Source organism: Arvicola amphibius, chromosome 14, assembly GCF_903992535.2.
Source record: "Arvicola amphibius chromosome 14, mArvAmp1.2, whole genome shotgun sequence".
Taxonomy (NCBI): Eukaryota; Metazoa; Chordata; class Mammalia; order Rodentia; family Cricetidae; genus Arvicola; species Arvicola amphibius.
This window is the reverse complement of record NC_052060.1, coordinates 39,222,541-39,366,719: the sequence shown is the minus strand read 5'-3', so window position 1 is coordinate 39,366,719 and position 144,179 is coordinate 39,222,541. Positions and strand designations below refer to the sequence as shown.

The 144,179-nt window shown below is 42.9% G+C and overlaps 1 protein-coding gene across 1 annotated transcript; it reads right to left on the bottom strand.

The window, feature by feature from the left end:
• Window positions 1-66,600: 66,600 nt before the first annotated feature.
• Papss1 (3'-phosphoadenosine 5'-phosphosulfate synthase 1) lies at window positions 66,601-133,628 on the bottom strand. The gene is made up of 12 exons (XM_038311329.1): window positions 133,502-133,628; window positions 124,420-124,534; window positions 121,239-121,474; window positions 120,527-120,665; window positions 118,065-118,183; window positions 103,787-103,900; window positions 101,498-101,609; window positions 98,543-98,748; window positions 97,400-97,535; window positions 86,329-86,597; window positions 78,286-78,515; window positions 66,601-67,292 (listed from the first exon to the last, which is right to left on the bottom strand). The coding sequence occupies exons 1-12, from the start codon at window positions 133,559-133,561 to the stop codon at window positions 67,154-67,156; spliced, it is 1,875 nt and encodes a 624-aa protein (XP_038167257.1). The 5' UTR covers window positions 133,562-133,628; the 3' UTR covers window positions 66,601-67,153.
• Between the last annotated feature and the right edge of the window lie 10,551 nt (window positions 133,629-144,179).

The window sequence follows — 144,179 nt, the reverse complement described above, 5'->3', positions numbered from 1 at the left end:
TTCACTTTCCTGGCTCCTCTAGAGCTTACCTGTGTGCACAAGCACTCTTTGCCCTCGCCAAATGTGTATGAAGAAATACAGTGTGAAATCCCTTTGTCAAGCACTACCACGTCTTCTATGCAGGAGCAGTGGTGTGGTGGAGAGGCACAGGGACACGCATGGACAGGCACTATGGGACACAGGAGCAAAGACTCACCTACAAAACAAGCATTGCATGCTCCTAACTGAACCCTTGCCAGTTTTCCCATTATCACATAGATAGAAAGGTCCTTCATCTTCCACACAAGCCTACTTCTACTGGAAAAGGCGAGAGCTGGTTGAGTTAAGTAGGTAAGTTTTACACATAAAGAAAAAGGGTCTGTGACAAAAATGTCTAGAGGAAGCTTTAAAAAAAATCCCAAGACTGAGGTAATCACCCAAAAGACCTTGGGAAATCCAGGAGAATGCTAATTTGGGGTTCATTCTCTAGCCCACACTGCCTCCCTGTGGGAAGTTTTCTAGGCAAGGATGTGCAGAAGGCAAGTCCACGTGTGCACACTATAAAATGATTGTAGCCAGGTATTGTGTTTATCCTTCAAGATCACTTCTGAACACGGGGTTGTGAATAGTGATCAAGAGTGGTTGATTTTCTGAAAGACCCATACCCATTGTGATGTTAGAATTTAAAAAAAAAAAATTAGTTAAAATAAGTAGCCCTGAGAAATGATTCTTGCAAATGTTAAGTTTAAGAAACAAAACAGCTACAGTGGAATCATTTTGTTTTTACTACTTTGAGTAATTATACCCTAAAGGCCTTCATTGTTTGTGTTATTTGTGCAGACTATTTTCAGCTAAGGTCCCAAAAAAATTCCCAGACTCAAAAGGCACCACTTCTGTTCGTTATGTGCTCATTATGACTTGTTAGTGCGATACTTAATTATGAGCACTGAAAAGCCAATACGTTGCTCCTGAGGCTAATGATTACTTCCTGCCTGAATATTCTTCCAGAACTAGGACTTTCAAAACCTAGATGAAGCCAGGTGTGTTTCTGAGCACTAAAATGTTTAGGAAATACCTGACGGAGGGGACTGAAGAGATTGGTTAGTGGTTAAGAGTTCTTGTTGCTCTTTAAGAAGACCTGGGTTTGGTTCCTAGCACCCACATGGAGGCTCACAACCATCTTTAAGTCCAGTTTCAGGGGATCCAGCACCCTCTTCTGGCTACTGAAGGCACCAAGTGCAGGTGTACCTGCAAGAGAAACACCCAAACACACACAATAAAGTAATAACAATAAAAATAAAATAAGTACTTCAAGGGGCTAGAGAAACAGCTCAGTGGTAGAGCCTTTGCCAGGTATGCACAAGGCTGTGGGTTCAATCCCACTATCATCAAAAGAGAAAAGAAATTGCTCAGGGTTGCTGTCTGTTCCCTGGTAGGGAAGGGAAGCCATGTAAGATTCTTTTCCAGGAAAAACATATTCTGTTTAAGGCACAACATACTCTTCTCAAGGCTTTGGGATTTATTCTTTTTAATTTGCCCCAAGGCCCAAACAGTACACACATCAAAAACAGAAGAAAATGCTTTTAAGTCTTTGGTTTCCATAAAAGACCGAGCTATTCCCAGAAGTGAAATAATTGCCCGTGATCTACCTTAATGCAGCTATCTGAAGCCTCCGCCTTTGAGTGCCGGGAATCTCAGAAGAATTCAAATTCATTACTTGTGTCCTTCCTGGCCAGCTCCCTTTGAAGTGGTTCTAGGATCCATGCTATTGTTTGAAACCCCTGGCTGTCAGTACATAGTTAGGATTTCCTTGGTGCCTGTCAAGTTGCTTTCTTTCTTGTGATCTTGACCTACAGTGTCCTGGATAAGACCCCATAACCATTTACTAGCCCAGCTGGCAAGTTCTGGCACATGTGTGCAATCCTCCTTAGTCCTTGGCTGTTCTATCTGCATAAGAAAGAAATCCCCACCCAATTATTGACGCTTAGTGGAAACTTCATTTCTACTTTCCAAGGGTCCAGTTGTTTTATTTACTATACACACATGCAAATAAAATCTTGAACAACTTTTTAGTTTTAACAATGGACAATGAAAGTCCACATGCCATACATATGACATTCACATGATTTCTGTCATTTTATGCTAGCATTATTGAAGTAAATACTACAAAGATTAATAAAAAAAAGGATAGAGGGCATGATGCTTTGTTATGGGCAATCAGAGGCACAGATCTAGGACTCGGGGAGAGACAGGTAGCCCGGGGGAGAGGAACAGGAGAAAGGAAGAGAGTTGCTGAGGGAATCTGCCTGGCTACATGTCATAATGGAAAGCAGAAACAGCCAAATCCCAAGTGTGGGCTGAAGAGGGAAAGGAGGTTGCGGCCCATGAGAAATGACAACTTGGAGTAAAGTGAGGGTCCTTTACCAGGGTCTAGGCAGACATGCACTAATAAAAGATGTCAACATACCCAGATCTTGTCCGCAGGAGTAAAATGTGAATCCTTCCATTTTCTCTTCCTGATTCAACTAGGCTGTAAAAGTCCAGAAGTAGCCACCCTGGCGGCATGGCCTGTAATATTAGCTACTCAAGAGGCCACAACAAGTGGATTACAAATTCAAGGCCAGTTTGTGCAACAAAGGGAGACTCTGTCTCAAAATAAAAAATAAGAAGCAATTGTCCAGCATATGTAAAGCTCTAACTTCAATACCACTAATAGCCTATGAAATCTTGGCCGTTTACTTCTCTAGGAGAGAGTTTCCTTATTCTTCAAACAGAGATAGTGCATTGGGTAATTGCAAAGGTGGTTTTGATTCTTAAACTGTGAAAATCAGGAGAGCATGGCCAGAAGAAGAACAGAAAGCATTTCAGAGACAATCAGGTGGATTCTTTGCCCTCCCCAATCAAATGCTGTTTGGTGTGAATGTTGTTGCTTTGGAAACTCTGAAATTTAATTACCACTGTAACAATATGGAGAAGTGAGACTTTTAAATTGTTTTTATTGAGCTATGTATTTTTCTCCGCTCCCCTCCTTTCCTCCCCTCTCTCCTTCCACCCTCTCCCATGATCCCCACGCTCCCAATTTACTCAGGAGATCTTGTCTTTTTCTATTTCCTGTGGAGATTAGATCCATGTATATGTCTCTCAGGGTGAAGAGGTGAGATTTTAAGAAATGCTTTGGCCATAGGGGCCATCCTTTTGTGCATGGGATTAATGGCATAAGATGGAGTGCAGAGGAATTCTCGCTGTTCCATCTCAAAGGAGAGGTGGACACTCCCAAATCAAACACAAACTGAATCAGAAAAGGAGATTGTTGGCCTCTCTTGAGCTCTAGGCATGTAGAAACAGGGCTTCTCCCCACCCAGAGAACACAGCAAAAGGACCAGATGCTGACGCGGTGTTCATTGGCACCCCATCCTCCGGAAATATGAGAGATAAATGCCTGTTCTCTACAAATGCCCTTTCTGTGCTGTTCCCTCACTGTAAGATCAATACTGTGCATGAGCTTCCCCTCTGATAGGAACTCATGTGCTGCTCCAGGGTACTCTGTAGAAGTAGAAAAGGAAGGAGTGGCCAAGAGGAACTGGATGCTAGCAGATGCTAGCAGAAAAATTAGCTCAGGAAAGAACCTTTCTTTCTTTATTTATTATATTATATTTTATTTGGTTTTTTGAGACAGGATTTCTCTGTGTAGCAGTCCTAGCTGTCCTGGGACTAGCTCTGCAGACCAGGCTGGCCTTGAACTCACAGAGATCCTCCTGCCTCTGCCTCCCAAGTGCTGGGATTAAAGGCATGGGTCACCACAGCCAGGCTAGGAAAGAACCTTTCTATGAGAAATAGTGGATGAAGAGAGGAGAAAGGGAAAGAGATCACCAGATAGATGGCGAAGGGAGTTGGCGGGGAGACCTAAGAAGATATTGTGGGCCTGTTCTGAGGGATAGGCATATATACATACATACATACATACATACATACATACATACATACATACATATATATATATGTATGTATGAGCATAGAGTACTGATAAATCTGGCACATCAAAAGATAGAGAGGAATGTGTTCTGAAACATTCCCTTTATCACGTGAAAACAAGATTTAAAAGAAAACTTTAAAAGGTACAACATTGGAGAAGCTAAAGTCAGACTCAAGGTCAAATCTCAGAGCTGGCATTTGTCATCTGAATGACATGAATAAGATATTTACCATCCTCTTGCCCCACTTTCCCCGTCTGTTGCGTGGGAATAATGACAATACTCATCTCACAAAGGCGTTTTGAAATTTGTGTGAGTTAACATCCACAAAGAACCCAGAAAGTGCCTAGCACAAGGAGAGCCCCCTGTACATGTTAGCTGTGGCCACCATGATCAAACTTCTAATTTAGACAGACAATTCTATATGCCTTCATGTCATATGGGCGACTCCTGTGAATTGAAACCTAAGTGTGAGGCAAGCGTTGCACTAAGTCTGAAGAATTTTCTATGACTACTTCTCCCCTCTTGAAGGAAGAAAGCAAAAATCACAATGACCTGTTGAAAACTAAGAGTGACTGTTTGAAGTTGAAATAGACAATGGATTAGAGAGCATTTAGACTGGTCAATGAGACCTAGCCAGAGAAATGTTGTATATCGTCCATCACTAATGCTAACTGCTTAAATTATCATAATTGGATTAAGAGAAAATTACTAATTCCCATTAATTCCCCTGTGTGAGTTCTAGGATAAAGAAGTCAGTGAAACACAGACTTTTCTTCTGATGCCCAGCTGCAGAACAGAAGGCCCAGTGAAAACTTAGCCTGGGGCCGTGAAGCCCAGCTAAAATTGAAGAGCCATGGGTGAGAACTGGTCCCCAATCAGCAAATGGGTCTCCTGTAAATGGTAGCATGGTCAGACCATTAGAGTGGCACCCCACCACTTAACCCCACGCCTCTTGATCTCCCTGGCCAAGAAATATGGGAACCTATACAGTGAAGCCATAGGCTACAAAGACTAAGACTATTCCAGCTAAGAAAAATTCTGTTGGGAGAAACACGGGTATACTAAAAGACTCAGTTGGGAATCACAGGGAAATGGTGATGGTATAAATTTAATGTCTTCCCATTTACTTGCTGAGTCCAGAAAACGCATTTCATTTTCATCTTTAAATTCCTGGAACAAAGTAAACCAGACTCAGTCAAATCATGCAGAAAGGCTAAAGAGAACGAAACCCAGTCCGGCCTCAATCATTCAAGTTCCACAGGGCCAGCTCCAGCAATACTAAGGACCACAGTTCTGACAGAAGCTATGCTAATGCAGAGACCACTTTTTTCTTTCTTAAATCACAGTAGCCCAAGAAAGAGTGACAATTTAAGTGCTAGAAATAAAAAAGGGACACTGAAGAGCAAAATAGCAGGAGATTGGCAAGGTGTGCTGAACCCTGGAGTCAGATGAAGAAACTCCTGATCTCAGCTCTGTCAAATAGCATTTATATAAACAAACTTGAAAATTCCTCGGTTTCTTTATCTATAAAATGGGTGTAACGAAAAGCAGAACTGGGGCTGGAGTTCTTAGAGTGAATTCTTCCTTCAATTCTGCCTATAGCTAGCTTCTCTTGATTACCCACTCCCCAGTCCATGCCCTAAGACAGGGGATCATCTTTACACTAAGATAGTAAGGATATGAAAAGTTTCTGTGATTACTGTATATATGTGAACAGTGTATATATGTGAATAGTGTATATATGTGAATATTGTATATATGCAAATAGTGTATATATGCGAATACTGTATATATGTGAATACTGTATACATAATAAGCACTAAATAACCGGTAGACATTCTTAAACAGATTTAAATGGTTAAGCAATAGAATTTTCATCCTTGTTTCTGACCAGGGTGAGGGATTAAATGTTGTGCCACCAAAGACAGAAGGTAAGAGGAAGAATAAGAACATGGGATTAGAAGAAAGAACTGAGGGGCTGGAGACATGACTCAGTGGTTAAGAGCACTGACTGTTCTTCCAGAGGACATGGATTCAATTTCCAGCAATCACATGGCAGCACACAACTGTCTGTTACCCCTGTTCCAGGGGATCTGACACCCTTTTCTACCCTTTGGGAGTACTGTGTACAAGTGGTGCACAGACTACATGCAAACAAAGCACCTGTACTAATAAAAGAAGTTTTTAAAAAATATATTTGAGGTTCTTAGGTGACATTTGGGTAGAGACATCCAGTATTGTGGTACATCTGTCCTAGGGTAGTTCTCCGGTATCTAGAAGTACAAATCAGAGATATACTGCCAAAGACAGCAGAAGACAGCAACAAGGCAATGTTTTAGCAACAAGGAAACCAAAACAGATGGCTAGTCCTCCTGGGGAAAAGACCCCTTGTAACTTCTGTGAAGTCACAAAGACAAACTCCCTTGGACTTAATATAGTTACTTTAATTTTATTGCTATGAAAAGAAACAATGACCAGGGCAATTTATAGAAGAAATTTATTTGGTTCTTACAGTTTTGGAGGATGAGGCTATGAGCATCATACAGGGAGCATGGCAACAGGTAGAGAGGCATAGTGCTGGGCAGTAGCTGGGAACTTATATCTGGATCCATAAGCATGAAGGAAAAAGGAAAGGAGATAGAAAGACTATGGATGATATGGGTTTTTTAAACCTTCAAGCCTGCCCCCAGCAATGCATCTCCTCCAAGACCATACCTCCTAATCCTTCCCAGCCAGTTCCACCAACTTATTCAAAACTGTGAACCTCTGGGGGGGGGGGAGGCAACATCATTCAAACCACTATCACTGTAATAAGACACCATAACCAAGACAGTTTAGAGAAGAAAAATGTATTCAACGCTTACAGTTTTGAAGGCCAAGACTATGACCAGCACAGAGGGGATCATGGCAACAGGCAGAAAGGCATGGTGCTGGGGTAGTAGCTGAGAGCTTACACCTTGATCCACAAGCAGAAAGCAGAGAAAGGGGGAAGGAAAAAAAGAGGGAGGAAGAAAAGGAAGGAGAGATAGGAAGGGATGAAGGGAGGGAGGAAGGAAAGGAGAGGAAAGAAAAGAGAGGGCGCGCGAGAGAGAGACTGAATGACATAGGCTTTTGAAATCTTTAAGTCAGTCTCCTCCAACAAGACCTCAGCTTGGTCGATCACCTTCCTGGACCTGGGGGGAGTTGGGAGGACCTTGGTCTTAGCATAGAGTGGGGAACCCTGATGGCTCCTTGGCCTTGAGAGGGAGGGAGGGGAGGTATGGGTGGAGGGGAGGGGAGGGAAGGGGGAGAAGGAGGAGAGGGAAGGGGGAGGAGGAGGGGAGGGAGGGGGGAGGAGGAGGGGAGGGAGGGGGGAGGAGGAGGGAAGGAGATGGAAATTTTTAAATATAAAAAAAATAAACCATGAGAAAAAAAAAAACAAAACAAAAAAAAAAAGACCATAAGTCCTAATCCTTTCCAAAATGTTCCAACGTATTCCAAACAATGAGCATATGGGGGCCAGAATCATTCATGTCTACTTACATTATACTCTACAGCCAAAACAGGCCCCCAAAACCTGACCTCCCTCTACCTGCTTGATCAAACGTCAGCACCATTCTTTCACCCTATGTACAAAAAAGAAAATAAGAAAGTTAACTCCTGAATGTTGCTTTGTAAAGGCCACTGAGCCATGGGTGCTTGCTCCCTCCACCAACTCATCATTTTTCCATAACAGAATGGAGAAAGCAACTTGCAAGAACCCACAGAGCTAAACGTCAAGGAAAATCATAATTGTGGGGCATGTTGGGAAGTGTATACCTCCATCACAGCTACCATGTTCTATTTACCTTCAGAGTGCTTAAGCTTAGTAGAAAATAATGTGTTTTCAGCAAAGCCAATTCGAGTCAAAAGATCAAAGCCTTAAAGTCTTGGTAAGTGGAATTAGCTAAGCATATTAATTTGCCTCCGTATATAAGAGGGGATTCTTCTAGAACCACTAGCCAGAGAATAGGACCAAAGGAAACTCACACAATTTACTTTACGAATGTTTGCTTTTTCCATTAGACAGAAAGGCCTATAAGGAAAATACTATACTTTGTGGGAAATGAGCTTTTCGATAATGACGCAGAAAAAAACCATACGGCAAGTATTTTCAAATAATTGTATATCCCTCATAGAGTATAAGTAGATGTGTGTCTTAACCAGGATTCCCAATGCTGTGAGAAAGCACCATAACTAAAGCAACTTGAAGAGAAAAGGGTTCGTTTGACATGCACTTTACATCACTGTTCACCAATCATTGAAGGAATCAGGACAGAAACTCAAACAGGGCAGAAACCCAGAGGCAGAAGTTGATGCAGAGGCCACGGAGGAGGGCTGCTTGCTGTTTGCTCCCCATGGCTTGCTCAGCCTGCTTTCTTATAGAACCACCAAGCCCATGGATGCCATCACTCACAATGGGCTGGCCATATTAATCACAAACTTTAAAAATGCCCCAACAGGCTTGCCTACAGCACGATTTTATGGAGGTGTTTTCTTAATTTAGGTTCCCTCCTCTCAGATGACTTTAGCCTTTATAAAGTTGACAAAAGAAAACTAGCCAGCACAATATCATTTCTACCAAACAAGAAAAAAAGGAGTTCAGATTAAAAAAAAAAACAAACAAACAAGAAAGTACATGTGAAGGATTAAAAAATTAAAATTCAATAATATAATTATAACCTCTTAAAACACAACAATACATCACTTATAAAAATCAAATCAGTCTTCTAGGGGACAAATTTAGAATGCTCTATCAGGGATTGAGTTTTTAAAAAGCAAAGAGATTAGAAAACCCGACGAAAACATTGAGGACTTATATTAAAAGTCCTCAACTTGTCATTAGACTTCAACTAAACACTAACTGCCAAAAGGGAGGCATAAAATTGTGAACGAGCTCAGCCAATTTGAAAAGCCAGCAAAATATACTTTAGTCTACAGGAGCTTAGAAACACACTGCTGAAAACCCTTTAATATTCAGCCAGTTTAAGCCAATAAAATATTTCAAGGACACAGAGCTTAGAAAAATAATTTCTGAAAATTATTTCTTGAAAAACCTTACTCAGAGAGTTTTTCCAAAGATCATAATTTGATCAAACACAAAAGCTTGTGGTTGTGTTCTTGCTCAACAGAACAGTTGGAGACACAGTGGCAGGGCTAATCTTTACTGTCAACTTAATTGAGTAACAAAGCACCTAGAACCTTCGTGAAGTACACCTTTGGTTCTGTCTATGAGGATGTTTCCAAAAGAGATTAACTAAAAAGAGCAAGTCCTATGCTGAATGTGGGCAGCATTAAGCTGATTCCTGGAGGTAATGAAGAGGGGAAACAAGAACCCTGAATGCCAGCACCCGTTTCTCTGCCGTCTGATCTATCTGGATGCTAACAAGCTTCCTTACACTCCTGACGCCATCACAGTAATGATAACAGATGGCAGCCCCAAACCATGTACCAAAATAAACTTCTTCACTTAAATTGCTCTTAATCAGATACTTTGTCACAATCAGGAGAAAAGTAGCTGATAGAGAACACTGGTATCAGGAGTGAGGTTGTTGTTGTAACTACCTAACTAGGGGGCTGCAGACATTCAGAACAGGTTTGTGGGAAGAATGTAGAAAGTTTGGAGCAGTGAGCTAGTTCTAGAATGTTGCAAACAGGGTGGAAGGGGTCATTGTGATGGGAGCTCAGAAGACCAGAATGCTAACAGAAATGCGGACTGTGGAGGCCATGCTAAGAGACTTTGGAAAGAAACAAGGACTCTATCAGGAAGTGAATTAAAAGTAATTTATGTAATATTTTCACTAAAATATGACTGCATTCTGTCTGTATTCTGAAATTCTGGGTGAACCCAAACCAGAAGTAATGGACTAAATTATTTAGCATAGGAAGTTTCAAGACAGTATAATATTACTTTTGTGTCGTGGTGGCTTGGGCTACCCTTATACATACCTTATTTATGATGTAAACAAGAAGCAAGCAGAGTAGAAAGATAGGGGAAAGTGTAAATTAATAAGGGAGGAGGCTTAAACAGGTTTAAAGCTGGGGGAAAGGTGAGGCAGCAAGCATTTATACTTCTTAAATATATTAGCATACTTAAAGGAGAAATTTCAATATTTGCACTGGGACCATGTTGTTGAACCTACTAGAAATCCCTGAGACCTAATGAACCATTAGAGTAAAGTTCCAGGATACAAAATCAGTGTGAGAGAGGAAAAACCTAACCTTCATTTATGGTAACAGTCTACTCTCTAAGAAAAAAATTAGGAAAAGCATTTCCTTCAAAATAACCCCCAATTAAATATTTCTGAATAAATCTAACTAAAACATTGAAAAACTTTTATAGTGAAAATTTTAAGATATTGAAAAAGGAGATCATAGAAGACCCATGTTTCTGGATAGGAAGATAATATTGTGAAAAATGTCTATACTACCAAAACTATTACATGGAATTAATTCAATACTGTTTTAGCTAATGTTTCTATTACTGTGAAGAGACACGATGACCACAGCAACTTGTATAAAGGAAAACATTTAATTGGGGCTGGCTTACAGTTTCGGAGGTTTAGTCCATTATCATCATAGCAGGAAGTATGCGGTCATGCAGGCAGACATGGTACTGGAGAAGGAGCTGAGTGTCTGTGTCACACTGAGCATACCATGAGCAAAGAACTCAAAGTCTGCCCCCACAGTGACACACTTCCTCCAACAAGGGCATAGCCACTCCAACAAAGCCATTACCTCATAGTGCCGTAAACAGAGACAGCAGATTCATTTCCCAGTCACCTAGACCTGAATAATCACATAAAAACTATATTAATTACAATACTGTTTGACCAATGGTTTAGGCATATTCCTAGCTAGTTCTTACATCTTAAATTAACCCAGTTTTATTAATCTGTGTATCACCACAAGGCTGTGGCCCTACCAGTAAAGTTCCAGTGTCCTTCTCTTTCAGCAGCTACATGGCATCTCCCTGACACCACCTTCTTTCTCCATGCCATAGGCCAAAGTAGATTCTTTACAAACCAATGGTAAAAAAAGCATATTTATGGCATACAAAGAGGAATCCCACATCATCTTTCCTTTTCTGTTTAAATAAAAAGGAAGGTTTTAACTTTAACATAATAAAATTACATATAGTAAAATAGGTAACAAGCAAGAATTACAGTTACAATATTTTTGTGAGTCTAATGTTTTATATCTAATTATCTTTTATCATAACTAAGGAAAACTATCTGTCTTCAACTCCATCAAAGACCCCAGAAGGATATAATATTACTTAAGTAAACAAGTGCATTGTAAGCAACTTCCAAAACTCTAGAATTGAAAAAGACATCTCGCTGCCTGAAAAGTCACCCAAAGTTCTTCTGTACAACTGGGGCATCCATATTCAGCCTACAGGCCCATAGTATCTGGCAGGATTTTCCATGGAGCAGGAAATCTGAAAGACTATTTTGCCACTATTGATAGTTTGTCAGTCACTTTCTACTGTGTCCTGAGGAATGTCTGACAGACTCTTTCATGAAACAGGAACTCTGAAGGACTGTACCATCTTTTGGAATATTCAGCAGTCACTTTTCTGTGGGTCCTGTATATTCAGTTCATACAGCATAGCATAAATCAGTGCCAACAAGAGCAGTTTCTAACCTAAATGGCTAGCCCTATCACATTGAAGACAAATTTCATAACCGTTTTTTTTTAATGCCCATCAACCTCCCTGAAGTAATCAGTGCTGCCAGAAGCAGACATGTCTCACTATCAAGAAAAGTCTAAGTTCTTAAAACATTTTAAATGCCATATTCTATGGGTCTTTGAAAGGTTTAAAGGTCTGTCCATCTGAAATATACCCATGTACATCTAGAAAACCTAACTAACTTGACTATTATACATGATTACCTATTAATCTGTATTCCTTAATTATACGTTACATTTTTAAATGAGCTTCACAAACACAGTCCCTTAAACAGAAGCAGAAATACATACATACATACATACATACATACATACATATAAACAAATCTACCTTAAATTTGTATCAATAGACCAAGATCCATACCAATGCAAAGTATTCATCTTTAGAATGAATACTTTTTTTAGAAAGAGATTAACTGTGAACATATAACCATTTATAATCAACCCCTTTTAAATGAAAACAAACATTTCTAAACAATTATTTTGGGAATTTGGGCATAGTTTTTTGCAAACTACTTTCTGCTGTTTGTTGGGCAAAGTATATTTAGGGTTCAAGGAGACCTTTGGGGGGGGGGTCTTGTTCCATCAAACCACATTAGCCTAGAAGGAATCCATAGGTTCCCATCCTCTGGGGAAATAAAAGAAGAATCTCTTTTCCAAAGCAACCTATCCTTAGACTCAAACTTTGAAGTCAAGAAATTTTTAAAATATATTATATGTTGGTTTAGCTTAGCAACCCCCAGAATCAAATATCTCTCTACAGTTGAAAAATTTCAAAGAAAACACAATAATATACATAATCCAGAATCTCTGTGCATATTCCATCTTTACATGGCTTATTTTTACTCTATTATTTTTAATATGTATTTTATTATCTTTACTCCTTTAATCTATGACTGTATGTACTCTTCTTCTCTCTCTCCTAAACCCATGTACATTTATCTAGCACTGTGACCAATTCAAAGGTCTTTTTCATTATAATGATGAAAAATTGCTCAAATATTATAAAACAATATAAATATTGCATGACATATAATCACCCTATAATTTTTAGAAAAAAACATTACTCATCTGAGTATGAAAACTGAGTATTTTTTAATATGAACTCATTGGAGAATATGTTAAGCACTTAAATAGCTATAAGTGGCTTTTCCAGAAGTCATCAGTGTAGATCATAACCAGACATGACTGTCAAAGGGAAATAGTATTCAAACTATCAAATACTACAGAGACAAAAAGCCCAGGATTTAGAAGCTTCCCATGTATTCAGGCAGATAAGAGTGGTTTTGGCAGAGTGGAAGTAAAAGTCACATCTCATAGAAGGTAAAGAAAGAAAAGAGAAAAAGAAACCTAGCTCTAGAAAAATTCCCAGGAATCCAAAAGATGACCCCAATTAAGACCCTAAGCAATAGAGGAAGAAAGCCTGAACTAGCCTTGTCCTGTAGTCAGATTGATGATTATCTTAAATATAATCATAGAACCTTCATCCAACAACAGATGGAAACAGAGGCAGAGACCCACATGGGAGCACTGGACTGAGCTCCCAAGATCCAGTTGAAGAGCAGAAGGAGGGAAGAGTATGAGCAAGGAAGTCAAGACCATGAGGGGTTCATCCACTGAGACAGTTTGCCTGATCTAATGGGAGCTCACCAACTCCAACTGAACTGAGAATGAATGAGCATGAGATCAAACTAGTCCCTCTGAAAGTGGTTGACAGGTGGAACAGACTGAGGGACCAATGGCAATGGCACTGGGATTTGTCTCCACTGCATGTACTGGCTTTTTGGGATCCTATTTTCTTTGGATGTTGCTCAACCTGGATGTAGTGGGGAGGGCCTTGGACTTTCCACAGGGCAGGCTGCCTTGCCCTCTTTGAAGATTGGAGGTGGTGGGGAGAAGGATATGTAGAGGGAGTGGGAGGGGAGTAGGAGGAAGGGAGGAAGTGGGAATTTGGATTGGTATTTTTTAAAGTAATAAAATAAAATAATAATTAAAAATAAAAATATTTAAAAAAAGAAAGAAGAGGAAGGGACCTTGGATGTCAGAGCAGCTGAATGTTCCCATCATCTGTTTGTCTGTTGGATAGCAAATGTTCACTGGGTGTGTTAGGGCAAACTTGGAATCTTCATACCTGGGAGGCAGCAGGCAGGATGCTTTCAAGTCCACCCTGGGTTCATAGTGAGGCCCTGTCTTGAGAAACATAAAACAAAACAAAAGCCAAGGAAGTTCCTGTCCCAAACATCTAACTGGGTTCTCTCTGCAGCTCTCATTCTTTATCTGCCTCTTTGAAATAATGATGGTTCCTGGGTAAGTACTTCCCAGACCTGACCAAGGCAGGCAGAGAAGAACAGCTGCTCTATGACCTCATTCACATCTGGAATCTGCAAACCTTGACCTCACAGGTGAAGTAGAGTGGAGCTTAGCAGAGGCTGGAGAGGGGTGGGACCACACATTCTAAATGACATTCGAAGAATGAAGATGTGGCATGGGGTACAGACACAACAGAGGGACTAGGGATAAAAATTCACCACGTATCTCCAAAGGCAAGAAGAAAAAGATTTTAAATATTCTTGCCACAAATGTATACTGGAACTGATGACTTGTTCCTTAATTTATGTAATTGTTCCTATTTGACCATTGTATAATATATCTGTGTATAAAAACAGCATACCCTGTAATCATGTAAAATCACATGCCAACAAGAAAATAAAACTTAAGGGAAAAATTTTTAAATTATAAATAACACCCAGTTTCTTTTAGAGACCCAAATTGTTGCCTCAAATCTGAGTCCCAGGTTTCTATACTAAACCAGTCAAAGCATTCTATTACCATGGCACAATGACTGTTTTGTAGGTGGCTGTTGGTCTTTTGCTGGACCAAACATGAAAATAATCCAGATAACTTTTGCTAGGAATCGAAATCAAACCTCACCTCAGCTGCTTCCATCCCGGAACTGTTTCAATAGCACAAGCCCTGCAACCGCTTTTGTTTACTAACCCTGTCAAAGCTGAGTTCTCTGTTATGACAGAAATCACTCCCAGGGCACAGCATCCTTGCTGTTGACATTCTGTACAAACGCTTGATTTCCTTTGTTCTTCTTCATTTCCTTCTTCCAGACAAGCCACCAAAGCTGCTGACATTCTCCAGAAGATGAAAGGTGAACTTAATAGGACAGTGCAGGAACTTGCCGTGACCTGGGCCAAGGAAGACGGCCAGGCAAAGTACAGAGGTCCTGCTGCTGTGACTGCAGAGGGGATCTAGCGAGGACACTGTCATTTTCACACTCTTTCATGCACAGAGTACCCTAGAATATTTTCGAATGTGAAGCCACTGCAAGTCCTGAGTTCCACACTTCTACCAAGGCGGGCACATGTTCACATGTCATCTTAGGGATTTCTTAGCTGACTATTAAATAGACTTTCCCTTTTTTATTCTGGACACACACTACTTCTGAGTATTACTTTACTCATCTAAATAATGGAAAATCTTGTAGGTTAATCTGAAAACAAGCTTCAACTCCCGGCTTCTTTCCATTACACCACCATGCACAGATGAATCTCTTTTCCACTGAACAGAATTTACTGGGGATGTCTCAGTTTGCAGAATTCAAAAAGAAAGGAAAATGCATGCTAAACCAAAAAGAATTCAACAAAAAGGCAAGTCTCAAACGGACAAATAAGGCTCCCTGTGCTGCATTCTGGAGGTCATTAACTTAAATCCCCTTTGCTCAGTTCATGCCTTTAATCATACTTGGTCTAATGTGAGGTTCGTTTCTCATGTGAAAGTTGTTAAGTACATACAAGGTAAAACCAGCCCACGGCTTTTTGTTTGTTTGTTTGATCTTAATACTTCCCAATAGACCAATTTGCAGAGACACAAGACCATATCCAACACAAACTTTAACAATTTCATCCCTCAAGAAGAATATACATATATATATGCATATATATATATTGAAGAAGTGTTTTTCTCAGAGAGAAGAGAAAGCATTAATTTTATTTTATTCATGGTTTATATGTCTGTGTAACACCAGATTGCCCTTCATCTAGACACATATGTACATACATACATACATACCCAACTACAAATCAATTCTACAAGAAATTTTACTCTGGACCCAGGAAAATATTAATTAAAAACATAAAGGATAAGAGAAGTAGGGAACATACTGTTCCAGACCTGCATTAAGGCAAACAGAAGTTCCCACTGCTCAATATCTCCTGTCATTACAAACTGGATGGGTTATTTTCTGTGGTCTTCAGAAACTCCATTAACAGATGGAGTGCTGGGGGTGTATTGCCTATTAGGTAAATCTCAGAAAAATGATCCAGATATAAAAGCACATAAGGAAGAATTTGGAAACTGTCGTTATTGAAAAAATGCAGAAACAACTAACTTGTGTATTATCCTGTGGTGGCTTGAATAAGAATGGATCATACATATCGATTTGTAGAACTGAATGCTTGGTCACCAAGGAGGGGCACTATTAGGATGTGTGGCCTTGAAGGAGTAGGTGTGGTCTTGTTGGAGGAGGAGTGTCACTGGGAGTGGACTTTAAGGTTTCAGATGCTCAAGTCAAGCCCAGTGTCTCTCCTCTCTTCCTTGATGTCTGCTGACCCAGTGTCTCAATTGACTTTCTCTTGTGTACAAGATGTAGTAGCTCTCTTAGCTACTTCTCCATCCTCTTGTTTGCCTTCATGCTATCATGCTTCCCACTACGATGATAACAGACTAAAGCTCTGAACTGTAAGTCAGTACAAATTAAATGCTTTCCTTTATAAGAATTGCTGTAGTCATTGTGTCTCTTCACAACAATAGAAACCCTCCCTGAGACACCTTCCTTCGATATCATTTTCTAAGTTATAAATAACCTTTAGAAAATTATAATGGTTGCTTCATGGTATATATACTATTCAGCTATTTACTGATGTTCATTTCAAAAGAACATTCTTCTATATAACCTTGAATATTATTTGAGAAAGGTCTATTAATTGTTTTGGACACACTTCCAAATTTATGAATGGATTACTCTAGATTCTATAAAATAAATTGATTCATTGCACTTGCAACCATTTAATTTATGAACATCTGGGTTAAGACCAATTATTTAAGAGATTGTTTTAAAATGTTATCAATTCTGTTTTGTGATAACATGGGGACTCTTTGACATTTTTTTTACACAAAAAGAATTACAAGTAACTGTTACTTTGAAAAGTGAGCCAGTGAATATTTACCAAGTCATCCAAAAGATTCTTCGTTATCCATTGAAAGCTTTAACACTGGGGATTGGGAGATGGCTCAGTGCGGTGGGAAACCTGCTGAAGAAGTGTGAGAGCCCAAGTTAGATACTCAGAGCCCACACACAGCTGGGAGTGGTGCTGCTCATCTGGAACCCCCATGCTCCTACAGTGAGATGAGAGATGCAAACAGCATCGTGGACCAGCTACCCCAGAGTAAACATGAGAAACAGCAAAGAGACCTTGACTCTTGAAAGGTGAAAGACAGGAACAGCCACCCCAATCCTCTGAACTCCACATACCCACCATGGCATGCACACACGTGCTCACACATTACACACATACACACACAGAGTTGCTTTTCTTTTTAAAGATTGAACATTAGATTTTTTGGTTTTGTTTTTGTTTTTGTTTTTGTTTTTGGAGACAAGGTTTCTCTGTAGCTTTGGCATCTGTCCTGGAACTTGCTCTTAAAGACCAGACTGTAGAGAAACCCTGTCTCGAAAAACCAAAAAAAAAAAAAAAAAAAAAAAAAAAAAAGACCAGACTGACCTTGAACTCACAGAGTTCCACCTGCCTCTGACTCCCAAATTCTGGGATTACAGCCCCTTTGGATATCAGTGTGGCAAATTCTCAGAAAATTGGGAAACAACCTTCCTCAAGACCCAGTAATACCACTTTGAGGTATATTTCTAAAGGATGTTCAATCATGCCACACGGACATGTGCTCAACTACATTCATAGCACCATTGTTTGTCATAGTCAGAACAACCTAAATGCCCCTTGACAGAAGAATGGATAAGAAAAATGTGGTACATTTACACAATGGAGTACTACACAGCAGAAAAAAAATAACGACATCTTGAATTTTGCAGGAAAATGGATGGAGCTAGAAAACATCATTTTGAGTGAGGTGACCCAGATTCAGAAAGACAATTATCACATTTTCTCACTCATAAGTGGTTTTTAAACATAAAACAAAGAAAACCAGCCCACAAATCACAATCCCAGAGAACCTAGACAACAATGAGGATCCTAAGAGAGACATACATAGATCTAATCTACATGGGTAGTAGAAAAAGACAAGATCTCCTGAGTAAATTGGGAGCATGGGGACCTTGGGAGAGGGTTGAAGGGGGGAGGGGACACGTGGCTTGCTGCCCGGGATCAGCCACCTTCTGAGACCTATGGCATGGTCTCATGCGACATCCCTGCCTGGGACTGGCTGCTCTGGAGACCCACTACCCCCTGCCTGCCACCACATGGTCTGATGCCCCACCACCCCCTGCCTGCCACCACATGGTCTGATGCCTGCCGCTACTTGGGGACCTGCAGTGTTTCTGCCACTGCAGCTACTCGGGGATCCGCAGCAATTTTATTTTTACCATTACATATGATGCCATGACTTGGATGACTATCTCACTCCGAGTCTCCCTCCCAGGGTCAAGATCCAGAACCAGGTATTTTTTTTTTTCTACAACAACCACGTGTTCCATATGCCTGCACGATTTCTACAGCTTCACCTGCTTCTTTTGGTGAGTTTCCCCCATTCTGTTCAGCTTAACCACTTCTCCGAACCCGAGGAATTGACCAGTAAGCTCCTAGAAACCTTCTAGTGTTCCTAGAAATGGGGAGACAGCCCCCAACCACAGACAGTTAAGCCCTTCACTGACATTCATCTCTGGATTGCTTCCCTTAGCTAAAATTGTGACCGGACTGACCCGGGGTCAGTCCTACCGCACTAGCACTGCACACTCTGCGGTGCATTTGACTGGGGGCCCAGGGTCCCTCAGTTTTTCTTTCTCTTTTTTTCTTTTTCTTTTATTTTCTTTTATCCCCCTGCCATGAAAGGCCGCTGGGAGCGACCTCTGGCCTCTCTGGCTTCCAAGTCTCCCCGATTGGATTCAGTCAGGCTGTAGCACCCTACCCATGGGTCCTACGGTGTTTGCACTGATTTGTACTCTACCTATAGGGGGAGATGTCCCATTATAGGCCTTTCGGTGTCACCGTTTTCACGGGTTTTCATGGTTTCAGCTATGGGTAGCAGCAAGCTATCCATGTCTGTCCCCTGTGATGGATGCTTTTAGAGACCCTAAAGCCCCAGGCCTTAATGCCCTACTTCTTCAGCTCCTACCCTTACTCCACTGGTGTCCCACCAGCTCCACTTTTACGGGAGCTTTCTAACTACAGTCAGCACACAGGCAAATGGACCCTGACACCGCTACTGCTGCCAACAAGAACTGGTGGGATCCATGAAGCGGCTTTTTTTTTTTTTTTTTTTTTTTTTTTTTTTTATTTTCGAGACAGGGTTTCTCTGTGGCTTTGGAGCCTGTCCTGGAACTAGCTCTTGAAGACCAGGCTGGTCTCGAACTCACAGAGATCCGCCTGCCTCTGCCTCCCGAGTGCTTTTTCAGTTCCAGCCTTTTGCACCCCACTGTAGCTTGTGGCATGGCAGCTCAGCAACAAGGCAGATCACACCTCTAGGTCTCTCTCCTTATTAACCTTAAAATACCTGCAGCTCAAAAATTGTGACTTTTCCATACAACATGTGACCGCTGCCATTTTGACTGAAGTCAGGTGACTTCACCACTATCTTAACTGAAAATGGCTTTTCCATACAACATGTGACCACTGCCATTTTGACTACAGTCAGATGACCTTACCACCATCTTAACTGAGGTCAGATGATTTCACCACCGTCTTAACTGAGTGGCTTTTCCATTAAACATGTGACTAGTTCCATTTTGACTGAGGTCAGGTGACTTCACCACCATCTTAATTGAGAGCCAAGTCAGTTGACCAAGTCCTGCCATCTTTACTGTGTACCCTGCCTGGTCCCCCAGTTTACTTATGTTTTTGTCTCTAAATTCCTCTTGCTGACTCTGTTGCATATGTGTTTTGTGCAGTGGCATGCCTTTGGTAGGGCCCACCAAGAACATCCACTTCACACAATTCCTGTTCACTCTGTGTGTGTGTTCATACATGTAAGTTAAATGCACCTATGCTTAATGTTATAATTGTTCATTGCATCTCATTTCAGACTACAAAAACAATAAGTCACATGTTTTAAACTGTTATGTACTTTTAAGTCTCTTACAAAAATACTTTATATTTAATCCAAACCTCATTTAAAATATATTAAGATGTTCTCTACTATTGTCAGTTCTGCCGTTAACCTTCTATTGCAAGCAGTTTTTTCTTCTGTCTTTTTACATGTGTAAATCTTACTTGTTAAGTTGAGAGCCAGTACAGTCAAGCTCAGACCCAGCTCTCCAGGCAGATTCTATACTGTAGTTACACCTAATAAACAGCTCTCAACTGCTCAGAGATCTGGAGAATATGGCATTTAAATATTTAATTATTTAAAAAAAAACTTTCCATAACAAAAAGAGCAGCACTCTACTTCCTCCAAAGAAGACAGAAGACAAATGGGCACAGAACAATGTCCATCTGCAATTTGCTTCAACTGCCAAGCACTGACCACTGGGAAAAACTACATTTCATATAAACTGAAGATCTCCAGCCATGGACAGAATCTCTGGAATCAACAGCCTAGCTGCTCAGGCCAAAGTAGGCTTGACTTCCTACAGATGTTTTGGCCCACAGGATCTTCTGGAGCCTGGCAGGCCCTGTGCTAAACAGCAAAAGGCAACTACGACCTTCAGTGACCATGGAGGACCCTGAGGAGTATAGGTGCCAATCAAGTAAGTTCTTGGTCATTTTTAAATCAGTAACTCAAGTAAAATTTCATCCTTCTCAAAGATCTCTGATGCAGTTTGACAGCTGAGAGGTTTTGTCAGTTTAAAAGGACAGCCTCACCAAACAAATTTTAGTAAATTACAAATATAAGTTATTACGATGTGTACCTACAAGTTATAAAGGTGTGAGGACTTCTGTTTTCACAAACTCAAAGCATTCTTGTGAGTTCCAGGAAGCTGAATTCAAGGATCCACCTTAAACAGGTCAGTTACACCCCTCTCAATTCCCTGGTCCTAAAAAATTTTCCCTTAAACTTAACTTTGTCCTCTGTTCTGCCAATACCTTAAACAGGTGTAAGAGACTAGACATTTCCATACCACAAACACCAGACAGGAACAAACAGACCAGCAACACCAGGATGTAACCAGCACCCAGCTCTCTCAGGTTCCCCCCAAAGATGACACCCAGAAGTAAGCAGGAAGCAGTTTTGAAAATCTGCCTCCCCAATTCCCTTAGCCTGTGGTGCCTAACTTGCAGCCTTTTTATTATAAAAGAGATGGGAATGTAATGATCTATTCTGTCACTTTAAGAGACAAGCCATGCCCACTCCCTCTCCTGCCCGTGAGGCAGGCAGGTCTTCCTTCCTGATTGCACTTCTTTCTCTTCTCTCTCTCTCTCTCTCTCTCTTTCTCTCTCTCTCTCTCTCTCTCTCTCTCTCTCTCTCTCTCTCTCTCTCTCTCTCTCTCTCTCACTCTTCACTCTCTTTCTCTCTGCCTCTCTGCTCTTCTCCCTTTCTCCATTCCCCCTTCATAACCCACTAAATAAATGTCCAACCTTGCTCTGCATGGTATGCCTATCCGTCTGTCTCTCATCCACTGTTGACATGTGGCTTGCTGCCCGGGACCAGCCACCTTTGGAGACCTGCAGCATGGTCTTGCACACTGTCCCTGCCTGGGACTGGCTGCTCTCAGGACCCACATTGCATTGAATCTGTAGATTGCTTGTGGTATGACTTCCATTTTCAATCTTAAGGCATGTAAAGTCAAGAAACTCAGACTATGGCCTCTGGTATCCTAGATGCGTAGAATTCCCCAAATTGAAAATAGCATTTAATTTGCCCAGCCACATGTCAAGTGGGCATCTCACTTCAATCCTTCCTATTAAATGCATTTACCAGGCATGTGCTATAAACTATGCACTGCTATGTGCCTGTGGAGGCAAGAAAGGCATAAGAAAGTGTGCTTTGCACAAGACAGTTTAGGAGAAAATATGTGCATCTATGACAGTCCTGACAGAGCTGTTTGACACAGCTGCACAAGGAAACAGCTGTGTCATGTAGGGGGCTTTGTAAACGGTCCCCAGAACAAACTGCCAGAGCTTCAGCTGTGTCTGTTAGTGGTAATGTGCGAAACAGACATCGTTTTCCCATTCTCAAGCCTCTGTGCAGCCTTAAAGCTCTCTGCTTCTAGCTCCCCACCCCTTGGGATAGCAAAGCTAGGACTAAGCAGGGGTCCAGAATGAGGCTGCATCAGGGAGGGGTGAGGATGAGGGATGGGATATAGGGAGGCATCATCTGGCAGACAAACTATACATGACCAGAAGTTATATGCTTCCCACGCTTACTCATCTTCGAGAGGACCATTCATCATCCTTCACAAAGTGCCTGTTCACTCTCTGAGAAGTCACTTACCTCCTAAATGGTCTGTGCTGTGGACAGGGGATACACTCCTTTGCGTTCCTGTAAACAGGAAAACTACTCCTCCCACTCGCTGGAACTGATAGGCCATGAGAAAACCTGTTATCTCTTAGATGGCAACTAATCATTCCTTCCAAAAGGAGGCTGAACCAGGGATTGAGTTCAGCTGGCACAGAGCTGGCCCGGCATGCAGGAAGCCCTTGGCTCAAATTGCCAGCACCACATAAACCAGATATGGCAGTGCATGCCTATAATTCTAGCCCTTGGTAGAGGAAGATTATGAATTCAAGGTCATCCTCAGCTACACAAGATCAAAACCAGCATGTGATTTGTGAGGCTAGCCTCCAAAACCAACAGACAAAAAGGAAGAAAAAAAGAAGGTACACAATGAACTTCCTATCAAAATAAAAATCTGGGAAATGGTTTAATACGAAACTTATCCTTTTTTAAAGATTCGAATGCCTTTGAAGCAGAAGTGTAAAATAAAATGTTCCAAGGTTGTTACTATGTCCCTAAGGCCATGCTATAGTCAAGGCTGGAGAGACAGTTTCCAAAGTGGATGGGGGCTCATTTCTTCCTTCAAGGCTGTCATCCTTTACCTGGTTACACAGGTAATAGATGGCACATGAGATAGCATCTGACGCGAGGACTCCTGCGCTAAAAACACATCTGGACTCATTGCACTCAATAAGAGTTAGTGGAGCTCCATTCATCTGTCGTCCTTCAAGTCCTTTCCATTGTCATTCTGCAAGTCAACAAGCTTGATTTGAATAATCGCCAAAACCGGACTGAAATGAAATTACAAACACAATGCAGCAGCCAAGTTGGAAGTGAAGCTCAGACTTGGTGAGACGAAGGAGAGGGCTGGCAGTTACTTCACATTTTTTATTCATGGACCCCTACCACCCCGGGGACACAGAGCAAACCTACCTGACTGTCAACATTACACACGGTACTGTATGCTAATGGGACTTTCTCCTATCCAGTCACGCCCAGTGTAAGGGTGAGCTAGAAAATTAACTCTAGGTTTCCGCTTTTCAAATGTCCATAACTCATCTGACCCTAGAGGAAAAATTCTTACACACTCTGTCAGGGTTAGGGCCATGTGATTTTCATCATCTTTAATAGAAATCACACTTCTGAAACCTTGAATAAAGCTTCAGCAATTTAGGTAGTCTTGTTTCCATAGCCAAATCTGTTGCTCTTAATTTCCACAGGAGTTTGTGTCCAGCATTAAAATCTTGGAGCATATTTATGGTATGTGTCAATGAACAAGATGCTATGGGCAGCTTCCCATTTCTTCCCTTTTGGTTTGTGCACAGAGTGCACAGTTTCAACCTTCTGGTAACACACATTTGGCAAGTGAAGTGTGCCCATGTACCAGTCAGCTTACTTGCACTAACATAGTTCTGCTAACTGTGGAGGCTTACAAGCCCACGTAATTCACTTACACCTAAATCTCTTCATATAATGTCAAAATTTATCATGCATTTTCACATTATAGTAACTGTGCTTTTGAAAACTGAGCACTGAGAAATGTGCATAATGATACATAATTGCTTGCATATCTCTATCAACAAGCTTACATCTTCTGAAATACAAGGATGGTTTTTTGTACGTCAGTCATAAAATATCTGAAAACGTTACATATTTCGTGTGAAGCAGACCAAGGCAAGGCTTAGCACACCACGAATTTGTGGAATGTCCACACTAACTCTGGCCTCTCCAAAATCCCCTAAATGTGGCAGACCATAATAGAACAAAGCATTCAGTATCCAAGATGAGCAAAATATGTTAAACTGTCAGGGTCCTGGAGAAACAGCTCAGTATCTAAGAGAGGACTGACGTTCAGTTCCCAGCATTCATTCAAAGATTTGCAACCCCTGTAACTCTAGCATCAGATGACTTGACACTCTCTTCTGAATTCCACATGGATGGTCATGTCCCCATGTATACTTACCCACACAATGACATGCTCGTACACACATTAGGAAAATTGGAATAATCTTTAAACCACATTTGGCTTCTTAGTAGCTAAACGAATGAACTTTACCAATGTAAATGGTTCCTAGTGTCCTTAGTTGATGGTTCTAACTTTTAGGATAAAGGTTTTATATAGTAAAATATTATAATGCTTAATATACAATGCAATAATGATAGATAATTGCTGAGTTACACACTTGGCTAAGTGCCATAGACTGTTTCTATATCTCTGTACTTACAGGATAAGGGATATAAACACAACCCAATAAAGTACATTGGGTAGTAAGGAGAACACATTCTAGTAAAGAGACTTTGGTAAATCCAATAACTCTGGGCTCTTGTACTTGCTATTACATGACCATGGCAAGTTACTTCACTTCCCCAATATTTTCCTCCTCCTTTGAAAAATAAGACAAGTCACTAATGTATGTTTTTTGCCTCCAGCAGCATACAGTGTTTCAGGACCACGCATGCTATGAAATAGAGTTAAAACTTCTAACTGGGCATCAGCTCAACTTCTTTGTGTTCTTGCAAGACTTACTGATGTGTAGTGGCAAAAATGTCATGGGAGTAACTGAGCACTTTATTTTTTATTGTCTGGAACCCAACCCGAACTGCTAAAGTGGCCAAAAACCTGATACTAAATAGGTCACGGACCCAAAGGGAAGCTTACTGTTATTCTATTAAAGGAACATAGCCATCAAATGATTCCTAATGACACATTGCTGTACCCAATGAGGAGAGAAATGTTCAACCCTCATCAGCTCAGCGAAGCTTCTTCTTTCAGCAAATGGCAATTAATACAGGTACTCACAGCTGGACAATAAGCAGAGAGCGAGAGCTTCTGTCCGGAATAGGCTGTCTTCATCAAACCCCTTTCCTCAAAGCTCAGGGATCTATGTAGAAGAGTCAGAAAGATTATAAGAATCAGAGGTAAGGGATAACTACAGAGAAACAATGTATTCCTGACACAAAACTGAGGCACACATGAACTCACAGAAACGGGGATAACATGTGTAAGACCTGCATTAACTTTAAACCAGACAAAACCTCCAGCAGGAAGAGCAGGAAGTGGACACAAAGCCCCACACCTATCCAAGGAGCTATTAATCAATTCCTACTGGGAAAAGAAAAATCAATTTTCTACAATGGAGTGTCACTAGGTATATCAATCACCCTTCAGGGAAGGCCCTGTGTCCAGCAATAGTTGGTCAACACCAAATGAACTGCATATTTTATTTTGTGGGATTTTGTTTCATTTTGATTTGTTTTGATATTTTTTGTCTTACTGGGGTTTTCTTTGTTTATTTTGATTTTCATTATTTTTGTTTTGCTAAGAGAAAGAATGTGAAGTTGGGAGGTGGGTAGGATCTGGATGGAGTTGGGGGAGGAGAATCATGACCAAAATATATTGTGTGTAAAAAAGGTTTTAAAGAAAAACAAGACAAGAGTACTAGTAATAATATCTGGCAAATTCTGAACACAGTATCTGGCACAGAGTGAGGGTATTTAGATAGATAATCTTATTTTACAGATAAGGTAACTGGGTTCAATAAATTTATTTTTCCAAGGTTGTATATTTGCTAAGTCTGAACTATGGTTACAATTCAAGGAGAACTTGAGCATATACTCAAAAGATTCCATAATATACAATCCAGATCCACACAGTATAATCTCTCATCTTCCTCCTCCTGAGTCACTTTTACTACATTTTCCCAAAGGCTGGACTACAGTTTGACCCTCCCATCTCACTAGTCGATGTGTCATTATGACAAAACATTTAAACTTGGCATGCTGAAGAGATCATTGTCCTCTATACTCAATGCAGCACTATTCACAATACCCAAAATATAGAAGCAACTCAAGTAGCCACTGGCAGGTGAATGGATGAAGAAAGGTGGTGCATATACACAACCAAATACTAACCAGCCATTACAGGGGACAAATTCCTATCCCTTGAAATGAATGGATGGAACTGGAGGAAAATATGTAAATGAATAAACAGAAGCATAAAGATCAATAAAACTCACTAACATGTTAGATTTTTAAAAAAGGGATCTCCTAGAAGTTAGGTGAGAATAGTGGTCACCAGAGGCTAGGAAGAGTATAAAGGAGGTGGCCTACGAAAAGGCTAGTCAATGGGTACTAAGTTTCAATTACACAGATGTTGATTTACAAACAATGTTGATTTATCATATGTTTCAAAAGGGCTAGAAAATAACTGGAGAGATGGCTCAGTGATTAAGATCACTGGCTGCTCTTTCTAAGGACCTGGGTTCAATTCCCAGCTCACCACCATCTGCAACTCCAGCCCCAAGAAATCCAGTGCCTTTGTTCTGGCCTCTGTGAGCACTGAACACACCTAATGCACACATACATACTCAGGCAAAACACCAATATACAAAAAAGGTATTAATAACTTTTAAAACTCTAAAGAGGCTAGAAGAGAGAATGTTTACTGTTTCTGCCACAAAAATACAAATATTTGAATAAATATATACACTGATTCATATTTGATTTAAATATTATATAAACACATATCAAAACATCACACAAATAATGAATAACACAATTTCATAACAATTTTTTCAAAGTTTTATTTAAGGTAGAGCTAATATATCTCCCCTTGTTTTCTTTCGTTTTTTTAAAAAAAAGAAAGCAAATTATCTTTTTTCATTATACATACCAACCGCAGTTCCTACTCCCTCCTCTCCTCCCATTCCCTCACCTGTCCTCCCACTCCAGCCCCCCCTCCACTCCTCAGAGAGGGTAAGGCACATTGCTTTGAGGAATGAACAAGGCCCTCCCTATTCTATCTAGGCTGAGCAAGGTATCCATCCAAAGAGAATGGGTGCCAAAAAAGCCAGTAAATGCAGTAGGGATAAATTCCGGTACCACTACTAGTGGCCTACAATCTCTCTAGTCACACAACGAGCTCCCATTAGCTCAGGTAGACTGGTTCAGTGGGTGTCCCCATCATGGTCTTGACCTCTTTGCTCATATTCTCACTCCTCCCACTCTTCATCTAAACTTTGGGAACTCAGCCCAATGCTCTGCTGCAGGTCTCTGCCTCTGTTTCCATCAGTAGCTGGATGAAGGCTCTATGGTAACATTTAGGATATTCATCAATCTGAATATAGGGCAAGGCCAGTTGGGGCATGCTCTCCTCTATTGCTTAGGGGTCTTATCTGGGGTCATCCTTGTGGATTCCTGGGAATTTCTTTAGTGCCAGGCTTCTTGCTAGCCCCCTAATGGCTCCCTCAATCAAAACATGTCTTTTCTTGTTCTCATCTCTGTCCTTCCTCCAGCTCGACTGTCCTGTTCTCTCAAGCTCCCCTGCTCCCTCCCCTTCTTTCTTCCTCCTCCCCTTCTTTCCTTCTCCTCCCCTTCTGCCCTCCCTTTGCTCCCTACCCCCATGCTCCCAATTTTCTCAGGAGATCTTGTCTATTTCCCCTCTTCCCAGGGAACTCTCTATATATTTCTCTTAGGGTTCTCCTTGTTACTTAGCTTCTCTAGGGTCATGGACTGTAGGTTTATTGTCCTTTGCTTTACAGCTAGTATCCACTTATGAGTGAGTACATATCATGTTCATCTTTCTGGGTCTTAGTTACCTTACTCAGGATGTTTTTTTTCTATTTCCATCGATCTGCATACAAATTTCAAGATGTCATTGATTTTTACCACTGTGTAATACTCCATTGTGTAAATGTACCACATTTTTTTTATCCATTCTTTGCTTGAAGGGGTCTAGATTGTTGACAGGTTGTGGATATTACAAATAATATTGCTATGAACACTATTGAACGAATGTTCTTGTAGTATGATTGAGCATCCTTTAGGTATATGCCCAAGAGTGGTAGGTATTGCTGGGTCCTGAGGTAGATTGATTCCCAATTTTCTGAGAAACCACCATACTGATTTCCAGATCAGTTGTACAAGTTTACATTCCCGCCAGCAATGGAGAAGTGTTCGCCTTATTCCACATCTTCTCCAGTGTAAGATATCCTTGGTGTTTTTGATTTTAGCCATTCTGACTGGTATAAGATGATATCTCAGAGTCATTTTGATTTGCATTTCCCTGATGGATAAGGATGTTGAACATTTCCTTTAGTGTCCTTCAGCCATTTGAGATTCTTCTGCTGAGAGTTCTCTGTTTAAATCGGTACCCCAATTTTAAATGGATTATTTGGAATTTTGATGTCTACTTTCTTAAGTTTTTTATATATTTTGGAGATCAATCCTCTGTCTGGGTGGTTTAAAGATCTTTTCCCATTCCGTAGGCTTCCTTTTTGTCATATTTACTGTGTCCTTTGCTTTACAAAAGCTTCTCGGTTTCAGGAGGTCACATTCAAAGCTGTCCACTCTCTCCATATCTATTCAACATAATTCTTGAAGTTCTGGCTACAGCAATAAGACAACAAAAGAAGATCAAAAGGATTCAAATTGGAAAGGAAGAAGTCAAACTTTTCCTTTTTGTAGATGATATGATAGTATACATAAGTGGCCCCAAAAACTCTACTAGGGAATTCTTACAGCTGATAAATACCTTCAGTATTGTTGTATAATACAAGATCAACTCAAAAAGTCAGTAGCCCTCCTGATAATGAAACTGAGAGAGAAATTAGAGAAGCGTCACCCTTCACAATAGCCACAAATAATATAAAATATCTTGGAGTAACACTAACCAAAGAAGTGAAAGGTCTGTTCAAAAAGAACTTTAAGGGGGGCTGGAGAGATGGCTCAGTGGTTAAGAGCGCTGCTTGCTCTTCCAAAGGTCCTGAGTTCAGTTCCCAGCAACCACATGGTGGCTCACCACCATCTGTAATGAGATCTGGTGCCCTCTTCTGGCCTGCAGGCAGAGCACTGAGAATACTCTATACATAATAAATTAAAAAAATTAAAAAAAGAACTTTAAGTCTTTTAAGAACAAAATCGAAGAAGGTATCAGAAAATGGAAAGATCTCCCATGCTCTTGGATAGGTAGGATCAGCACAATAAAAATGGCAATTCTAACAAAATCAATCTATAGAATCAATGCAATCCCCATCAAAATCCCAACACAATTTTTCACAGTTCTCGAAAAAATAATACTCAAGTTCATATAGAAAAACAGAAAATACAGGATAGTCAAAACAATCCTGTACAATAAAGGAACTTCCAGAGACATCACCATCCCAGACATCAAGCTCGATTTTAGAGCTACAGTAATGAAAACAGCTTACTACTGGCTAAAAAACAGACAGGTTGACCAAAAGAATTGAATCAAAGACGCGGATATTAATCCACACACCTATGAACACCTGATTTTTGACAAAGAGGCTAAAATTATACAATGGAAAAAAAAAGAAAGCATCTTCAACAAATGGTGCTGGCATAACTGGATGTCAACTTGTAGAAGAATGCAAATAGATCATATCTATCACCATGCACAAAACTCAAGTTTTTCTTAAGGCCACATTCATTATTAATAGCTATTACTAGTATTAGCTATTAATTATTATTAACCATTAGTAGCTACTAATCCTGATACTATATTTTTATTGGATTCTTTTACTACATTTGTTTGCTTGCTTGCTTGCTTGGTTATTATTTGTTTGGAGAGAGAGAGAGAGAGAGAGAGAGAGAGAGAGAGAGAGAGAGAGAGAGAATATCTTCATGGATGGGATCTGCATGGCACACAAGTGAAAGTTAGAAGGTAACTTGCTAGAATTTGTTCTCTTCCTCTACCAGGTAGACCAAAGGGATCAAACTCAGGTCAGCAAGCTTGCAGCAAGTGTCTCCCTCTGCTGAGCCATCTCACTAGTCCCTATCCTACTACGTTAGCACATTCCAGCAATATAACACATTCCAATAATACTAACTGGTCTTGAAAACTACCTCTCTTCCAATGTAACGACATCTGATTTTCATTGGTGCTATATGGGACATTCTATTTAAACTTGAGATCAGAAATCCCTGAAAAAAAAAATCCCAAATACAAACTTAGACTGTCCAGGAGACTGGAGGCTAATGGAGTCTTAGTAGCAATAAGCTTTTCTAAAGTTCTATAATCTAAAATGCTCAATTGTATCAGATGACCCCCTTACACAAAAGGCCTTCACAATCTACCATGTTTATACATCACAGATACCTAAATTTTTGTGAGAAATTGTTTCTCAAAATTAAGACTTGAAATTTGACCTGAAGTTTGTACAATCCTCAGAAACCCTCATTTTCCAAGCAATGCCTTCCTCTGTATTAAAGGTCATGCTTTCTGATCAATACCACAGGCTTCTCGGTTACACACAATTTGCTCATGTAAATGTAAGCAAAGTGGATGGGTTGGTCCTCAGCAAATGGCAGATGGGCACCAAATGGAAAGCCAGGGCTTCGTTCACACTACGATTGTCCACATAATCTTTTTTCTTTTTAAATGGAAAGTTCCATTGGAAACTCAAAGGTCTCTTTGCCAAATTGAAAGGGACAAAACAAGTTCAAAGAGAATTTCCAACTTTTGCAAAGGTTATTATGAACAATGGGAGTTTTTCAAATTATTTTTAAAATATTGTTGGCACTGCCCCCCATCTTGAAACAAGTTAAAAGGCAAAATAGGCTGAAATGTGAGCCCCATAACCAGCATGCTGAGGCAGAGAGATCCTGGCAGATACAGTCTCCAGCCATAATTCTGTTCCCCTCCTCCTGCCTTTCAAGTCTGATGAATTTTCCTTTAACTCCCATCCAGTGTGGGGCTGCACAAAGCACTTGGAAATTGAGTCAGCTAGGGTAGGCAGTTTCCTAGGGACCTTCAGGAAGAAACCGACAGATTAGCCCAATTTCTGACTGGTTTCTTCTTCCAGCACATAATCAGAGAAGAAACACAGTTTTCAAAACATTTTAACTTAAATTTTCTGTTCCTATATACAATGACTAAATTTAACTCCTGACTCAAACATGGTAGATACTTAAACCAATCACTAACTATTATTATTGGGAGCATACTATTACTATTTAAGCTGTCTGTACATACACCTAACTGGAGCCAAAAGGCCAGAGAAGATAAATTGAGATGATTTTTCCCATTTTTTATTAAAAAAATTGTAAGAACTTCATACATGAGTACTGTGTCTATATCGCTCCCATGGAGGGTGGGGGAGCTACGTGGATCAGTAGGTTGTATATGCCCAAGGCCAGTGATTCCTGCAGGCATCTGCAAAGAAGTCCAGGGGCAAAATTGTCCTCCTTGTGAGGAAGCAGGTTCCCAGGTGAGTCATCTTGCAAAGAACGAGTGAAACTATTCAGCTTGTTTGACCATCTTATTGTCTCCCTGATACTTTCTTAAAGTTAGAGAGTCACTGTAAGTATTTCAAGAGCTACAGCAGACATTGTCCGGCTGGAAGGCAATAGAAACAAGAGCAATGTCTACAGGAAACTGGGAATTGAAGCGAAATGGCTTCATTTTCACTTCCTGTTATAGATAGGTGTTTCTGTGTCAGCGTGTTTCTGTGATAAAACAGCCTCACCTAAAGCAGCTTAGGGAAGAAAGCAACTATCTGGCTTTTACTTCCAATCCATCATCAAGGGGAGTCAGAACAGGAGTCAGGGAGGAACACAGCCTGCTGACTTACAGGTTCATGAGTAGCTTGCTTTATTATATAGCCCAATACACCTGCCTAGGGATGTTGCTACCCACATCAGCCTGAGCCCTTTTGTATAAACCAAAAAGAAATGAAGACAGTCCCAGTTTGTTTGTTCAAAAACAAACCTGATTAAAAAAAAAAAAAAAAAAAAAACGATTACTCAATAAGGACTTTTTTCAGATGGTTCTAAGTTTTGTCAAGTTGACAGTTAGTGCCAAGACAGCAAGACAGTAAGGAACACACAGAAACCAATCTGTAGAGAAGTTAGACTCGCCAAGTTTACCCAGTTGGCAGACTGTGAAGTTGAGGTTTGGACCTGGGTCCTTCTAATTCCAAAGCCACTTCTAGTTACAGTTAGGTCAGGCATGTGAAGGGACAGAAATCTAACATAACCTTGAAATGCTGTACTTCACTATAGTATCTACTTATAATAACCTTGATAGTCCATCATAAAAATGTGTTAATCAGAAATAGCATTTTAAAGTGTGTGTGTGTGTGTGTGTGTGTGTGTGTGTGTGTGTGTGTGTGTGTACAGTCTCGTGCCACAACTTGTATATGTTCTTAGAGGAAAATTTTGGAATTTGGCAGTTTGGCTCTCTCTTTCCACTTTGTTTTTGAGGCAAAGTCTCTTGTGTTGTTCCTATCATGATGCGTGTTTCAAGCCAGCTGTCCAGTGAGTTTCTATAGCTCCTCCACCTCTGCCTTTCATCCACTAGAAAGAGCTTTGGATGAGAGAATTATAGCACAGTATCCTTTTTAAGGGGACTCCAGGTATCAACAGATCATCAGGCTTGCTCAGAAAACACGCTTATCCACTGAAACAGCAAAGTGCAATTTGTTAACGTTCAAAATACTCAGAGAAAAATAGGATAGTGTTAACAAGGCATGGGCTCTGAGTTCTTATTTGACAGCTGATGACCATAGCTCCTGCTCCATGTATCGAAACATCTTCAAGGATGTTTCTAATTGTTAACTGAGAAGCCACTACAGTGACTATTTTGAGTCTATGGACAAACTGTTTCCTTTCAAGCTTTTTTTTTTTTTTTTTTTACTAATGCCTGAGATTTCTCATGCATTGAGGGAAGTACAGCTATAAAAAATATAAATATTTAGTACATTCCTGTTAGTAGAAGCAAGTTTATATGTAGAGCCTAGATGAAAGAGTGAAATGGATCTGTAGGGCAGAAGTTCATAAACGTTCGGTCTATTAGAATCTTTGGGAAAGAGTGTTAAGAATGTGGCTGATTATCCACATTTGGCAAGCAACGGAGAATTCAAATTTCCAAAAAGTTCCTAGATGCCTCTGCTGTTCCTAATCCCAGTGCCATACTTTTTAAAAAAATGAGGACAATGGAAGCCAAAGAGGATAAACTGGATTTTTCTTGCCTGTGGATGCATACTGAGCATCAGTTCATGCCAGGGTGTGGTCTCTTTCCTCCTGCTGAAACTGTAGCATCAGCTCACCCGCGGCTCCACATTGCTGACAGTCCATTATAAACTTGACTGAGAATTTTCAGCCTCCCTAACCAGGTGAAAATGTTGCATCTGTTTCTCTCAGGAGTCCTAACCAACTTAAGTTGACATGAGGAGAAATGTACAGAGACATAATAGGTTGAAAGGAGACTGGATGCTGAATTAATAGGAAGATGAGGCAACATTAATATTCAAGTCTCTAAATAATTATCTTCATGCACCAGTCAATATTTTTCACCCTTACTCTTTTAAAGAGAATTTTAACCTCTTTGAAGTCTTTGACATTCACATTCTGTCTATCACCCAAACCATCCACTCTGTACCCTGAGCTCAACATCTCCTTAAAACTTGTGGGGTGGGGAACTCGTGTTATTTGTACTTACTAAATAGCCAGTCCCCATGAAGGCCATATGACATTCTTTCATTGATCTCTCAAATGTTCTAACATGATATTACATCGCCAAGCAAAACATTTATTAACTCCTCTTATCCTGTGTTATTTTAAAATCACACCACACCCACAGGACAGCAAAATGTGGCTGTTGTATGTGATCACTTAATAACATGCAAAGACATCAAAGTATACCTCAGGGCTCCATAAGCCAAGAACCACATCTTCATTCATCCAAACACCTATAAGAGTAGAGGTCAGAGCTCACAGACACATAAGTGCCTCCTTTTCAAGCCATCAGGAATATCTGGTACCTTTTACACATGTCTGAGAGATGAGTGGAGTCTAAACTCAGGAAAATAAGGATTTTCTTGAACTATTTCAGTCCCTGGGAGCTCATGTCTCAACAGGAACTGCTCAATAGTAGCTAAGCAGAATTTTAAATAATTTGGAAAGTACTATTTCCTCATCTCAAAACACTTCACGCTTCACTGAAAGTTAAAAGGAGATAGAGGATGGCTCATTTAGCCAAGAACAGGGAAAAAAATGAAAACTCCGAAGCCTGGATTTCTCTAGCCATGAGTGTGGTTTTGGTTGTGCTGTGTTTACGCTTAGAAAGATGTGGCATCCCGTTTTTATTTCTCAAAGGGCTTTAAATGCTTATTAAAAAATGTTCTTTGAAATCAAATAGCTCTTTAAGGCTGTGTTTTGATGATTTGATTGTAAATGAATGAAAAGCATATGGATTAAGTCACACATGGTTTTAAAGAATTACAGGCAAAAAGTGTCTAACAAAACACATTGAGAGTTTACCAAATTCAAATGTTTGAAAGAAAAGTCATGGGCTAGAGAAGAACAAACTGGATTCTTTAATTGAAACAAATGTAAAGGCCTGTATGTGAAGAGTTTGGCCATTGCGTTAGGCATCTCCAGTTACCATTTTGGTCCAATATATCCACCATACATTGTTCTGCATTAAGCTAACTCACCAAATGTTGACTACAATAAACGACTACCACTCTGAAATAGAGGAGTTCAAGTAAAACAAACAACATTTTGAGATACCAACCCTAAAATGGCTATTGTTTGGTCATGACTGAATTGAGGGCGTGCAGAAACACATTCTTTCAGCAGAGTTCAGATCACTGGTTTAGTTTCCCTGAGATTTACCTTTAGCCATTCTCTAAAGCAATGCTTTCCCGTGCAGAGCAAAAGGATGGGGCACAGCTGATGAGGTTTAAGAGGAACCTGTTTAGAAGAACCAAGGAAGCAGGAAAAAAGGTTAAGGCTGGAGCTTGGAGGGGTAAGGCTTCCTCGTGAGAGAAGAGAATAATGCAAAGAATGAGGGGGTGGCCAGGCTAAGACTGGGACCCAAAAGGACTCGGGCACTGAAACACAGAGCCCGGTCCCAAAACAGTCAAGGGTCTCCACCGAGAGCATGCTGAACATGACCTTCGGCAAAAGCTTCCATTCCCCTCCTGTCTGAGTTGACATCGTGAGGGATGATGCTCTTTAGAATCTTGTTTTATCGTTTGATTTATTTATTTATTATTGTTTCCCTTATTTTTCATAGGTTGTTTTTTTTTTCCAGATCTTGACTGGGTTACTATTTTTCAAAGACCCAGATTGTAGGCTTGGTCCCTGTTTTTTGTTTTTTTGTTGTTGTTGTTGTTTTTTTTTTTTCTGGCAGTGTGCTTGCTTACTTCTCATGCCCTTGTGGTGGTTAAACATCCATCATCAACTTGACAAGATCAGTCAACTCTGAAACAAGACTCGGGCACACCTATGAAGGATTATCTGGATTAAGCTAGCCTCTGGACATGCCTGAGAGTTTTCTGAATTAGGTTAACTGAAATTGGAATAGGCACCCTAGATATGGCGCTCTCTCTCTCTCTCTCTCTCTCTCTCTCTCTCTCTCTCTCTCTCTCTCTCTCACACACACACACACACGTACATGCACACACACACACATACATACACACACACACGCACACGTACATGCACACACACACACATACATACACACACACACGCACACATGCACTGTGTTGGTGACTTGCTGGTGAGCTGCTGTAGCCACCACTGCTGCTATCAGCCTTCCTTGCCCTCAGAACCCAGATTCTTCAGCCTTCAGATACGGTCTGCAGACCAGTGGTGCTCCAGGAAGCCTCCAGGCCTTCAGCACCAGACTAGCACTGCTGAAGCATCCAGCTTCGTGAACTGAGCATCAATGGTGCAGTGGTAGGTGTTTGGGTTTTTCCACTTTGTAGGTTAGAAATGCTTAGTGAAGTTTCAATTATCACTTTGGGGTTTTTATACAGACAAAAGCTGGAAGTGTCTTTACATGCATGAGAGCCTTTTTATTTTACCCTTGTGAATGCTCAGTTTGTATCTCTTGCCTGTTACACAACTGGACGGGGAGATTTGCTTTATTCTTTTGATTTTCAAAAGAATACACACACATGCACACACATACACACACACTATAGAAAAAATAAAATTTTTAATTTTTAAATTATGATACCTTTACATGCTAATTTGCAGATAGAGACTGTGGCATTGAACTTACACATAGTAATTAAAATGTTGTCAAAGGAATAAATTGAAGCACACTGTGCGTACAGAATATATTAGAAATGTCCATAGTATAATATGTTGCTGATGTCTGAACAATCTAGTACATGTCACAGGTACTTCGACAAACTTTCCATTTTCATGGAAGTATTTTTTTTAATGCAGTCAAGCTGACCTATCTGCTCTCCTAATGCATCAGGATCTTTATGTCATGGGGACCCTTTCTTAGCGGGGCTTACAAAGAAATCCAACATCTACTTTTATTTCAAATTTCATATTTCTGTTTCTGATTGGCTCAAAGTTTATTCTTGTATGTGGTTTGATGAATACTTCGAACATTTTTCAAAGAACTGTTCAGTTGTCCTGGTATCATTTGTTCTATGTTTGCTCAGAAATTTCAGACACTAGCTTTATTCAGTGGTAAACTTATACACATTCGTAAGTCTCCTTTGAACGTTAGATTCTTTTCCTTTGGTCTGGGTATTCATGCCCAGAACCCCATATTTTAATTAATAAAACCTTAATTATCAAAACCCCTTTCCATACAAAACCCTTTTCTAACCAGTGAGACATCACTCATTAGTACTTCAATTTCATTGTTTTCTTGGCTATTTTTATGTCTTACTTAGTCTGTAGGAACTTCATAGTCAACTTGACCTGCAGGTAAACATGTGTTGTATCTACAATGTATTGATGTGTGGACAATGATACTTAGAAGCTTGGCTAAGAACAGTGAATGTTTCCTATTCTGTTATTTAGGAGTACAGATAATTCTCATGGGTTTTGTACATTTCTTACTTTACCTTAAGCATTTTAATTAATACTTTTTGATATTACAAATCAGTTTTTCCTTCCATTTTAGCTTCTAAATGAAGTCATTTGCTTACTTAAAAGTGCTCATATTAGCCATTTGGGTTTGTTGACTTCTTTTGATGTATGAATTAGCTTTATGACTGACTCTGGAAGACTTTTTATTTACCCCCTATGACTAGCTCTTTTTCTTTTCCAGTTTTTTTATTTCTGTTTTATTTTTCCTAATCACATTGCCTAACACTTCAATGTCAAATAGCATAGGACATGGTAAATTTCCTCATTTTAGGACCTCTTGGAAATTTTATTTTGGTATTTTAATAAATATCTATTATGTTAACCTTTTATTCCTATTTTCCATAATGTTTTTATTAGAACAAAACTGTTAAAAGCTATATTTTAATTTAGTATTTGTGGAAATATTTTTTTTCTTTGGAAACCTTTTATACTAAGATTAATAAATATACTAATTTATTTGATTTACTAATTAATAATACACTAAGATTAATAACCTTTTAAATACCAGGTCATCTTTGCATTTTGATATAAGTAGCACTTGACTAGTTTATTGGTTCTTGATTGGTGAAGTCTATTCACTAATATTTTGTTATGATTTTCATCACTATTCCTAAGTGATGCACTGCCATTTTGTTTGTTGGGCTTAGCTAGCAAAACCTAGTACATCTTTGAAAGAATTCGAACAATTTAGGCAACTACTTTCTTCACTTTCTGTATCCTAATTTTAAGATTTTGCGAATTTTTTCCCTGTGAATGATTCTAGGCCTCCCCCCTCCCCTTTTGTGCCCCTTCCTTGGTGACTCTAGTTTGCCTAAGAATATTAACCTGCTGAAAAATCCAGATATTTCACTGAGATCAATTCTAGAAAATTTGACTTTAAGATTATTTGCATAGAGATATACAAATTTGCTTTTTATTATATGAAAGTTCCCCTGTACTCATTTTCTCCCTGTAGTTTATTTTGTGTGATATACTTTTTCTTTACTAACGTAGCCATTGGTTTCTGAATATTAATAAATTTTCTAGGGAATTGGAAATGCTATTTATTAACTTTATACACTGCTTTTTTGTTCTTTGAAATTTATTCTACCCCTCCACATGCTTTCATTTTATTTGGCTTGTTGTCTATTTCTGGATATTTTTAGTAGGGATTTTTTTATTTTTAGTCTTTTATTTGCACTTATTAAGATGCTTGAGTCTATTGCTTTTTTCTTCTGGTCACTGCATTACATATAACTCCCAGATGTGCTTATGGAGTGCTCATTACTGTTTTCCAAAAATTCTATAACTGCTGTTTGCATTTTCCCTTTCACCCAAGATTTAACCCCATAAAACATTTTCTAATATTAGCATGTAAGAGTCTTTTGAGATTTAATTCATTTTAAGTTCATAGTTATACCACAATATGATCTTGGAATGTTATTTATAATATTTTTGCTATACAAATGTATTGATGTATTCTTTAGTATCTAAAATACAGTTTACTTTTATGAACACAACGTGAAAGTGTGCAAAAGGAGTTCTCTATTGCTAGTGTGTGAAATCTGTATATATTCAAAACAACTTTGTCATTGGCGACAGTCTAATCTTTTACTTTGTCCTATTTATTGACCTGCCTTATGTCTTAAGTGAGATTAAAGTCTTTCGTTGGCCATGTGTTTCAGCATATTCTTCATTTGTGTTCTGCAGCTTCTGCTTTTTAACACTAATAGTTGTATGGATTGACATGAAAACACACGTAACTATTGTGTGTTGTTTGTAAGTTGTGACTTTGCCTTTCTTTGCCTTGATTAATGATTTTATTGGTACAAAATCTGCTTTGTCTGAAAAGAGGGTCAGGGCAGCCTGGTATAAATTTGTTCATCAATTTTTAGCCTTTTAATCCTATTACCTTAGGTACATCCCTCACAATCAACATAAAGTTAAGGCTATCCATGAACTCTCTTGTTTTTTTAAGCTTGTGCCCATTTATTGACAATGGTAACATTCTCTCTCCCTCTCTATCTCTCTCTACATCTCCCTTTACCTCCTCCCATCCTTTCTACTTTAATTTTATTTTTTTCTACTCTATAAGATATATAATTTTCGTATCCTTTCCTCTCAATATGCCACCAGCCTTGTTTTGTCTTAGATAAACCTATAATCAACTTTTCTAAATGTTCAAAAGTTAGTCCTCTTGACATTTCCTCTCTCATTTCTCAGTTAAGAGAAGCCCATATGGATAAAGCTACACTTCTTTTTTGAAAGATCTACTGGTGTTTATTTATGTGTATGTATATGTATACATTCATATGCAAATGTATATGTGTATATGTGCACATGTGAATTTATGTGTGTGTAGATACCTGCCAAGTGTAGGGTGCATCAGATCCCTTAGGATTGAAGTTACGAGCACCGTGAGCACGTGATAAAGGTGCTGGAACCTCAGTCCAGGTCCTCTGGAAGAGAGTAGTGAGCTCATGTAACCACTGAGCCATCCCACCAGTCTGAAGCTGCATTCCTTAAATGCCATGCTTGCCTGGTGAAATTAAATTCAGTATGCTGCATAATTCTGCTTTCTGACTGATTGTTTGGGGGGAAATTCCCACCAGTCAAAATATTTGTGCTTCCTTTTCTGTTTTACTCTTATAGTGCCTTCCTGAGGACGTTCACCTGATGAACTTCATTAGAGGTTCATTAGACATTAGGACTTCCAGTTTAACATCATCCTGTTCTGTCAAAATCGTAAAGTCTAGCTTCTTGAATGGATGGTTACTTTGACTGTTTGTCCTCTTTGTATTCCTGGATGATTACTAATTCCATATTTTACTGCCTTTTCCCATCTATGCAACAACAGAATTTTTTTTTCTTCTTTGTCTTCTTTCTCTCAGAAGCAAAGCTTCTCCAAGGGCTGTTGTCCCCAGTTCTACTCATATCTGAGATTTCCCAGGTTAATATTTAGCCCTTTGTATAGACTTGGGTTTTGTTTTACTATTTTGTTTGTTTTGGTTAGTTGTTGGTCAGTTGGTGGAATCTTTCATCCAGCCTGCACCATGTCCTTCAGGTTATCCTCGTCTACCTAGGGCACCCACAGGCTAGCAGATAGTGATAAATTTATTGCTGATAGAATACCAAGTCCATGAAATATTGTGCATATGTGTATGTGTGTCTGTCTCCTTCTTATAAAGCCTCCAGTATTCAACCCCTAAGACCCCTATTCTTGATCTTATAAACTACTAACCCCCTCCTCAAAGCTCTACCTCCAAATATTTCTTTGCATTTTGCCATGTGTATGTGTTCAGATGTCTCTTGATATAATGCTATCAATAAATTCTAAAGCACTTAAAGCACTCTTCATGACCTTTATTCAAAGCCAAGAAGGCTGTCCATCACTCCCACCTCTGAAAAGTCATTCCCAAAGAAGAACTTGGGGGTTAGTTTGAAAGCTACAGTGGAATTTATAGCTGGCTAGTCCCTGAGGATGTGTTCAACCTTATGTTTCCTTTTCCTTCTGAATGGTCCCTTTGCACTATCCTAAAGCAGTATAACTTCCAAAGAAGATGAAAATCTAATAGATGGCTGTATGGGAAGAATACACAAACACTCCTATACCCTGTGTGCAGAGAAACATTTGTAAAATTTCTTTGTGTATATAATTGGAAGAAATAATTTTTATACAGGAGAAGGTGGAAATTATAAACAATGTCACAAAGTATTTCATCATTGTGTTTTTAAGCCAGGCTGTGTTCTGGTTTACATCCTCCCAGTGGCTTCATTAAGGGGCAACATCTGAAGCACTTTTAATAGGTATTGGAAATAGTGGTCCCATCTCATCTCCCAAGACCTCCATCAGGGAACAGAGTTAATCCTTGCTAGTCAGACCAGCATTGTATTGTGTTTAGCAGTACTGGTGTCCAAACCTGTGTGAAATACAGAATCACATGTCTCTGCTATCTCCACATACACTTGCTTGCTACCCTGTCATTCTCCTGGCTATAAACTGTTGCCTAGCAACAACATACTGGGATTTCACCAGACATTCTTGTTCATGAATACCAGCTGTGCAGCGGTGCCTAGAGGTAACAGAAGAAATATGTGTGGCTACGTTTACCATGCAGTTTATTAAAAGTCAACGGAGTCCTTTCATGTAAGCCAGGCTGAGATAGGCATGAACTGCACAAGGCAACGCCCAGCAATGTACTTACAAAAGGAAAACTCTTTTCGCTGTGTTATCTTTGACATACAGTTGTCTTTGTACATGAGTACTTTCTAAAAATATCCTGGGCACTGCTACCACAGTGGATCTATAAACTTCTCCAAAGATACATTTTATAGTTATTGCTAAAAGTTAAGTCAAAAGGTAAAATAACATTTTCTATAAAATTGAAGTTTCTGTTATAGGGTTTCTTCAAGTAAATAGATATCTGTAGCATAATTTGAAATTCATGTCACTATTCAACAATTGTTTGGCTTTGATGCATTATAAATATACATCTTATGGGGTAGAGTATAATGATTCAACACATGTATGTATTGTCCTATGATCAAACCAGAATAAATAAACATTCCTTCTCCTATTATGTCCTTCTCATGAAAGCTTTATAATTTCCAATGTTGGGGATTTTTGACTTCCTTTCTTCTAGTGTTTTATAAAATATATAATAACTAGATGAAAACTGTACTCACCTTAACGTGCAACGAAACATGTCAATTCATTCTTTCTTTCTAGTTATATTTTTTAACCATCATCCACTCTCCATCCCATCTCCCAGCAACCTTTGAAAACCACTGCTCTCTCTGCTGCTGGGTCAACTAGTTTCTTTTCTTAAAAGCAATTTCTTTTATCTTCATTTTATGGGTATTGGTGTTTTGCCCACACATATGTCTGTGTAGGGGTGCCATATTCCCTGGAACTGGAGTTACCGACAGCTGTGAGCTACCATGTGGGTGCTGAGAGTTGAACCCTGATCCTCTAGGAGAGAAGCCAGTGTTCTTAGCCACTGAGCCATTTCTCCAGCCCTGCCAGGTCAACTATTTTCAATCCCATGAATGAGTGAAATTGTGTGGTATCTGTCTTTCTGAGATTCTTCTATCACATAAAATTATGGTCCATACCTGCAAGGTAAAAAAGCCAAACAACAAAGAACTGTAATAAATACTGGGAACTCCATGAGTGTGAGGAAGAAAAGGGAAAAGTGTCTTAGACAGGTGAGTCTACCCGAGCCTGCAAAGCCAGAGGTGATTTCTAGAAAGCAGTGATATTCAAGGCGTTGGTGTTTGAAGGGTCAAAAAAAGAGTCACCAGAAAAGGAGATAAGTAGATAAGCAAACCCCTGAGGTGCTGAGAAGAAATGACATCACTTGTTTGAAGGTATTTAGGAGAGGAATGAGTACATGAGAGTTAACAAGAGGTGCTAATTTTAATGTAATTGGCTTCTGTAAGCTCATGAGCACTATTAGGAGGTGTGGCTATGTTGGAGGAGGTGTGGCCTTATTGGAGGAAGTGTGTGACTGTGAGGGTGGGCTTTGAGGTCTCCTATATGCTCAAGCTATGCCTGGTGTCTAGTTCACTTCTTGTTGCCTATGGATGAAGAAGCAGAACTCTCAGCTCTTTCTTTGCCATCATTTCTCTGAATGCTACCATGTCCCACCATGATGATAATGGACTAAACCTCTGAACTGTAAGCAAGCCACCCCAATTTAATGGTTTCCTTTTTAAGAGTTGCCATGGTCATGGTGTCTCTTCACAGCAATTGAAACCCTAACTAAGTTAAGTTAGTACCAGGGACTGAAGTATTGCTATGATAGGCCAGACCATGCTTTTATTTGGAGGAATGTGGACTTTGAGCCAGGCCATGGTGGTACATACCTTTAATCCCACCACTAGGGAGGCAGATGCAGGTGGATCTCTGTAAGTATAAGGCCAACATGTTCTACAGAGTGAGTTCCATGGCAGCCAGGGTTGTTTCACTGAGAAACCCTGTCCCAAAACAAAATAGAAAAAGGAAAGAACCATACTAGCAGGAGCATGGAAGACAGTGGTGCTGAGGTTGATTTGAACTGGTTGGGCTGGTTCGAGAGGCTTCAAAGGAAAAGAATGTTAGTACTTGGCCTAGAGACTTTTTTGTAATATTTAGGCAAAGAATGTGGCTGATTTTTGTCCTTGTCCGAAGAGTCTGCCTAAGGCTAAATTGAAGAGTTTTGGATTAATTCTGTTGGCAAAGGAAATCTCAAAACATCCTAGTATTGACTCTGTTGTGTGGTCATTAGTAGTCACTCTTAGATCTATAATGAAAAGGAGCAAGCTGAGTATGGAAAAATATAAAATGTACAATTTGAGGAGAAAGGGAGCACCAGGAAGTAGAATAGACTAAGTCTTGTGTTTAAGAAGGTAAACAGGTTAAAGAAAAGCCTGGTATTAAATAGAATAAAGGTAGTTGTGACCTCAGGGTATGATCCCACCCAACTTGGCTTCCAAGTTTTGAAAAAGAATTAAAGAATAGTTTAGATCTAGGCATGGTAGTGCATACCTTTAATGCCAACACTGCGAGACAGAGATAACAGATCTCTGAGTTGAGGGCCAGTCTGGTCTACAGAGAGAGTTACAAGATAGCCGTGTATAGGCAGTAAAGGAAATCACTGAAAACAGGAAGCTGGTGAAGATGTAATTGAATAAGAAGGCCATGTTGCAGCCCCAGTAAGCAGCAGAACTTGGCAACTTCAGCCATGTGGTTCTGGATTTAAAGTCAAAGATAAAAGAAAGGGGTTATGGAATCTCCCTCTAAGACTAAGGAAAGCCAGTGAGGCCAGGCATGTGCCAGGGGCATCCCTGAAAGGAGGTCCAAAGAGGTCATTGCGTAAAGCCTGGATTGCCTTTTAGAGATGCCAGAGTTGAGGGATACCTGCTGAGGAAAGTTGCTAACAGGGAAAGAACCAGCCTAAAAGAAGGAAGTGTGTTGCAGTCTAAAAAGCTCAATAGAATTAGTGATGTGAAGAGCATTTTGAAATCAGACATGGAGATAGAGTTTGGAGTTTGCCCTGCTGGTTTTCCATCTTACTTTGGCCCAGTATTTCCTCACTATGCTTCCTTCTCTATGTTTTGGAATGGTAATGTATATCCTGTGCCATTATATGTTGGGAGTGTGTGATCTGCTATTTTTTTATTTTGATTTTACAGGGGAGATTAAGAGATTGCATGAATCTCAAAAGAGACATTGGACTTCAAGACATGGTTGAGACCGTGATAGACTTTGGGGACTTTTGAAATTGTACTAATTAATGCATTTTGCATTACGATATTGTTACAAGCTACTGGGGGCCAGAAAGTGGAATGTGGTAGTTTGAATACAATTGACCCCCACAAATTCATAGGGAGAAGCACTATTAGGAAGTAGGGCTTTGTTGGAGTAGGTATGGCCTTTTGGAGGAAGAGTGTCACTGTGGGGGTGGGCTTTGAGTTCTTATATGAAACCATGCCCAGTGTTTCAGATTACTTCCTGTTGCTCTCATGTAAAATATAGAACTCTCATCTCCTCCAGTACCATGTCTGCTTTCATACCACTATGTTTCACTGCCATGATAACAGACTAAACCTCTGAACTGTAAGGAGCCACCCCAATTAAATGTTTTTCTTTATAAGAATTTCCATGCTCATGGTGTCTCTTCCCAGCAATAGAAACCAAGAGCTACCTCTGAGAAGCAGACAATATTTCGATTGCAGTGAGAACATTTGAATTTATGCAGATGGAAGTGAGAAACAGTGGGGGAAGGGGTAGAGGGGAGACCCCCCCCCATCAGGTAGCATGGGTCTCTTTGGTGGTAGGTAAAAATTGTCTTGGAGGAGAGGAAGGGGAGGTGGGTTGCTGGGGATCTGCTGCAGCTGGTAGCTGTGAGGGAGGGAAGCAGTGTGACTTCCTGTGTCATAGGCTCTGAGGATCACATCTTAGCTTCCAGAGAAAGGTACCTCCACTCTGGAAACGTCCCCGGCTCCAAACCACATCTGTTATACACTTGCCCCTCTCTGCAGTTTAAAAAAAAAAAAGAAAAAAAGGAAAAGAAAAGAAAGATCCTACCTGGTACCAGAAGGTACAGCTACAGATCAGAAAGAGAGGGCTATAGCCTCAGCCACACCTACCAAAGGAAATGGAAGCAAAGCAGACCTAGCAAAACCTATGGGAATGGGGTGTGTGACTTATTGTGGAATCGGAAAGGAGGTGACAGCAGGGGAAGAAGACATCCTTGGAACAAAGATTCATCAGGATCCCAGTCAGTCCTTAATCTGGCCCTGAACCACGGTGGGAGGAGTACTCTTTTAATCAGTGAGCACCCATAAGCCCTACAAGCAGTCTCCTTCCGTGAGGAAGACCTTAAAGCCTGGTTGTATTTGATTACCTAAAAGGCACTCTCTACCACAAAGATCTAAGAAACAGCAGAAACGCAAATCAAAGCGTAGCTAAATATCTTCTAGGCGGCCTCCATCCCAGCACAGCTGGGATGCGGAGAGTCCCAGGAAGAAGCCAAAGTCCTTCCATCTGAGGCCAGTGCAAACCCACCACATGATGAGGACACCTAGACTCAAGACTTTCATGGCGTCCCGTGAACAGCACTGATTAACACCAAATGGCTAAACAAAATTATTCCCAGCAGTCCTGACAATGCAGGCTACCTTCAGGGACAGAAGCCAGGGTACCCGGACATAGTTCTCCTGGATGAGACAGGTGAATGCAGGCTGCCAGCAGGATGCCATGCACGTGTTTCAAAGTTGAACCGAGAGCTGTTGCCAGACCAGAATGTTCTGAATGTGAAATGAAACACTATCAAAGGAGCCAACTTCTCTGTTACGCTGCATGAAAAATCCAGAGCTCCACCAAGCTTATGCAATGCACACAGAAACTGGGGATATTCATTCACATAGGATCATTCATCGCTGTTTTAAGAAAAAAGTCAGCCTGACACTAAACACAGCCGGCCAAAAAAAGCTTCATTAAACCAACCCACACTGAAGCTGGCAGGTGAGATAGATACTTCAGCGGGCGAGGGTGCTTGCTGCCAAGCTGATGAGATCTGAGTGTGATTTCAGGGACTCACCTCACGAGAGGAGAGAGCTGACTCCTGAAAGTTATCCTGTGAGGTCCACATGGATGCCAGGGCACACACACATCAATAAATGAATAAGTGTAATAAAATGTTTGCAAATAAGGTGGAGATAGAGGAATTATGTGACTGTCTCCTCTGGCCTCTTTGTACACCACACACACACACACACGTACACATATATGCCCAGGGAGAGAGAAAAAAAAACAAAGCACTGAAGCTTTATTAACCAAACAAATGATTATAAATATATGTAATTATATTCACAAATATACATGTGCATTTGTATTATATTCATAAGTATGCATGTGCATTTGTATGCATGAACTGTGGGGAGGTATTGCAGTCAGAATTTGATTTCCCAATAATTTTAAAGTGATCTGAATCTAATGATGTTTGCTTCTCTCATAGTGATCACTGACACTTTAGGGGGGAAAAATTAATTTGTACTCACTCTGACATCCCCCTGTTCCATTTATATACTGTCGAAACCCCCATTAGAACAACAGAATTCTTTGTTCTTACCGTTTCTTAATCCCCAGCTAAGCAACTGAACTCATTCAACTGAAGTCACTAGAGATAAGGGAAGTCTTTTCTTTTCTTTTTTTTTTTTTTTTTTGCCTTTATGTTTTCTTCTGCTCGTAGTTAGGGGAACATATCATTACAATGGGATTGTGAAAAATTAAACACAAGCACAGTTATTTTATCCCTTTCCTATACAAAGATCAGGTTCAGGCCACTTCCTCCCAAACTCCAGCACTGCTCTGTGCAGTACATCACAGATGTGACACTAGGCCATTCTGCATGCCTGAAGAAAATGACATCATTGCTTCCCAACTCTTCAAACATGAACACTGGGGAAGCTAGGCATTTTATAAGAACCTTAACTTTCTGGGTTTTCCATGCTGTGAGAAAAACCATAGTAGTCACACACAGGAGTTCCCTGAAGACAGGGATGGCAGGGTGCCCCAACCTGGTCCAGATACCCCAGTCCAGGGCCCTGAATATGATGTCCAAGGAAGATGGCAGACAGAGTCAGCCCCACCTGACATTTGATCGCCACATATCATGGGCCTAAAGTGAACACTGAGCATTGCCAGTCCACAAATATTCTAATAAAAAGCAACAAAATATGAGTTACAGCTATTAGGTTTGGAGTAGTTTGTTAATAGTAGTAGATACTGAAAGTCATGCATTTTGCCAAAAATCCCTGCCCAGTTTTCAAGATTTAAACCCTACACTCTTGGGATGTGAAACAGAGTGGTCCCTAGCCATGCACCTACTTACATCAAAATTAATTGTATTTAAATCATATTTAAAAGTCAGTTTCTCAGTCATACAAGACACATTTCCCAGGCTAAACAGCCAAAGCACTGGTGGTTCCTGATACACATTCCCAACTGCTGTACAAAGTTCTAGCAGAGATTAACTACAGACAGCCCAGAGTTCTGCCCGCATTTCTAAGAAGAACGTTAAAGATGAAAGGAAACATCGACCATGTATTCTACCTTCTCAAGCAGAAAACAGATCAAATCACACCTGGAAGCCTGAAATGAGAAAAGACATGGTACAGTAGGCTCCACTAGACAGAAAGCTGGTAAATTTACCCAGAGATACTTTAAGCCTAAGACTTATGAAGAAAAACTCTTTGTTACTGTTGTTGCTGCTAATTATGTTCCCCCGCACCCAGCTACAACTAATCTCAGTATGTCACTGAATATGAGATAGGGTCCAAGAGGAAAAGTTACACAGAACTGAGCCGTGCCAAGCCGAGGCAGATGCGATAATCGGAGGAGACTTGCAGAACTCGCAGAGGTTTTGCCTGACAGCGAATCGTCATGATACATCAACTGGAGAAGAACAAGGACCTGGTACCTTGGCACAGAGCCACAGAAAATGTTGCTTTTCATTATAAGGTTCTTTGTTCCTTGTGGGAAATCCTGAACCTACGGGGATGTGTATGCCGATGTCTACATGGGGGACCTACAGGAGGAGAATAGACAGACACGCACACCAGCAACTCAGATACACACATGGCTACCTATCCCTTCAGCAGGACACAAGGAAGAAGCCATCTTTTCAAAAGCTCTAGGGCCAGTCGATAGTTGCTTTTTATAAGTAAATACTAAGCTATATAATTTCAAAGGTGATGATGCTTTAATGGCACATGATAAAATAATGTTTAAATCAAGTATAAGGTAAAGATTCATGACACACAGGGAAATATATGACAGAGAGGACTATTATTTTTCTTGTGTGGGGAAACAATCAGAAAGAGATGAACCCATGGCTTCTTTCCTCTGGTTCTTCTTGTCTCTCCTAACTCAGCAGCAAGCGTGAGCGAGCAAAGGCCCTCGTGAGGCACATGTGTTTATTCTGTCCCTACCAAGGGAGGCACGCACTATAACTATACATGTAGATAGATATCCGAGGTCAAAAGTAGAGCCTACAGGTCAGCTCTGAGACCTCTGTGGCAATGTTGCTCCACAGCTAACACCAGAAGCATCTTTTTTCAATTAAAAAAAACTAAAAAGTCTATTATCGCCCATATTTTATAATAGTAAGATACTTGAGAATTTTAAAAGTTGTTTTGTTTGCTCCATGGGGAAGGAGAGAAGAGGGGGACATAACAGACGCCTGAGCTATGACCCTGTGGTTCATCACAATTACCAGCTGACTAGCTGTATTTCAACGTCAAGGGCATCTAATCTCTAAAGACCTTTGTAACTTCCGTTTCCACGCAGAAGACTAACTGCAATGGTCCAGGCACGTCAGACCCCAGGCAGCCTGTCTAGTTCCTTTAGGGAATGAGCGCAGTGCTGTGGCTGTAGGTATGGGCTGCGTGGGATTCAGGGATCTAGTTTCAAGGCACAAATGCCATACCATGATACCCTAATTCTTGAAACGTCTCTTGCCTTTACTAAAATTGGAAGAGGTTTCTATGATAGGTAAAGTAATTGCCTTGAGGCTTTAAAAATCATTTTTAAATAACTTTGAGCTTAAATAGGGCATGGAAAATTTCAACCTAAAAAAAATTTAATTTGGAGAAAGTTACTAGCAGATGAGAAATATAATGGAAACCACATTGCAGACGCTATTATACGTGAGTCACTACTAACTATGCTGCGTTATATGTGCATATATGGTGAACTTTATAGACTGCCCCATAAATTGATTGACATCAGATATAAGTACTATCTTGAAAATGTCCACTCGTGTTTTCCAAGCATTTTAATCTCCATAAGTGAAAGATCCTATCCTTCCTCATCAAAGACATGCACCACAAATTTGTCAAATTAAATTGGGTTTGGATTGCATTGCTTTAGATTTGGGGATAGTCTTACCAGTGCTATGATTAGAGCTATCTGTTCCAGCCATAAAGAAAACCCCTTGACTCCCCTAAATAGTGCCAGCAAGATGTTAGATATGAAGTCAGCACCCTTCTGCTGAAACCAAGTCTTTTTAATTTCATGTTATTTGCATAAAAAGACATGTTACTGATAACAATAACCATGCTGTCAACACAGAGAATTCACCTTTATTGGGAGAATTAAGTCCCGTGTTCTGTATGTTTTGGAGTTTAAACATCCCTCCTCATCATAAGGAAAGGCCCTGAGAGGAGGCATGGGAGAGCCGCAAGGGTAGGATATCAGTTGCTTCTCATTTGGCCGGATATCACCCGCTCCCAATAACGAGAACTGTTGGCACCTTATTATGGAGACCCTGTTAGCATTAATTAGAAGCAGGAAGACCCCATAAAGCTCCATGGCATGAGAAAGGAGCGAAGTCCCGAAGTCTGTTCCTTTACTTACCATTACCCCTCAGTCACCATAACGATGGTACTTAGTGAATATTGATTGGATGTTCCCATAAAACACCATAAACAACTCCAATGTTGCCGTATCACAAGGGGGAGGCTAAAGGGAATGTTTTACAAGTAGTACTTGACCTTAATGTCTGTGAGACACGTGTTGATCTAAGTAACTGGTGAGAGAATAGCCCTTGCTACTGAGAAAGCTTAACTAACCAGAAGCCACACCCAGAAAGGGCTTCTCTGTTGTCTGTAGGACCCAGACAAAGATACTAGCAATCCATCCAAAGATGCCGGCACACACTGATTGTGGTCACCATGGAGACACGGGTCAGAGGGAAGCAGAAGGGCTGGGGTTGTAATCAGTGGTAGAGCTAGTACCTGCTTTTCATGGTAGAGACCTGGGTTCAGAATGGGGTGGGGATCAAGGAAGAGGAGGGGGAGGAGGAGGAAGCAGAGCAGCAAGAACTGGAAGGGGCTTCTAGGATTTGGTCTTTTGTTGGGTTAAGTGGTTGTGAGGGAATTTAAGGAAGTCAGGTGGGGGTGGCTGCTGTCTATGGCTGCTTTTTTGGTTCTCATCGATAGATGAGAGCAGGGTGGAAGCTAAGTTGTGTGATAAAGAAGTCTCTCACAATACATAGAGGAGCATCTTAGGGTTACTATTGCTGTGATGAAACACCTTGACCAAAAGCAACTTGGAGAGGAAAGGGTTTATTGGGCTCACACTTCCACATCATCGTCCATCCCTGAAGGAAGTCAGGATAGGAACTCAATCAGGGCAGGAACCTGGAGGCAGGAGCTGATGCAGAAGCCATAGAGGAGTGCTGCTTACTGGCTTGCTCCCTATGCTTTCTCAGTCTGCTTTCTTGTAGTACTCAGAGCTACCAGTCCAAGGACAGCACCACCCACAATGAGCTGGGCCTGCCCCCATCGATCACTAATTAAACAAATGCCCTACAGGCTTGCCTGCAGCCCGATCTTATGAAGGCATTTTCTTAATTGAGATTCCCTCTTCTCAGATGACTCTAGCCTGTGTCAAGTTGACATGAAGCTATCCAGTAGAAAGAAGAAATGTGTTTCTGCTTTATCGGATCTGGAAAAGGCTCTTTCATGACTCCAGAGAGTTTCTGACTTGCTGCTCACAGCCACGCAGCAGATTTATCCTAGTGTTGCTCCGTGAAGTTGCCTGTGGTCCCTGGACACCACTAAGTCAGCTGCTGGCAACCTGAAGCCCACACTGAGACAAAGTCAGCTCCTCGTTAAAGGACAAACGCTTCTGGAGCGATGACATTGAAAAGGCCCGAGAAAGCTATGGTTTTTATCACCACCAAAAGTTGGTGAGATATTTTAAAAGGCCTGAATCTAATTACTCTTCCTCCTGTCTGGATTTTCTACTCCTAGATCAGTGAGATTGGTATAAGCACCATGCTGCTGGCGTAAAGATATTTTATGGAAGCTGAGACCTACAGACAGTCATGATCTGATAGCTAAAAACTAAAACATAATTATATCCATGAGATATAAAATTGGAAATATTTTCATCCAAAGTAAGAAATAGTTAAAATATTACATAGTTTTAAAAGCTATTGCTTTTTCTAAATGTCAAAATTGTCTAGAAATCAAAAGGTAAAATAAAAGCATTACTTAATATTAGAATAGCAAATTGAAAATTATCAAAAAGAATACATAAATGAAAAATCTAATTGAATATTTTTTTAATTATGGCTTGAGTTGGATGCTGTGAATGGCATGTACCAACAATCCCAAGCTACTCAGGAGACTGAGGTAGAAAGTGAAATCATTCGAGCTCACAAGTTCAAGACCAGCTTAGTCAACATAGGAACACTATTCATCCAAACACGGACGAATAGAAATTATTAAGTGCAAGTATGTATTCTAAAACAGTTTCTAAAAATCAAGCTATTTGTGTCTCTATGTGCAAAGCCCACGGCTGCTGCCCTTCAGGAGCACTACGTCTGGGCCTACGAGCATAAAATGTGACAAAAACTTTAATTGAAGCAAAAGGTGGGAACGGAAGCCCGTCCTCACCAGTCAGGCGCCAATTGTTAGAGCTATACTGCTATTCTCACAAACTGAACATGAGAAAGTGGGTTCTCAGAACTAATAGGAAACTAATTATTCCTTGCCCAAGAGACCATTACCCTTGTTCCTCTGAAAGGGAGTGGGATGATGAGTTGATTAATCTGCCTTGTCTTACCTAAGTGCATTGACCATTCAGATTTTTCCGACAAGCTGACCTAGCTTTCACCTCAGCTGTTGGCAGCAGGACAGCCACATGGGCTACAGACAGAGGCATTTTTGCTAGAGGATGGCGGATAAGCCATGTGGGAAACATTTCACTGAAGCGTGAACTGCGCTAGTCATGAAAGTAGAGATCTGTGGCCATGGGTCATGCTACAACCTCCAGAATGGGGGGAGGGGGTGGAGGCAAAGGGGCCCAAGTGCCCTTTAATATGTTGACTTTATATATCTGTGATAAACCAGGTCTCCACAACATGGGACTTTGTGTGGGTTTCCCCATTGCTCATACCTCAGGGTTCCTCTTCTCTTTCAAAATCTCCCAGTTTAACTGGAGAAAAGCACCCATGGGGACCTAGCTGAAGGCAGAATCTTTGCAAAACACTCTAAAAATGGAAGAAGTTTCCCAGAGGAAAGGAAACAGAAGGATTTGGGAGCTGGAAATCGGAGGTCACAGAAAATAAATCAGGGAAGAATGCCACCCTCTTTCCAGTGCTGACTATGAATGGCTGCGTGGCACAGAGCACTTGGTAAGGCGCAGGCACAGCTCCCTCTTCACTGAGTTGCTGCTTTCAAGGGACTGCTGATCCTTGAGTAAGTAACTTTCTCTATTCGCCTTATAGACTAGTGAGTTTTGGTATGGAAAAATTTAAAACTCATTCATTCTTCCCCAAATACATACAATTTTACACTCTTAAAGATGTTGACATTTTGGAGAATTTTTTTAAAAGTTTTTGAAGTCTGTGTAGCCCTAGATGTCCCAAAACTCACTCTGTGAAGGCGCACACCTTTAATCCTATCGCTCTGGAGGCAGAAGCAGGTGGATCTTTGTGAGTTCAAGGCCAGCCTGGTCTAGGGAGTTAGTTCCAGGACAGCTAGGGCTGTTGCACAGAGAAATCCTGTCTAGAAAAACCAGGAGAAGGAGGAAGAGGAGGAGGAGGAGGAGGAGGAGGAGAAGGAGGTGGAAGAGGAGGAGGAGAAGGAGAAGAAGGAGGAGGAGGAGGAGGAGTAGGAGTAGGAGGAGGAGGAGGAGGAGGATTGTCTGGTAACTTCCTCTCCCTCCAGAGGTCTAAAATCTCCTTTAATAAATTTCAAAATATGTAGGACAGATTGCTCAGGATCAGATGTTGTTACAAAGGGGATATAACAGTGTTTCTTCTCAGAGCTCACCAGAAGCTCCCTCAGAATGCCTTTCTCTAGATATTAAAATTTTGCATTCTTAGAACCCATGGTGTTTATATAATGCTAAATGGGCCTAGTACTGCGTTCTGTAGAATGTGTCTGCATTATGAAACAATGCATACTGTGATTTCTATTGAGAGACTTTGGACTAGTTCCCAGTCACATTAATCACACAGAATCCTAAATTTCGAAAACGAATGATGGATGTTGAGGTTCTATGGATTTTATTTTAAGAACTTCGGTTAGAGTTACCACAAGATAACTTCAAGGATCTCCTGGAGATTGCCTAGTCTTAAAAAAAATCCAAAGTTTCTAGATATCAACATCTTTTGATGCTTTATTTTTAACTCTTGATACTTTGTTTTATAAAAATAACAGTAGTCAAAAAAAGATTTCTCCTTTTTCTTTTTGAGTAAGTAAGCAGAGAAGACAAAATTCCAAAGTTTCTAGAAATCAACATGTTTTGATGCTTTATTTTTAAATCTTGGTACTTTGTTTTATAAAAATCACAGTAGTCAAAAAACAAAAGATTTCTCCTTTTTCTTTTTGAGTAAGTAAGCAGAGAAGACACTGTGTCGATTCAGTGGACAAAGAAGTGTTTCTCACATTGCCCATATTCCCAAGGATGCCAGTGGCTGGTGCAACAAATGCTGGCACAGCTATGGGCTGGCAGGAACTGGGAATTCAGTGATGGTTCGGGCCTGTCCTGTTTGCCTGTGTTGAGTCCTTGTTTAAATACAGTTCTGAGCAGAGAACCCTGCCACACCTTTGCAGTCAGAAGTGGACGGACATTAACACGTGCTATGGGAGCATTTAGAACAGAATGAAGTCAACCAAAGGGCCCATTTGACAGATCACAACGGAAGAAGACAGAAAGTTACTACCGTCATTAGGTGGCACATCTAATTTAGATTTTTGAGGCTGCTGAAGAAACACACAAATAGCAAGAATCACTCTTCAGTCAAAGCAGAATGAGGGAAGAGACCCTGTAACATGAAGGAAGATAAGTCAACTTTTACATAAATCAGTTCATAAAGACAGATCTTTCTAAGTCACTGAAAAATAGAAGAGGTGCTTACTTAAAACTCACTGTAGTTTGTAAAGGGAGGCTTTTAAATTATGTATGTATGTATGCATATTCTAATGAATTGAGCAAGAATCATATCCTTCATTGCTATTTGTAGCAAGGAAGCAGAATGAGGGAGTGCACATGTTTATAATCATAGCAAAGTCGATTCCTACACACCCTTTCCCTTCATTCGGCTACCAAATACACCAACCTCACTCGCATTGCAGTAAGTCAGTGGCACTGTTTCTACCCTGAGAAACATTTCTTCCTTCTTCTCACCATAAGAAAAACTTCTTGTAGATATGTAAACAAACACACACATATATACTCATGTGCGAACTTTTGTCTTCAAAATATGGAACATGTAAGCCAGATATAGTGGCCCATGTCTTTAATCCCAACACTTGGAAGGCAGAGGCAGGCAGTTCTCTGTGAGTTTGAGGCCAGCCTGGTCTACAGAGTGAGTTCCAGGACAGCCAGAGCTGACTAGTGATATCCTGTCTCTAAATAAATAAATAAATAATAAAAGTAAAGAACATGTATTTGTAGCATAGATTATCTTACATATGTTGCATATTAATTACTTTCCCTATCACACACTCCACACATAAAAGCCAAAGCACATATACAAAACACACTTGCTTTTTTTTTTCTTACACATTCAGATTAATGGTGTCCAAATGCAAGTTGTTCTTTTTTATGAGCTCCTAAGTTTAACAGCCCTTTTAGGCATAACAGTGAGATGAGGAGAGTGGACCCGGGGTATAATGTCACCCACATTTGGAGACACCAAAAGCTTGCCAGCTACATGAAACATCAATGGATCTCACAGATATAAAATCAAACATTAAAAGTCAGACCAAAGGACGCATGCCGTGCGACTGTGTTTATATAAAGTTTTACAAGCAGGCGAAACTTAGCTAGTATTTGGGGGTGTATGCTTCAATGATAAAACTATAAATAACAGCAATACCGTGGTTTCTTCTGCAAGAAACGAGGAAAAGACTGACTGGCAGGAGTGTGAGGGCAGATCTCCAACAATGGCAATATAAGTAAACTGGGCTTTGCTTCGTTATTAAAAAATAAATGAAAAAGAAACAAGCCGTTTTTGTGGCTATGTGTAATTCTCTGCTTGTGTAAAATCTGACTGCATAATGTGAAAGTCAGAGAAAACAATTTGCAATTGTGTGCGTTTTAAAGATAGTCTAATGCTCTCTGTTACACTAATTCTACCTTTAAGAATCTGCCCTACAGGCATTTATACTCTTTATAACATTTTATCCCAACCAGGCGTAGTGGCTGGCTTATGCCTATAATCCTGGCACTCAATGCTGAGACAGGAGGAGCGCCTTAAATTCAAAGATAGGTGGTTGACAGCATGAGACACTATTTCAGAAGAAAACTCATATCTGTAATGATCAATGAGAAATCACTAACATTTTGAAAATGAACATACTTAAAACCCAACCATAAGGGAAGAGCTAAAGTATATTCACAAGCTGTCAGAACTAAGGGGAAACACACTGTAATCATGACTACCTATTTTTAAAACCTTTTCATAAATACAAGATTTGAAGGCATGCATCAGACAGCAGAGGTGCATGTGTTGTGAGACTGTAACTGATGTTTTCTTGCCTTACCTGAGTTCTCTACTTTAATCAGCACTTACAAACTAAAAATTTACAATGTGCTGCTATGTGCTTTTAGCAGAATTTTCACAAAAAAACTGTGAGTTACCAAAATCTGTTAATAGTCCGGCATAGAGTTTGTTACCCAGTATGCTAATCAAAAATTAAAAATGTATTAAAAACTCATTTAAATAGAAAGTAAAGGCTGGGTGGGCACTTCTTTCAAGCTCCCTGTGAACCACAAAGGGAAGGATTCCTCAAGCAATTGAAGAAGTGAAGGCGTGGTGTTTAAATAGTTTGTCCCAAGTCACATGATCACAAAGCCAATGGGTCAGAATCTGAACCCATTTTTGTCAATTCTAAATTCCAAAACTCAGTGAATTCTACCATTCACCTGTATGGAGCTATGTAACAATATCAGCTGCAAATAGCAGTTACCCTCTTCTAGAAAATACAGTACGGATGTCCAATGGTGCAGTCCAACACAGCAAGGCTGATGTCATGCTATCCAGTGATCCCCAACATTTTAGGGGGAACAATACAGATGTGTGTGAGAATCTATTAGGAAAATGCATGCAAAATATGCATGCAAATAAATAAATGGGCTGGGTTCTTTAGATAATATGAAAGCGGCATACAATGTGTACAGCTTATTCATGTTGTCCAGGTTTTAAACTCTGACCTGTAGAAACATGAAGGCAGAAAACTCTAGACTAGTGTTGAGTCAGAAAGGCTAGAAAAATACTGCTCAGGTACCCAGACAGTCACCAAAGCAAACGCTTTCCCCTCTGCAAACTTCCCTAAAGCCCTACAATGAAGAGAGTGGAAAAGGCCACGTTGGCTGACCACCATGAACTTCTCAGAAATGGCAGACCTAGGAGTCTTACAAAGAACTCCTGGAGATCAATGGGTAAATTCTGACAGCTTTCCACACTGGCGAAAGAAGAGGCTGTCAGTTCTCTTTGATATTACTTCTTCTCTACACAGAGTCTGGACCCAGATGGATGAAAATAGAAATATAGGATAAAAAGCTGATGAGACAGCTCCAGGCACAAGACCAATCTTCCTCGCTCAGATCTTCCTTGGCAAGTGGATCTGAGAGAACAAAGGAGACCCCCAAAGCCCTGACATGCTCCTTGCCAAGGAGCTCCTAATACCACTCGGAGCCAGATCATCATTCTTCCTTTAGATTGATCTTTCCATCCCAACTCCTAATCCCAAAATAGACTCCATGGATTAGGAAACAGGCCTCCCACCCACAAGCTTTATCTCTATAAGACCCAAAGACTGGCTTAAAATTGATGGTATTTAGTGTTATAAATATCCCTAGAATCCCACGTGTTTGGAATGAGTCACCTGCTTGGTGTTAGAGCACGAAAATGGGAGATCAGGTTGCTGTCCTTCAGCTGATGTTCCTTTTGTGTTCATGGTCCAGATCACCTTTTCCCAGCATGGTGTCACATGAGAGGGAGCCACAGGCTCTGACTGGGAAACATTGAACAATTATTGGAGAATTCAGTGAATATTTGCGGGTCCTTTCTGATGTGACAGAAACTATGAATGAACTAATTCCAGATACTTTTGTCTTAGCAAACTACCAGTCTCTCATGAAATAGGCAAGACAATTGAGAAATGAAGAGACTTCCACTAAAACACATTTGGCTTTGCCCCTTGTTAGGGAGATAGAGCATCTAATTTGGGGTCTTGCTGATGTAAGTCTCCTACTATATAACCCACTCCATTTTAGCAATCTGGGACACTGTCAATGTATGAACTTAAAAGCAAGATCCCTTAGCACTACTTTGCTGGCTTTGCTGGCTGATCCCTTTCAGATTGCTCTCCATGTGTCCTGAGGACCCAAAGACCATGACAACTGCAGGTGTGACCGTAATAGTTTTCTGTGAATTGTTTTATATAAAACAGGGGGTTTTGTGCTTGGGTTATATAAACTGGGAAAGCCACTCTTAGAGTCACAATTGTATATAGTATAGATGAAACTAAACAAGAATTCCAACGTCAATACCTGGTTTGGCCCAAGCACAGAAAAATTGATTTGGATCATGAATTCTGAGCTTGTAGAATAAGGAACACAATGTCTTCAGTTGTATGGTACTAAAAAATAACTTGAATCACACAGAATATAAAGTACAAGATGTCTATCACTATCATTTTCATATTAACCAAATTTCTATATTTATATATTTTGTCACTTCTTAGGGAACCTTATATTTTAAAATATTTTAGAAAAATCAGGAAACTATTTAAATATTGTGATAGAGACTGACTGATGTTCAATGATCCCTTTAACCCTTCTTGAGAACTTAGCGAACCATGCTTCCTAACCTTCTCTGCAGTTAGGTTGGAGTCATGTGACTGACAATGACCAATGAAACATGCGGGAAGTGAGGTCAGCCACTCTCCAGTCTGGCCATAAAGCCCCAAATGAACATTCCCATTGTCACATTTCTTTCCCAGCTATTGAGGGAGCCAAGAACTCATGGGATTTTGTTGTCATTTACTGCGATCAGGGACTGAACCTGGAACCTGCACTCTGCTACTGAACAAATCCCCAGTGAGATTTATGTAGTGAAGGCAGCAGAGCAGAAACAGAAATAAACTGGTTTTCTATCAAGCCACTAAGATGGAAATGAGTATGTTAGCATGGTCTATCCTGATAATAAAGGAATAATATTCATTTTGTTGTACTGTTCAAGGGTGGCAAGAAAGACAGGAGAGTAAACCATTATTTTTTAAAATCTAGCAAAGAATGATCCACAATTCTTGGACTATTGAGCCTCAAGACTCAGGCAGATTTCCCAATATGACTCTTTATTATCCATCTGGGTTTCTGTACACTTAGCTTTTTCTTTATTTTATTGTTTTATTTTTTTATTTTAATAAATTTATTATTTTACATTCCAGTCACAGTTTCCCCTCCCTCCTCTCCTCCAAGTCCCTCCCCCATTCCCCTCTATTACCACCCCCCAACCCACTCCTCCTCTATTTTTGTTTGGGAAAGGATGGGCCTCCCATGAGTATCAACCCAACAGGGCATATCAAGTTGCAGTAAGGCGGAGTACCTCTCCACATATTAAACCCAGGCAAGGCAACCCAGCATGAAGAGTAGGGTCCCCAAAGCCTGTAAGAGTCAGAGACAGCCCCGATCCCAGTGTTACAAGTCCTGTTAGAAGGCTCTGCTGCGAGACCCACATCGGAACACTGGACTGAGTTCCCAAGGTCCAGTTGAAGAGTGGAAGGAGTGAGAATATGAGCAAGAAGGTCAAGACCATGAGGCCCACTGAGACAGTTTGCCTGAGCTAATGGGAGCTCACCAACTCCAACTGGATTGGGAGTGAATGAGCATGGGTTCAAACTAGTCCCTTTGAATGTGGTTGACAGTTGGGGCAGACTGAGGGGCCACTGATAGTGACACTGGGATTTGTCTCTACTGCATGAACTGGCCTTTTGGGATCCTATTCTCTTTGGATGTACACCTTGCTCAGCCTGGATATAGTAGGGAGGACCTTGGACTTGCCACTGGGCAGGGTGCCTTGTCCTCCCTTAGGATGGGAGGGGGAGGAATGCGAAGGTGGGTGGAGAGTGTGAGAGGAGGGGAGGAAGTGGGAATTTGGATTGATATTTTTAAATTTATCAATAAAAGAAAAAAAGAAGGCTCTGCTGCTTAAGGTTGCAGTCTACCATGTATGGACAGCTCTCCAAGCTCGGTACAAAACGGCAGACTCCCTTCCCCTGATGGAATTTCTTTTACCATTTGTTGATTATAAAACCCAAGGACTAATATAAGAACCTGAGACAGTACCAAGGCTGCGATGCACCTGCCACCCTGCCTTCCAGCTCCAAACGGATCTTGCAACCTTCCAGCCTCACATATACTCACCACACAGACCACTCCTTCTCTCATCCTGGGTCCTCCAAGGACTCATTGATCCATTCAGGCCACCTCAACGGGAACTCTGCCTCTTGAACCACATGCTTTATTCAGTTGGATACCAGGCCACAACATAAACAGAATTCCCCCAGTAGGGGCATCCTACTGTCTGCCTGACCTTATTTCCAAAGCTGTCCCTTAGCTTGGATGTGACCCTTGACATAGTTCCTGCAACAGCTCTCCCCCAATGCCTGTATGATAATTAGGTGTTGTGTTCCCATCTGTATGATGGGCCCGTGCTGCCAAATGCAAATACAGCATGCTATGAGCGACAATTAGGTGATGCCCTGGTTGCTGTCCCTAAACTATACGTTCCCCTCACTGTGGAATACAGTTGAGCTGTCTCACTGAAGCTGACTACCAGGAGGTTATTTCCACAATGCTCACAGCTGGCCAAGCTCTGCCAGCCACCTCTGCTCCTTTTGTCCTCTTAGCCTGCTGGCCAACAGACCATGAAGAAAAGGGCATCCCCAAAGATACCCATAAGAGGACCAAGCTACACAACTGTAACATATATGCAGAATACCCATGCAGGCTCCCTGGTTGTTGGTTCAGTTTCTATGAGCTCTTGAGTCCAAGTTAGTTGATTCTGTTAATTTTCTTGTGGTGTCCTTGACCCCTCTGGCCCCTACAATCCTTTCTTCCCCTCTTCTTCAGGGTTCCCCAAACTCCACCTAATAGTTGTCTGGGGGTCTGCATCTGTAAATGAAAGAAACGAGGAATCTTTCTCTGGCCTATTGGCTTGTGGGGTTCCTGCCTAAATGAAAAACAATTACCACAAATTACTTCCCTCCTTCTTGCCTTTGCAATGTGATTGACTTTTATGTGGCTGTTCGGTTCCTGCCGTCAAGAGAGAGAGAGAAAGAGAGGGGGGAAAGGGAGGGAGGGAGGGAGGGAGGGAGGGAGGGAGGGAGGGAGGGAGGGAGGGAGAGAGAGAAAGAGAGAGAGAGAGAGAGAGAGAGAGAGAGAGAGAGAGAGAGAGAGAGAGCGAGAGCACACTTCCTCTACCCTTGATTCTGGGGTGGCTCGTGTCTTATTTCAGCCAACCAGTCTCGCAACCATCTCTGACTCCAGTTCCAGGGATTTCTGGCCTCTGTGGGCACTTCGTGCATATGGTGCTTACACTGTCCTCTTTACTGAAGCTCTTTGTTCTCTTTTGGTTGTTTCTGCCATTAGAAGGAAAAACAGTATATAAACTTTGAGCATACTTTTAATACATAGAAATATGTAGACCAAAGTTTTTATCCCACCTGGTCCTGCAACCATTCACTCCCAAAGAAACACACAAAGGCTTATATTATTTATAAACTAACCTATTGCTCTGGCTTATTATTAACTAGCTCTTACACTTAACTCATAATTCTTATCTATATCTAGCTGTGTGGCTCGGTACCTTTTCTTGGTGCAGCATTTTCATCTTGCTTCCTCTGCATCTGGCTGGCAACTGCATCTCTGCCTTTCCTCCTTTCCAGAATTTTCTTAGCCTGGTTGTCCTGCCTATACTTCCTACCTAGCTACTGGCCAATCAGCATTTTGTTAAACTAATACAAGTGGCAAATCTTTACAGTGTACAAGAGTATTATTCCACAGTGTAAATGTAAATAAAACAAAGAACAACCCTTCTTTCTTCTTCCAAAGCCGAAAGTATAAAATACTTTGAGAGACTCCCCACCCCACAATATACTGGGTATATGGTGTCCGGTAATTTCCCTGAGAGACTGGCATCTGGATGTTTCAGGTTGATCATGTTTTCAAGGGAACTAAATGTTAACATAGCATGCAGGATACAAAATTACAGCATGGAACTCATGAAATCCAGAAGTGCATGCTCCTATCCTGTTCACAGGCTTGGCAGCCTGTCACACAACCTCTGCATTCTTGCTGCTTCTGATGATCATTAACTTGTGAAAAGCAATAGTTTCCTAAACAGACATCATAAGTGTAAGAGAAAAAAAAAACTCCTACTAATATCATGTACTAAAATTTATATTTAGTTTATTCTTCATACTATGTTGTTACAAGTTTTAGTTCCCATTACAGTAATGGTTGCTGTAGTAACACAATGCTTTAAAAACTCTGGTCAATTCAGTAGACAGGTCCATTCACATGGACTGAAATGGCAGCTCTTCATTGATGTCGTGTCCTTAACTGAACTGTTGGACAGTCTCACTGTCATTAGCATCCAACTACAGAACAGGAGATACCTGTGACTTTGGAAGGGAAACCCTGGGAGAAGGTTTTGATTTCTTCTCCTTCTCCATCCCCACCCCCAACTCCCCAGCTCCTCAATACGTTGAAGAAAGGAATAGAAAGGTGGACCCTACACACTAACAACCACACTTACTTTGCCATTCTCTGGGTCTGATCTTTCCTTTTAGGGGAAAAGTCTGATGTGAGGAGCCACACTATAGAAGTAATTCTTGGTCCAGAAGAGAAGTCAGCAAACTTTCTGTCAAGGGGAAGATATCTAAGCCCCAGTTGATCAGGCCTGGGGTCTTTATCTAAACTGTTCAACTCTGCCTTTAGATACACTGTGTAAACAAAGGATGTTGACAGAGTCGCTGTAAATCTGCAAAGCCAAGCAGCCGGTCAGGTCACTTTAGTAACTGGGTTCTAGAGCAGTGGTTCTCATCCTGTGGGTCGTGACCCCTTTGGGAGTCTAATGATCCTTTCACAGGGGTCGCAATCCTGATATTTACCTTACGATGCATAACCAAAGCAAAAATTAGTTACGAAGTAGTAACAAAAATAATTTTATGATTGGGGGTCACCACAACCTGAGGAACTGCATTAAAGGGTCGCAGCGTTAGGAAGGCTGAGAAACACTGAAGGTTGAGAATTATTCTTGATAGTCCATTTGGGTTTTCCTTAGTGTACTGAGGATATATTCCATTTTGTAGGTTCCTAGCTGCTTGATTTGAAACACTCTTGCTCAATGTCAATTTATCTATTAATCGAATTGTAAAGGCATTCTCTTGCTCCTACTTCAAATTATTTGGCTTTACCATCACCAAATTTCCCAACCTTGACGAGTTGGTGAGCACAGTTATACTGGGTCACATGAACCTTCCTCAGTGTTCTCAGGGTGGAGAACAAGAACACGTCACCCCAATGTACAACACTGTCAAACAGATCATTTTGCACTGCGATACAAAGAGAACCAACAGATGCAGAAGGAAGCCTTCCCAGGGCTTCTCATACATGAGTGAAACAGACATCCTTGAGACGTAAGTGTCTGAGTCCCCTGTCCTTGATAGGCAAAAAGAGGTTCGAGTGCCCCTCAGCGAGGTCTATGCCCAAATTTCACTCTTGCTCCAGCACTCAGTACTCCAGCTACGACTTATTGATAAGACCACATTCTGACCTCCAATTACTCTTATGTGCTGGGTCCTAAATCCTGATGCCATTTTCCCTGGGAACCTGGGGAGGCAGGAAGTGAAGATGAGCATTACAGTTCACAAATATGTAGTTGTAAGGAAGCCAGCTTTCACTTTGTCCCAGGAAAATACTGAGTTTTGTGGGCAGGGTGGTCTTTGCAAGACATCTCTAATCATATTTGGAAGAAGACTGTGTAGAATCAGAAATGGCATTTAGCATCAATACAAGCAAAGAGGCCTGGAGGCTCATATATGCTACATGTAAGAGGCCCAGTGGGCAAACACCTCCTTACTTTGTGAGCCAACCCATTCTTGAACACATGTGTGCTCCTAAAGATAGGCCATCTGTGGAAACACAACTTCCGAATTTTTCCTGATTAAGCATCTGAAGGCTGGCTTCCAAGAGATAGGTATAATTGCTCCCTTCTTGGATGGAAATGAAACTCAAATATGTGGTCTTGATTATCACAGTGGAAGAGAGAACTGACAGATTTAAGACACTCTCTTTTCTGCCAAGACCATCACACTTTCCTTTAAAAAAAAATCATTTTTCCATTCCCTTCTCCAGTTGATGAATAGATTAAAAGACACTTCGATTTCTGAAACCACTTGGCAGCAGGCATTCCTCAGAAGGGTTGGATGTTTTCAAGATTGGTTTGGTCTCTTTTTATAAACTAGGAAGGGGAAAAATAAAATTTCCACATCTATCAGCTTTAGAAGCACATGCCAGTCTATGAACTGATAGAAGTTACTGGCTGCTTTTTATTTCTTCAGTGTTTTTATAAAACCCAAGTAGGTGGCTGATCCCAGGGGAATGGGGTCTGAAGCCATGTTTTTACCACATGTGTTTTTAGTGGGCAAGAGACCAGGCCAGCTACCTGATAAAATGCAAGGTGACTTTTTAAACTCTAATTTATCCCTGCTAGTCTCATTTCTGCCACATCTGAATTCTGTAAAAACTGTGATTGCAAATGGAAAGAGTGCTATGAAATGATTAGAATTAAAATGGACTGACTTATTAAGCCCTAAGAAAATGGAATTAATGAGCTATGAAGTGCCGATTGAGTGGGTGGTCTTCACACATATTTGGCTGATATCAAAAATGTCCATGATGAGACTCTGCCAAACAACAGCTTGGCACAGAACTAGTTCTACGAAGATGTTTGACCAGTTTGTCCCAGATGGTGTTCATTCCCAGACACTTTATTTCAAAAAAAATTTATATCATCTTCCCCTTTTACATTTTGTGGTGGTTTGAGTAGATATGGCCCTTTTAGACTCATGTGTTTGAATGCCTGGACCACAGGGAGTGGTGCAATTAAAAGGTGTGGTCTTATTAAAGGAAGTGTGTCACTGTGGGGGCAGGCTTTGAGGTCTTATATGCTCAAGCTAGGTCCTAGTGTGGCAGTCTCCTTTGGCTACCTATATATCAAGATGTAGAACTCTCAGCTCCTTCTCCAGACCATGTCTGCCAGCATGCCACCATGCATTTTGACATAACAATAATGGACTAACCCTCTGAAACTGTAAGCCAGCCCCAGCTAAATGTTTTCCTTTGTCATGGTGTCTCTTCACAGCAACAGAAACCCTAAGACAGCATCATATCCCAGGTTGCCACCTTGTTATCCCTAAGGAGGATCAGTGCTTGGGGAAGCCAGTCTTCCCACCTTAGGTTAAAAATGCTAAGGCTTCTTTCGTTTGGTTTGGTTTCTTTCTGGAGACAGGGTCTCTGGACAACCCCAAACTGGAACTTGCTATGTAAGCCAGGTTAACCTTGAACTCAAAGTATTCCTGCTTCCACCAGCTAAAGTCAATGCTATTTTATGAATGACATTTTTAAAAATACCTTTTTTCCTGAATTTTAATTTTTAAAACGTTTTGACAGTAAACATTACATTGAAGTTTGGCAGTTCTGTTGGACTTTCTGATAGAAGTCTTTCCCAACTCACATGAGTGGGGCTGTGTGATCAGTTTTGCCCCCACTGACTTAGCAGGTAACACTGGCTCTTCTGAACCCAAATCCTTCAGAGCCCATGTGTGACCATTTCCTAGGCAAGGCCTGACTTTGATTTAGGTTCACTTGTTACTCTTGCAAACCTGCCTCGGCCTCCTAAAAGTCTGGAGCTACAGGCATGTGGCACCGGGGCTAGAAGTATACACTATTTTTATGCTGTTTTCCTCTGAAATCTCTCATTGGCATAGACACACAAAGTGGCAGAGGAGAATGCATTGAATGCATAGATGTGAGCTTCTCTAAGGAAGTTCAGCAGGACATATCCAAGTGTGGGGTAGGCTCCTCAAGCGACACACACTGTTCATTATCTTAGCATAAACCAGATAGGCCATTTTGGGGGCTCTCAAATCTCTAAAGGCTACTGAACACCCCCTCATTGTTTTTACTCTTTTGATAAGTGAGATTATAGGGTGGCTCTGGAGATGCCTTTGACAGAGTTATAATTTTATAAGATAAAACCAGAAGCCACTATGTTTGTGCAAGGGGTTTGGAACGTGTCCTTCCCCTAATAAATGGTTTTCTGGTGAAATTCCTAGAAAACTGTGGGTTTGCACCTCAGAAGGGGTGCAGTCTTCGGGAGTTGTCCACTGTGCTGGAATTCTTGCTTTTCCTCTGGTAAGAGGCTTCAATCGGATTGTGGAGAGCTCTTCTCATGTTCCCAGAATTTCCTGTCTTTCTAGTCTGCCTCATAGACACATGTGAATGATCACAGTAGGCAAAGCACGTGCCTGCCCACGTGGATGGAACAGCTAAAGCAGGAGCCAGCCTTCCTGACTTCAAACAGCTATGACCTACACCGTGGCTACAGTTTGCAAAGCAGAGACACCCTGTTGCCATCCTGATCCTGGTGTTTAAGAATATTGAGGATATACGTGGCAGAACTGACATTTCAGATCAACTAAGAATTCTTTATAATTTTCCTACATAAGCCAGAGTATAGGTTCCTGCTATGCAGAACTTCAGCAAACACCATGGTATTAGGAGCTACGTATCAGACCCCAGAAATTAAAAATGCCTTCCACAGTCCCCCTTTGCCAGGGATTTTTACAAGGAAAGGGTATAATATACACAAAACATAAATAAGAAGCCCCCCAAAATTAATTTTATTGAATCAAGGCATTCATTCAACACTTAACTCAGATTACAAGAATACCTCAGCATATTGGGTTGCAAAAGAAGGAGCAGTTTACATTTTTAATGTAAAATAAAAAAAACCCTAATTGCTACAGATATCTTGTAAAATTCTCCAAACAAGCCAAGTTTACTATTTAGCGATTCCCCCCTTTCTTAGAGAATTAAAAGTTAGATGATGTGTGTATTATTGGTTATAACTAATAAATCAGCTTGGAAAATTCTAGGATAGAAGCATAAATACAATATAAAAATCCAAGATTTTTTTCAATCTTATTATAAGAATGTTAACAGTAAGTGGAAAAGACACATTACGAGCAGAGATGTTAAACAGTTCAAAACAGAATCCAAAGGCAGATCAAAACTGATGCACACCAAGGAAATGGTCTGTTTTTAGGAAGTGTGACCAGATGGACACCACCACAGAGAAACACTGTCGCTGACTGCGTGGTCCCCTCTGTCACTCAGTCTTGCATCCCAGGTGGAGTGGCCGGCTCAGCGGCTACGCTTTCTCTAAGGACTTGTAGTACTCCACCAAAACAGTCCAGGCCTTGGGCGCCATGAAGCCCTCTGGAGGCTTCTGACCTTCACGCGCCAGCTTGCGCATCCGTGTTCCTGAAATAAAATCAAAGTCTTCGTGGCTGAAAGAGAGAGAAGAGCCGGTCACTGTGCTGTTTAACAAAGTTACTAAGAAAAATTTAAGGGGCATTTGTTCCTTCAGTTCATGTTAGGTTACTAGTGAGAAAAAGCATCAATCTAATGTCTAATCTGTCACTGAGAAAACCACAGCACAATTGAACATTCTTCAGTGTTAGAGCTAGGACCAAAAAAAAAAAAAAAAAATCAACTGAAATTATTACGGAGATCAATCAGTGCCTTACGAAAATTTTAAAAATCGCCCAGCAAGACTGTGTCCTCGATAACTTGTCCCTCCCAACAGGGACATCCTGCCCAGTGCAGCACACTGTCGCAATGATGTAATGGCACTGAAATGAGCTGCCATGACCCTCAGGCCTCCTCACCTGTCCTCCTCTTTTCTGAGTGACTACTGAGGTCCAGATAATTACCTGCCCAGGTTCAGGTAACTGCCACTGCGAGGTCCCCGAGCAGTTCCCAACCTCATTCTTGACCTCCCCCTATTTCCCTGTCTTTCCCAGGCCTTGGGAAATGCTGTTATGTAGCGCCTGCACTACAGGACAGTACATAGGAATTTCGGGCACTAGGCTAGAGACCTAAAAACACACGCACACAGACACAGAGAGACAGTGGCATGGGTCTTCCTTGATACAGGAATGCCAACTTCATTGCGCTCTAGGGAAGCTTATATGGGGATCCTTAATTGATAGCCACGCCCCAGCTCCTGGGATTTCCAGCTGTAAACCCAACAGAATTCACTCCCCTGTCATCAGGAACTCATGAGGGTCTCATGCTCAGAGCAGCTGCAGGCACAGGAAAACAAGTTGTTTACTCCAGGAGGCAAAGGGTCTAAGGCAGGCAGAGAAAGTCAAGGGGACAGAGGCCTGCAGCCCAACACTATTAGAATTAGCATTTCTTTTAGTATTTAATGTCTATATGTGAGTACCCGAGTATATCTCCATGTACCACATGTATGCTATGTCTGCAGATGCCAGAAGAAAGCACTGATATAGGGGCTGGAAACCAAACTCAGGTGTTCTGGAAAAGCAGCGAGTGCTCTGGAACACAGCTATTGCTCTAGTCCTGGATCCATTTATTATTTATTTTTAAGAAGCAGGAAGTTGAATCTGCCTGGCACAGATAAAACATTTTTGAAAGCTTTAATCTGAAGTCTAAATGCCTCTGGGACATGATACAACATGCACAGTAACCAACCACACTGTCCCTTCGATGAGATACTGAAGAGAAAATAGGCTTCCTCGTCTTACAATACACATGAAAGTCTTTAGACCATAAGCTCCAAGCATCTACGGCTATACCACATGCTGTCTATCTGTAATTCACCTGCTTCCTTCAAACATGGAACCAACTCAGAAAGCAGATTAGACCTAGCAAGGGCCCCAGATCTCTTCTGTCACCACGTCCAAAATAAGCTAGCACCTCCTCTGACTAGCGTATTATAGTAAGCAACAGATCAAATATTTAAGATGTAATCAAAGTGATAAATGAAATCGCAGGCTATTACACATTATGAACAGTGCTTATACAGAATGAATATTTGTGCCCCTCCAAGCTCACACTGAAGGCCTAATTTCCAAATGATGGCACTAGGGGGTGGGGCTTTTGGGAGAAGACAAGAGTTAGAAGAGGTCGCGAGAGCAGGATCTACGGTGGGATGAACCCACTTACCAACAAGCCAAGAGACTCGGGATCCCCCACCACCATCCAAAGACATAGCAAGAAAGAGGCTGGCTGGCTACCTGCAAACAGCCCAGGGCTCTCAGACCCTAATCTTCTCAACTCTGACCTGGACTTCCCAGCGTCAACGTCTATGAGAAATAACTACCATGTAAGCCACTCGAACTAGGGTATTTTGTTATAGTGGCTCAAGTTCAGACAGATACATTAATTCTGTCAAAACACAGAGAAAGAAAAGAGAGGGGACCTGAGGTAACAGAGCTGGCAAGGTCTAGGAAATGACTTGGGCACTTTATCTTCTGCATTTGGCTTCCTGCAGTGGTTATCAACCGTCAATATTATCAAAACCAAGTAATGTTCAAAATTATCTGTAGTAAGAAACTTTCCAGATCTAACTATGAGATAAAAAGCAGCTGTTCATTCCTCCCAACACCCCAAGGCTAAAGCTGGAGGATGGCTACAAGTTCAAGGTCAACCATGGCTACAAAAGGAGAACCTATTTCAAAGAAATAGATATATTACAGATAAATAATCAGTAATGATATCCATAGTGAAGAAAACTTATTGATAAAATTTCTAAGGTTGTTTTACATCATTTCAAGTACTGTAACCTTAAATTAATGGGCTAGAGATGGCTCAGCAGTTAATAGCACTGCCTGCTCTTCCAAAGGTCCTGAGTTCAATTCCCAGCAACCACATGGTGGGTCACAACCATCTGTACTGAGACCTGGCGCCCTCTTGAGGAAAAGACCGGTCAGTCGTCCTCATCAAATTAGACCATGAAACCCAACATGGACAAATTCAACAGAACCGCCATATATGGGCTGCCCATGCATGCTTCAGCGTTCATTTCAACCTTAAATTAACCAGAAGCCTCAATTACCTGCACATCTTCCCCGAGAAGCTGATCACCAGGGCACTGCTACAGCGTTCTGTCCGCACAATGGTCACAACAGCCATTACCAACCCCACCCCAATCCACCCTGTCCCTTCAACACAAACAAGAGCCCGAAAGAGGCTCTCAGAACAGAGTCACGGACACAGGGCACAGACAGTAACTGTTTACCGCCTAGAGATGGCGACTAGAGATTATCTTTCCACTGGAGGAGGTCCGCGAATACTGGGCAAACATGAAGCAGAGAAGGGGCAATGCGCAAGCGCAGGGAGTCTGCCTGGCTCAACGCAGAACTCTTGTTGCCCTAAGATGTCAGGCTTCATTTGAGCTACTTTCACATTTTCTTTTCATCTCAATCTGGGTTGTTTACAGGGAGGATTAGAACCCCTACAGACCTAACTTCCTTCAGACCTGCTGGCCTCCTCTGTGGGGCAACCTGGCAGGCCATCTTCCTAGCCTCAGACATTTGGCCTTTCCCACAAGCAAGTGTTCTCAGTTTTCCTGTCACTGGAACTAGTCCCCAGACAAGAAAGACGGAGCTTCTTAGTGATCACACTGCACACGTGGTTCCTGCTCATCCGGTGTGTGTGTTCAATGGCCAGACTTCTCAGAGACAGGCCTTGGCCACTGTTCTCACCATACGTGGCAGGACAACTCCCGCTCCTCATCACACTGGCCATTCCTAAGACCACCCGACCCCTGGTCCTGGACAGAGTTCTACCTTACGACCATCGAGACAACCCAGCTCCACGTAGTAACACGGACTGAGTGCTCCACTCCCCTTTGTGACTTGTGTGGGTTTGGGTCTAGAATGCTAAACATACAGAATGTGATGAGAAGCAGTCCAACCCGTCTAAGCAATGCCAGGGAGCCCAGTGCCGATGCTCTACGGTTCTATTGGCCCCAGTATTTTAAGACCTCTCATCTTCTTTGGGGGAAGATTTTTTAAATAACTAGGAGATGATCAAAGATGATCAATGAAAAGGAAACATCTGCCAAATGCTGCTTTAAAACTAACCATTTGATGGCTTAAATGGGTTTATCTCCACTTCCCTGTGTTCAGTGTCTTGTAAGAAAAGGCTACCTGAGGGCTGGAGAGATGGCTAAGTGGTTAAGAACACTGGCTACTCTTTCAGAGGATCCACTTTCTCAATTTCCAGCACCCACATGGTGGCTCACAACCATCACTATATGAAACGCCAGCTCCAGGGGATCCGGATACCCTCTTCTGGCCTCTAAGGGCACCAAACATGTGGTGCAGAGATATGTATGTAGTCACAACAGTCATACACATATAAACTTTAAAAATAAATAAAAATGGCAACTTTAAAGTACAGCTATATATAAAGTTTATCCCCCACTGTTATGCAAATTAAAAAATACTGGCAACATAATTTGTATCCTTATAACACTGAAGAAAAGTGAATTTGAGAAAATAAGCATTCACAAGAACAAAGACTCGGGACTGGGCAAAAGCACTTCAGAGGGAAGAAGGAAACCAAGGTGACAGTCAGAGACAGACTCTTAAAATGTCAAAGCCACAAGGCACCCAGGGCAAAAGCAACCACCAAAACCCACACACGCAAATCAGAATTCAGAGTTCCTTTAGTAGAAGAAATAATCCATGATGAAGGAAAAGGGCAAATCACAGAAACGGCACACACGTTCTGAGGAAGAACGGGAAGTCTTAACATGTATCCGGGCAGAAGAAAATAAATCAGGAAAGAAAGGAGGGGAACGACGACAGGGAAATGGAAGTGGGAGACAGAGAGGAGGGAGGGGCCGGAGCACCAGGATATGGCTTTACTGGGGCGGAGGAAGAAGAGTGAAGCGCAGGAGACTGGAAAGGGCAACAATTGGGGTCTAGGGAGCGACGGCCTCGACCCTCTCGGGGAGCTGCCAAGCTGCCCTCCGAGGGCCACAAGCACCTGTGTGGATGAACCCTTCAGCAGTCAGCTGGATCGTCTTCAGGCCAGAATACCTTCCAAAACAATCTAAGCGAGCAGCGAGCTCACCATGACGCAATGGGAGGCGAGTGCAGCTGAGAATCAGTCAGCAAGTTGCTGTCTCCATTCCCTGGAAGCGGTACTCACATTCCCTAAAGAAACCTCCCTGAGGAAAGCCATGGCCCCGGAGCTTCTGCCCGTGTAAAACTGAAGTTTTACTTCCAGGAATGAGAGCTCAGGTCACACACATGAATTTCTAGTTCTGGTGGTGGTAAGTGAGCAAGGCGCTCCTGGAAGGAAGATCTGCCTGAAGTCTGTGATTAAAGGGAAAAAGCCAGACCAATTAAGTCCTTTCCTCCTCGTAGAACGCTAAACTGCCTGAAATCCCGACTTGCTTGCATTCCTTCTGAAATTGCATTTCTAAGCCAAGGGCCCTGGGCACCTCTTCCTGAAGCCATTTCCCGCCATCTGCCCTGCATGCCCCAGGCATCCCTTAGTCTTCTGAGATGGGAATTTCTGTTTCCACCCTGGCTATGGGAAATACACCGCCCTAGGCCCATTACTGCATGTCTATCTCTGTTACATATGGATTTTACTCTTTATCAGAAGCCAGGTTCAAGTCACAGTCTATAATTAAATTACAGTTGCACAATAGGATGGTTTTATAGAAAGAGTTGCATAAAATAGAATCTGAGCGATTTCTAGAATGATCTAAAATTAGCTCTAAAACTTTACCTCTGAGTAATCAGGAATCTGCCAGAAACAGAAAAGGCCCTTCACTTTCACTACAGAGCAGTTTAAATTCAGGTCATTTCAGAACATCAGTAAGCTAATCCTCCATGGCAACCTGGAAAAAAGAAACCCCAAGTATGTTTGTCTTTTTTTCTTCTTCTTTTCAAAGCCACTGGATTACAGATTCTTTATAATCTACAGCAGACAGAATGCCAACTCTTAAAAAACAAACTGAAGAGTTGGGACATCAGGGAGGGTAGAGCGAACCCGAGAGCCAGCAGCCTACATGAGGCCACGAATGCACTAGCCACATGTGGGCAGCAGCTTGAAGACCTCCAAGGCACGACAACTTCTGGCCACTTGCTGACGACTGTAAATCTGCACAGCCATCTGCTGTCCCTCAGTCAACACATGCAGCCTTCAGAGCTACCAAGACAAGCTAGTCACTTGGACAAGAGCTGGGGTCAGCAGCCTTCATGTCTGTCTTCTGATGGCTCACATTCAAACCCCCAGCGTTCCCAGGATGCAAACTAGATAAGCGATTCAGACGAGCAAAAGGGAAGCTTTCTCTTGGCAGAAACAAAACTAATGGTGGTGACTTGTAAGTGGGTCTAATTATTTTTTATTCTAATTAATGTTTCATCCAACTTGAAAGCCGGTCATTTATAACACATCAAAACACTAAGAATTCTTAAGAGTATGATTTAAAATGATCTTTTCAAAACCAGATAAACAGTTACTTGTGGCTTTCTTTCAGAGACTAAAATGCACTGGATAGCATCATATATGACAATTTTATTATTTTTCTTATTATTTCAAACCAAAGACTAAATGAAATAGATGAAAAGTTTAATCAGGGGGCTGGGGAGGTGGCTCAGCGGGGAAGGGCTTCCTGCACAAGTGAGAGGACCTCATTGTGAACTCCTAGTTCCCACATAGATCCCACTCCTAGATACCACCGGGCGCGGTAGACGGCCTCTGTAATTCCAGAGCTCCTGCAGCAAGATGGGAAGCAGACACGCGACTCTCTGCAGGCTGACCAGAACAGCAAAGGGACCCTGGTCTCAGACAAGGTTCTAGGTAACTGTGTCTGGGTTTCTTTTCCTGTTACTGTCATGAAAGACCCTGACCAATGTGACTTAAGTGGGGAGGGCTGGTTGTGGCTCATAAGTCAAGGTCCAGTCCATCCGGGAAGAGAAGTCAGGCAGCAAGAGCTTGAAGCAGGTGCTCACACTGCATCCGCACACAAGTGTGCTGAAATAGTCGTAAGTCAACCAGACACAGCCAAAGTCATCCGAGAGGTGGGAACCTCAGTTAAGAAAATGCCTCCACGGGATCATGTTGTAGGCAAGCCTGCAAGGCATTTTTTAAATTAGTACTTGATGTGGAGGGTCCAGGCCATGGTGGGCAGTGCCATCCCTGGGCTGGTGGTTCTTGATTCTATAAGAAAACAGACTAAGCAAGCCATGGGAGCAATCCAGTAAGCAACACCCCTCCACAGCCTCTGCGTCAGCGCCTGCCTCCAGGCTCCTGCCCTGTTTGAGCTCCCGTCCTAACTCCCTTCAGTGGTGAACAGTGCTGTGGGAGTGTGAGCCAGAGAAACCCACTCCTCCCCAGCTTGCTTTTGGTCACTTTTGGTCACGGTGTTTCATGGCAGCAACAGAAACCCTAACTAGACAGTCAGGAAACAGAGCTAAATCTTCCTGCCTCTCAGCTTACTTTCTCGACTTGCACAGTAGGAGATCCCACCTAGGGAAGGGTGCTACTACCCACAGTGCTCAGGTCTCCACCTCAGTTAATGCAAACCAGGCATTTCCCATGGACATGATCCCAGATGATTCTATCACATGTAACAGAAGGCCATACTGCTGAATGGAGATGTTGCAGGGAAGGGCTTAAATGGGGCCTCTAGGAGCAGGGCAATCATCAGCCAACAGGACCCCAATCCTACATCAGCAAGAAAATGAATTCTGCTAGCAAGATCACCATAGGAGGGCACTCCAGAGACTTCACACAAGAGCCTGGCCTGGCAGGAGGACAGGCAACCTGGTTTTATGATCTGTGGATATATGTGCTGTTTTGTCCAAAAGAATACTATTTTAATAACAGAAAACTGGTAGTAACAGGGGAGCATTGCCATACAGGTTTAATAGTCATAGCTCAAAAACTATCGTACTAGGTAGGTTCACCAGTGAAAGTACGCAAAAGGAAAGAGATCCAAAAACACCTTGAAGGAGGCGTGCAGTATTGTTTCCAAAGCCAACAGCCAAACTGTGTCTTCCAGATGGTAAGGGAGCATCTTCCAGATGGTAGGTAAGGGGCATCTTCCAGAGGGTAAGGGGGTATCTTCTAGATGGTAAGGGGCCATGGCATCTTCTAGAAGGTAAGGGGATTCTTCTAGATGGTAATGGGTATCCCTTAGATGGTGAGGGAGACACCTTTAATGGCTGAGTGCTCTCTCTAGCAGTACACAAGTTCAAGTACACTCTGCCACTAAAACAGGAAGAAACCCGTTATGGTGCGATGATGCCAGAGCGGGCACACCACCCTTCCATCACTTCATTTACTCAGCCCCATGGGCACTTTTCACTCATGTACTTCCCTTATAGCGAGCATGTTGTTTCTATAATCGAAATAATTTTGCATTTGTCTACCCAGAATACAAATATTTACCCTTTAAAAGAGAAAAAAAAGATATCCTAATCGTTGTTACTATCTGCAATGGGACTGAACTCCTACAGCTAAGTCACTTCTAAAGCTCTAGTGGCTTCCTTGACTTCCTAAATGTAAACAGATGACTCTATCATAATTCCTATCAATAATTATCTTGCCTGAAGTCTTCAGGGAATTTCCCTCCCTAAGCCTTGTCTTACACTAGCATTCAATCAAACCAAAAGCTACAAAATCATTAATTACATAAAAGCTGGCATTGAGTAATGTCCATTAATCAAACATGAACAGGCTCATATGTGCATAATTAATAACTGTTTTCTCGCACATCAAAGACGATCGCCTTTCCACAAAATTTTAATCACTTTCCAACATATTCCCATCAACTTAATTATATTTGAACACAAATACCGAAAATTTTAAAACTAAGGCATTTTTAAAGCTTCCCAAGTAACAACTTATTAAGATTTGGTAAACCCCCCCCAAAAAAAAATTCCAAGGAAATGAGCCACTCATGTGACTAACATAAAATTCATCTCTGGAAAATCTTATGAGAAATGATGTAATTATTTAGCTTTTAAATGATTAAAAGAGAGACTTAAAGCAGCACTACACCGATTTAGCTAAACATCAAAGTTATCAAGGGTCTTAAAAGCACATTAATCAACTGCATACAGATGGATCTAGGGTTCTAAGTATGATGAAAGCAGCTGGCCACGCAGAGGGACCACAGGGACGAAACACATTGGCTCAGGAGCTGGAAAGGAAAACGGCACTTTATGTTGCTTGGTTTTCTTCATGTGCATACATTTGTCTGTGTGTGTGTGTGTGTGTGTGTGTGTGTCAGGGACACTCGTGTGCAGGTAGCTGTAGGTATAGACACACGTGGATGTGCACATGGCTACAGAGGCCAGAGATCAAACAACTCAGATGTCATTCCTCAGAAGTCATCCACCTTGCTTATTGAGATAAGGACTCTTGCTGGCCTGGGATTGACTGAAGAGAAGGTTGAGCTGGTCAGGGAACACAAGGAATCTAACTATGTCTGCCTCTGAGGCTGAGGTTGCAACATACCAGACTTTTCTTATGTTTTATTTTTAATTATGTATGTGATTATATATCTGTGTGTGCATATGTGTTTGGAATGCAGGTGCCTACAGAAGCCTGAGGTCTCAGACATCCCCTGAAGCTGGAGTTAGAGATGGTTACGAGCCACCTGATGTAGACGCTGAGAACCACAGTTAAGTCCTTTGCAACAGTACCTGTCCTTAAAATGCTGAGCCATCTGTGTGGTCCCAGCACACCAGGCTTTCCACGTGGGTGTTGGGGATCAAAGTCCAGTTCTCGAGTTTGCACAGCAAGCCCTTCACCCATGAAACTATCTCTGCAGGCCCTTGCTCAGTTTTCTTTTTTTTTTTTTTGTTTTGTTTTGTTTTTTGTTTGTTTTTTAAGACAGGGTTTCTCTGCAGCTTTAGAGCCTGTCCTGGAGCTAGCTCTTGTAGACCAGGCTGGTCTCGAACTCACAGAGATCCGCCTGCCTCTGCCTCCCAAGTGCTGGGATTAAAGGCGTGCGCCACCACAGCCCGGCTCCTTGCTCAGTTTTCTTAATGCCACAACATGGAAACTCTTCTACAGTTAAAAGCAAAAGATGGGCAGAATGGCTCTGCTTCTCTCTTCTTGCTCACCCTTGCCTCTACGTAACTCACTCAGAAAATGAAGGTCGAGAATACTGTACAAGTACCTCCCCCCAGAGCCTACCTCTGACATCATGTGTGGCTTACAGGTTTGTAGGAAGGCCTTTCTCCTTCAGGAGCCAATGTTAAAAGCCATGGAAAACGGGCCACATAAATTAAAAATGATTATATTCTACATGAATTATCTGTTTTCACTCACTGAATATGAATTGTAACTTGTCCTAAAAAGCAGATCAATAAACCAAGAGTTGGTCAGCAAAACAACTCCTATGTATACATTATAAACAAAAAAAAAATCAGCCAGTGTCACGTGTCTTTAATCCCAGCACTCAGGAGGCAGAGGCAAAGTTCAAGGCCACCTGATCTACATAGTGAGTACCAGGCCAGCCAGGGCTGCAGAATGAGACCCTCTCTTAGGAAAATAACTTGGTGTTGCAGATCATGGGGAAACTATAGAAAGACTTGGGGGGAGTGAAATTTCTAGTCCTCTGCATCATTCCAGAGATGGGGAAATATGGACAGAAAAGATTTCAAATTCAGGTCATCTAGCAAAGACAGGACTAGACCCTGTAACTGAGTTTCACACTGCCTCTATAAACTTACACAGATATCATAGTCCTGTTCGTTCAAAAGAAACAGATATATACTTAATATTACTATGTATATACGTATGTATGCAAGTATGTATCTACGTACATACGTGCATATGTATGTACATACTGGCAATATCAGAAAGTGAGCCAAAGCCTTGTGTGTGCTAAGAAACTATCATTGAACTACAACCCTAGCCCACTCTACATTTTATTCTGAGACATGGTTTCCCTGCCTTGCCCAGACTATTCTTGAACTTGTGACCCTGCTGCTCCAGTTTTCTAACAAGCTGGGACTATCAGCCCCTGCCACCAGGCCGGGCACTCCGATCATTTATTCTGAAGTTGACAGCAGTCATACAGACATATAAATATTATATTATATTAACACTGCCCCTAAGGACCACACAACAGAACTCCCCAAACCACTAACTCTGGATCCAATGTGTACTTGTTGGGGAGGTTGTTGTTGCTGTTTGTTTGTTTGGCCTGGAACTCGCTATGTAGACCGGGTGGCCTCAAATCATAGAGCTCTATATGCCTCTGCCTCCCAAGTGCTTCGAGTCAAAGAGTACACGACCACATCCAGCTCAGATCCCATTTTTACTTTCACTTCTGACTCTAGAATAATGAGAGTTAGGTTTCTTGACTTTTCCTGAGATGGATCCAACAAAGCCTGGCATCAAAACTGATATGGACCAGATGATTTGCTGAACCCGGAGACACAGCTCAGACAACACAGTGCGGGGCGGTGGGGGCGGTGAGACACTTACTGCTCAGAGTCATAGTAGTCCATCCGCTTCTTCTTCTTGTTGTAAGCTGCAACTCGGAAGGGAACTATTTCCAGGGTGATGAGGCCGGGGGCCATCGTCAGCACTTTGGCTCCGTGGGTTGGCTCATAGAGGTCCTTCCCTGTCTCCGGATGAGGCATGCCAGCAGGGTCTCGTCCAACAATATAAAAATTGGCTCCTGCCACCATCCGCGCTCTGCAATGCCACTGGACCTAGAAAGATGTCTACGTATTAGATAACTAGACTCTGATGACTGGTGAGAAAGAGCAAGTGGATAATAAATGCATGTGCACCTGAGTTTAACCCTTTCCCACCGAGCTGCGTCTCCATCTATGGCTCACTTCATCACCACCTAATAGGAGGAAGTCCCAACAAACTCAATGCAGCTTCCTGGGAAGCTAGAATCAAAATCAGGCCCACAAACCAAGATCATAAATGGGAATGAATACACAGGTGGATATATTTATGGATTATCTGCTTATGAGGTATGTGAATGTGCACATATTCATGTGTAAGATTTTCACATACACATAAGCAGTCATTCACAGAGCTCAAACTCCAACCTGCAAGGCTAGAAGTCAGATGGGGGCTGACCCTGAACATAAGTAAGGCTATGGGGGTCCTTCTGAAGGGCTCAATAGGGCAGTTCACGTACCAACAGATACCATACTGACCATTCCAGATACTGGTCTAAACATAGCCTAATTAAGGAAATGCACAGGAATCCATGGAGCAGCGTGTTTCAACTGCTCCTGTCCGCATGCCTCTGCTCACTTACACAGAATCTGTGTCTAATACGGAGGCATTTAACAACTGGAGAATAACTTTCCTGGCGGAGGGAAGTTGCCACCCCCAACAATGCATTATACTCCTCCCCTCTCCAAGAAGAAAAGAAGAACTAAATGGTAATCCTCATTACAACCTCATATGCTCAGGATAAGGCTGCTGGCTACACATTCTCAAAACCATCTTGTTTCTGACACTTTCACATGACAGCTCTTAGAAAGCATTAATTATTCTTTAGGAACCAGATTGAGTGTTTAATGACAAGCCAAACATTTTCAATTTCCCAACTAATTATTCATATAGATAATAAAATTAAACATTCACAACACCAGTTCAAGCATTGGAAAGTAAATTCTTCCTGGCACAATTCCAACTCTGTTCCTAGGATGGATTTCGGAATCGAGCCATTAAGTCTTTATAGACTGGAAAACGAGGAACATCCTGTTGATAACCACACAGCCTTAACAGCTGCTCATTGTTCTGAAGTGCATCTGTGCAAAGGAAACAAATCTGGTACCAATGCCTTCTAAATAACCAGAGAACGACTAAAGAAAAATCATTGTTTGTATTTTAGTAAGACAATTTGGCAAATATGTGTTATTGGCAGACTTGGTCCTGATGTCACTGGAAAAACTACAAAAATGAGGTAGGTTTTGTTGATTGTTATTATTTTTTAAAAAATCTTCATTTAAAGGCTGAAAAAAAAAAGAGCCAAGCACAGAAGTTAGGTACTACAGAGAAAGAAACAGATAGAGCCAGGCATGGTATACACTCTATGATCACAGTCCTCGGGAGACAGAGGAAGGAAGGCTATACAACCTGGGCTACATAGTGAGTTATAGAGTAGCCTGGGCTACATAGCAAGACCCCATATCTCAAAGAGTAAGAGGCAGGGAAAGAAGAGAGCAAGAAGAATGGACAGTTTCTCATAAGTCACTTAAATCATGCCAGATGATAAACGCTGAAATACTTAACTACTTAAAATATTAAAACAATTGCTAGAACTCTTAGTTTATTCATCAAAGGATAGGAAGTTGGAAACTGTTCTTCTGCTCTCTCTTTCTCAGACACAGGGCAGCTGAGTAACAGAGTTAGCTTCAGAAGCCTCACCGGTGCAGTGGGAATTAAATCTGTCTCAGGGAGCTATGGGTTGCATAACACATGCAAAGCATCAATCCAGTGTGTGGATCACACACTGGCTCCCAAAGACCACAACTTCTACTGTCCTTGTGTTATCAGCATTATACAGTCAGACACCAAGGACATCCCAAATCAGGCTAAGGACGTGTGTTCTGACAGGAAGTCTACGAACAAGTCATCCCAGGCTCTCTGCCATATTTCCAAGTTCTAGGATTTTTACACAAATCTACAGAGCACCATTATGAGACACAGACAGCGCCTTTATGTGGAGTCAGGACAGTGAGAACTTGAGGCAAAGCAATGACACACTTTCAAGCCAGTCAGCAGCACAAACTTTTATATACAGTATCAGCCAGACAGTGAGGTACAAACCCAGTAACAAAAACACAGGCAGGGCCAGGTGTGGTGACACACACCTTTAATCCCAGCACTGTGGAGGCTAATGGAAACTGTGAGTTCAAGACCAGCTTGGATGACATAACACTGGGAGTCCTAAGCTAAGCCAAAGCTGAATAGAGAGACCTTGTCCAAAAACAAAACAAAACTCACAGGAATATATTACTAATAATAAGAGGACGATATTCCTAGAATAGAAAGAATAAAGATTATACAGACAAAGTACAAAACACCACTCTGGATTGTGATGAGCTGGTATATTCGCTGATCAGCAGGAGAGTCCATCTCTATGGACATCTGCCAGAGCCACATCAACTCACCATTGCAGAACTCTACGAATGTGCTTCAAGTCTGCCTTCAAAACACACATACTTGCACAGTTTGCAGCTAGTGTAACGTTAACTGATACCAGAGACTGGAACTGCAAGACATGGCTCTAGGACCAGATAGATGCTCAGATGCAAACTCCATCTCCATGACTTACTGCCTGACCTCAGCAACTGTTTAACATCCACCGTGGATGGATTCATCTGAAAACTGAATTATAACAGTGCCTGCCCTCATAGCATTGTTATAAAGACTAAATTAACATATATAAATCACTTGGAATATTATCTGGAAAATACAGCGAGCACTCAATCAAAATGAGCTGCTAGGGGCTAGAGAAATGGTTCAGTGGTTAAGAGCACTGGCTGCACTTCCACAGGACCCAGGTTCTACTTCCAGAACCTACACAATAACTTATAAGCACTGGGAACTCTAGTTCCAGGGGATCGGACACCCTCTTCTGGTCTCTGTGAACAACAATCACACATGTGGTACACAAACATTATATGCAGGCAAAGCACCCATACACATAAAAAAATTTTAGTGAGTTATGACATTTCATTTCTTAATCACTAACTAGAACTATGCTAATTTATAACCAATCTCTACTCCCTTTTCAGTGAAACTGATCTAATAAGAAGATCCTGAAGATTGGCTAAGAAACGGCAGTATTATACAGCATGTGGCCAAAGAGTCTGGATCAGAGACCCAAATGGTGACCACACAAGACACCCAGACTGGCGGGCACACAATGCTGTGCAGTGTGAATCGGCACATCTTCATTAGAAAGGACTGGAAACCTTGTCGGACACCAAATAGATGCACACCCAAATGCAGCCATTCTACTCAGCAATCACCAGCAGGCACATTCACATAAGGAGGTACTGAAACCCGCAGCAGCACACAGTTCGCAGCCCAAATGGCCCTCAGCAGTGATGCTGAAGTCACACAGGGGAACACAGACTGGGAATGAGCAGTCTACCACTGCCTGCAGTGTAGCAGGCTTTCTCCGACCACCAGCCCCTAAATCATGACACAGAGTATTATTATTAATTATGAAGGCTCAGCCTTAGCTTGTTTCTAGCTTTTTTTTTAACTTAAATTAACCCATTTCTATTAATCTATGTGCTGCCCCAAGGCTCATTTACCTCATCTTTATACTGTCCATGTACCTTCCTGCTTCCTCTGTGGCTGGCTGGTGGGCCCTGGCGAGCTGGCCCCTCTTTTTTCTCTGCCCGCCAGTCCTGCCCATCTCTCCTCTGCCTAGCTATTTGCCGTTTAGATTTTTATTAGACCAATCAGGTGCCTAAGGCAGGCATGGTGCAATAGCCACACATATTTACATAGTTAAACAAATGCAGGATAAACAAAAGCAAGACATCTTTACACAATTAAACAATTATTCTGCAAAACAAACAAATGCAACACATCTTTACATAGTTGGACAAACATTCTATTCCACACCACCGAAGTAAAGTGAGAGAAGACAGGCATGAGAGACCACAATGTCAGATTCTAGCTGCCAGGTGTCACACCACACTGGCTTAATGCTGTGGCAGTCTAGGTTACTTCAGGAAGATGAGACAAGCATCTGTTTCTGGGAGCACAGCCAGCAGGCACCTACAGCTGTTGGCTCTTTTCAGTCACAGCCCCTGCTGTAGAGAGGTGCGGGTCCAAAGAAGGCACCTTCCTTAGCAGACAATGTCTAGTCAACACACCTATGGTGCCTGTTTCTAGGTAACTCAGGGCATCTCTGAAGGATCTCCCAGAACCCCCAGGGCACACCGGTTCAGACTCCATCTCTACCATTTACTACTATGTGATTCGGAGCAAGTTATGTAACTTTTCTACATGTGTTATCATGCAGTACGTACCCTCTTGTGGCTCAAGGGTTGTCTGTCTGTGCTGTATGTACATACAATGGGAAGGTGAAGCCCATGTGCATACGGCAGCCAGAGAAGGATGCTGAATATCCTGCTCTATTGCCCTCTGCCCTACTCCTCTGTGACAAGGTCTCTTCCTCAATCTAGAGCTAGGCACCTGGCAGCCTACAGCAATCCTCCTGTCTCCACCCTCCACCAGGCCTAGGTCATCAGTGTGTGTATAGCCATCCCACACCCATTTTTTTAATAGGTACTGGGATCCAAACTCGCATCTTCAAGACATCTCTCCAGCCCTGGCTTTCACTGCTGAATCTTCCTTCAGAAGCACAACTGACAAAACTTCAAACATAAAATCTTCCCAATCTAACACTGGGCAGAAGGCAGGAGGCTTGCAAACCCAGTACTCTGGAAGGAATGGCAGGGATACCTGGAGTTCAGGGCCAGCCTGGGATACCTGAGTCTCTGCCTGCCCCCAAACCCCTTTTTAACTCAAGAGAGAAATTTCTGTTTATTATCGCAGTCTATTTCATTACAAATCCTCCCGTTCTCATTTTTTTTTAAAAAAAAAAAAACATTTGTTACTTACTAAATAAAATTTCACAGCAACCCCACTTTCAAAAGACAGAGCGTAAGAATCACAAAGAGAGCAAGACAGGTCCCAAATAAGGAGGCCCATTTTCCAAGCTGGAATTTAATAAGGTCACTGTTCATAAACCTATCCCTGCCTGTCACAGTATGGTTTCAACTGCTGTGCTAAGCACCAGGCATCTTGGGAAGGTAAGGGTTTACAGCTTACATAACCTATAATCCATCATCCAGGGAAGTCAAGGCAGGAACCTGGAGACAGGAGCTGATGCAGAGGTCATGGAGGGTGTCGGCTTACCGACGCTTGCTCATCCTGCTTTCTTGTAACACATAGGACCACCAGCACATGGTGAGCTAGACTCTCCCACATCAATCATAAATCAAGAAAATGCCCCCACAGGTTTGCTACAGGCCAATCTTGTAGCGGCATTTTCTTAAGCAAGTGTACCTCTTCCCAAATGACGACAGCTTGGGTCAAGTTGACCAAAGACTAGCCAGCACGCTGCCCGAACATCATTTGGGTCATTCTCACACTGACAACATCCTAGAAAAACTCAGATCAAAGGACTTGCTTAATGTGGTGAGGTTAGTGTCATCAGGACTATCAGAATATGGTCCAGAAACAAAGTATTCTGGGGAGAACTCTGAGTGCTTGTGGAAGCACTCCAAGAAAACAAGACAAGGGTTGTGGGATCTGTTTCTTCAAAACAGGGGACGCTCTTGGAATACGTTTTCGTGCTCCTCCCAGGTGTAGTGGATAACAGTGAGTTTACTTCCGATTGCTCATTACTGCTTGCTGTTATTATCCAATTAAATGTTTGAATATCCTTTCATGCCTCTATGGAAAAACATGTTTTTGCCACGTGTGGCTTATCCTTGTGATTGTACGCAGCTTGAATTCATGAGAACTTTACTCAGGTGACCTTTCTTACCCCTCAGCGTATAAACTGTCTAGGGCTCTGAATAAAGTTGGCTTCCGCATGAGACTTCAGTCCGCCTCACGTATGGGCTCCATTCTCCCAGGCCCCACAGCCTCTAGAGCGGTGGTGAGTACCAACTAGAGGAACTGCTGAACAAAACGTGAAATGAAAGAACTAGATCGAGGTCACGGAAGAATACGGTGAACACCAAGGCCATGGCTGGCCAATCCTAACCAACACCTTACTCCCACAGAAAGGCGAGCAACAGGGCTGTTTACTCACACAGTGTTGCAGTGTATTAGTGAACAGGCCCCAAACGAAGAGGCGATCGATCACATTTTCATCTTTTAGCCTGCGGTTCTGTTTGCCTGCTTTTCTTGCATAAAGAGGTTAACAGAGAATTCAGCTCCATAAACGAAGCTCCAATAAAGATTCATAAGCTCCATCCTAAATAGTCAAATGCTTGGATTCGCTTTTAAAATGTTGGAAAGAGTTTGTCTCACTAAATTACTTGGATCTTTTTAAAAATGAGTTTGACTCTCAGATAAATCTAAGTGCATTCATCTTCCTCTACGGGAAGGATGAAATGGTGCGGAAATAATGTGCATTCCGGTTTTATCTTGAAAACACAAGAAGCTGGCTAGGAATTTCCCACTCACCACTTCTGAGGTCACTCAGCTGATTTATTAACTCATTCAGCAAATATATTTTGAAAGCCTACTCTACTCTGCCCTGAAACTGAAACCTAATTTCCATCATCTTTACGTGCGGATATAAAAAGATCTAACATTCCATTTGACCACAGGCAGATTCCAAAAAACCCTGCCCTCCTATCAGGAAGCAATTTTACTTCCTCATTCAATCACGTACTAGTCCTTCACAAAAGAACCGTGAAGATCGTCTCCATGAAGGTCAGAAGCTAAGATCCAATACGGCTCTTCCAGAAGACTCAAGGATCTAAGTCTGGTTTCCAGAACCCATGTTGGGTGGCTGACTGCTGCCTATAACACCAGCTCCCAGGGAATCCAATGCCACTGGCTTCCTCTACAGATACCTGTACTCATGTGCTCACACAACCTCACAGACACACGCAGATACACAGCTAAAAAATATAATTAATATTTTTAGGAAATGACTGTCTTGCTGGACACTTTCCTAAAACAATGAATGCCTTTCACACTCAGATGGACACATGTACAAGAATTGCCACTGGGACCAGGGACAAAACAATCATTTGGTTCTGCAAAGTTATGCTAAAGGTACATGTACTGAAACTCCGGGGAGGTGGTGAGACCTCTAAGAGCCAGGACTGAAGGGAGGTCATAGGGTCCTGTCCTTGACAGAAACAGTGGGACTCCGGCCCCTTCCTCTTTCTTTCACTGTCAGACCACAATGCAAACACTCTATTCTGCCATTCACTCCCACCTGAGGTGCCATCTTTATTACAAGCCCAAAAGCAACAAGACCAACCAGTTACGTACTGAAGCGCTCAAATCATGAGCCAAATAAACCTCGTCTCTTTATAAGCTGTTTAGTTACCTCAGGTGTCTGCTACAGTGAAAACAGCTGGCTGACACGCTGGAGCCTCTTCAGCTCTTGAAACATTTAGAAAAAGCAAATGTCACACTGCTCTCTTCTCTGCTCTGGGACTCCACTGAAAGAACAAAATCAGCGCTGTTCTAGCCGCGTCTGGACCTTGGCTGGTGGATACAAAACAACCGTGTGCCGCTCCACTGTTCTCGCTGCCGTGTCTTCCTCGCAGCTGGGATCAAGAACCACAAAGACCCAAAGAAACCTCTCCCAGCCTTCCCGATGACTGGATGCCCACAGGGGCAGCATTAGAGGACATTCCCAACAGCAGAGGAGTACTCTATTCAATGGTAGGAACACACCTAGTCATCAAAGAAAGGTCAATAGGTTGTCTGGTGATGCTATAATGTTCCCAAAAGTGACTCTGGCACTGCACTGATATCCTAAAAGCAGCCTACCTCGGTTGGCCCAGCATACATCATAGGAGATGGAAAGATGGCCACCACCGTCGTCTCAGGGTTCAAGATGCCCTCCTCCAGCACGGCAGCATGCTGCTTCATACGCCACATCAAAGGGACATCGTCATCCTTCGTCCAGCCACCAAGGGGATGGAGGAGCAGGACGGGGCGCCGGTAGCCCCTCTCTAGAAGCTGCTTGTGGGTGTCCTGCATTAACAAAGCATGCCCGTTGTGCACTGGGTTGCGCAACTGAAACGCAAAGACAGCATCTGAAAAGAGAATGTCCAGGGTTAGGAGTTTCCACCATCACCCTGCATGGGACAAGCCATTCTTTCCTGACGAGGGCTACAAGTAACATGCAAGCTCGGAATCAGAAATGGGTAAAGCCACGGACTGCTGACTGCTTATTCCAAGACAGTCAACATCTGTACCATCCGTGCTACTCCATGTACTGCAGTACTATGCGGGTAGTGTGGCGCCTGCGCTGTGGGACAGTTAGCGAGTCTCGGGCAAGGGCCTGGAGGTTTAATAACACAATGAGACACGGGTCATCCTTGAACACGAATGCCCCCTTTATTGTGTTCAGGGGCAGCTTATATAGTGCTCTGGCCATGGCCCAACTCTCGGGATCTTTCAGCTGCAGGCCCACCAGAAATCACTCCCCTGTCATCAGGGTCTCGTGCTCAGAGCAGCTGCAGGCTGCTCAGAGCAGAGGAAAATAGGTTGTTTACAGGAAATTCAGGGTCTGGTGGTCCGCAGTCCCCAACAGACATCTACGGCTACTATTCAGTATCACCAGCCCTCATTAACCTGAGGACGTGTGACACGGGAGCCACAGACATAAAGCAGTTACTCCTGTGTGCAGGGGGAATGAGAGCAACTGTCAGGCTCTCTTTCCGGTCCTCACAGTCAGCTTTTTACAACAAATACAAGTTCGTGGTCAGTGTGCCAATGGCACTCCTCAGTCAAATCCTCCAAAGACCCTAAGACTTGAGTTGGTAACAAAACCCAGGTCATTCCCAGGGCTTTAACAAGAGACAGGAAGGATGTGAAAAGAGCTACGGCTGCATTTTTCATTTGCTACCCAAATTCATGCAGATTACTCTGAGAACAAAGCCACTGTGTTGTCATCTGAGGTCTGGGCTTAGGAATGCAATGCAGCAACGGTATCTCTGATGAGGACCTGGGCTAGTATTCAGATGGTGACAGCTACAAGCTTAACTGAACCATGTAGCCATCGTGTGCTACAATCCTGGATTCACTCTTCCGTGCTTGTACCAGGAGACCTGTCAGAAACCACAGTTCCAAGACAAGGTTGTCCACTCTCTCCATATTTATTCAATATATAATTCTTGAGGTTCTCGCCAGAGCAATAAGACACAAAAAGGGGATCAAGGAGATACAAATCGGAAAAGAAGTCAAGCTCTCATTATTTGCTGATGATATGATAGTTTACATAAGCAACCCCCAAAATTCTACCGAGGAACTTCTACAACTCATAAACACTTTTAGTAATATAGAAGGATACAAGATTAACTCAAAAAAGTCAGTAGCCCTCCTGTACACAGATGATAAATACGCTGAGAAAGAAATCACAGAAACAAAACCCTTCACTATAGCCACAAATAGCATAAAATATCTCTGAGTAACTCTAACCAAACAAATGGAAGACTTCTATGACAAGAACTTTAAATCTTTGAAGAAAGAAATTAAAGAAAACACCAGAACGTAGAAATATCTCCCATGCTCTTGGGTAGGTAGAAATAACATAATAAAAATGGCAATCTTACCAAAAGCAATCTACACATTCAATGCAATGCCCATCAAAATCCCAGCAAAATTCTTCACAGACCTCAAAAGAACGGTACTCAACTTCATATGGAAAAAAAAAAAAAAAAAAACCCAGGATACCCAAAACAATCCTGTAGAATAAAAGAACTTCTGGAGGCATCATAATCCCTGACTTCAAACTCTACTACAGAGCTACAGTACTAAAAACAGCCTGGTATTGGCATAAGAACAGACAGGAGGACCAATGGAACCGAATTGAAGACCCAGATATTAATCCACACACCTTTGAACACCTGATTTTTGACAAGGAAGCAAAAAATATCAAATGGAAAAAAAGAAAGCGTATTTAACAAATGGTGCTGGAGTAACTTAATATCAACATGTACAAGAATGAAAATAGATCCATATCTATCACCATACATAAAACTCAAGTCCAAATGGATCAAAGACTTAAACATAAAGCCAGCCACACTGAACCTCATAGAAGAGAAAGTTGGAAGTACACTTGAACTTATTGGCACAGGGAACCACTTCCTAAATAGAACCCCAGAAGCACAAACACTGAGAGAAACAATTAATAAATGGGACCTCCTGAAACTGAGAAGCTTCTGTAAAGCAAAGGACACCGTCAACAAGACAAAATGACAGCCTACAGAATGGGTGTAGTGAGGGGCAGATGGACCGCATTCCTGCTGCCCAGCTCCCTGTCACCGGCTAGCTTATACCCCGAAATAACATCACACAAATTGTATTCTTTTAAATACTGCCTGGCCCATTAATTCCAGCCTCTTACTCACGTCTTGACTAACCCATATCTAATAATCTGTGTAGCACCACAAAGTGGTGCCTTACCAGGAAGTTTCTAGCGTACATCCATCTTGGGCTGGAGCTTCATCGCGTCTGTCTCTCTCAGGAGAGGCATGGCAGTCTGTCTCACTTAGGAGAGGTGTGGCATCTTACTGATCCTTCTACCTTACTTCCTCTTCCTGTTCTGTCTACTCCACCCACCTAAGGGGCGGTCTATCAAATGGGCCAGGCAGTTTCTTTATTAGCCAATGAAATCAACTCAAACAGAAGACTCTCCCACATCAAATGGGAAAAGATCTTCACTAACCCCACATCGAACAGAGGGCTGATCTCCAAAATATACATAGAACTCAAGAAATTGGTCATCAAAAGAACAAATAATCCAATAAAAAATGGGGTACAGACCTAAACAGAGAAGTCTCAACTGAGGAATCTAAAATGGCTGAAGGACATTTAAGGAAATGTTCAACATCCTTAGCCATCAGAGAAATGCAAAGCAAAACAACTCTGAGATTCCATCTTACCCCTGTAAGAATGGCCAAGATCAAAAACACTGATAACAACTTATGCTGGAGAGGTTGTGGGGTAAAGGGAACACCTCTGCCTGCATTGCTGGTGTGCAAGCTGGTACAGCCCCTTTGGATATCAGTGCAGAGATTTCTCAGAAAATTAAAAAACAACCTTCCTCAAGATGCAGTAATACCACTTTTGAGTATATATCCATAGGATGCTCAGTCGTGCCACAAGGACATGTGCTCAACTATGTTCATAGCAGCTTTGTTTGTCATAACCAGAACCTGGAAACAACCTAAATGCCCCTCGACCAAAGAATGGATAAGGAAAATGTGATCCATTTACACAGTGGAGTACTACACAGCAGAAAAAACTAATGACAGTTTGAATTTTGCAAGAAAATGGTTGGAACTAGAAAACAACATTTTGAGTGAGGTAACCCAGACCCAGAAAGACGATTATCACATGTACTCACTCATAGGTGGTTTCTAAACATAAAAGAAAGAAAACCAGCCTACAAATCACAATCCCAGAGAGCTTAGACAACAATGAGAACACTAAGAGATACATGGATCTAATCTACATGGGAAGTAGAAAAAGAAAAGATCTCCTGAGTAAACTGGGAGCATGGGGACCGTGGGAGAGGGTTGAAGGGGAGGGGAAGAGGCAGGGAGGGGAGCAGAGAAAAATGTAGAGCTCAATAAAATAAAAGAAACAAGCAAGCAAACCATGGTTCCTTGGGTTATAGAGTAATTTCATAGAACAGAAGAACTGCCCGGGAACAGGAGCTGTTTTCTCTGAACACCTGCCACACCATCTACCACCTGCCACGTCACCACCACCTGCCACGTCACCCACCACCTGCCACGTCACCCACCACCTGCCACGTCACCCACCACCTGCCACGTCACCACCACCTGCCACGTCGCCCCACCACCTGCCACCTTGCCCCACCACCTAACACATCACCTGCCATGATGACTTGACTCATAAACTCCAATTTGTTTGCTTTTATTTATTTTTACTTTAACTAAAAATAATAAATGATTCACCTTTATTAAGTATGTGCATCATGTATGTCTGTGTAGGGGATATGCACATGAATGCAGATGCCCTCAGAGGCCAGAGTATTGGATTTCCTTAGAGCTGAAATTAAGGCAATTGTGAACTGGTCTCTGAACACCTGACCTGGGTGCTGGGAACCAAACACAAGTCATTTTGGAGAGTAGTATAACTCTCTTTGGAGCCACCTCACCAATCCCACCTTTCAGACTGGACATCTTCAATCTATTTTCAATTCTGACCCCTCTATCGCCATGACAGAAGTGCAGAAAGCTGTTGCAAATGACTAAGATTTGGGTGTTTGATTTTGCCGTATCCCTTAATACTCAATGTTTGAAAGACTATCGTTATCTTTTCCTGTTTCTAATGACGATACTAGAAGTTTGGACACTAAACATTTGCTAGTCTTAAGCTGGCATTTCTCAGGGTGAAACAGTGGCGCCAGGGTTATGCTTTGGAAACCTCCAGTGTTAAAGCGATATGCACGTAAGTATTTCGATGAAATGGCATGAGAACTGAGCTCTGATTCGGAATGTGATGAAAGCATTCGGAGAGGTGGAGTAGTGGCAGAGATGAGAGGAGAACGACCGGACAGGCAGTGCTGAAGCTGAGTCAGAAGCACAGGGACTCAGTGCACTGTGGTCTCTGCATATGATTTAAAGCCCCTGTAACAACATGCTTTAACGGAGAAGACGTGTGGGGGATCTGAAGCAGAGCTGCTTTTAGATCCAGCTACATAACCCTCACTTCTGCAAAGTTTACCAGGAGACTCCTGATCGTATATGAAAGCAAATTTGACCGCTAAGAAGCCTTGAAGGCATTCGGGGCTTTGTAAGCTATGGGGCTCTGTTGCAACCACTTGACCCAAGTGCCACAGTGCAAAAGTGTCTGGGGACAGCACCTGGACCCTTAGCCTGGCTATCTCTGGCTAGCTACTAGTACATGTGACTGCCAGACTGCTAGTTCGCAGAATAAGTCAGGACAGGAAAAAGTAAAGTAAAATTCCAACTAGGAGAAAATGTGTGGTGGCATTCCTGCTCTCCAGAGGGATGTGAACATAAAATCATCTATTCTGTCAAAGATGGAGGGCACATAGCTGGATGTAAACCCTGGCACAGGACAATAACATTATATTCTGAAAGCTTCTTGGAAAGGATGCTGGTACCAAACAAGGGCTATGAATGGAACGTGAAGTAGCCTGTGACATTCAGTAGAGAACTGGCCCAGTGAAACTGTACAAGTTTGACACAGGAGAGAACAGGAAGGAAGGGGGTACAGACACTAGAGATAAAAGTGCTGGACACATTTCCACATAAAACAGAACTCTGCCAACGGTTCCATTTCATCTCCTTCCTTAATCAATGTGTCCCCCAGGGCCAGTTCACCTGATAGACCATACATACCCTACACACTGTGATGAGGTCACAAGCGCCAAGGGTACTAGGCTGGGCTCTGTAGCAGTGACTTGCAAATTGGTTATTTCAGCAAAACTTGGAGCTGTGTAGTGGGAAGCGGCGGGCTGCGTTCCCGCCGCCCAGTTCCCAGCAACCGGCTAGCTTTATCCGAAATAATTACACGGAAACTGTATTCTTTTAAACACTGCCTGGCCCATTATCTGTAGCCTCTTATTAGTTAATTCTCACATCTTCCTTTAACCCATATTTAGTAATTTGGGTAGCACCACGAGTTGTGGCTTACCAGGAGAGATCTTAACCTGCGTCCATCTCGGAGAGGAGCAGCATGGAGACTCACCACGCGACTGCCTGAAGCGTCTCTCCCACTCTACTTCCTTGTTCCCACAATTCTGTTCTGTCTACTCCACCTACCTAATTTTCTCTTAAAGGGCCAAGGCAGTTTTCTTTATTAATAATGAAAGTAACACATAAACACTCCTCCATCAGAGCTGAGCTCAGATCACCTCTCCACCTGCCTCTCAGTGTCCCAACGTCACCCAAGAGTCAACGCCTGCTGCCTTGCGCCCATCTCCCGTCCTGCCCCCTAGCTTTGGAGAACGGTACCTAATCCCGCGTCCAGAATGCATGTGCTCAGACACCAGCATCTGTCCACATGGGTCTGCACTGACTGTTCTCCCTCCGCAGTCTGACCGCGCAGCGGACAGAGACAGGGAGGGTGGAACAGACGAAAGCTCCGGTTCAGACAGGCGCTGGACAGCGGGGTAACGGTGGCGCTCCCGTGCCTCAGGAGTCTGCGGTTTATTCGGAGAAGGAAGGGTGTGGTTAAAGACACCCAGTCCTGCAGGGAAGGATTAGAACTGCCTGGAAAGTCGGGTGCTGACAGTGTGGAGCGGACCTGATGAAGGAGCAGAACATGGCCTCTTTTCTTCGCCTCCACGTGGAGCTGCTGGGCTGCGTTCACCCAGCCAACTGGTTTCTTCCTGCTCTGCCACACAGTAAGCACGAGCATCTTGCCGAATGCCAATGATGCCCTGCTTTCCATCTCTGTATGAACTGCCTTCGCAGCCTAAGCATCACACAGGGCCCTGGGCTTCTAAACTCACCAGCCTCTTACCTAAGCCCTCTTTAAAATAAAAAGCATGAGCCACTGCAGAGAACTTGAGGGGAGAGTGTCCATAGATAGACTATTTCAGCATCGCTCTTTTCGGGGTTCATGCTTGGTTCTGCCTAGTCTCCTAATTATTTTTCGTGCACATATTTTACACAACCATAATCAAACATGAAATGTCAGGCTCCACTGGACCTAACCCTGCTTCTCACTGCACCTGGAGCGGCAGGGCTCACTGCCGGGCTGTGTGCCGCCCTACTGCCATGCTCACTCAGGAACTGCCCACACCCCACCATCAGCGGTACTCGATTACTATGTGGTATCTCAGCCCTATCTCTACGGCCTGATTCCAAGCTCATCCCTACAGACATCGCTAAATCTTCTCAGTACTCACTTTACATTCTGTCTTCCCACCGTGGGCATCACTGTCTCAATCCCAGCCCCACTCAGTCTATTCCTCCCCTCCTTCCCAACCTCCTACATAAAGCTGTCTGTGTAAAAGGAAGGCGCAGAACGGCAAGCTCCCCTTCCCTGCGCTCCAGACACCCCCACCAGGCCAAGAGGCAACATGGTAAGAAGCAAGGGAAACTGGAGCCCTTTCCTTTCACAAGTGAAGGGGGAAGAGGAGAACAGAGAAGGCCCTTTTCAAATGTGTTTCACTACTAAAAGACAGTGTCAGCATTTGCTGATGGTGAAAACAGCAGCAGCTCCCTGGATGTGTATAGGTCACATGATAACCCATCAATTGGCACAGGCAGCGGGAACTGGCAGGACCTACTGCAAAGAGCTAGATGAACCAAGCTCTGCTCCAGCCCAGTGACCAAAGACAAAGGCAGTCAGTGAGGGAGGGAGGGGGGAAGGAGGGAGGGGAGGGGAGGGGAGGGAAGAAGAGGAGGGACTGACTGGGTAGGGCAATGAGCAGGGAAGTGTTCCCAAATGTCAGCCATTCTTCCTTAGAGTTCTCGGGACAACGCTTCACTCCCAGCCCCAAGCGGAACCCACAGATACAACTTCTGCTTTTTCTTCTCTTCTCAGTAAGTGTCCACACACAGAAGTAATCAGTTATCCCCTCCCCACCAACAACAACCACCGGAAAAAGGCTACTAACTGCCACTTTAACCACCCCAAACCCAAGAACGGGCACTGCTTGTTTTCCCTAAACCAATATCCATGTTCACAGGACAACACTCTACACCAGGTCGCAGACACACTCAAGATGAGGTGGAGAGGAGCAAGCAGAGGCATGGCCACACTGGAGCTGAAAATGGGGACTACCCCGGCTTTCTCTCTCTTGAACACATCGGTAGGCCGGTTGTCACGGCTTCCTAATGAGTAAACAAGAGCTGGTCTGTTGCTTATTTGCCTTGGTCTAAAATGGAAAAGGAAACAAAATAACACCACAAATCTTCCTCGTTTGATGTAAGGCTAATAACTGGCTCTCGGCTACTTTAAACAAAGTCGCAATCATTCATTATGCAACAAGTTCCCTAAATGACTTAAAATGTTTGGCTCAGGAAGAGCACAGAACAGATGGAGTAGTAAAGTCTCTAATTATGAACAATAATCCCATGATAAGATGTCTCAACAGAGCCAAATAATTGACTAACATCGATTCAAGATATGAATTCAGATTTTGGCAAAAACAAATTAAGAGGTCTCAAAAAGTCCTAAATGTGTTTCTGTTCACCACCAGAATCAGGAGGGAGGGAGGAACAGAGAGAGGGATGGAAGAAGGGAGGAAATGAAATGCCCTACCTATTATTACTGATTATAAATAAAAGACCCAACTAGAAATGTCTTAAATAATTTTAAAATGTAGTATCTCTTTAATATGAAGTCTGGAGATAAATGACAAAGTCAACACACAACACATATTTAGGATTCTCATCAACACAGAATGGCTGCAAGAACTCCAAAGACTGTCCTCACTGACAGCACCCGGATGGGTTTCTTTCTTTTTCTTTCTTGGTGATAATACAGTTTCTTGTCAAAAAGGACTTTTTTTTTTCTTTTCTGGAAGCTGTCTCTCTCCTTTAAAGGACAATGGCCAGAAGCAGCCTTCATGGCTCCGTAAATCTCATGCTTATCCAAGGGAATCACAAGCCACTGCTGCCCAACCCCGATCATTACTCACGTGCCAGATGAGTCCCGGTGTGTCTGAAAGCAAAAAATGAAGCTGCAGTCGGCCTGCCATTGTATAACACTCAGAAGTCACCGGATGTTAAACCAAGGTGACGGGGATTCTTGTCAAATGACTACATCTAGAATTAACTAAGACCCCACTGACTGAACAACTACTGGATTCTTGGACCTTCCAAAGGTAGACAGTCATTGTCAGACTAGCTGGACCACAGCCCATAAGCCATTCTAATAAATCCCCTTTAGATGACAGATAGATAGATAGATAGATAGATAGATAGATAGATAGATAGATAGATAGATAGATAGATAGACAGACAGACAGACAGAAAGACAGACAGACAGATTAATTCGATGAGTTCCATTTCTCTAGAGAACCCTGACTAATATCTGCTTCAAATTCACAGAGAAGTTCAGGAGACACAGTGAGGTCCTATCCTGCAATTGAAGGAGCCAAGCAGGAAATGCAAATGAACAATGAATGAGGCAGGCTGAGCAGAATCACTGGGCAGGGTGTGGACATCAGAAGATTCCATGTCTACTCTACCTTATGGCCACATGACTTCAAATTTCAACCAAGTGCAGCAGGCTCCGGAATAAACAGATACCCCTTCTCTAACCTTCACGCCAATGCAGGCAGCCCAGCTTCAGCCCATCTACACAGACACCAGGCTAACTTACTCTCCTGCTGTGTGCCCGGTGCCATTCACAGTATGCTACTCAACTGATCTCATTTCGGTTTTTAAAATAAAACCCTGTCAGTTATGGTGGCACTTGGGAGGCAGAAGCAGGCAAATCTCTGTGAGTTTGAGACCAGCCTGGTCTACATAGTGAGTTTCAGGCCAGCCAGAGCCACTGTGAGACCCTATTTCAAATAAGTAATCAAATCATATGCATTAGGTTCCATAAGTGTTCTCATCAACTGTCAATGAGCCTTACAGAGGAAAATAAGATATGAAACTCTCAAAAGGTAAGACAGGATGCTATCTATACTCAGGACTCTAAACAACCTGAAGCCAAGACAACTGCTGGGGTCGCGTGGGGCTCTCCTGTCCCCACCGCTCTCTCGTCACCTGGGACAGAGGCTGCAGGCTCTCAGGAAGAGCTGAGTCTCTCACCATCCATTCCGCACTGCTCACACTACATTCACCCACCCCTCCCAGGCCGCATCCAGGCATCCTCACAGAAAGCACTAAGGAGTGGCACCGGGGCTTAGGGCCTGCCACCTCTGCTGGTGGGTTGACAGAGACAACAGTAACAATGGCAGAACACTTAACCTCTTATCAGCTTGGCCAAATCTACAGGAAATGCTCTTGTCACCAAAGCACCTTCAATTTCCGAGGAGCACGGGCAGAAATGTCTGGTGCACATGCAAGCACATCATTACCAACACTCATGCAGCACACATGGTGAGAAGATGCTGTCCTGGGGCACTTGGAGTACAAGGCTGCAGAGAACAGCACCTTTGCCTTCTGTACACACTGCTCCCGTTCACCCCAACCCAGAATGATGAGAGCTCTGGAGGTGCTCCCTTTCACCCCAACCCAGAATGATGAGAGCTCCCGAGGTCCTCCCAGACTACTCTTGAAGCAGCTTCACCCTGCTGCTGCTCAATGTCTTCTTTACCCGGAAAAGCCCCTTCTCGTGTTTACTTTTGAACTTCAGCATGCAGCACAGGAGCAGACAGATACACAACAAATGCAGGTTGATGGAACAGACACGGTAAGGTGGCACTGCTCCTCATTTGCTCCATGAGACACCCCTGGTGTGAGAGCAGTTCTGATAAATTCTCTTACATAGTTCTGCTCAGCTTTAACATGTGAGTTTTATAATAAACAGCCAATTTTCTATGAACATCCATCTTTCACACCAAATGCATAATGTTATATCAAATTCTAAGAAAAGAGGGCTGTGGTGGCACACGCCTTCAATCCCAGCACTTGGGAGGCAGAAGCAGGCGGATCTCTGTGAGTTCAAGGTCAACCTGGTCTACAGAGCAAGTTTCAGGACAGGCTCCAAAGCTACAGGGAAACCCTATCTCAAAAAACAGAAAACAAAAATAAAAACAAAAAATTCTAAGAAGGTATCAAAATACAAAAAAATCTCCAGAGGCCCGGCTTGATTGCCGCTCTTCTCTGTCTATTCCATTGCCTCGTGCACCTTTAGTGATGATAGTGTCAGGAAACCTCTGGAATGCCAAGGAGCCTCATACTAGGCGAGCAGGCCAGCTTCTTACCAGCATTCATATCTTTAAACTTCTGCTTGAGCTCGGAAGGAGTAAGACGATACTGGTCAAGGCCATCGTTCCAGTAAATTCGGTCGAGGACCTGAAGATCTCCTCCAATCAGCCAATCGCCTTGTTCCATAACCATCTAACAGGAAGCAAAAGGAAATTATTTGCCACAACAGAAGCAGGACCTTTACTCTCCCACGAGCTAAGCGCAGCTTCTGCAAGCTGGTCTCCACCCTAAAGGCCAAGATAGGCCTATGAACATCACTGGAATGAAAGACGCTGCAGAAATACCATAATACAATGTTTGAAGGAATTTCTGAAAAGCAACCAAAACCTAAGTGAATGATTATTATAACTTTTCAGTTAAAAAAAAAAAAAAGAAAAGAAAAAGGGCATTTTCCCCACTGTTATTAGATGTTGGCTAACAGAATGACATATAACCCATGGGTACCCATCTTGTGTGGGACACCCTCAGGACACGTTTACAGGCCGCACCTGAAGCCCACCCTTTCCCTGCACTGCGCTGCTTGGTGCCGACATACACTTCATTTGTTCTGAAGTTCAGAATCTACTTTAAAACACTAGACAACTGACAGATATTTCCACACTCAACACACAAACGAGGCGCTTTGGGGAGATGAATCATGTTTCTCTGATTTTCCACAAGAATGCGATGTTAAGAGGCCGGAAATATTAAGCCACCCTGGTGTGGGCCCCCACTGCAGCCCCCTAGTATCCTTCTTGTAAGAACATTTAATATCTTTCCCTACAACTACATTCCAAGAGAACGAACCTTTGCCCAATGCATCCAAGCCCTGAGTTCCGAGCCAGCCCTGAGCTCAGCACCTGGTGCACAGTAAACACTGTAAGCTATGTGTTACAAGCTGGAATATACATACAGCTAAGCGCAGGCTTAGCATGCACAGGGCTCTGGATTTAATCCCCAGCATCAACAATTTAAAAAAAAAAACTACAAAGAGTTACTGAATAAATATTTATATGAGTCAAAACAACAAGGCCATCTGCTCATTACGCTCATCTAAGAGCCAGTCTCCATTCTGCAAAACTTCACAGCCCAGAGGAACAATTAACACACAGCCAATGGCCACATTTCAACACAAATGTTACTGTCAGATGAGTCAAGACCTTAATGTAGGGGTGGTTCTTGCATGTTGTTCCCCACTGTCTGGCACAACGCTCCTCTTTCCGGTGCTCAAAAAATTCAGGATTTCGAAGAATGGCTACACGGCGGCCCTCATACATCAGAGCGAATGCTGTACAGCCATCCAGCCTCTCTTTGTCCTCATGCGTAGCTGTCAGAACTATGGGCACTGACAAGTTGATGACCCCTCCTGCAGGACACAAAAGAACACAAAGTGCACAGCTTACTCAGTGGGTCTTAGTATAGTCACCTTCGTCTTCAGTGACACAATTCAAACCACCACCACCACCAACAATAGAACTGTTTAAAGAATCGGGGCCAGTGAGAACGCTCAGCAATTGAGGGCACTTGCTACCACACCTGACAAACAAGAGTTCGATCCCTGGAATCCACATGGTAAAATGGATGAACTGACAGCCACAAGTTTTCCTCAACATGTGCGCTGTGGCGTGAATGATTACACATGCACACACTTGAGCATACACACAATGAATTACTGATTAATTAATGCAAACATTTTTAAAGAACCAGTGGCAGCCTCTTGAGTACCTGGCACAAAAGAATCAAAAGCAACTAATTTATTCAGAAAAAAGAAAAAGAAAGAGAAGAAAGGGAGGATGATGTGGGATGCCCTTCTGGATGCTGCACATATGTGTTGCTTTCACTGCTTGATGAATAAAACTGTTTCCGCCAATGGCCAGGAAAAAATATAGCTAGGTGGGAAATCCAAACTAAGAGGCAGAGAGAAGGAAGACAGAGTCAGGGAGATGCCATGTAGTCATTGAAGGAGGAACATGCTGGAGTATCACCAGCAAGGTACAGCCTCATGGCAATACACAGATTATAGAAATGAGTTGATTTACTTGTGAGAGCTAGTCAGTAATATGTCTGAGCAATTGGCTGAACAATTTTAGTTGATATTAAACCTCTGAGTGTTATCTTATAAGCAGCTGCGGGGACCCACGAGCAGGAAAGAAATTGGTCCAGGGGCACCGGGTGAGGGGGGGGGCAGAGAAAAATATTCAACTACAGGGGAGGAACGAGGAAGGGAAGCAAAGAGATGGGATAGGGAAAGAGGGAAGAAGAGGTGGGAGAGGAGGGAGGAAAAGAAGGAAGAGGAAGAGGAAGGGGAGAGGGTAGGATGGGATGGGAAAGAAGGAGGAAGGGAGGGGATAGAGAGGAAGGAGGGGAGGGGAGAGGAGAGAAGAATAAAAGAAAAGTGAAAGAACCAACACAGACCACATACTAATTCTCTCAAGTCACCCAACTGTCCTTGGGAAGAAATTTTATACAGAACTGTAGAAGTAAAGGAACTTGTTTACAAAAGACGCATCAGATGGCTATGACTATTGAAAAACACTGTACATCCCACTATATGAATGAGACCAAGAACTCTATCTTATTTCCAAGAAAAAGTTAAATCTTTCTTGAAAGGGGAATATAACTACATTTCAAGTGGCAAATTGGTCATGTATCCTTGAGCATACTTACATGACAAAGATAATACAATTTTTTTCTTTTCATTTATTTGGTGTGTTTGTGTGTGTGTGTGTGTGTGTGTGTGTGTGTGTGTGTGTGTATGTGTGTGTGAAGGTGTATACATAGGCCAGGGGAGGGTGATGTGTCTTTCTCTATCACCCTACACCTTGCTCCCTTGAGATAGGTCTCTCACTAAACTGACAGCTCAGGAAGGCTGCTTGGCCACCAAACTCCCAGGAGTCACCTGTCAACACTGAGGTCACAGTTACTGTCTAGCTTTTACATAGGACCTGGGAATCCGGATTGAGGTCCCTCTTCTTTCAAAGCAAATGCTCTTACCCACTCAGACATTTGCCCAGCCCTCCCCCTTTAAATTACATTTTTAATATAGTCAGAATCAAACCAATGTCAGGTGTACCTGGCCAAGAAACAAAAACAGTAATCAGTGGTTCCAATTACTCCAAACTGTGAGACCAGTGAGCCCAAAGCACAGTCTCAGTTCGCAGCCTGTGACGCTCTACGTGTTTTGCTTTGCATTGCTTTCTTTGGTTTTGGAGACAGACTCTCTCTCTCTCTCTAGCCCTGAATATCCTGGAACTGGCTATATAGACAAGGTTAGCCTCAAACTCATTGAGATCTACCTTTCTCAGTATTAAAGGTATACACCATCACACCCAGAGGTAGGTGTGTGTGTGTGTGTGTGTGTGTGTGTGTGTGTGTGTGTGTGTGTGTAAGTCACTATAACATATACAGGCTAGAAAATTAGAATAGGCTTTTTTTTTTCTTTTTTCTTTTTCTAATTTTTCGAGACAGGGTTTAGAATAGGCTCTTAAATTCCTACTGGGATTTCTATACAGAAGAAATCCTACTGTGTAGAGAATCATGGACAAAGCTGTCAGCCATCAACAAATCTGGATGCCCTTCTAAAATGACCAGGAACAGGTTAAGATAGAAAACTAATAAGTCAATGTGCACTAAACTCCAAGTTGAGTCATTCCTGAGTAGGCAAGTAAAGACTACCACTGACTCGAAAGAGGAAAATAAAAATACAGTATTTAATCTTTACAGAAAACAAACACACAAACAAACAAACAGACCCTGAGCTTGCAGGCTTCACAGAGGGACAGTTCGGGGTGTACAAGCCCCTGGGAAGGTGGGGGGGGGGGGAGGAAGCACTCCATAGTGGACAGGCTGGCATGGCACAAGGAACAATTGGCTTTTATGACTCACTTTCTGGCCTGATCACAGGTTTTCCTTCTTCCTCCATAACGTATAACAATTACAGGAAGGAAAAGGAAGAGTGGAAATAAGATCCCATAGTTCACTTAAAGTGTCCCAGTAGAGCTTAGTTTTCCTGACTACTGAGAGGCCACGACTGCCTTTGTGGAAAGTGGCAAAACCCTGCAGTCATGCCGGGCCTCCTCCACACCCAGTTGGATTTCAGATGTAGACCGTCTTACCATCCAGAAGGCAATCGAAATGAAGGCACTGCAAGTATTCCCTCTCTCTCATGAAGCCATTCAAAGGAGTCGCCCAACCTTCCGCCAAAACCTGCACCCACTGCATATCCACCTAGGAAATTAGATCGTAAATAAAAAAACACTTATTTCATGTACTTATTTCATTGTACAGGCAGCAAAACGTGTTATGCATTTGATTTCAAAAGCAATGGCAACACACATGTCAGCAGAGGCTGTGGATCCTACAAACTGAAGAAAGAACAGGAACCCCTGGAGAACAAAGTGTTCCTCTATCCCATCTGTGACGCCCTACCCTCCACTTACTTCCATCGGGGACAGCCTCCCCCAAGCCAGTGGTTCTCAAACGCTACTGTGTTTCTGACAACCTCTGGGAGGAGTTTACAATGCTGACTGCCAGATGGGCCTGGTGGGGCGAACTTAATCCTAACACTTGGGAGGCAGAGACAGATGAGCAGATCTCTGCGTTTAAGTGCAGCCTGGGATAGATAGCAAGCTTCAAGTGAAGCCAGGCTGTATGGAGAGAGCCTGTCACAAAGCAAGCAAACAAATACATATTGCTTCACATTCAATTTCCAAGGCAGTGGAAATCTTCTAACTCTGTCGAGTTCCTAGAACTGCTGTCAGTGAAGATCTGGAAGCTGCATGCTGATGGTCACTATCCCCCTTTCCTCCTTGTTTGGTTTGTTTGTTTGTTTTGTTTTGTTTGTTTATCGAAGCAGGGTTTTGCTTTGTAGCCCTGCCTGTCCTGGTAAATCACTTTGTAGACCAGGCTGTTCTCAAACTCAAGGAGATCCACCTGTCTCTGCCTCCTGAGTGCTAGTATTAAAGGTACGTACCGCCACCACCCGACTGACAGTCACTACCCTAAACCAAAAGATACTTTACATAAAATATTTACCAATAAGTCTCTTCCCCAGACAGTAACTGCATCTTACAAAGACCACTATTGCTTAAACTTCCAGACTTGTGGTTACATCCCAACAGAACAGTAAAAAACAGGTGAACTGCATACTTCATACGGCAATGGATCCCCAATGAGAAAAGACTATGCCCAAGGGCCATGGTGTGCAAGGAAACAGCAAACAACATGGGGAATTACACAGCCTCGATTCATAAGCCTTTCCTAAACCCATGATAGTGACTGTTGCTTATCTCAGTCTAGATGGCATCTGTTAGGCACTAAATGCCTGTATTCCTGAGAACTTCCTTACTTGAAGCCTTGGCCTTCCATATGACTAAAGGAATTTTTGAGGAAGCTGGGAATGGGCGACCAGCAGTGTGCCTTGTGGGTGGGTGCCAGACACTGAATCCACACGCTCCCGGACTGAAGGACGCTCTCCTTCAGGGTTCTGCAGTGCCGTACACCTCCAGGTAGATCTCTCTCTCTCTGTGCAAACTACGGTCCTTCTCCATGGCCACTGCCACAGCCCCGCTTTACACCATCCCTCCGACACTCGTCCACCTCACACGGGTCACACGCAGCCCATTTAAAGCAACTCTGACCAAAGAAGTGAACAACTGTAGAGGAGCTTTTGTCCAGGCCAAGCTCAGTTCTCCACCCTCAGTACCAACCGAGAGGTGACGCTGCCTCACGTGTTCTAGATTCTTCTTGGTGTAAATGAAGAGTTGAAGGGAAAGCCAATTGCTACTCCATACTCTTATTTCTTACCCTTTGTGGGCTTTTGCTTGTTTTTTTTTTTTCTGTTTTTACAATATGTATAAATTATACAGCTCCAGTTTCCTAAGATTTGAGACTAGGTCAGTTTCCACTCTCATCCTGCTCAGTCTAAGTCAGGAACTGCTAATTGAGAAAGGCACCTAATGGTAGCATCAGACACAGATATACAACAGAACTATTCCTAATGTGTCCATTTTTCTTAATATAAGGGAGAGTCAAGTGTTGGACAGGAAATTGGGAAACATGGTTAAAGCAGTAAAAGTTCACTTTAATTATTATGGGTTAGCATTTCTTAATGTTTTAGAAACATTCCTTTCTCTCTTACGCCCCCAAATCTCACATAATCTTTGTCCTTTGATATTTCAAAATAAACAAATGTGACTAAAAGCAAATCAAAGTCACGGTACTGTGGGAATACTGTTCCCCATTAAACACATTCTCTATCCCTGGGAACTGTGATATATACCACAGCACCCTGACCTGCTACTGCCACCCCAACTTCAAACACAACCGCTAAACCCCACATTCATCAAGCTAACCGCTCCTCGGCCGGCTGAACCACTTGGTCTGAGAAGCAATGGAGAACTTACTTTATTGATTTTCAGTGCTGGTAATGCTTCTGCATCCGTTTTTGCCAAATGCAGTTTGTTCTCTGGCACATAGAGTTCTTTCACCTCATAGGAGGCGTCCACAGGGACGATATCCTGCACAGCGACAAGAGGGCAGTTAGACAGTAGATCCAGCTCTGCAGGCATCCCCAAACGGCATTTCAGGGAAGAGAAACCAGCATTGCTAGCAGAAAAGGGGGCTTTAGCACCATGTCCCCTCCTCAATTTCCCTAATGTTAGTCGGTCTATTCCCAAATAACAACTCACACTCAAGAAATCAGCATTATGCCCCATTACCTAATAGAAAAGAAAACATTCCTAGAATCTTCTATGTTTCAGATACACTGCGATGAAAATTTTAAACACAAGCAACCCATGTAAGACACCACCCCACCACTTTTCCCTATGGACCTTTTCCTTAGTGTCCCTGAAGCCACCATTTTCCTCATAAAATTCACATTTCAGAAGTGTCAGCTTCCTTTCCACAACCACTAAAAACTACTTTTTAAAAATGTTTTTGTTCTAACACCCCAAGGTTTCCTCTCCCTCCCCTCTTCCCAGTTCCTCCCCCACCCCACCCACACCCACCCCATCCACTGTTTCTCTTCAGATACAGGCAAGCCTTCCAGGGATATCAGGCGAAAAGTAGTGCTTTTTGATCCCACATGAAATAGAACTGCAGTCAAAATTCTAAGTGCTCACCTACGACACTAAGACAGGATCTCTTCCTGTTCGTCTCACAATACTGCACACGTGAGCACAGAGTGGAGAAAGGTGGTGCATGCAGGCAGTGTGTGTGTGTGTGTGTGTGTGAGAGAGAGAGAGAGAGAGAGAGAGAGAGAGAGAGAGAGAGAGAGAGAGAGAGACAGAGACAGAGACAGAGAGAGAGAGAGAGAGAGAGAGAACACAACCACTTATACTGCCACTAGGAGACATTCACAAGACTGGTTCCCAAGACACTACCGTGCCGTAATGAATTCTAAATGGGTTCAAGCACATTAACTCTTTTTAATATCATCTGCCAGGTCATTTCTCCCAGCACACAATATGGAACCAATTGTGGGTTTTTCATACATGTGTACAGGCAACACTTTGTTATTCGAAATAAAACAATTCTCAAGAGAATAAAAAAGATACAGCCAAAGCCTAGGGGAAAGTGTTGCCAAAATACACAAAGAATCTTAAAACACACAGGAAAAAAAATCCCATTTTCATAGGTTGGAATGCAGTCACCACAATACCACTGATATCCTTCACAGAGGTAAGAAAACAAACCTAAAAAACACTCAGAACCAGAAACTTCACCAACAGCCAGAAAGTCCTGAACCAACACCTCACCAAAGATACACAGATCATATAGAAGTCTATGAAAACACCAGCATCACACTGTCCCTGCCAAATGATCAAAATCCACAGCACAGATGGCAGACCAAGAACTTCCACCCACAGCTGGTGAGAACACAAAGACACAAATACTGTGTAAACCTAGGCACATCAAGCCAGGAGAAGAGCCAGAGGTGGCTTGCAAGCAATCACCTGAAAGAGGCCCAGGCTCAAAGGCATGATGCCCACTACACAGAATCAGTGTTAGCAGGAAGCTAAAACTTCTACTAAAAGATGTATTTTTTAAAAGCATGAAGCAACAATGATCAAAGTATTTCAAAATAAAATATTAATAGAAGAATCAAATTCTCTTTCTGGGAATATGCATGTGTGTACATGTTCATGCATGTATACACGTGTGTGAGAGTACACCCGGAAGCCAGAGGCCAACATCAGACATTTTTCTCAGTCATTCTCCATGTGCGTGTGCGTGTGTGTGTGTGTGTGTGTGTGTGTGTGTGTGTGTGTGTGTATGCGCGCACACACACGCTCACCCATGAGCACCCTGAGGTCCACACTGGGTGCCTTCCTCCACCAGTCCCCACCTTATTTTCTGAGACAGGCTCTCTCACTGAACAGGGAGCTCGCTATTTTGCCAGACTGCCTATATGATAACACCCAGCACCCTCCTGTTTCTGCCTCCCGAGGCCTCCATTACAGGCCTGTGCTGCTGTGCCCAGCGTTTTATGTGGATACTGAAGGTGTAAGCACAGGTCTTCATGCTTGCGCAGCAAGCTCTTTTCTGACTGAGCCCAAAAATCAAAACTTTAAGGACGTACCCTACTCACAGTTAGTACCTGCCACGTAGCAGGTAACTTAGTCCGCTCGGCTAACGGTGGACTAAACATACAACAGCAGTGTTGCAGGTATCTGTGACCCAGTGGCTCCCCAACCATCTTAGTTTGAGTAGCACAACCTACAGATGTTTGTACAACATGCCTCGTCTAAGGGAAGAGCTGAAAGTGGCAGCTGTATCTGGTTCTATAGCAAAAGAGGAAAATATTAGTAAGGCTAAGTTACATGTCTATGCCAAAAGAGGTCCATGAAGACCAGGGGTAGCTGTTTACACAACCCTTATGGGGATCTGAGAATCCAGAACCAGTGGCCCACAGAGCCATCTTCTCTGATGCTCTGCTCCCACAATGGGGAAAAAAGCAGGTAGCAAAACCGGATTTCTCCTATGGTATATTCAAGGCCTCCAACTTCTCAGAATTAACCCAAGAGTAAGACTACACATACTGAAAAAGAAAAAATAAAATCAAAACCTACAGTGAGGGACCACAGCCAGTCTGGCCCCACAACCTCACTCCTGAAGCAGAGAAACATTTCTGAGAGACCTCTGCCCCTCAAGTGCCCCGCTAACCAAGGAGGAAACAGGAAGCAAGCACATAAGGCACAAACTGCCCAGCACAACTGTCCATGAACCTCCCAGACATTCCATATTTCATGGCAGACAGTTATGCTGTATTTACTGAGAAGACTATCTGAAGTCATTAAAGAAAAAAGGGAACCAAGGCGGCCCAGCTGCTCCAGCTGCTCCAGTCTGACTTGGTGGATGTCACATGCAATCCTCACATACACACATGAACCCACACCAAAGAAGGTTTGTGTCAGCTTTACGGAGGGAGGGGTACGACAGGTCAGCTCTCAGTTTATATGGAATGCCGGGCTTTAAGAATGCGGTTGTCAGAAGAGGAAAATCACACATAGAAGGAAAAGAAAAATCTAGTCAGATAGACAGCTTAGGCGTAGCTCTCTGCATTTACTTTAAATGTGAGAAGGGCACTTGGTAGGCAGGTGACCTGTATCCTTCTGTGTGTGTGTCACTGTCATTTGCCTGGTGTCCCGCTTAAGTGTTCTCAGCCGTGGATGCGGTACAGAGCAAAAGGCCTGTCAGCAGTCTCTGCCAAGCTTCAACTGGAAAGGGAAAGTCCAGGATCACTTTCCCGGGGGACAGTGGGCATGCACAAAACAGCTGCACACACCCCACACGCTCAGTTGGACACACGAGACACCAAAGGCACACTCAGGCATACATACTCTTGCCAGCTACGAAATAAAGAACTGAAATCCTACACAGGAAAGATGCTAAGAGTAACCAATTATAGACAAGACCAGGTACTCGTTAGGCTTCCTGAAGAGAGAGTACAGGGAGGCTCACAGAATGGACAGGAAGTCAGTAAACTAGTCACAAAATTTAAGGAACACATTTTCAAACCAAGAAGAGACAGAAGGTGGCAGGAGTCCGTACGTCAGTTATTTCTGATGTTCTTACTGTTGCGACGAAACAGAGGAAGACACGAACATTCTTTGCCTAACACTAGGTGATCTGTTTCTTCAGTTCTAAATACACAGCCCTGACAAGCTTCCTCACCTCACCACCTGGTTTCTCCTTTTCCTCAACCACTTAAAAAACATCCAGACACCCATTCCCCAGCGATGTTGTAAGAATAAGACATCATGGTGTCTGAACTGTAGGGCTAATACTTACAGAGATATGACCTCAACACACTGTTGTAAAGGCTTCATGGCCTAACACCTACCTGTCAAGGCAGAAGAAATTATGCTATCTGCCCCTCCACAAAGGAGGAACCTAAGGCCCAAGAGATGAACAAGCCCTGCTATACTGTTTTCCACTGCACTTAGCACATGGGTAATAAATGATGATGACAATAATACTCACTAGAATCGTACACGAGGAACCACACCTAAGTTCCTGCTGTCAGTCTGTTAACTCGGAGTTCTCAGAAAAATCTAAGGTGGGTTCTATTATCAGTTCTGTTTCACGCAGGAAAGCAGTGAGGCCAGAAATCAAATTTTCCCAAGGCCATAAAATTGAATTGATAGGTGCTAGAGCTGGAAGTTCAACTTTAAAGGTATCCTTCAGTGTTTCCCCACAGAAACTAAGTCAGAAGACTTTGTCACACACATTGTTTCAGCAAACATGCAAGTTTAATCATGTGCTGCTTTCAAATATCAACAGGGAGCTATAATCATTTTTTTCAAGATCAAGAAGAAAAGTGTCATGTTTTATTTTTAAGTCAAAATAACTTTTCATCACAAACATTCAACAAAATCCCTCCCTTTGCAGATTCATATCTAACAATATTCATAAAATTCATTTTAGCCTTACAATATGGGTGTGTGATTCTTCTGGTGGATAACCAATGCTAAATAAAAGGTCAAGAGTCTGCCATTGTTTTCTTCTGGAAAGATAAAGTTAGTATTTCTGGAATTAGCACAAACACAATGGCATGAGTCAAGGGGAAGAAGGAACATCTGCTCAGTGGAAGAGAGCCTGTGTAGACTTTGGGTAGAGATGAGGCAACTGATTATCAGAAACACAAAGAGAACCTTAAAAATGCAGACACAGGGCTGGAGAAATGGCTCAATACTTAAGAGTACTGGCTGCTCTTCCAGAAGATCTGGATTCAATTCCAAGCACCCACATGGCAGCTCACAGCCATCTGTAACTCCAGTTTCAGAGGATCCAATGCCTTCTTCTGGCACCGGGCACACACATGCTGCCCAGACATACAAGCAGACGAAACACCCATACATATTTTCTTATGTTGAATGTAGACATAGCCAGTTCCTAGCACATTCTAGTGACAAACCTCAGTCTCCAAAAACACCACTAAACACCTGAAAGGACCAATACCACCTCAAAGTACGTGTGGATGCCGAGAGAGCAGAAGGTGGAGTCCCTGTCACATGAAATGATTGCTTATTTTGGGACTCCGAAGGACTCCCACAGCCTCACCTAGCAAACAGAAGAACTGTGCCATTGTTATCATTCATATAATCCCCTTTATTTCAGCAACTGAAACAAAAGACAGCGCACAAGGCTGGCCAGAGAAAGTCTTCCTATGACTGGACACCTCACCCCTTCTGAGAGGCTCCAGTGCTCCAGGTGAGACTAATAGGGTCCTGGGCTGCTCGTGTGTCCTGGGCAGAGGCCAGTGAACAGTTTACATATTACACATCACCCTGCATGAGGGCCGAGTTCCAGACCTCCGAGGACAGAAATACTAGATGTTATGAATGCAAATACTCATTTGATTTAAAATGCAAGATGGATACAAAACTTTGTTTTAATTGATTCAACACTATACATGATCGATGTATGCAGCATCTACATCCTTGTCTGGGCCACTGTGAGCAGGACAAATAATCACCATCTAAAACTAGCGATTCTTGTCCTCTCATCTGGATCCTCCTGTAGCAGCCGAGCCTTTTAATAAACAGTGAGTCCACACTTCACATTTTTTCCTCAACGTATTTGCTACACTTCTCCTGGAGCCAGATCTGCTCAACAGACTGAATGCTGGGCTCGCTCACATTTTCATGCAACTATTTTGCTTCTATTATCTCAACTCCATGCATCTAAAGCACGAGCAAACGACATTCTGGCAGCACTTTAAAACTGAGCTACAAAGTCTGGTTTTTATGTGCAGTATAAAATCCATTTAGAGCACTAAACCACCATTTTGTAAGAAGACAAACCTTTAAATAATTTATAGCACTAGTAAATCCAGAGTTCCTGGTAGATTTAAAGACAGCATTTAAAATATCACTTTAGATTAAAACCAGCGGCAAGAAGCCTACTCCCTTGTGCGCTAACAGAGCAAGTTAAAACGCAATACGAGCAGGCCATCTAGTGACCACTCAAGGGTACGAGCAGGCCATCTAGTGACCACTCAAGGGTTAGTGAAAAGAAAAGGCGAAGTCTCACGCTTGCTTGTCTTCTGTAATTCTTGAGTAAATGCACACGAAACGAAGCAGGTTAAGAAAGCAAAGGCCCTTTGACTAAATGCTGTGGCATGTATTCTTTATCTGAATGACTATATCACACAGCCAGACTGAAAGAGAAATCAGAATCTTTAGTACCCATGTAACCAAAGGCCTCATAGAGGCAGCATCCACTTTCCTTGAACATGAAAAATGAGCATTTATCTTCCTCGTTGGCAATGAGTTAAGAATACCAGGTAGAATTCATCTCAGAAGAGTCTCCCCAAATCACGGCTGATAAGAGAATGCCCCATCTGCCATTATTCCCACGGGCACAACCTTCTCCAGCTCCTTCAGACCACCAGCTTCTCTCTATCACAAAGACACACAGTGGGAAATAGACTATATATTTATTTGGTCCTTGTCCCCAGTTCCTAACAGATCTACAAGCTTTGAATCTTCTAAGTTACAATGTCTTTCATACAGAGAGACTTTTAGTGTGTGTCCTGAACAGCTTCAAGATGGAATTTTGTCACCAGAATTCTGGATTACCTCGTTGCAGGTTGGTAACTTTCAACTTCAACTCAAGCCTCCATAAGAACCCCTAAACAAGAGTTCAAAGGCTCCTGATTGCTATACATGTGGAGGTGCTAAGAGAGGGGCAGCCTAAAGAAGCCATGAAAACTTGGTTCCCTACACCCCATGCTACCCTAGACATCTCTTCCATCAAACTGTCCCTAAACTGATAATAAACCATCAACGATCAATAAAGAGCTATGCTGAGTTATTCTGACCAATTATAAAGCTTAAGGAGAGGAGCCCTGAGTTATATAAACAGTTGGGCAGAATGGCAGGTGACCTAGACCACCGCATTCAGGACTCATGTCTGAACAGGCAATCTTCTGAGTTTGGGTCCTTATCCTGTAAGCCAAACTAACGCCAGAAAGGATAAGAATTGAGCTGAGCTGCTGGGATGCTCCAATGATATCAGAGGTAAGAAAATTGGCCACTGTAAGGAAAATCAATCAAACAAAAGTCCTTAGAACTGAACCCGAAGGAGAGGTAAAATGTCCCTTAGTTTATTTCAGAAATAAAGTTGTCATTATAAAGCAGCATTGTGATTTATTAGGATCCCAAGCAAGGAGGGAACCTCACGCACACGAGATAAAAAAAGCTGCCACAGGAAGTTGCTGGAACACAGACAAAATACTTGTGCAATACCTGTCCACCTTGGACTGCATACCACACGTGGGAATGATCCTTGCAGCCAAGGACAACTGTTTCAAGCCGACTTATAAAATCTCCTCACTTAACCTTTAAAAAGCCCTGTCTTGCTGTAAGGTGTGGTAGCGCACACCTTCAATCCCAGCACTCCAGAGACAGAGGCAGGCGGAGCTCTATCAGTTGGAGGCCAGCCTGATCTACACAGCAAGTGCCAGGTAGCCAGGGAGCTCTTATCTAAAACAGCAGTAATAATAGTAATAATAATAATAGATAAAACTCACAGGGACATTTCTCAGTGGCTAAGAACACTTGCAGCTCTTTCAAAGGACCCAAATTCAGTTGCTAACACCCATGCTGGGTGGCTCACAACCACCTGTAATTCTAGCTCCAGGGGACACAATGCCTTCTGCCAACCTCTGTGGGCATGCAGGCATGCACGTGAGTGCATGAGTGTGCTTGAACACACACACCATTGAACAAAAATAGCCTACAAAGACCTTATTTCTCACCATGTAGAAAATTTCATCCTCTCTAGACTCAAACCTGGGAAGCTTCTTTCTCTGCATAATGAACATCTTTTCCAAGCCAGGCTTTGTCCTTGGCTTTCTTTAGAGTATTTTTAAAGTATTTTAAAAAAATATTCAGTCTTTCTAAGACCAACGAAGTGCCTTTCTTGCCATTTCTTAATTTCATCTACACTCAGGAATCAACTAGCAAGGAACACGAAAGGGAATCAGATAAAAGATTCATATTTCAGTAACACACTAAAAAGAGGAGTAATTATAATCTAGAAATGATGGCACATTAGAAAAACCCAAGTGTGGGCTGCAGAGTCCACCCTGTGACAGTGTCAACCCCACCTGACTGGACTCTGCTGAGCTCCGTCACAAACCCAACCCTGCTTCTCATCAGTAAAACGGTGACAGCTATAAATGCTCCCCGGGGCTTTAAAACATATGAATTCACCAAGACCACAGACATACCTACCACACAGTCTAACACAGAAACAAGAGGCCTGACGCGTTATTCACGGCGCTCACCTTTGTTCCCGCGAGTCTCTTCTGGCACAGTTATACTCGGACACACGGCGTGTGAGTCGGAACCAGTCTTCACACCGCCACTCCAGGCATACACTGGAAACCGACTGGGTTGTCCCCCTCGGCTTTAAATCAGCGCTGCACTCATTCATCCCCTCCCCCTCCAATCTACTTCAGACTCCACCACGCACTCTCCTCTGCCCACCTGTGGGCAATCTCACACACATCGTTGCAATCGTAAAGAAGGTGAACTGCGCTTCCTGCCCCTGGCTGGGCTGAGTGCGCATTATACCAAGCACCATTCCACGGGAAAGCAGCGTGCATCCCACCAACTAACCACTGTGACCTGGCATCTGTTCACCAGTTTCTCCATGTGCGATAAGGCTTGTCGGAGAGTCAGGTTTACTGGGGGACAATCAATAAGAATCCATGTTAAAACAGATGGAGTGTTGTCTGTGTGTCTTCGTCCAACTATAATTCTGAATTCCACATCATGCTACAAAAGAATCAGGATAAACTAATGTACGCATGGCAAGGACCGAACACGCAGGTCAGTAAAGCAACCGTACTATCTGGTCGGCTGCCATGCCCCAGTGTTTACTGTGGTGTCTACCACAGATGGCACTGAGTGGTCTCCAATTAACACGCTTCACCACGCACCACACAACATGCTGTCAGTGACGTCACTGGCTTAGGAAAGCAGTCGCTGAAATCCCTTTCCCCAAATAAGCATGATGCCAAGAAAACACATTACAGTAATGGGGCATTGGGTTTCTTCTCCACGGACACCCTGCTTTGTGATGAAAAACAACCTTCCTAAGAAAAGGTCTACGTTGAGCCCATACAGTCAGAATCACTTTCTAGACGTAGACTTGAGTGTAACAAGAAGACTTCTAAAAATAAAACCAAGGATACATAAAAATCGCTGTGAAATACCCAAAAGCGGAACCCTACACCGCCATAAGCAAATCTAATTGCTCTGAATTACTTCCAAGGCTTTTCATGTGTGAAATGAGACACACAGGCAGAACCGAGAGCAAAGACCTCTTAGGAATGCCAGAGAAATGGGGTGGGAGCACAAAGATTCAATGGCTAAGAGCACTGACTGTTCTTTCAAGACCTGGGTTTGAATCCCAGCACTCACGTGGTAGCTAACAACTGTCTGCAACTCTAATTCCAGGGGATTTGAGCTTCCAAGAGCATTGCACAAATACAGTCCAGACATATGTGCAGTGCTCACACTATACACATAAAAGAAAAATAAATAAATCTTTAATTTAAAAACAGACAAAGAAGAGGGTATTGGAAGATAAACTGGGAGGGAAACACGAGCCACTGCCCCAGTTTCTAAAGGTCGGAAAGAATCACCGTGAACAGCACTGAGCACTACACGTGTGCCCTTCATCTAACTCAGAGAACAGCTAGGGAAGGGGAATGCTATATCCCTAGGCCTCTTTTCGAGACACTGGGTGATGAAAGTGTCCAATTATCACATTGTCTGGCAAGCATAAGATAAAAAGGGCAATTAGTTCAATCTCTAATTAAGATGGAATAAATTAGGAGGAAGGCATTAACTAAGACTACAGAGATTAAGATAAACGGAAAGGGAAGGCCGAAGGAGGAATGGGGGAATGAGGGAATATACACTATACTAGAATACATAACAATACATACAAAGCTATGCATCTCAGAACCAAATATGTAAGAATTCTCAACACAAATCACCTTAATTCTGTGAGAAAAAAGGGGACAATCAGTAATAAAAAAGGAAATACTTAGATCAGACTTCAGAGAGATGATTCTGTGAATGACACATCATGAAATAAAAGGCAGAGAACGCAGGCGTGGTCAGAAAATCACCAAGGGGCACTGACCTGTCCTCTGACAGTGGGGAAACACGTCCAGCGCATGCTTTGCAGGTCCTGCAAGTCTGTGCTCATCCTACAGAGTGACTATGCAGACCCAAGCAGCCCTGTACAGAATGCACACTCTTGTGTGGGATGCTGGGTAGAAAGGACATAAGTGGACAACAGAACAGGCGGGATTTGGCTGAAGGGGGTGTGGGACTCTGCCAGTCCTAGGCTTAGAGAAGAACTGTGGGATCATCACAGAATAAACATGTAAGGAACAACACAAATCAACAACAAGCACAAAGCGTTAAAGGGGGGGATCAGAGACGACAGAGTCATGGGCAGATTTACACAGGCAAAGCATAAAATCCAAAGAATGCTTTTTCTAAATAGTGCCTCGAAGAAATGATGAGAAAATCAAAGAAAGGAGAAAAGAGGGTGATGCCAGCAGTAGTCAGCACACACCCAGCTGAACAGCCCCTACGTGGCTGACTTTAGCATCATCTGCAGTGCATATAACAGTACCTCTGCAGTTTCCTAGGAGTCTGCAAAACGCTGAAGGACTGCTGATTATACAGATAAAAATCATGAAATTAGACTACATACAACTCTTTAACTTTCATCTGACACAATTCAAGTAAAACAAAGGAAGTTCGATGTAGACAAATGTAACCACGCCTTATACTGAGTCTGAAGAATCGCTGACCCTGGAGAAACTGGAGCCTGTGGTACAATACAGGTGATTACCGACCAAATTCAACACTACGCCAACAGCATGACAGATACATCAAGATACGTCTACAACATAAGGATGTCCAGCCTTTTAACATTCCCATGCTACCTACACAGTCCACCTTTAAGGACCACACAACCAAATGATGAGACAAAATATTAACAATAATAATATGAATCCCCCCCCCAAAAAAAAACCTCAGAATGTTTTACTAAAGGTAATTTTATTTTTGAGCCACACTCATAGGTACCCTGGACCAAAGACTGGACAAGGAGGTGGGGGCAGGAGACAGTTTGGTGATGCAGCTCGGATACAATGATTGACTATCATGAGCAAAGCCCAGGGTTCAATCCCAGGACCACATAACCCAGACTTGGTGGTGGTGCACAACTGTACACTTAGGGCTCGAGAGGCAGAGGAACATCAAGAAGTTCAAGGTTATGCATTAATTATGTATTAATTAAGTTAGTTATGTATTATCCCCAGTTATGTATTAATTAAGTTCAAGGTCATCCCAGTTTTGTATTAATGCCAGCCTGAAATACAAATGAAAAAACATTATCTCAGGCCAGGGAGATGGCTCAGCAGATTAAGGTGCTTGCTGTCAATGCTGACAACCTGAGTTCAATCCTCAGAACCCACATAGGAGGAGGAGAGAACCAAATACAGTAAGCTGTCCTCTGACCTCCACAAGTGTTCCATGGCACACACCTCCCATACATATACACACAAAATAAACAAATAAATAATTAGGGAAAAACCACTATCTCAATCTTTGTTGTGTGCTCAGATCCAATATCCAGCACTTAATAAAGTTATGAGATAACCAAAAGTGGGAGGAAACCACCCACAGTCAAGTGTCGATGCCATCAAAGCTAGATCCAGAAATCACTGGAGTTCAACCATCAATCAGGACTTTAAATGGTGACGCTAACAGTAAATCCACTGATTCACAGGATCGGGTGGGATGTGGTCAGCATGCATGAGTCCCTGGAGACCTTCAGCAGAGATGAACATGACAAGGAAAAAAGCCAATGATGACAAAATTGGTTTTGGTTATAGTTTTGTTTGTTTTTATGTGTATGAGTGTTTTGCCCAGCATATATATCTGTGTATGATGTATGCGCATGGTACACTTGGGGGCCAGAAAAGGGCATCATCCCCCCTGGCTCTGAAGGTACAAGCAACTGTGGACCTCTGTGTGGGTGCTGGGAATTAAACCAAGGAGCTCTAGAAGGACAATCAATGTTCTCAACCACCAAGCCAACTCTCCAACCCCAAAACTGTTAGTTAATGATTATTACAGTTTAAAAGCTTGGGCAAGGCATGGTTATGCATACCTTTAAACCCAGCACTCAGGAAAGAGGCAGATGTCTGAGAGTTTGAGGCAAGCCCGACCTACATAGGGAGCACCAGGACAGCCAGAAATATAGAGAGAGCCTGTCTCAAAACTTAAAAAAAAATCCTTTATAAGCTTTCCAATATATTGAGTACAATAAAAAATCAAGAAACTTAAAAATAAATTAATTCAAATAATCAAAGCTACTTATTTACTGAAAAAAGCGGGGCATCTTTGAAATAATACCTCACTGTTTAACATATGGCTAACTGGAGCCCCCGCTGGAGAAGAGAGAACGGCGAGACTGATGCTCACACGCCGGACACTAAAGCCACAACCGCTACACATAGGTAAGCTGCTGTTGTCAGTTAAATGAAGATCCATTTTAAAGCAACGCAATGGCCATGAATTTTCACACATCAGCGAAGTGCTAGGTGGGTGGCACACACCCACCTGTAATCTCAGCACTGGGAAGCCAGAGGCAAGTTGATGAGCTCTAGGCCAGCCAGGGCAACACAGCAAGAGCCTGTCGCAGACAAATGGAATGACTGTAGAGGGAAGAACGTCTTACAGGACTGCGAGAGAGAAATTCACCTGGCCAAAATGCCTTCTAGAGAGAACCAGGCAGGTGAAGACTCTCAAAGATGAACCTTCCAAACACTGCGCCTGCCTCCCTCCAGACACACGGCGCACCACTGAGCCACAGCTTCTAGCGCATTTCCCAGGAGCCACGAGCTCCTTGCTCTTCTTCTCTGACCTACACTGCAAACCCCCAAGGATGGACCCATCCCCAATTAACCTCTGCACTGACAGTGCCTGCGGTTGTTACTAACTACAGTAATGGGGTTTTAATTCATATATGGTTGGCGGGGATGAGAAATGACTGAGGGACGGCAAAGGCAGAGGAATAGACGTTAGCTAACAGGAAACCTAGGGACTGACGATGAAGTAAAAACCCTCCTAAGATAATGCCGTTGGCCTGAAGGTAGTGGTCAGGGCATCAGCGGCACACACACGTGTACAAAACATATACACATAAAATGTCAGAACATATCACTATTTCCTATTATTTCTATTTATTCAGAGAAAAGACTTGAATAAGAAACATAAATTCAGAAGGAGAGCCTTGTGCTAACTACCTGGGAGAGATATTATAATACAGAAAACTTCGAAGTTGAAACACATATATTTAGGCAGGGGAAACACAGCTGTGAGAGACTGGAGATGAAAGGGGATTCTGGTCAGAATTCTGTGCATAAAAAGGAAGTCCAAACACTATCACCCGGTGAGAAAAGAATGGGGGTGCTGACACACCCACACCTGCGTCGCACACAGGAGAAGTGGCCGGCACAGGTAGGGACACGTGATGACAAGCTGATGAACAAGCCAGCACGCAAGTTCTATCACCACACAGAGGCCGAATCCTCTCCGCTAAAGCGGGCAGTGGAGTGAAGACGTAATGGGTAGTTTAGAGGGGGGGAAATTATTTCTAAAGCCAGAATAAATCCAAGGGACCCACGTATCTGTTATTCAGTCCCCTCGCTTCTTCTGCTTCCATATGCCAGGAGCCAGAGAGAGGTACTTGAGTCCAGAAAGTCTCCCTCCACAGGACCCTCCTCTAAAACCTAGCTGTTGAAGCAGGAGTCAAATATCTAAGGAAATTTAACAACTCTGTGTGCCTCAACTTAAAGAGTCTAACACGAAGTCATACAGCAGAATATTCACGTGATTTCCACTATTATTGGTGTGGTAAAATTAATGAGAAAATTTAAGAACCCAACCTTTCTGACATTTACAAGAACTGGGGTATTTCATGCATTGTGTATGCCCCACAATGCTAAAAATAGTAGCATACAGGAAGTTTCCAGTTTTTATGAAGAACCTGAAATACAGGCTACTCAATCAGGTCAACTTTTAGAGGCCATGTTATCAGCAGTTCTCTCTCTCTCCAGCTTCCTCTCACCCGTTCCTGGAGAAGCTCCACGACTTGCTGGACACAGTCATTGACGTCACAGGAGTCCGTTTTCAACACCAGCTCTGGGGCCTCTGGTTTCTCGTACTCAGAATCGATCCCCGTGAAGCCTTTAGAGGACCGCAGACAACAGAGGGAGGAGAAGCATAAAGGGTTATTCCATCTGCACCAGTCTACGCTGAAGCTAAGGCTCACGCTGCCCTGTCAGGGCGCCATGGTACTAAGAGCTCGTTCTCGGGAGACTTTTAATTAAACCTGATTTCTCCCAACACATACATACAGTCGGTTCTCATTATTTACTGTACCTCTCTTCAATGAAGCTGTCACAAATACTAATGAAGTAAACACTGAATCATGTCTCCTGGGTGAAATGCAAGGCCAGGTTCCTGGCAGCCTCGGGTGTCATGCGCACTTCTGTCTAAAGACACCTCATGGAACACACTGATTCCTTTACACCGACCTCACAGCCACAGCACAGCTCAGCGGGAATGACGCTACCGCGAGCCTCCCCTCTGGGACCTATCCCAGCATCACTGCTGTCAGACACTACAGGGCCAGGAAGATGGCTCGATGAGTAAAGAAGCTCACCACCAAGCCTAACAACCTGAGCTCAAAACCCGGAGCCATGTGGTGGAAGGAGAGAGTCAGCTCCTACAGTCTTCTGGCCTACACACACATGCTTGATGATAAATAAGTGTAATTAAAAATAGCAATACTACTCAGCATTTTCAACACTGAGGTCATCTTAAACATCACTCAGAGTGTGAATATGAGCAAAGATGTCAAGACCATGATGGGGACACCTAAGCTAATGGGAGCTCACCAACTCCAGCCAGACAGAGAGGAAACCAGCATAGGTCCAAACTAGTCCCTCTAAATGTGGGTGACAGTTGTATGGCTGGGGCAGACTGTGGGGTCACTGGCAGTGGCACCAGGATTTATCCCTACTGTTTGTACTGGCTTTTTGGAACCCATTCTCTTTGGATGGATACCTTGTTCAGCCTACATATCGCAGGGAGGGCCTTGGACCTTCCCCAAAGCAATGTGCCTTACCCTCTCTGAGAAGTTGATGGGGAGGGGTAGGTGAAGGGAATGGAAGGAGAGGAGGGAGTGGGAACTGGGTTTGGTATGTAAAATGAAAAAAAAAAGATAGTTTGTTTTCTTTTTGTAAAAAAAAAAATCACTCAAAAATAAAAAGACATGAAAATGTGAAATAACTAATCTGCTGTCCTGCCTACTGCCAATCACACCAAGCAGCAGCCTGTCTGAGTCAGGAAGGTGCTAGCTTAGGGGGCAAGAGGTATGAGAGGCCTCACCAATGAGTGGGGCCCCAAGGCAGAAAGATCCCGCACCATCTTTGTCCACAGGACTAGACGTCTCCAGGGCAGAGTTTGCCTCGGGGGCTTATTCCCAGGCCCAAATACAGAGGAAAAATGGGTAACGAATATTCTTCCCAATTTCCTTTTCCCTTTGCTGTGTCAAAAACTGAATGCCCAAATCTAGAATTCAGAGCTCCTGCAATGATCCCAAGCTATTGTACCTTGTTGGGAAGGCAAATAAGTTACCTGCATGAATCATCCCTAAAGAATATTCATGGTACAACCTACCTTCGATGACTCACTAATGCAATATGTCCTGTTCCCAGAAATGCCAACAGAATAAACACAACTGGTAACAAACACAACAGCAGGCAGGCTCTGTAGTTTCCTTTCAGTGCCGAAGGTGTGGCACACGAAACTGTGAGCAGTCCTAAACCCTAGGCAAGGTGTGGATCTTTTCATGGGGTCGGATATGTTAATTCAAACTCAACAGTCTTAAAACCAGGACGTTCTCCTCTACCAAAATGTTTCTACGTCGGGCATTTTCCCCAATAGTTATGGGACATCCTACACGGTCAGGCTCCAGCGAAGACTAGAGGTAGTGATGGCTAGCAACCTAACTCTAGACACCTAATTATATGAAGGGGGTTTCAGCGCCACCTCTCAAAGTCTCAGCTCTGTCCTGTGAGCAGGTGTCCAACACAGTCAGCAAAGGTCATGGGGGCACAGCCCCAGGCACTGCTCCTAAGTCTGGGAGCAGGAACAGTATAAGAACCACTTGCCCTCCTTATCCAGCCCCAAGTCACTACTCACTCCCAATTTCTTAGACAAGAGTATCAGTCCTGCGGGCTGGAGAGATGGCTCAGTGATTAGGAGCATATAATGATCGTGTAAAGAACTGGAGTCTGGTTCCTAGCACCTATATCAGATGGCTCTCAACTGCCTGCAACTCCAGTTCCAGAGGATCCAATGCCTCAGACCTCCACAGGCAACTACAGTGACATGACAGACAGACAGACAAACATACAGACACACACATACAATTTAATTTAAAAGTGGGGAAGGGCATCAGACCCATACACAAAAGCACGAACTATCTAGACAGAGAGAAACCGTGAAGAAAATGCTGCTTGCCTTTTATTTCTCCTGCTCGTGCTTTCTTGTAGAGCCCCTTGACATCTCTCTGTTCACAGACATGCAGAGGAGCATCAACGAAAACTTCAAAGAAAGGTAAGCTTGCACCCTCGTGAATCTGCCTCGCATTGTTGCGGTCCTTCAGAAAAAAAGAAAAAAGACATGTACAGAAACAGGAAGGGGTCAATAAAAAGTAGCAATAAAAAGTTGGATGAACCGATACCAAAGATAAATGAAAAGGACTTTGTACCCAAGTTTGTCTACATATGCTATATATATATATATATATATATATATATATATATATATATATATATATATACACACATATATATATGTGTGTGTATATATATATATGTATATGTATGTATTTGCATATGAGTGTGTGTGTCCCGTGTGTGTATGTGTGTGTATGTGTGTGTCCCGTGTGTGTGCCGTGTGTGTGTGTGTGTGTGTGTGTGTGTGTGTGTGTTAAGCTTAAATAGTCAGCCAATGGCTTCACCTCAACAATTTTGCTACACTTCAAGATGCTTTAATAGCAGGTTTTACACACACTGGATCACGTCAATTAATTTTTTTTAACTTATTTGGATTTCAGAGAAATAATAATGTCGGATTCAGCCTCAAAACACAGGCTAATGTTTAATATGCACTTTGTCTGATACCGCACTTCAACTGCGTCATCTGCACCTGACGGCGGGGAAGTACACACCTGTGTGTAAGGGGATATAAAGCTGGTGATGCACACTAAGCCGGCATCTGCAAACAGCTTCGCGACCTCCGCGATGCGCCTAACATTCTCTTCTCTGTCCTCAGGACTGAAGCCAAGGTTCTTATTGAGCCCTTGGCGAATGTTGTCACCATCCAGAGTGTAGCACGGAATGCCATGGCAAACCAGGTACTCCTCCAGAGCCATGCTCACGGTCGTCTTCCCTGCCCCAGACAACCCTAGAGGGAACAGTCCAAACAAATTCCACCTGAGAAGTTAGAACCAAAAGTCTAAGGACAAGATTAATTATATCTGTTACGCGGAGCACCAGGGTCTGATAATCACCCCTGCCCATTATCTCTTTAACATTAACCCTTTATCTACTCAAAACATCTATAAACATTTAGGGTTTCTTTATGTTTTGGGTCATATGGGGGTGTTCCTCTTACGCATGTGTCTTTGATAACTTAAATAACCCAGAAATCACCAATAAGATTCAAAAATTATCAATTTTAGTCTCATGGTTGGGTAGGTATATCCATTTCGTCACTGTTAACACTATTGAAAGATACATGCCACATTTTTATAGGCAAATGCCAAATTATATATAATAAGGGAAGAAAGGGAAAGGAGAAAAGTCAATGTGGAACTACAAAGCTACCTCCTTACTCCAGGATCATGCCGCTCACGGACCATGACAGAACCACCTGGAGATAATTCACAATATAATTAACCTGAGAAGAAAACCCTAGCTTCCATTCACTCTCCTCTCCATCACGTATATTCACTAAATGATCAGGAGAAAGAAAGGAAACATTTATATCCTAACACTTCACCAACCTGAAGACCACAAAGTCAAGAGAACAATAAGGTAAGAGATGAACACGGAAGTCTAGCATGCCAGTGATCTAGAACAAAACCATGGCAGTCCAGAAAGCTAACTAAAGAGATCCCATGCTGAGAGGACCAGCAGAGGGCCAGCTGCTTTAATTCATTAGCAGGCTGTTTCCCTCAAAGAGGTCAACACAACAGCTTGTCCCTGCAAAATCCTTACAGTGTGACCTGCCACTGTCCCCTCAACACAGAGTACCTAATGCCACCCTCTTGAGTCTGGGCTGGCTGAGGGACCCTGGAAGCCAAAAAATATAGTAAATGGCACTATATTTAATTTATATCTACTTGGAGTGCAGCCTTCCAAGGCTAGACCAGAAATGCATCTGTAGCTTCTCAGTGTCCACTTACCATGGAGAACACCAAGACCACTCAGCTAGAGAAATCATTCGCTTTTTCTAGTCAAGGGTATCAATCAGCTGAGCTCCCAGCTGACAAGGACACCAGCTGACAAGGACACTTAGCAGCCCAAAGGACTCTGACTACAACCACATGAGATCCAGGCAAAGATGGCCCACTGATTCCCTTGAAAAGTAATCAGAGGTGCTGTTGTTTCACTGGGTGAGGCTTTGGGTAACTGTGCTGCAACAACAGAGCAGGAGCCAAGACATGATGGCTCAACTACTTTTACATTTGTTTTGTTGTTACTGTTGCTGTTATTTGTTTCTTTGTTTGTTTTTGATTTTGTTTTGAGACAGAGTTTCCCCAGATACCACAGGATGGCCTTGAACTCATAGCCCAAACCAATACTAAATACTGAGCAAGCCTCCTGGGTGTGGGCTCTAAAAGTGGCGATTATACTCAGCTTTGTTACCGGTTTTAAATACTAATTGAGCACCAAGTGCCAGCAAGAAAAAAAAAAAATGAAACCTGAAAGGCTAAGTTTTGTGTTCAAGAGAGAGAACAAAAATTGTAACCAGTCTGTTTACACCCCCATGGACACACATCTATATTCTACAAATGCATATAGGCATAAAGAATAAACATGGCTGAACACTGAGAGGCTGAAACAAAGAGGCTGAAAAACCAATATACATAAGACATATCAGCTTCAACAAAGCTAAAGAAAACAAAATGTCTGTTCCGGGTTGGACAGCACCCATCCCCCATCAAGTACTCTGGTCCACTAGGACCTCAGACTGTGATCTTAACTGAATACAGTCTTTGCTGGTTAGACTGGGCCACAAACCCAGTACCTGATATCCGTGTAATCTCCTTACTGAAGTGATGTTGTCTATAAACCACAGGATGACAGTTATTTCTAAAAGCCCCAGATGCGAAAGAGAGAGAGAGAGAGAGAGAGAGAGAGAGAGAGAGAGAGAGGGAGGGAGGGAGAGAGGAAGGGAGAGAGGGAGGGAGGGAGGGAGGAAGGAGGGAGGGAGGGAGGGAAGGAGTGGACAGACATGCTCCGCCAACTGCCATCATCCCCTCCCCATCACTCAGGATGTAGCTGGCCTGCAGGCATGCCGGGAGTGCCAGAGTCGCTGCTGTTGCTTTAATTCAATGGTTCAGTTGATTTGCTACAACAGCTCTAGAAACTAATATACCAGACAATGTAAAAACACTTTCCAAGAAACAGTATCAAAATACAATCTGGTCAATTACATATCTCTAAAAGTAAGCTGAAAACGTAAAAACATTTTCTAAGAAACAGTATCAAAGTATAATCCGGTCAATTAAATGTCTCTAGAAAAGGTCAGCTGAAGTGTTTCCCATTAGGGGCATCTCCTAGAGAAGCCAGTAAACTGCAGAAAGTTATCTCTTTTAAATTTTGTTTATGATGGCTGTGCGGCATCTGTACACATGGGGAGAGCCGTGTGACACCCTGGCATGTGGGTGAACAGCCCCTGCCAGCTTCTGCCCATTGGTTTCTACATGGTGGTTTATGGATTTGGGAAAGGGCGGCGCTCTCCATCGACCACACTGTTAACACAATGTTGAGGAAGAAGCCAGAAGAAATCTTCATGACACTGGACTTCAGTTTCCTAAGAAAACCAAGCAGAGCATCCCCTGCACCTCATGGGAACACTGCCAGTATTCCCACGGAAGGACACGGCTTACACTGGCACCCCTGCCTCACTGTTCCTGCCATTAGGTGCCCCCTTGGTGGTTCCTTTGTGCACACTGGCAACTATGTGCCCACACCCCTGTTCTGCTGCAAGTCACACCTGAGGTCACGCCACCGTCATGTTGACACAGCCTTGTTACACAGTCCAGGCTGATGATGAACTCCCCAAGATCTGGGATTCCAGGCATGCACCACCGCACCCACTCATTTCTCTCTTGACCATACCTGTCAGCCAAACTGTGCAACCGCGAAAGCCACCTCTGGTCCCCACCACCTGACCTCTCTTGTTCCTGCTGACATGGTGAGCTTGATAAGTGACGTTAGTTGCTCTCTGCATCCCCTAGAAAAGAAGAAAAGAAAAATGCTCGTTTACACAAGTCCTTTAAAATGTCAACACATATTCTTGTAAACATACAATCAATACTCTGTGTTGTTGAGGAATTTTTTTTTTTTTTTGGACATCGTGCAGATCTGTCGCTCTGACTGGTTTAATAAAAAGTGGAATGGCCAATAGCTAGGCAGGATTTTCAGGCACAGAGGATACTGGGAAGAAGAAAGCAGAGATGCCAAGGGATGCAGAGTAAGCAGGATAGAAACTACGGCGATGAGATAATAAAGCCAAGGGGCAGAAAGTAAATTAATAGAAAAGGGTTAATTTAAGTTATAAGAGCTAGTTAGAAACAAGCCTAAGCTATGCCGAGCTTTCATAATTAATGATAATTCCATGTCATTCTTGGTAAGCCCACAGTCCTGATAAAAATGTCTGAAAAAGCTAAGACAGCTAACTTTCATGTTCTTTTACACACTCCCACAATGTTTAGCATTCAGCATTTTACATTTGCTGGCAAAGCTTGTTCTGTAGGTTCTCTTCACTCCAGTGATGTTTCCTTTGCTATGCAGAATCTTCCTATTTTACATGGATTTATTTGAGTGGGGTACAGGTTCCAGGGATCAAACTCAGGTCATCAGGCTTGGCACCAACTTCCTTCAACCAGGAGCCATCTCAACAGCCCACAAAATGTTATTAATATCACCCAGTCTGTCAATTCTTACAAACGTTTCCTGTGCCACTGGAGTTCAGGAAATGCTTGTACTTTATCTCGGAATGCTCTAAATTCCCTCTAGCAGCTCCGAAGCTCCGGGTCCTCTATAAAGACCTCGAATCCATTCTGAATTTGCTTTTGTGAGGGGTCAGAGAAGGATCTCCATTCATGTGGAAACAACTGTCAGAGGTTATCTTTTTCTCTAATGTATGTTTTTCAGTTGTGCTGTGCCTGAATTTATCTCTGGGTCTCCGACTCTCTTCCACGGCTCCCTTCCACGGCTCCCTTCCACGGCTCCACAGATCTGCTCTTGTGTCAGGAGATACACTGTTACTCCGGCTCTGTAATATAATCCGAGCTCGAGCGCTGTGACACCTCCAGCACAACTCTTTGCTCTGAGTACGACATTAGCTACTTCTGCGCCCTCTGTGCTTCCCTGTGCACTTGAGGACCGCTTTCTCCAGTTCTGTGAAGTTCACTGAGATTGTGATAAGGACTGTACTAACTCCACACACTGCTCTCGCTGATACAGCCATCTTCCCAGTACTGTCCAGCCATGAGCAGGGGAGGTAATTCCACCTTCCAGTGTCCTCTTCAGTTTCCTTCTGGAGTTTCACTGTTGAGGACTTTCACCACCTTAATTAGATTTACTCCTACGGCTGTTTTGTTTTGGGACACTATAGTGAATGGGAATCTCCCCTACCCCAACTCCCCAATTTCTCAGTGAGTTCTTCCTTTAGGTTTTTGAGACAGGGTTCTCTGTGTAGCCCTGTATGTCCTGGAACTTACTTTGTAGACAGAGTGGCCTCAAACCCGGAGCTCGGTCTGCCTCTGCTTCCCGAGGGCTGGGACTAAAGGTGTGTGCCAACACATCGAGCTGCGAGTTCATTACTGATATGTAGAAAAGATGTTGCTGCTTTACTGTTGATTTTCTATGCTGTTACTTTGCTGAAAATACTTACCTGTTCTTTGTTTTCTGAAGGAGTCTTTGGGGTCATTGAAGGATTGTGTGGTCTGCAATAAGAATAATTTGACTTCTTTTCTATCCCTTTGGCTTACTTTCCCTGGCTTGCTATTCTAATAAGGTTTCGAGGGAAGTGTTGTGTAAGACTGGAGAGCATGGATACCTTTGTCTCATTCCAGATTTTACAGGAAATGATCTCAATTTTTCTCCAGCTAGAATGCTGGTTACAGGTCTATTATATACTGCCTTTATAAACCTCCATTCCTAATCTGAGGTCATTTAAAAGGAAGGGATGCTGAGCTTGGTGACTAGAGACAACGGCCTTTTCTGTACTGATTGAGAGGATCACGTAGTGTAGGTTCTGAAGTCTCTGTGCTTGTTGCACGTCCTGATTTCTAGAAGAACACTGTATCTCTAAAGCGGAAACAATTCATGGTCTATGAATGTCTTCATAGAGGCTTTGATTGCATTTGGTAAGGATTTCATTGAGAATTTTTTTTCATCTGTTTATCAGATAAACTGGTCTACAATTTTCTTTCTTGGTTGTGTTGTTTCTGATCTTGGATTTAGGGTGACAGGAGTCACTGAGTGAGTGTGGTGGTGCCCCCATTTTGTTTGATGGAACACTTTGTATAACACTGGTCAGCTCTTTAAAGATTTCAGCAGTAACTCCACCTAGACCTAGCCTTTGCTGGAAGGTTTCTTACCACTGCTTTAGGCTGTTAAGGAGCTACTTAGGTTGTTAATATCTTCTTCACTAGCTATCAGAAATACCTATCTGGAGATGCGAGTGGGAAACTAAAATCACCCACTATTATTCTATCAAGACCTATCTGCCTCTTTAAGCCCATTAGCCTTTCTAAGACTCTGAGCCCCAAGGCTTGGGGAATACATATTAACAAAAGCTGCTGCAGTTAGTCTAACAATGTGGCAAGCTTGGAATCTAGGCTGCAGAATCCTATATGGTGCCAGGGCAGGCTTGGAGGTCACTTACAGGTACCAACCTAGACACTGCAGCTGCAGGAACTTAACCAGCACTGAATTTTACCAGCCTGAGTTCAGGGCTAATCTAAGGCTAAGTCAGCCATTCACTCCCTCTCCTTGCCCCAAACAGATGGTGTCTCTCTCCAAGCTGTGCTACCTGAATCAGGAGACGGTAATGTATGGTTTACACCTTATCTGTTCTCATTTCTGCGCTGTGCCCACATGCTATGATACCTCACCTGACTTCCGTGGCTTTTGAAGGTAATTTGTGTACAATGTTGTTAATATTTTACCATAAAACAAGCACTTGGAATGCCTGCTATCTTGCTGATGTCCACCAATAACCATATTTTTTATCTTTTTGAGACCGGGGATGTACACCAGGCTGGCTCTGGACTCACCAGATAACCAAGGATGACCTTGAACTCCTGACACTCCTGCCTCCACCTCCCAAACTCTGAGATGATAGATCTAAGCCACCGCTCCTGGACTTTTGTTGTTTATGTGTATATATGTGGATGTATCTGTGTGTATATTCCCTGTGTGTGCCAGTACCTAAAGAGACAAGAAGAGGGCTGGAGATTAGGTTCCCTGAAGCTGGAGATGCAGGCAGCTGTGAAACAGCCAACATGGGCGCTGGGAACCAAACCTGGATCCTCCGGAAGAGAACTGAGCTCTCTCAAACAGCCAAGCTATTTCTGTGGAATCAGTAGCCAGGCCGTCTCAGCCCCCAGCTGTTCCGCTGTGAGGAAGCGCCTGAGGTAGGGCTGTCTTCCCACTTTCCCTTTCACGTAAGACAAAGGCATCTCCTGCCCAACTGACTTTTATGACTCACTGCCCTGAGGAATGAAACCTTCAGAGGGCAAAGCGACAACCTGACGGTTCTTTAAAGAAGCACACACAGCACAAGAGCTACACCTTCTTCCACTAATACCACTGATGCATATATTTCCAGTAAAATTATACTACACAGATTGAACAATTAATAAAATCTCTACTGTGGGAAACTGGACCCATTTTGTAAGGAAACAAAGCTTGGCAGCTTTGCATCTCAAGCCTGAAAGGGTTCTAGACACAGGCACTGCTTCTTGGGAAAAGCAGAGAACCTCTCCAGAGTATGCTCCCACCTTCCTGCACAGAAGGAAGCTAGGTGTCTGCTGGGTATGGATGAAGAGTGGTCTACAAGGTAACCGGCCTCTATTCACCAAACCTGTTCGACATGATCATTTTGTTTGGGGATGTTTCCAGGTCACTGAGCTCCAAAACAAGAAGAAGCCTGCATCTAACGTGTTTTAGTTTGTGTTGTTCCTGTGAAGTATTTCCTGTTTTTTCTTACTAAACTGAGCTCAACTGTATACTGTAGACTGCTGAAGTTACAGATGAGAGAAAATACAAGAGACACAGAGACTATCTTATTTAATCACTAAAAAGATGTATCCTGGCAATTTTTTGCCTGCTACATTGAAAATGAATCAGGCAGAAAAGCGTGGTAAGTGTAATAATCACTTAAAATATGTGGTTAGTGCAACTAAGGCACTGAGTTTATTTTACTTAACAATAAAACTGCTATATGTAGCTAGTGGCTTTCATACTAGACAACAAAGACCCTTCTAGGCTTTACATTAATCAGCTTCCCATTACAATAACAAAACAGCAAGACAGACTCAGGAGTTTCAGGCCCTGGTCCCTTGCCCAGCTGCCTTGGGGACTGTTGTAAGGCAAAATCCTGTCATGGTGAGAACGTGAGGAACAAGATGCTCACCACACAGCAGCTGGGAAGTAACAGACGCAGGCAGGAGTCCAACCGCCCCTTCATGAATGTCCCCAAAGACCAGACTTCCTCCCACCAGAACCTTTCAAAGGTTCTACCACCTACCAACAGCACGCGGGCTGGTAACCAGGCTTTACCACATGGGCCTTTGAAGGATATTTATGCAAAGCCCATTAGTCAACACTAAAAGTATGTGCCTTGGTAGCATCTGAGCTTTCCCTATCATCTGGGCGTTTCCCGGAGCATCCGCTCCCAGACTTGGAGGGTAAGACGACCAGTATCTGTCCTGGTCTCGACGGAGGACAAGGTTCTACATGTCCCACCTCCGCCGGAGTCACTCTGTACCATCTTAGTCTTCCCCCAACTGAATGCAGACTGGGCCGCAAGCCTTCTACCAAAGGAGAACAGACTGTCAGATGTAAAGCAGGTGAGAGGAGGAATTATCTCAGTCATCTATTTGGCTGTTTGTCTCCCGAGTTGAAGGTAAAATCCACCAGAGCAGAATTGCTCCTGGCACCCCCTCCTCTGCCCACCCAGGCGTGCATATACAAAGCAGGTGTTAAACATCTGATTAATTAATAAGTAACCGCAAGAATAGTACTCATGTGTCGGGAACCACAGAGCTTTAACTTTTAACTAACTAAACCTCTATACCCTGGCATATGCATAATTCAGCCTGACGGTGATGGTTGTTTAATGACCCTTACTAGAGATGAGGATGCTGATGCACAGGGGGTTAAGGAAATGTGCCCATGATCTCTTCGATGGTTAGAGGACAGAACCGCAATCTGAATCCTACCACATACGTCTTTCGTTCCCTTAAACAGAGTAGGGATTTATAGTCTCACAAGCACCCGGGTTTCTCCACTCTACCCCTCTGCCCTTCCTGCCACATAAGAGCTCAGTGACTATGAAGCATCTCTAACGAAATATGTCTACACAGACAGGGTAGCAGTGCCACATGAAGGGCTCGACAATGAAGGGCTCGACAAGCGACTCAACCCAGGAGCAAGTGTAAGAGGCCCGGGAGGCAACACACTTAAAGTAAAATAGCCCAAGGCTCTGAAGATCCCAGTCCTCGCTAAAGGGTTGTAGACAGCCCAGGCAGGAGGAAATACCAAATCCTAAGGATGTGAGGTGTAAAGAGGAAGTTGTGCTGAGCTACAGAGGTATGGGGAGAGGGAGGAGAAGAAAACAGAAAACCCAGAAGGAGACTGTCTTTGCTTCAGAATCTCATGCTGGGTTTCGGACTCGTCTCTGAAAAGAATGCTAACTAGATGGTTTGGACAACCCAGCGCACCACAGAGCTGACCCAAGCAGGGCATTCAACTGGACATGAGTCTAAGAGTGGGTGACACCTGAGTCTCAAATGAGCGACCACACATGACACATTACAAAGGGCAGATGGAAAGTGACCCCATGCTAGAAAGACTGACACAGCTAAGACCGATACTCCTTACATTTCAGACTGACACAGAAGGGGGTTCCTGTGGAAACCAGACTCTTGACTGCTCTTTCCTACACCTGCAACTAGGTGGTGACATCTAACAATGCACTTCCTTTCATGGAACTACATTCTCCTATCTCTTACTCGTCGTCTTCCATGAACCCACTTCTTTTACCCATCCCTTGCAGAAGACTAGAATCTACTCTCAACACGTTAATTAGCATCTTTTCTATGTCCTATTCAAGTTAGCCATTAGGTCTTTACTTCTAGCCTAACCTAACTCAACGCCTGTAACAACAGTGTGCACAGGGCCCAGAGAGCAGGTGCAAAATGCCTACCCTGTACTAAGATGTGTGATAAATGAAAACACCCTTCAGATCCTAGGTACAAAGAAGGCAAAACATCAGCAATTTTACACTGATTACGAACAGCACTGATGTATATATATTGAAAAATATATTAAATGAGCTGGGCGGTGGTGGCGCACACCTTTAATTCCAGCACTTGGAAGGCAGAGGCAGGCGGATCTCTGTGAGTTCGAGGCCAGCCTGGTGTACAAGAGCTAGTTCCAGGACAGGCTCCAAAGCTACAGAGAAACCCTGTCTCGAATTAAAAAAAAACGAGAGAAAACTATATTAAATGAAAATATTTGGGCTATATAGGCTATATTAGGCTAAACAAAATATATTGTTAACACTTATTTTATATTTTTCACTTATTTTAACATGGTCTTTAATTTTTTGTTGTTACACAGGTGGTTTGATTTCTCTTAGAATTACTCTACAAAATATTTCAACTAAGGCTGTCCTTCAAATACGGGCTTAAAATCCCAACTTACACCATAATAACTCAGTGTCTCAATTTCTACATTAATAAAACGGAGATACTAAGTGTGCTGAGCTTGAGCTCTGGGGTAGCAGGTGTTCACCATCATACATAATTAGGGTCCTTGTTTTTACATCCCACCCAAGCAAAAGTCACAAAAACTCAAAAGTTAACTTAGATACAACATTTCAACCGTCTCAGATCAAAGCTCTGGGACCTCCTTTGACCTTCTAGTCTGGTCTTCCCTGGCCTTTCTTTGCTCCTTCCAGCCTGCCGTTGATCCGTTCACACTGGATCAACCATTGACAAAAACACCTGTGTCGGGCATGCTTCTCATCTCCGTGATCCTCAATACCATGCAGCCAGTGCCTGCATTTCTCCTGTAAAGCAGTCTTCCTGGATTATCAATTTTACATAAATGGAGCATTAACAGAGTACAGCTTCTTTACACGCGCATCCAGTCATTGATTTAAGTGTGCTGGAGAAGGCTATCCCTTTACAGAGAGAAAAGACAAAGTTCAGAAAGATAACAATTCTAGCTCCATTCAAAATCTCCTATAAAACCATCCTAACTCTGTAGCTAAACATTGACAGGACACAGACCTGCTCCACCCCATCGTTATCTCTGCTCCCCAACAAAAACTCCCTACAGGAGTCAAGCAAGTCTCCACTCAGGGAGGTAATGGCTCCCACCCACCTCAGAAATATGAGGTCTTCCATAAACTTATAAAATCACCTGGGGCCAAACTAACATCACTTCCAATCCTGCAATAAAACTCACATCTTGGGCCTGTCACTGTGGTCCATGAAAACCTATCAGGGGATAAATGTCACTTACAATCAGTTGCCATGGGCAACTGCACTAAGCCCCACGTGTTGTTTTATATATATCCATGTCAAGCATGGATGCTACATAAAATACACACTCGTTTAGCAAACAGTGTAATATATATAAATGACTTGGGGCTGGAGAATTGGCTCAGTGGTTAAGAGGACTTGTACTTGCAGAGGATCTGTGCCCAATTCCCAGCACCCACATGGTGGCTCACAACCATCTGTAACTCCAGTCTGAGGGGATCCAACACTGGACACCAGGCATGCACATGGTTCATGTACATACAGGCAGGCAAAACGCTCCGATACATAAATAATAACATAAATTTTAAGTAAATAATTGACTTGTAGACGTTGTCACTGAAATCATTTTTAAATACTCCGATTTTAATCAACTTATTTCCCGGCCCATAAAATACCTGTTGAAAGGTTTCATTGCCCTTTCAAGTTCATTATCTTCGCTACTCATGAAAATAATCCTGGAAAGGTCACACTGTCACACCCTCAGTCATCCGAGATTCAAAGCAGAGTGACTCTGCTCAAGATCGGCCAGCTTACAGATGGCAAGGCTGGGACTGGAGCCCATGCCAGAAGTCCGGGTCTCCTTCCAATACCCTCATCTCCCTTTCTCTCCCGTCCCTCCTCACCTTCTAAAAAGTTAAGGAAAAGAATGAAGAGAGACAGTAAGAACTCTTGATCCCGACAGCAGACAGGGTAAATTAATGACTTCGAAAGAACATTGGCCTGAAACAGCGTTTTTCTTCCTCCATGACTTGCCAAGGGCAAGTGATGATTTGCAAGACTGAATTTAAACCCCGTCATCCTGTTAGCTGTGGAATAAAAATTTCCATCTAAACCTAAAACCAGTCCCTTTGCAGCCTCCAAAGTTGGACGGTCTCCACCTTCGCGCTTACCATCTTAGCTGCTGCCACCAATGAATAACTACAGAAGAAAACAACCTTCTGAGGGTACAGTACTTGGCCAATAAAGCCAACAGGCACTCGTTGCTCCATGTTAGAACCCATTAATCTTCCCACACCTAACTGTCACCGGGAATCGAGTCTTTAAAAGTATGTCTGTGTCAGGCATTCCGATTTAAAACAGAGACACAAAGAACCTCAGTTCCGTGCAGCCCCGATGCATGAATGGCCACATTGTTGGGTATGCTCCCAGCGCACTGCAACTCAGAGATGCAGAGACGTGGACACCGACCCAAGCCGGCCCAAGCCCACCGGCAGAGCCGAGAAAACGAGGATCATGCAGAGGAGCCTTACTCCGTCTCCGCCGCAGCCCTCGGCCTCGCCAGCCTGGCCCGGGCTAGCCTCCGCGGGCCGCCGCCGCCCGGGTCCCCGCCCCCGGCTCCCACAGGATGCACTGGCAGCCCGCGACTCTCACAGCCGCCCCCGCTCCTCGCGCTCCCGCCCGCGGCCTCCACTCACCCAGTTCTGCGCGTTGTTGCTCAGCTTGACTTTCTTGCACAGACTCCCAGGAATCTCCATGGCCGCGAAGCGCGGATGCCCGGCTGCAGAGCGAGAGCCCGGGAGCCGAGCCTGAGCCGAGAGGCCGGGGGCGGGGCGGAGCAGGGGAAGGGGCGGGCCTGCGCGCGGGGCTCCGGGCGGGCGCTGACGTGCGCCCTGGCTAGCGCCCGCCTGGATCCGAGCTCCGCGTCTCTGCGGCGTGGAGGGCGGAGCGAAGCGGGAGGCGCGGGGTCTGAACCTCAAGGTCCAATCACCAGGGGCGACGCTTGAAGCTCCGCCTTGACCCAGAGAAAAGGGCGGGGCCTGAGGGTTAATGTAGGCGGGCGGCGGGTGGCGGGAGGCACACCTCTCCGGATGCTGGGCACGCGCACTGAGTTGAGCTGAAGGGCGACCTGCGGAGGGGCGTGGGAGATGCTCCGGGCGGAGGCTGTTTGGGGAAGAAGCTGACGTGGACTTGTGCTGCTCTCTAGTTTTCTTCCGCTGGCCTATGGCTTCCACACGCTCGATTTGTGCACTTAACCAGGCCACCTTCCAAAAATGCTTCCCAGCTCTGCAAAAGGAAGAATTAGCTTAGTGACTAGCTCGTTCACATGTTGCTCATCGCTTTAAAATTCTACTCAGTGCATCAATAGTTTCTCATCCACGATTGGAAAGCATTTGTAAGGTGCCTGCTCTGCCACTTGGAGACAACCTCCACCCACCCCACCCACCCCCGCTTCATATCAGGATGTTTCTATGCAGTGTTTGTCACCGCTGGCTAACCCCAGAGGGGCTTCTCTAGTACTTGCTACTGATAGAGCATTCAAGTCCCCTAGTAAGCAAGCAGGACTGATCACCTATAAAGGGTGCTTTCAACCTCGTCTATTCCAAGACCAGTTCAAAAAAAAAAAAAAAAAATGGAGCCTGGGGGCGAGAGGCCTCCTCCAGGAGTTATAGTCCCTGCCTTCCCATCCCCATAACCTGCTCCTGGACCACAATCACACAAACAGCACTTCGGTCTGCCCCATAGCTGCCAGCAACACACACACACACACACACACACGGATACACACACACACGGATACACACACACACACACACACACACACACACGCAAACATGCACACACCGAGCAATACCTAAGGCCTGCTAGGTTAGCCTCTTGCTAGCCAGTCAACCCCTATTACCCCACTGACATGATCTCAAATTAGCCCATCCCCCACACCTAACCATAGTCATTATTACACACACACATACACACATGCAATATATACTGCCCTCCACTCCCCTGCCACCCTCTCCATTCCCAATACTGAGTCAGACTGGTACTTATAAAATGCACTTCTATTCTTGTTCCTCCACCACTTAAAATGCCAATGTTTCTCTATAGCTCTATCTAGAGAATTCTTAATGTAAGGGGCTGGATGTAGGACTGAACTCCGATACAGCTCTAAATTCAGCCAGTAACTGGAAGGAGACTAAAAGAGCATTCCAGAATAAGGACAACAAAGAACAGGGAAATGTGCATGAAGCCCAACAGCACGGACTTATGAACATGTCATAAATAAAAAAATATTCTTTTGTATGCATCTAAAAAATATTTTCTTTTTAAAAGATTCACATAAAGAAAAATAAAGTGCCACCTCTGGAGCCAGCCATTACTTGGAGAGTCTCCATTCCTGCGTGAGGAAAGTGGTTCTTAGATACACTCTGAGCCATGGGAGTGCTCATTGATCGTAAGCTGATCCTTACTGCTAAGCTCTGTTGAAGCTTTCTCACATCAAAAAGGATGCATTTGGAAGACTGGTGAGATAACCACAAGATGAAGAGAGTCCCAGTGTTTCTAAACACAATTTAAGAACTGGCTATCCTTGGGAGCTGCTACGGAACCAGCTTTTTATTTCTATGTACACGAGAGTTTTGCCAGCACGTATGATTATGCACTGACTGTATTGGTGCCTGATGTCCACAGAGCCCCAAGAAGAGCATCAAATTCCTTGGAACTGGAGTTACAGACAGTTGTGAGCTGTCATGTGGGTTCTGGGAATCAGACGCAGGTCCTGGAAGAGCAATACGTGCTCTTAACTGCTGAGCCATCTCTCCAGTCTGCCAACTGATTTTTAAAACTGGTAACAGAGAAAGAAAGTATTCGCTCTCCCTTCCCTGTGCTGTCTATCTATCTGTCAGGTGTCAATCCAAACTCAGGAACTGCAAAAATAACAAAGGTTTACTTGGGGGCTTCAGAGCTCCAGGTTGGGAGACAGAGTTCAGATAGTTCTGAGTCATTGCTCCGAGGGAGGCAGGTATGTGAGTTTAACGCGGATTACTGGATGCTAAGAAGGAACAGGGGCTATGTGGCTCATAAAATGTAGACAAAACAATGTCAAAACGAAACAAAAGTGTCCATAAAGCAAGAGTCAGATAAATTCTTGATATATAAGCTGAACCGCTGAGCACAATACAACTGTCAAATCATTGTGGTCACTACAGATACATATCTGCCCAGGGTGGAGTTGACTAAAACTCCTATCGGACAGTAGTTTGGAAAATGGTGAGTCCTGCTTCCTAATGGGTTTTCAGATGTGTGGTTTTATTTAAAAAAAAAAAAAAAAAAAAAAAAAAAAACTCTATCTCTATAGAGCTTTTGTCATGATTTCCCAGTTAGCCAAAACGACACCTGAGAGGAAGTTTTCTTTTATGCTAATAAAGTATCCTGACCTGAATTCTTCCCAGTTGTTCTGAACCCCTGTGAATACTTGGGTCATACCAAGGTTTTCCACTGGGACTGGTAGGAACATAAACTCCTCTAGAACATTTCTCCTCAGGCCCTTTAAAGGGGTATTCGCCTGACTCACTTGGGCTTGCCTGCCTGCTCTCCCTCAGGTGGACTCTGCAATCTGGATCTCACTCTGGGCATGCTCTCCTCCCTCCATCCCAGCTGTGCTTCCCCGCCTCATGCTCCTAGCTCCCTACCTCCCTGGACAATGGTCTCTGTGGGTAATAAGCTGCGCAAGTTTAAAACTTCATTTATTTTCCCATTGCTACAGGAGTTTTAAGGCAAATCCCTTGCTGCTATAGCTCCAGTGAGGATGGGCCCTCTGTCTCACCTGTCACAATACGCCAATTTAAGACATAAGTAATGCTGCGAAGCAAAGGAGATTAAATCAGCGTGGCACTTTGGGAAGGGGAACACATAAAAGGTTACAGTAACCCCAAGTTTTATCTTTAGGGCAGTGATATAAACTTCAAAATTAAGTAGAGAAAGGATTGGAAGCGGGAAAGAAGATGAATTTGTAGCTCAGCAAAGTGTGGTCTGGGTGATCCTTATCTCAGTTCTGGTTTTGCAAGGGGACCAGAAGCAGTTCTCGTTGCCTGAAGGGAACAATCTGGTACCCATAAGATGATCACTCTGGCTCCTGAGTAGTGCCTACCCATCACAGATAATTTTTTGCATGTGGGATGTGACCCATCCTTTGATGCTCTACTGTTGCAACCTAGATGACTTCAGGTTTACGGACAGTGGCCCTTCACTTAACGTTGTCCCTGAAGCCTTAAAGGAAAATGGGATAGATTGTATCTCAAAGGGTTTTAAATGGACATTTCTAGAGTGATTAACATGGATCCATGCAGAGATTAAACAAGCTAAATTGCAGTGTGACAGGCACAAAGTGAACACAGCTATGGTAGGCTTTCATCCTGCGTTTTGTTACCCTGTTGTCCCATTCTTTTTAGCAAAGACAGCTTCTAATGATTGATATCACTGCTTCACTGTCCGATATCACTGATATCACCACGCTCGCCTGCCTGTTACCCATGCTCAGAAAACTACTGTTTGATACATACTGTGGTGGTTTAAAAGAAAACGCCCCCCAAAAAGAGAGTAGCATTACTAGGACTCTGTTGGGGTAGGTATAACCTTATTGGAGGAAGTGTGTCACTACTGAAGCAGGCTTTGAGGTCTCATATATGCTCAAGCCATACCCACTATCTCAGACCACTTCCTGTTGCCTACATATCAAGATGTAAAACTCTCAGCTCCTTCTCCAGCACCATGTCGGCCTGCATGCCACCTTGTCCTACCATGATGATAATGGACTAAACCTCTGAACTGTGAGTGAGTCACCTCAGTAAATGTTATCCTTTATAAGAGTAGTCATGGTCTCTCTTCACAGCAATAGAAGCCCTAACTAAGACACATAACTTTGTTGGGTTTCCCTAGCTGTGTCAGGTGAAAATATGTCTGGTCTCTGCACCTTATCTACATAGAAACCAAAGTGGCTTTTTAAATGTATGATGGTTGTTTCTTTTTGTGTGATATTTTATGATAGTAACTGTCATTTTAAGTTTTAAAATGATTTCAGTGTACTTCCATATACAATGTAACAGCCCCCCTTATGGTTGGAGGGGGGAATCAAGTCTCACCAAGAGCCCAGTCTTATGCCTTGCCATGAAGTACAGTCTTATCTTGAAGTTATAATACCCCTACCCAAATCTCCCACGTGGTAGGAGCTTGACAATAGAAGTGTGCCAATCTTCAAGTGTGCTAATCACTTTCAATGTGTAAATTCTTCCTCTAATCACTTTCATTTCTCCACAGCCTCACTAAAAGCCGGGGTGGGGGAAGATTCCAACCTAAATTATTATGGAAATGAATGGAATCTCTGAGATTAAAGACCAATGAAAGCTGGGTATGGTGGCACATGGCTTTAATCCCAGCACTTGGGAGACAGGCAAGTGGATATCCATGAGTTTAGGTTCAGCCTAGTCTATATATCAAGAGTTCCAGGCCAGTCGATGTTACATAGTACAATCTTTTTTATTTATTTATTTACTTATTTATTTGGGGTTTTTTTTTTGAGACAGGGTTTCTCTGTAGCTTTGGAGCCTGTCCTAAAACTCACTATGTAGACTAGGCTGGCCTCGAACTCACAGAGATTCGCCTGCCTCTGCCTTCCGAGTGCTGGGATTAAAGGCATGCGCCATGACCACCCAGCCACATAATACAATCTTATCTTCAAAAACAAAACTAAACTAAACTAAGACCGAAGGAGCTGAGTGGTAAAGTCGTTTGTTAAAGTCAATGGAGTACCAGCTAACAATTCTCATGTTGTGATATTAATGTGGCAGAATTGAACAAGTAAGTAGATGACACTAATGGGGATTGAAACGTAAGGTACGAGGAATTCTTAGTTAAATATAAGTATGTATGAAAATATGTGTGTGCATTATGCATGTGTATGTAAAGAGTGTATGTGTCTTAGTCTGTTTTCTATTGCCGTGATAAAACACTGATCAAAAGCAAGTTGGGAAAGAGAAGGTTTATTTGGCCTGAAATTCCCAGGTCACGATCTCTTAACAGAAGTCAAGGCAGGAACCTGGAGGTAGGAACTGAAGCAGAAGCCATGGAGAAACAACCCTGCTTGTTCCTCGTGGCTGTCTCAGCCTGTTTTCTTGTACAGTCCAGAACCATCTGCCCAATGGTGACACCTCCCACAGTGAGCTAGGACCCTCCACCTCGGTCTTTAATCAAGAAGAGAATGGTCCCCAGAGACTTGACTATAGGACAATCTGATGGAGGCAGTTCCTCAGTAGAGAGTCCCTCTTTCCAAGTATGTCTAGTTTAGTGTCAAAGGTTGACAAAAACCAATCAGTACAATATGCAAATGTATTTCTTTGTCAGCTGGTGGGGCGGAGGCTCAAAAGATGTCACATCCAGCAGAGCATCATGCAGTTGAGGGATTCTCCCAGATCCAGGGCAAGTGGTTGCCAGTGTGTAACCTTCATACAGTACCGGGAATCTCCCGGATCCAGGGCAAGCATACAATGAGGTTGCTACTGTGTCATGTGCAGCCTTCATATAGTGGAGGGAATCTCCCGGATTCAGGGCCAGTAGAAAAAGAGGTTGCTAGTGTGCAGCCTTCATACAGTAGAGGGAATGATGATCCACCTCTGTGACCTTCCTCTACCATCAAATCACCTTCTAGTCATACATATTATTAATATAATACATAATAATTATAAATCAAATTTCCAATAGTAGGATATGCTACAAAATCCCGAACAAATAGTTCTCGAAATTCTCAAGGCCAATGAAAACACTGGAAAATCAGAAGCTAGCCCACTTAGGCTAAAGAAACAAGACCGAGCCGGGTGGTGGTGGCGCACGCCTTTACTCCCAGCACTCGGGAGGCAGAGGCAGGCGGATCTCTGTGAGTTCGAGACCAGCCTGGTCTACAAGAGCTAGATCCAGGACAGGCTCCAAAGCTGCAGAGAAACCCTGTCTCGAAAAAAACCAAAAAAAAAAAAAAAAAAAAGAAACAAGACCGAGAAAGACAAAAAAGAAAAGAAAGTAAGGTCATGATAGGTAAGATCCTGGTACATAATAAGATATCATCATTGGGCTGGAGAAATGGTTCTGTAGTTAATAGACATTGCTGCTCTTCCAGAGGCCTCAAGTTCAATGCTTGGCATCCCCATCAGGCAGCTAACAGTCATCTGTAACTAACTCCTCCAGAGGACCCAGTGCCCTCTTCTGGCACATATATACACAAGCACATATACATATACACACATACACATAATTTAAAATAAAAATAAATCCATTCTGGGGTTTTGTTTTTTATTATGGTATTTGTTGACGTTATAATAGAATTACATCATTTCCCTCTTCTCCTTTCCTCCCTCCAAACTCTCCCATAAATCCCTCCTAGCTTTCTTTCAAATTCATGGCTTTTTTCTTCATTAATTGTGGTTACATGTGTTCTGTATGTATGTTCCAAAATACATAAATACAATCTGCTCAGTCTGAAGAATGCTGTATGTATGTTTTCACGGCTGATCTTTTGGTATTCCATAACCAATTGTACTATTCCCGGGGAGAGACTATTTCTACCCATCTCGGCATTGCTTTGTAGTCAATAGTTCTTTGTGTAGGGTTGAGGCCTCCTGAGCCTCAACCTCCTGTCCACATTAGCGTGTCTATTGAAGTCATCCATGTCCAGCTCATGTTTAGGCAATCATGTTAATGAGACTTTGTAGGTGTAACTTCTGACATGACATTCCTAGAAGACACAATCTCACAGCATACTCGCTGTTCATTTCACTCTTAAAGCCTTTGCTCAGTCTCTCCTGGAGTGATTCTTGAGCCTTAAGTTGCAGGAGTTGTGTTGTAGGTGTGTAAGTGCCTACACTTACCACACTAAGGTCACCTGACGTGGCCTCAAAAATTAAAATCCAGCAGGTTGGAGGGGCCACAGCAAAATCGAAGCTGTAACAATTTTATTGAGAGCAATCAGGCATTGTTTACCTTTATCAGAAGCAGAATATAATGGCAGTTGCCAGGATCAATACAGTTGTAGTTGCCAGGATACAGTGAAGTTAGCAAGTCATACCGGATACCCAAGATTAATATCTAAGACCAATTGTACTGTCAACATCCATGCTTCATTGACTGCTAAGAGGACACACAGAGACCCATAAAGTGACCTGAATGGTTCGCTGCCCAACGGAGTGCATTGGTCTCTCAGGAACTGGAAGGTACATTGTGCCCCGGGAGCCATGGGCTCTAATCTGAAAAACCTTTGATGCATGCCTCTCAAGATAGCTAGGCCAAACCAACTCCATGGTTCCCTGCATGAATGTATTCATTGGGACAGAGCTCCACAACGCTGCATTTTGATTGGTTGTGGTTTTCTGTAATTGTCTTCATCTGTTGAAAAGTTTCCTTGATGAGGGGTGAGGACGACATTCATCCGTGGGTATAAGGACAGGCAGTTAGAATGTAGCTAGCGATTATGCTGGTTTAGTGAAGTGGTGGTTTAGGTTCTTCTTCTTCTCTAAGATCCATGAATGAACTATCCCTGGGTATTGTGTAAATTTTCCAGCATCAGGCATAATTTCCTACATGTTGAGCAGGTCTTAAGTCTAAGTAGACAGCTGATGGTTACTACCAAAGGAAACATGTCACTGCTGCACCTTTAGAGTAACCATGTCATGCTGGTCCTGGATGTGGTTCATAGATGTTATAGCTGGGTAAGACTATTGGTTGCTTCTTTCCTTTAGAAGCGTGCATACCACCTTCTGGTTTCATGAGAGCTACTTCTCAAGGAGGAGGCCATTGGATCAGTTGCAGCTCAGGGGTCTCTGGGACTTGTGTGTGAATTGCATGGAGATTCAGCTAAGGAAATAAAAACTAACAAGTTTTAGTTCATGGTAATAAAGGGTTGGAGAGATGATACAGCTGGTAAGATTGTATGCTGTTTTTTCAGGTGACCAGGGTTTGGTTCCTGATACCCATGTCAGGCTTCTCACAAGCTCCTGTGCCTCCAGCCTCAAGACATCCAGCATCTCTGGGGTCTGTGGGCACCAAACTTACATGTGCACATATGCACACACACACACACACACACACACACACACATTAAATTATTTTTTTAATCTTAAAAGAAAAAAGAAAAGATGTTAGACACAGTTTGGGCACCCTTAGCTCAGGGGACTAGAACTCATTCACAGAAGATTAAAGGTAATAGGCATGCTCAGCTTTTGTCCCAAAGGTCAAACGTAAAGCAAAGGACACTTCGAAGACAGAAGTTGGTCCCTAAAATATTTGTATATGTACTAATGGTAGAGGTTGAGACAATTATCCAAGTAAGAATTTGTAGAGATATTTTATTTGTATTTAATAAATAAAGCTTGCCTGAAGATCAGAGTGCAAAGATAAGCGACTAAAGGTCAGAAATGGTGGCACACACCTTTAATTCCAGAACTCAGGAGACAGAGGCAGACAGATCTCTGTGAGTGCAAGACTACCCTGGGCTACACAAGATCAATCCAGAAACAGATCCAGGTGGTGATGGCTCACAACTTTAATTCCAGTATTTGGGAGTCATACACCTCTAATCCCTGTACTAGGGAGGTGGAGACAGGAGCAATATGGAAAAAAATCAAACAGATTTTTAGGCAGAGACAGTAATATAAAGAGGAAGAGAGAGAACTCACTAGAGTGTGGAGTCTGAGAATTTGTGGAGACAGGATATCACCCTTTTGGTCTGAAGATTTGGGAGAGGTAAAAGTTCTCTCTAGTGTTGGTTGCTTTGCTTTTCTGATCTTCAGCTTGAACCCCAATGTCTGTCTCTGGGTTTTTATTATTTGTACTACAAATTTTATCAAATCATATTACTATCATTTGTTTTATTTATTATTACTTCTATTAACAGTTCTATAGAACATCTAGCAGCTGTTGATTTTTTTTCCCTTTGACCTGCATTCTCTGCAGAAGCGTGCACAGGCTTTGCTCTCATAAATCTCACTATACTTCTAAATACTACCACAGCCGGCTCTCCTGTGCAGTGGGTGAGCATCAGCTTCTTCAGTAACAATGGTGAATCCCTTCTCTTCAACTCTTGCTTCTCTCTGTGATCACTAGCAACGTAATGGTCATGCTCGTTGCTGGATGCTAAGGGAGGCACGAACCTTCATCAACACTCAACAAATGGTAGCTAGAGGTCAAAATAAACAAATTCCTTAAAACGGATGAACATCTAATATAGTTTTTTTTTTCCTCACACAAAACCCTTAAATGACCGAAGCTACTATTTTTGTATCATTTTAAAGATTTGACTTCTGGGACTCGGGAAATGAATGTCGGCGAAGTGCTCACCACACAATTAGGAGGACCTGAGTTCAGATCCCCAGTATCCACTTAAAAGTTGAGCACCTCTTCATATGTCTTTAACCTCAGTGCTGGGGAGGCAGAGATGGGAGGGGCCCTGGAGCTTGCTGACCAGCAATAATGAACTCCAAGTTCACTGAAGAGACCCTGTCTAAAAGATAAGATGGACGATGTCTAAGGAAGACGTGGACATCAGCGTCTGTCCTCCACGTTGTACATGCGCACCTGCACGCCAACATGCACATATGCTCACATACATGCTCAAACATATGCATACCGCAGAGAGAGATTTAAAGGAAAAGATTGACTCCTCATGCTATGGAGTTCATCCCTGAGTGTTCTGGCTCTTCGGCACTTTCTCTATGTCCTCCTGCGTATTAGAGATGCACAACTTTAGTAACCTGCTATTTTCTTTCCTCGGTTTTTAAAACACTGCTCAGCTACCTTGATGGCTTCTCCCTTCAGCTATGCTTGGCGGTGCATGCCTATAATCTTAGCATTAGTAAGATGCTGGCAGGGATATCACAGCTGCTCTACATAGTGAGGCCCTGTCTCCGGGAAGGCAAGAATAGGTAGGTTAGAAAGGGGCAGAGATGAGAAGGGGAGGAGAAGAACAAGGTGTGAAGGGAGGAGAGAAATGAGGGAGGGTGTTGGTGGAGACCGCTAGTTTGTTCCCACCTACCCAGATCATGAAATAATCACACAAAAAAAACTATATTATTTGCAATACTGCTTAGCCAATCTCTTAAGCATATTGCTAGCTAGCTCTTATATCTTTGGTTAACTCATTTCTATTAATCTGTGTATTGCCACGTGGCTGTGGCTTACCAGCAAGGTCCTGGCACATCTGTCCCTAGTGGAGGATACATGGCTTCTCCTGACTCTACCTTCTTTCTCCCAGAATTCAGTTTAATTTTCCCCACCTAGCTCTGTTCTGCTAAGGCACTGGCCAAAATAGATGTATTCATTAACCAATAAAATCAACACATA

Excerpts from the sequence above, each read along its gene's own strand:
- Papss1 (XM_038311329.1), bottom strand. The coding sequence starts at position 133,561 with ATGGAGATTCCTGGGAGTCTGTGCAAGAAAGTCAAGCTGAGCAACAAC. Across the intron at positions 121,475-124,419 it reads TTGCACAGTTTGGCTGACAG|GGTTGTCTGGGGCAGGGAAG; the intron begins GTATGGTCAAGA and ends TGTTCCCTCTAG. Across the intron at positions 103,901-118,064 it reads TGGAGCTTCTCCAGGAACGG|GATATCGTCCCTGTGGACGC; the intron begins GTGAGAGGAAGC and ends GTCGCTGTGCAG.